The 116,393-nt window shown below is 41.3% G+C and overlaps 2 protein-coding genes across 5 annotated transcripts; one reads left to right on the plus strand and one right to left on the minus strand.

Annotated features, from left to right (window-relative positions):
- The first annotated feature begins 13,059 nt into the window (after positions 1-13,059).
- Positions 13,060-63,666, plus strand: Kdm3a (lysine demethylase 3A). 3 transcript variants are annotated; one of them, XM_038318743.1, is made up of 26 exons: positions 13,060-13,122; positions 13,690-13,905; positions 20,809-20,964; positions 22,204-22,314; positions 25,646-25,748; positions 26,475-26,599; positions 26,837-26,909; positions 27,002-27,090; positions 32,791-32,954; positions 41,731-42,242; positions 44,736-44,940; positions 48,660-48,874; positions 50,914-51,066; positions 51,199-51,294; positions 51,632-51,759; positions 53,162-53,357; positions 55,070-55,242; positions 55,550-55,786; positions 56,719-56,890; positions 57,672-57,765; positions 58,570-58,700; positions 60,509-60,628; positions 60,719-60,858; positions 61,897-62,073; positions 62,159-62,293; positions 62,990-63,666. In XM_038318743.1, exons 2-26 carry the CDS (start codon positions 13,720-13,722, stop codon positions 63,068-63,070), a joined length of 3,972 nt encoding a protein of 1,323 aa, XP_038174671.1. In that variant the 5' UTR covers positions 13,060-13,122; positions 13,690-13,719; the 3' UTR covers positions 63,071-63,666. The 3 variants fall into 3 exon arrangements, with proteins under 3 accessions (XP_038174671.1, XP_038174672.1, XP_038174673.1); XM_038318744.1 differs by lacking the exon at positions 13,060-13,122 and adding an exon at positions 13,270-13,462; XM_038318745.1 differs by lacking the exons at positions 13,060-13,122; positions 13,690-13,905 and adding an exon at positions 18,563-18,815.
- A 7,766-nt stretch (positions 63,667-71,432) lies between these two features.
- LOC119808362 (charged multivesicular body protein 3) lies at positions 71,433-105,649 on the minus strand. 2 transcript variants are annotated; one of them, XM_038320824.2, is made up of 7 exons: positions 105,473-105,581; positions 97,930-98,015; positions 97,010-97,070; positions 91,086-91,265; positions 76,300-76,421; positions 73,242-73,356; positions 71,433-71,961 (listed from the first exon to the last, which is right to left on the minus strand). In XM_038320824.2, exons 3-7 carry the CDS (start codon positions 97,035-97,037, stop codon positions 71,810-71,812), a joined length of 597 nt encoding a protein of 198 aa, XP_038176752.1. In that variant the 5' UTR covers positions 97,038-97,070; positions 97,930-98,015; positions 105,473-105,581; the 3' UTR covers positions 71,433-71,809. The 2 variants fall into 2 exon arrangements, with proteins under 2 accessions (XP_038176752.1, XP_038176750.1); XM_038320822.2 differs by lacking the exon at positions 97,930-98,015 and having other exon boundaries at positions 105,473-105,649.
- Positions 105,650-116,393: the final 10,744 nt, after the last annotated feature.

The following is a 116,393-nucleotide window of genomic DNA, read 5'->3' on the forward strand; positions in this document are numbered from 1 at the left end:
ATGTCACTGTGACTGGGTTAACAAAGAAGTTGACTGGCCAATAGCTGGACAGGTAGAGATTAGGTGAAAATGGCAGGCAAAAAGAGAGTTCAAAGAAGAGGAGTCTCAGGAGTTGCAAGGAGGTGCAGAGGAAGAAGAAGATTAAACTTCATGTGGCAAAGTGTAGATAAGAAAGAAATCAACTGCCAAACTTTGCCAAAACAAGGTAGGTAAGTCCTTCAAAATTCACTGCTTCTCAGTAATGTCTGTTAGATATACTAGGCCTATAGGTCAAAGTTGGAGTCCCCAAAGTTGCAGAAGAACTTTGTGTGACTGTCTAGGCAGCTGGATGTTTCTATCATCCCTTAACTTTGGAAGTCACTGCTCTGTACTTCTTGTTTACTCGGGTGATATTGTGAATTTCTCAGGTCTTTGATGGGGTTAAAGACTATATAGTTACAGTTATAGTTCTCCCTAATCATGGTAGAAAGTAAATCAGGTACAAAACTCTGGACTCTTCAGAAGAGGACAGCTGATGGAGCATTTTTTTCTATTTTGCCAAATACAAATCAACTGAATATTATAACTATAATATTCTTATAGCTATAAAAATTTTTACTTGATAATTGTTTTTGTAGTATATAATTTTATAATGTTAAAGTTAAAGCCTCCCTTTTTATTTTGATGAAAAGGGGGAAATGTAGAATATTCCTTTACATTGTGCAAATATATGTCACTGTGATTGGGTTAATAAAGAAGCTGATTGGCCAATAGCTGGATAGGTAGAGGTTAGGCAGGACTGGCAGACAAAAAGAGAGCACAGAAATGAAGAAAGGAGGATTCTGAGAATCTTGAGGAGATATTGAGAGAAGAGAATGAGCTTGCTGTACTGAGAAAAGGTACCAAGCCATGTGGCAGAGCACAGATAAGAAATATGGCTTAATTTGGAATTTAAGAGTTAGCTAGTAACAAGTCTGAGCTAGTGGCCAAGCATTTATAACTAATAAGTCTGTGTGATTATTTGGGAATTGGCTGGTGGGACAGAAAACTCTACCTACAAGGTCTAGTAAAATAAATGCAATTTTATTGTAATCTCAAAAATAAATTTTTAAAAATTCTTCACAGAGAAAGCAAAAGAAATCTTTGAAGAAAAAAATCAATAAGTGAAAGTTAAAAAGAAGCCGGGCCTGGTGGCACACGCCTTTGACTGGGTTATACCCCAAACTTTTCTTATTTATTTATTTTTTGAACATCTGATCTGCCCAGCACTAGGGATGGAGAGGCAGGTGGATCTGCATGCCAGCCTGGTCTACATAGAGAGTTCCTGGCTAGCCAGAGCTACATAGTGAGACCCTGTCCCATAAACAAATAAACAAAATGGGTTTGGACAGATAGCACAGAGGTTAAAAGCAATGATGGCTCTTTCAGAGGTCCCAGGTTCAATTCCCAGGATCCATATGATGGCTAAAAACCACCCACACCCCAGTTCCAGTGGATCTGATTCCACTGGCCTCCTCTGACAAGGACACAAGTGGTACAGAAACATACATTCAGACAAAACACTCATAACATAAAATAAAAGCAAATCTTTTTAAAACTTTAAAAAAGAAGAAGTTGGGGGTATAGCTCAGTAGGGCAGAGTGCTTGCTTAGCATGTGAGAGGCACTGGGTGTGGTTCCTGTGGCTGCAGTCACTTGGTGGTGCGTGCCTGAAATTCCAGAATGCAGGATGTGAAGGCGGGAGGTCCAGATGTTCAAGTTCGAGGTTAGCTACAGAAAGTCAGTGACCAGCCAGGGCTCCATGAGCCACTGTCTCAAAAAGAAAAAAAGAAAAAAATTTAAATCAAGCACCAATTAGAACATTTGATAGAAAAAAGAAACCATGCATGTGCATGTTTGCCCACAAACATGTGTGTGCACACAAATACACATGCACATACACACAAAGATGCATTTCCCCTCAAGGTAAACAATGAATAAAGAAAATCAAGATAGCTATATACAAACAGTCATGAAAATAAAAAAATGGAAATTTTTCTTTATAATTGCCATGGTGCTCCTAGCAAAAGCAAATAATAATTTTTCTAATGCTTTAGAGGCGATTGGTTATTCACTAGAGAAAAATAGGAAACTCAGAACTCATTCATAAAAGTAAGGTCCACATGGAGCAGATGTCTGCGTTTTATAATCAGGTCAAATAGTTTCATATTCCTTTCCCCTTCCTGAACATTTCAATCCTAAAGCCATTAGGAGGGACAGAGGGACAGGCGCTCAGGAGAGTGCTGCTCTTGTAGGACATTGATACTGAAGGGGTAAACAAGCAGCCCCAATGGGATAAGGACAAATACAAGCCACCACAGCATGGGGCACCAAGAGCCCAAATGGGGTCCCTTAGAAGCAGAGCCCGAGTAGGGCAAGGAGACTCTTCACTGTGGCAAAGCATGGCATGGGGTGGGGCATAAGAAGGGAGTCCGATCTGGAATCTAATGTCAGAGACTGCCTGTAGCTCCAGCTCTGGGGAAATCTGATGCACTCTTCTGAAACCTGTGGGCGCCACACACACACATGTGTTGCACATACTCATGTGGATACACACACCTGCACAAAAATAAAAATATATCTTAAAAAAGAAATCACCTCTAACAGTTAGTAGTAGATCTCATATTTATGTCTCCAAGCTGTAGCATGTACATTCGAGTAACACCCCCACCCCTGTTCACCTGACTTCACTTTTATTCCAAGAGATATCAGAAATTTTCCAAAGCCTTTAAGGCTGCTAGTAACTAGAAATCTGTTATCTGCTTCAACTACCAACCAATTAGAATACAGTATTTAACTCTTGTTGGGCTCCAGCCTGTAAATCATTGCAATAAATTTTCTCTCTCTCTCTCTCTCTCTCTCTCTCTCTCTCTCTCTCTCTCTCTCACACACACACACACACACACACACACACACACACACACACACACACACATACACACAGAGATCATTTCATAAGTTCTCTGACTCAAGAGAACCCTGACAACACAAAGCCACCATGACTTTATTCGTTGTTCCCCTGTGTGTATTGTGTCCTTCGGCAACCAGATGGCTCTTCTCTCTTCCATCTGATTTTCAGCAGCTTTACTCTGGTGTTCTTACAGGTAATATTCTTTAGATTTAGGAAACTGAGCCCTTTAGATCTGTAAGTTAGTGTAGGATTTTAGAAAGATAGTCAGCTATTATCTCCTCGAATGTTTTCTGCTCTGTTCTACTTCTTTTCTGCTTTGGGACTATACTCACACGTATATGAAGCTCTGGGTATTGTTCTCCATACCTCAAATGCTCTCACTGTCTCTTTTCTCTGTTTCCTCCCCCTCCGCAGTACTAGGGTTGAATCTATGTCCTCATAAGTAGTAGGCAAATGCTTTACCACCGAGTTACATCTCCAGCCTCTTTTTCTTCTCTTCTACTCTCCTTCTCCTCCCTTTTCTCCTTTTCAGCTTAAGCAATTTTTAATGCTTTGCAAATCAAGTTCAGTAATTTCTATGTCTTACCTGCCATTAAATGAATTCATCCATGTTCATTGTTTTTCTACTAATCTGATAAAACACCATGGCAAAGGCAACTTAAATAAGAAAGAGTGTATTTGGGGCTTACAGTTTCAGAAGGCTAGAGTCTGTGGTAGTGGAGTGGAGATAGAAGTTGACAGGAGGCTGAACAGCAGCCGAGATCTCTCATTTTAATACACAAAGAGGAGACAGAGGGAGCTAACTGTAAGTGGCACAGGTCTTTGAAACGTCAAAGCCCACCACTAGTGACTTACTTCTTCTAGCAAGACCACACCTCCTAACTCTCCCTAAACAGCCACCAACTGGGGACCAAGTATTAAGTATTCAAATTCCAGAGACTGGGGACATTTCATCAAATCACTACATCGTCTCGTATTTTCTCATTGCTGGCTTTCTCCTTGATTCTTTGTTATAGCTTTCATGTCTTCAAGGAAAAATTCTCAGATAGAAAGGGTTGAGGTCTTTTTTAAACCAAAGGAAACATTTGGATAAGAAACTAAACAAATCTGTATTTTGAAGAATCCCTGTGGCCAGCTGAGTTCTAAATTGGAGGAGTTGGTAGCATAGAGATAATAAGTAGCTTAATCCGGGTGGGTGGCAGCCAAGGTGGAAGTTTGTGACAGGTTTGAAAAACAGCGGGGGACAATCAGAAGGGGGTGGGGGCACCATTAGGACACACTGTGTAGCAACAATCACGCCAATCAGCATTTCAGCAGGGAGGTGGCAGGGACTCCACAGCCTCCACCTCCTGCTGACAGTTGGCAGCTCCTGTGAAAGGGAGAGTCAGTTCTCTTTAATGGGTGGGTAGGTCAGCTGCTCTCCGCGGGCGACCTCGTAGCTCTGCTGGTAGGGACAACACAAATTAAACTGGGTGTGGTGATGCCTGCCTTAATCCGGCAACTCTGAGTTCAAGGCCAATCTAATCTACCTAGTGAGTTTCTGTGCTACACAGTGAGACCCTGTCTCAAAAAAACAATTACAACAGCCACACCCTGGTCCCATCATCACAATGAAACTATGTTGTTTGTTCCCTCTATTACAACTGTGAGCCAAACAAAAGTCTTTAAGAAGTTACTCAGCCTCAGACATTTTGTCACAGTAACACAAAATGGACTAAGATACAAACCGTAAGGGCAGCCTGGGAAAGCACTTTTCCAGCAAAAGGATCGGCCAGCTCTCTGAGGGAGGAGTTTACATGGCATGTCCCACACAGGCTAAAGTGGATGTGGGAGAGTAGCTATGTAGAGAGACAAAGGCCATGTGGGTCTCTACAGGCATTGTAAGCACTTTGGACTCCAGTCTGAACTAAATGAGAAGCCAGAGAAGGGTTTTCAGGAAAAAAATGTTAAATTATTAGATCAAGATGATTCTTGGGGCAAGAGTAGGAGTTAGGAGTTGGGGGTCTACGTGGGAGATAATGGTAGCAGGGAAGGTGATGAGACATAGTCAAAAAATAGAACCTCCCATCCCTTCCTCCTTCCCTTCCTCCCTCCCTTCCTCCCTTCCATTCCTAACTTCCTTCCTTCTTCCCTTCCTCTATTTCCTCCCTCCCTCCCTCCCTCCTTCTTTTCCTTCCTTCCTGGACAGTTTTACATAGCCCAGACTGGCCTGCAACTCTCTAAATAGCAGAGGATACCCTAAACCTCTGGCCCTCCTATCCACCTTCTTCGGTTCTGAGATCACAGGCATGCTACTTGGTTTATATGCTTGAGGGCAAGCCATCTCCTGGTCATGGTAGGCAAGCACTCTACCCACTGAGCTACATTTCTAGCCTAGTTTTTTTAAAGTTCTAAATAGCATCTTTCCATGTTTCTTAGGTTGGTCTTGAAATGATGAACTCACATGACCCTTTTGGGATCAAACTGTATGTCCTCACACACGACTTTATGAATATATTTTGAGGTTTTGCTAATGGATTGGATGTGAGGTATAAGACATAAAGGGATGAAATTCAAACCCACATTCTACTGTTTAACATTGGACTGTGTATACACATGCTCTTTGTGAGTGACATTGCCTAATTTCCATGCTTCCATATGTTCTTCACCACAAAGTCTGTTTCCACGAGTGTCTAAGTTCAGTTGCATCCATTATGGTTATGATGTTTGTTACATCACTGCAAAATAATTTATGCAAGTTCTTTATCCTGTTAGCATGACCTGCAAGAAGAGTATGCCTTCTGTCTTGTTGGCCATATATTTTATTTGGGGGCTATTTTTTATACCTGTGAGTTGTGAAATAATCTTTTTGTTCACTATGAATATATGTTGCTCTCCTTGTTTAATAAAGATTTATATGGCCAGTAGCTAGGCAGGAAGAGGTTAGGTGGAGCTTACAGACAGGGAGAGAGTGTGGGGATGAAGAAGGGTGGAGTTGCCAGGTGATGCAGGGAGAAGTTAGAGCAACGTTCTGTGTTGAAAAAAGTCCCAAGCCATATGGTAGAAAATAGATAAGAAATATGGATTAACTTCAGTTGTAAGAGCTAGTTAGTAACAAGCTTCAGCTATCAGTCAAGCAGTTATAATTAATAATAAGTCTCTGTGTAGTTATTTGGGAACTGGTTGGCAGTACAGAAAATTATGTCTATACCTGTATAGTTTTCTGTGTTTGGTTTTAAGGTCTTTTGTTTACCACTCTTGTTAAATTAATATCACTATTTAAAAACATTTTATTACATTTATCTATTGTGTATGCCAAAGTTGGTGTTAATGTAGAGGTCAGAGAACAACTTACAGGTTTCTGTCTTCTACTGTGTGAGTTCTAGGGATCAAACTCAGGTCATCAGGCTTGACAGCAAGCATCTTTACCTGTCTCACTCATCTGAGCTTCAGCAGAACTCATACTGGCTGGTGATCAGGCTGGAAAGGCCTCCAGAAAAGACCAAGACAAAGACAGTTTCCCACTCTATGTGAGTAGCTAGCAGTTCCCTGAGGGCTGCTTTTACTCACATCCAAGATTCTAGGACACACAGCCTGGACTTGGACTTGGAGGCATGTCTGCCACTTGCACCTTAACCCAGAGGCACTTGACCTGGTGGAATTGCATCAAAACAGAGGAAAAGTGTAACTCTCCTCACCAGCAATGGTGCCCTTATCAATTATCAAGGCTACAGCTGCTCTTGCTGGTGTCACCCCATAAGCCCACCAATATCTGACTGAAAAGAAAAAACATTTAAGAACAACTGTTGAAAGATGCCTGCACTCTTTAGCACCCCAAGACCTTGGATGCCCTAACAGTCTGGTGTTGGTGACTCCAGCTCACTGTAGCCCTGTGAAAAGCACTATTTGGAACTTTTAAAAAATTCTGTTTGTAATTCTGTTAGACCAAATTGGATGTTTGATTAGCTTTCCAACCAACCAGATTTCTGCATTAAATCTTAACTGTGTTTAAGTGTTACTGTGGCTTCAAAGATGATGATTCAGAAGTAGTGGGCTTTGAATGAGTTGACTTTTTCCTAAACTGTTTGGAGGGGCTGGCGAGATTGTTCAGTGGTTAAAAGTATTTGCTGCTCTTCCAGAGAAACTAAGTTCAGTTCCCAGTAAGCAGGAAGATAGGGCCTACCAGACCAAAAGGAGCCAACCTGGAGTCTGCTGGGCACTGTCAGAGGTCCTGACCATGCCTAGCCAATAAGGAGTGACCAACGGATATTTCCTGAGCGCCTAGCAACAGGCGCTGTCAGAGGTCCTGATGTGCCTAACCAATGAAGGACGAGCATGAAATGTCAACTGTCAACGGATCAGAATGCCTGGGTCAGAACGCCTGTGTGCTGGGAAGTTATAAAAGTCCCTCTTCCCTCCACCCCCCCCCCCCGTGAGTCTGCTATAAACCTTCTACCCTTTCACCCCTTCCCCCGAGGAAGATGTTAGGACCCAGCAAAACCAGTACCCATGCCAGGTGGCTCAAAACTGCTTATTACCCCAGTTCCATGGGATCTGACACCTGGTGTGGAAGGTCCTTTTGTCCGTGTGTTGCTTTTATTGGTTGATGAATAAAGAACTGCTTTGAGCCTATGGCAGAGCAGGGTGAGGTGGAGCAGAGCTAGGTGGGGAGGACTGGACTGAATGCCAGGAGAAAGAAGGGCAGAGTCAAGGGGAAGCCATGTAACCCTGCCAGTGCCGGATGGTTACTGGGTAAGCCCCTGCTATGTGGCAATACACAAATTAATGGAGATGGGTTAAATTAATATGTAAGAGTTAGCCAATAAAAAGCTAGAGCTAATGAACCAAACAGTGCTTTAATTAATATGGTTTCTGTGTAATTATTTTGGTTCTAAGCAGCCAGAAACAAACGCCCCCCCGCGACAGACACCCTCTCTGCCTTCTTGGGAACCTGCACACATGTGTGCATGCAAGCACATGCAATAAAAATAAAATAGTATCTCAGAAAAAGTCAGTTTGGGTGCTTGTCTTCCTCAGTCAACCTGGAATACGTGTATGTGTGCATGTGTGCTGCATGAGTATACATGTTTGTATGTGTGTGAGTATATACACACGTGTGTGCCCATGTCTCCATGGGAGACCAGACTTTGATATTAGGATGTCTTACTCTATTGCTTTTCATCTTATTGAGACAGGATCTATCACTGAGCATGGAGCTTGCTGATTTGGCAAGACTAGCTGATCATCAAGCCTCAGGGGTCTTCTTGTCTTTGCTTCCCCAGCAGTTGAAGAGCAGCATTCTGGGCTTTTTAATGTGGGTGCTGGGGGCTTAGAACACAGGTCTATAGGTAATTATGAACCACACATCCTAAATATGTGCTAGAAAATGAACTCTGGGTCTTTCATAAGCAACAAGTGCTCTTTATCTCTAGCCACCACTCCGGCACTTTCAAGTATATTTTATTTTACTTTTAAATATTAATTTATTTTGTAATGTGTATAGATATTTTGCCTGCCTATGTGCCTGCCTGTGTATAATGTGCATGCCTGGAAATCAAGGACATCAGACGAGGGCACTAGAGCCCCTAGGACTGAAGTTACAGACCATTGTGAACTGCTAAATGAGCTCTGGGAATTGAACCTGGGTCCTCTGGAAAAAGTAGTCAGTGATCGTAACCACTGTGACATTTCCCCAGCCTTGACTATATCTTAGAACATCTCACTAGAAACTCCAGATTAACACTCAAAAAGGGAGTTTATTCAATTTTACTGGAAGAAGGAAGTAATTCGTTCTTTGTTAATTTCTGGTCAGTAAGCCACATCAAGGAGATAATGGTGTAGAGAGATGGTAAAAAAAATACTTTTATGGAATATGGTAAAAAAAAAATACCCTGCTGGAAACAGAAATATAATGTGTTTGTGGTGGGTAAATCCTAGATCAGTTTTCAAAATCAGCTTCAAAGTCAATTCCAAAAGAAATTGCAGAAGTGTATAAGACCAGGATTCTTTGAAGTCACAGTGAACAATTCTAATAAAAAATAAGGCTGGTATACAGTACTTATATCTAATGATCTTTGAATCATTGAAGTTCACTTAGTAAGTGCCCAGTTGTTTTTTTGTAGCTTCATTTGATGGCTTCTCTGTACCCTGAGTTCTAGATCTGCCTAGAGGATAACATCTTACTGGGAAGGAGATGGGGTGGCAGAGATAGATGCTGAGGGGCATTTTTCTCAGCTCTCCCTGCTGAGCCTTAGCTCAACTGCTTGTCCCTGCTAGAGGTCACAGTGCCTGATGTATGCTACTCTCCTGCAACCACAGCTGCTCCTTCCAGGTTCCAGTAGCAACCCCTGTAGGCAGAGTTTTCATTGGGACTGCTGGCAAATTCCCAAATAACCACATAGAGACTTATTATTAATTAAAATGTTTTGCCAATAGCTTAGACTTGTTACTAACTAGCTCTTACAACTTAAATTAACCCATTTCTAATCCTGTACTTACTACCACAGGGCTCATGGCTTGTTACCTCATTTTGTAAACATCCTGCTTCCTCTCCATCTGGCTGGTGACTCCCTGATTCCACCCTTCTTCTTCCCAGTATTTTCTCTATCCTGAAAATCCTATCTAGATATTGGCCATTTAGGGTTTTTTGTTTTTAATTAAAGCAATCACTGTGACATATGTTCATGCAGTATAAAGGAATATCCCACAAATCCTTCTGTCCTTGTATTAGTCAGGGTTCCCTAGAGTCACAGAACTTTTGGGATGAATCTCTCTCTGTCTCTGTCTCTGTCTCTCTCTCTCTCTCTCTCTGTGTGTGTATGTGTGTGTAAGTGTAATTTACTGTAATGATTTAAAGGCGGTAGTTCAACTAATCCAACAATGGTTAGTTTTGAATGGAAATTTCAATAATTGAGGGTGTGGGGGTACACACCTCTAATCTCAGGCAGAAGTATGTGGGTCTCTATGATTTTGAGGCCATCCTGGTCTACAAAGAGAGTTCCAGGACAGCCAAGGCTGTTATACAGAGAAACCTTATTTCAAAAAAGCCAAAAAAAAAGGAAGGAAGGAAGGAAGGAAGGAAGGAAGGAAGGAAGGAAGGAAGGAAAGTCCAAGAATCTAGTAGTTATTCAGTTCCATGAGGCTGGGTGTAACAACTGGTCTCATGTTTATGCTAGAATCACAAAGAAATAGTGAAGGAATGAATGTGCTGGCAAGGTAAGGGCAAGCAGGCTGATTTCATTGTCCTTAGACAGGCTTCTACCAAGTGTGTGGCCCAGATTAAAGGTGTGTCTTCTTGCCTCAAGATCTGGGTTAAAGGCATGTGTCATCCCACCTCAAGATCTAGATCAATGCCAGGTTTTAGTGGCACATATCTTTAGTCCCAGCACTTGAGAGGCAAAGGCAGGCAGATTTCTGAGTTCAAGGCCAGCCTGGTCTACAGAGTTCCAAGACAGCCAGGACTACATAGAGAGAAACTCCGTCTTGAAAACCAAAAGGGGGAGAAGAAAAAAGATCTTTATCAAAAGCCTGTGTCTTCCAATCTCAAGATTTGGATCACAAGTGTACCCCCCATTTCTGGATTGTAGTTCATTCCAGATATAGTGAAGTTGACAACAAAAAATAGCCACCATAGTCCTCTTGCCCCTTTAGGCTATGGTTGGTAATGGTTCCTGTGTTTGCAAGCCTTGGATATATGTTTCATTCATTGTTCTGTGGCTCTTCATACCAGCCCTCACTCTGTAAACAGACCTTTTCTCCACTCTCCTCAGGCATCGTACTTCAGCATGCTAGGATTTGAACTAATAGAGGAGGAGCAGGAAGACAACTTCATTGGTAAAGTGCTTGCCTTGAAGGCAGTAAGACCTAAGTTTGATGCCAAGAGTCCATGTAAACATGCCAAGAGCATCAAGGAAAGGCATTTGCTGCCAGTCCTGAATACACAAGTTTTATTCCTGGATCCACAGGTCAGAAGAATAGAATTACAAAAAGTTGTCCTCTGACCACCACAGGAGCACACACATATTAATAAATAAATAAATGTAATTTTAAAAAAATAAAATGCCAGGTGTGGTGACACTACTTGTAATGTTCTGACTCCATTTCTGTGCATTTGCCACAGTGTGAATGTAGGGGGTCAGAGGCCAATTTTTATGTGCAGGTTCTGGGGCTAGAACTCATGTCCTCAGGATTGGTGACTGTACCTTTATCCACTGAGCCATCTTGCCAGGCATATTTTAACATATGGTTTATTAAATGTTTTGCTTTTCAAGACAGGGTTTCTCTGTGTAGTCCTGGCTGTCCTGGAACTCACTCTGTAGACCACGCATGCCTTGATCCACTCACCTCTGTTTCCCAATTGCTAGAATTAAAGGCATGCACCATTGGGCCTCTTTTGAGGCTTTTAATTTTAATAAGTTATATATCATATAGTAGCATTTTGGCAAATGACATACTATATATACAATGGTAACCCCATATGCTTTTCTGTGACATGTAAGCTTCTGTAAGCACACTATATTATTACTATGCTGAAATAACCTAGCAACCTTAGGTTATGTTCCTAGAGCATATCTCTTATTAAATGATATATAACTGTACAGAGATGCTAATGTAGTTTTCTTTTGATTACCTTCTGATAAAAATTTACGATAACTGTTTCAAGCTTCTTATGCTGCAGTTTTCTTGGGTCAATACTTATTTTTTTATAATACTAAGCACCTTTCTGTGCTTATGAATAAAATTAACCCATTTATATTTATTGTAAAGATAAATGGACTTCTTCTAGACATTTTATTTTTTACCATACTTTCTTCTTCTTTCTTTTGTTTTTCTTGTTCCTATTTCTGTCTTTTGTTGAAGTGGGCAGGTTTCTTCGTTCCATTTTCCATCTCTTAATGGTCTGCATATTATAAATTCAACTCAACTTAATTCTTCAGCACTATTCAAGTTTTAACTTCCTAATGTCATATATTCAGACCAAATATATTTAAAAAGGAACATGATACTAATTTGTGTTGTATATTCATTCCTCAATGTATTTTTGAACTTTATCTGATGGCCCATTTTCACATTTGTAAAACAGGCAATTTTCATCCATTTTATGTTAAGGTTTAAATGTGATATTGGGTCAAGCACCAGGCTTCATAAAGAAGTCTTCAACTATTTCTTCCCTTTCTTCATTCAACCAAGAATTTTCTGGTACAAACCACACAATCTTTTCTCTCCTTTGTCCTTCAAAGTCTCCTTCTCTTCCATTATCACTTTTATCATCAACTCCATCCCCTTTTTCAGTTTCTTTGTTAAGTTTCAGAACATCTTATATCCACTTGGCATTAAAAAAATCCATCCCACATAGTATTTAATAGATCGTTTGCCTCCAGATTTAATCAGCATCACTTTCCAGGAACTCAATGCCTTTCTTCACTTAGCCTTCAAAATGGCGGCCCTAGGCATGCACGACCGGCACCACGTGCGCCTGCGCCTCCAGCGGCCATTTCACCCAGCAGCCCAAGCTCCAGAGCCCGCCCCTGCCGGCGCCTGCGCAGGAGCCTCCGGAGCCTAGTGGCTCCTCCCCCTAGCTGCGTACGCCTGAAACCGCACGTCCCTGTACCGTCCCCCCCCCGCCCCCCACCCGCGGGCTGGGGACCGCCCCCGCCCCTTTCCCGTGAGATTCTTCCGCCTCTAGGAAGGTCCATCTTCGCTCGACAGCCTACGTGCTTCGAGTGCAGTCCAATGGGCGCTCCCTGTCCAGGGTCTCCCCGTTCAGTCTTATCTGTGAGCCTGTGCGATTTTCTGCCTGGCTTCAAAGTCGATAACCGATTCGGCGGGACTTTTTTGCGTAGCGCGAGGCAACAAATGGAAGAATGGAGCAGCGGCGGAGGGATCCGCCGACTGAGTCCTGCGCCCTCTAATGGGGGTCGGCTTCGAGTCGGGGTGGGGGGGGGGAGAAAGGGAGGAGGCAGCCAAGGAATTGTTTTTTTTTCCTCGCTCCGCCCTCTTCAGGATAGCCAATAGAAACAGACTGTTTCTTCAGATGCCCCGCCCGGCCCCCGAAGCCCAGCCAATGAACGGTGGCAGCGGCTCCGAGGGGGCGGGCCCGGCAGGCTGTGCGTGTCTTGTGAGAGAGAGCTCTTGAACCAAGTCAGAGCTGGAGTCGGCTGGGCGGCAGGGCTCTCTTGCCGCCGTCGCGGGTGACTCAGGGAGGCGGGAGGCGGGGTAAGCGCGCCGCGGGCCTCGGCTGGGGGAGACCGAGAGAGAAAGGTGAAGGGTCCGCGCGGGCGGTCGCCGCGTCTCCTCAGTTCACGGCGCAGGCCGGGCGGGGGTGCGCCCGAGTCGGCGGCCCGGAAGCGGGGGGCGGGGGCGCGGCAAGTGTCGAGTCGCGAGCTTAGTCCACGGCGGCTCCGCGGCCGCCCGGGGCGGGGACCGGCCGCTGGGACGGGCCCTCTGCACTCGGGGAGCCTTTTCTTTGCCGGGGCGAGGGAACGAACACTTAGGAAAAAGCACCGGCGCTGCGTCTCCGTCGTCCCTCCTCTCGCTCGGCGTCCTGCTTTGAAAGGTTTGGAAAAAGCGAAAGTTGGTGGGGCGAGAGGGTCACGCGGCACTCGGGCCGGTGTTTGCGGCCGGGGAGAGCTGGAAGGGGGTGGGGAGGCGCGGGTGCCAGCTTGGAGTACGGGGTCCACCTGCGGGGGTGTCACTCCACCGGTCCCCATCGGCGCTTTTTCTCTTCGGGCCGCCTCCGACCTCGGCCGCCCCCATCAAATTTTGTTTTTGTGCCTTTTGCAGGGAGGAGCCCTTCCTGCTGGCGTGGAAACCATGGTGCTTACGCTCGGAGAAAGTTGGCCAGTATTGGTGGGGAAGCGATTCCTTAGTCTGTCCGCAGCCGAAGGCAGCGAAGGCGGCCACGACAGCTGGGACTTGGAGCGAGTCGCGGAGTGGCCCTGGCAGTCGGGGACCATTCGAGCTGTTTCCCACACTGACGTTACCAAGAAAGATCTGAAGGTAAAAAACAAAAACAAAACAAAACACAAAACCCCAAACAAACAAAAAACCCATCTCCTGGGGCTGGGCAGTCGGACGGTTTTCAGTTACCTTGGTAACGCGGCAGTCAAGCTTCCCTCCCTCCCTTTTTTGAAATGGGCCACTAGAAAGTTGGCATGTGATCTAAAGGTGCAGAAATCTAGACATTGAAAGTCTTTGAAATGGTGTGTAGCGTCAAGGTGTGTTTGGCCTAGAGCTCCAGCTGCCTGAGATTAATAATGGGCTTAGGATTGTTCAGACATGCTTCATTAATGCAGGCGCTGGGTCCCACTAGGACTCTCTGATTATGCCCCCAACGGGAGGAGTGTTGTTTATTAGTAATAGGTTAGAGAAGTGGATGACATTATTGAGGGCTAGCTTGGAAGTGCTTTCAAAATAGACAATTGGAGCTGGGAGTGTTGCTTTTTATTTCTTCACTCAACTTTTTGAACTTTACAACTTGGAAATGAAGTATGAATATAGAGGGCGGAGCTTAGTTCCGTTCAGCTTGTTGAGGTGGGTGTTTGCTGGTGTGTGGTTAATGAGGCCGGAGTGAGTTCCTGTTGTCAGAGAGGCTGGGTTGGTTTGGGTATGACCATATATGGATGCCTTGGGTGGAGCTGTCCCGTACAGGGTGTTCGGGAGGAATGCCTTCAGAAATACTACTTGTGGGTGTTTGGGAGGAAGAAGAGAAAGGGAACTGGTGTGACCAGTGAACATATTTTTGATGGTAATGAAAACGGAAAGCCTTCAGTTCGTTCTTTTGCAAGGATGAATTCTGCTCTCTGATACAAGTATTGGAAAGATAGTCTGGAAACAAGCAGTAAGGAAGCCATTGTGTCATCAAAGACTCCCTTGTGCAAAAAACATCCGAGAAAAAAATTCCTAACAAAGACTCGTAAGTGGTGATAACTTGGAGCTTGTCGGGACAGAAGACAGTTCTACCCTGAGTAATGTACATGCGTTGGGATCTTTGCTTCTGGAAAGCTACTCAAAGGATGCAAGTTTAGCTGTTGTCAGTTGAACGTTGATTTCTGAAACACTTCATTTGAACACAGACTCGACAGTGCATGCCTATACTGTTGTGGGTCTTAAGAGGATTATTGGAAAAGGATATTTGGTTATTTATTTATAGAGTTTTTACCATGTGCCTTGTATTCATGTTGCAAGGGAAGAGTGACCACTGGACATTCAACCACACTCCAAACATCATTGTGATCACTAACAGCTACTTTGGGCTACTATGGACTGTTGTTCCCATTTTACAGATAAAGTTCTTATGTCTAAAGAAGACTAAGTTTATTAGCCTGTGGGCCTCATAGTTAGGAATGCATATAGCCTGTATTCTAACTCAGGACCTTTTCCTGCAGAGGCTTCCGGCATAACCATCATACTGCCCGTCAGAGACTGGAGCCACAGTGCTGCTGCTGCTGCTGCTTTTCTCCTAATCCCACTCATTCCACCAAATCTGGTTTTAGAGATAGCACATTGTGTGGGAATGACCAATCTATTTGCCCTAGGGTAATAACCACTGCATAAAGTGGGCTGTGTACCAAACTTCAATCATGGTTGTTGTGGTTTGTTCACCTGACAAGTTAAAAAAAAAAGCTACAAAAAATTTAATACATTTTTTTGATCTGATCTAAATGGGAGCAGTATTTAAGCTTTATACTACTTAGTTCATCTCCATATCCCCTCTCCCCCAAGCCTTTGAGGAGGTGATAGCTTCACTTTTAGAGAACTCTTTGGTCCAGGCTGACATAATTAGCCACTGTATGATGGTGGGAACATTTGAATCCATGTTTCCCAGTGTGTATTTTGGAATTTCATCTCAAGAAAATTTTTGTTATGAAGGATTTTGCCTTACTGCAAATTTTTGTAACTCAGTTCTTGTTTAGGTGCAAATCTGCTTTATTTTCCAAACATTTATTACTCTGTTCCCTAGTTGAGTAGTAACAGTAATTAAGTTTAGGGGGGCACTTAGAACTCTAGACTCAAGTTATGCTTTGTGAGACTAAAGCAAGAAATAAGACCATGTTTACATCTGGGCTTAGGGGCATTGAGAGTGGTGGAGTGACTAGGCTAAATTCAAGGGAATTTCAAGTTGTATGCAACTATCCATTTATTGTTAGTCCAGTATTAGCCTTCCTAGACTTGCAGTTGGATGAATGATAACAAGATGAATGCTGATTAACATTGTTTCACCTAGAAAAAGACTAACAAAATGATTTTAAAGGTTAGAAAGGGGAGATATAGCAGTGGATTCTGAAGAAGTTAAAGTGAAGTCATTTATTGTCAGATGATTATTATGTGGCAAGTGCCATTTTGAACCCTTATAAATATTCTGTTTAGTAAGATACTTTTTTAATACAGGAAATTGAGATTTAAAGAAGTTAAATAATTTTGTCACTCTTCTGCAGACCTCAGGCAGTGGCTTTAATACGCACATAGAATGGGGTTAGTGTTCTTTATTTATATGTGTCTTTGTGTCTTAACACCTGGAGCTTTGCTTGGCAGTGGTGTGTTCAGATACTTGGATGAATAAACGAAGGATTACAAGACCATTTCCTTTACTATGGGGAAATACAGAAATCATTTACTGGTGAGGCCGTGGCCAGTTCCTAGTTTCAGGACTTGTTTTACCTTGCCCAGCTGTTTCTACTAGAGGGTGAAGGGTACATAGGCGTGTTTGGAATGCCCTCTACCCCACCTTGCCTGTATAGGTCTTTAGCTTCCTTTCAGTCTGCTGTTTCTTGAGTTTTCTGCCCCCTCCTTTGGTTGTCTTTAGCAAATACATAGTTTTTATTTCCTGTGTAGGTCATTTCTTACTACTGTCAGCAATTAGATGCTTTGATTGGTGCTTAGTCTCTGTCCTTCTGTACCACTTGAACTGGAAAATTGTGGATCCACTGCCATTGAAGCTATGTAAAATTAGAAACTCATAACACAGTGCAGTAAACACTGTTTACCTCTTAAAATTGAATGTTAGGTTGTAGGATCTTCAAGTAGCATTGCACACATATACACACACTGAATTGTTTTTTAATTTATGGGTTAGTGAAAGTACTAGTGCTCTGCATTGTAGAGCCAGGCATAGAATCAGTGTATGACCAAACACTTCTGCTCTAGCCATGCCATCCTGCTGTGAACTTGGACACATTTTCCCTGGTGTTTCCAATGGTTTTATGATTAGAAACTCAGGTGAGATGAGTTTAAAGCCAAAATTGTACGTTTGGAGAATAGCTTGATATGATGTAGCATAAAGACTTTACTGTTGGGGGAAAAGTTACTTGAAATAATTTGAACTATCCAACATATATATGATCAAGATTTGATAGACTAATAGGTACCACTTATAAATACTCTATTAAAAGAAAAGCAAACTTGGAAAGTATAGGTAGTGAACCATAGTTAATTAAGCATAGTATATCTCTTTGTATGCCCATGGAAGGAACACAGTGGGAACCAGGCAGATTGATAGACAGATAGAGTTGTCTTTGTTACTCTGTCATGCAGTTGTTACTAGAGTTGTCTTTGAATATGAGTATCTTCTGACAGAAATATTGGCAGGTGATTATCTTGAGAGGGGTGCTCTTAATTTTGATAATCTGAGACAGGTACAATATATCTGAGGAAGACCTGACCTCGTGATTGCCCTGCTTTGCCTCACTCTGCCATACCTAACTCAGGACCTCAGGTGTGCTAGGCAAGTGTCTGCCATTGAGCGACAGCCCTGGCTTCTAAAAGACACACGTGATTTTAGTAGGAAGCTGAAAAATGGTAGGGAGATTACAGTATGTATTGTGTATGCGTCATCTGTTTTTAAGCCAAAGCCAATATGAATTTTAGCCAAACACAATCTAATACTTGAAAGTCATGTAGATGTGTCCAACCTTTGGCATGTGCCCCAGGATAGCTATAAATGCAGCCCAACAAAAAATTGTATACTTAAAATATTAGAGTTTTTTGTTCTTCTTAAAAACATGATTGTATAGCTTTTGGAATTACACTTTGTAGATGGTAGTGTCATTTTGCAGTGTTGAAAGTTGGACAGTTTTCAATAGTTAAGCTTTTTTTCTCTCAAATTTGAGAGTTCTCGTCCAATTTTTTAATTAGTTATCTTAAGCTTCAAATAGTGAATGGATAATAATTGTGATTGTTACTTAAATTTTGGGAATCTACTTAGTATCTTAAAGGAAATCCTTCACCTATTGTGAATATAACCAGATATTACGTAATTATGTTGTCGACTCTGCCAGTCCTAATATGTGATCTAGCAGTGAGAGTTATCATGAAGTCTTAATATGGGCAGAGTGGCACATAACTTTAATCCCATCACTTGGGAGACAGAGGCAGGTAAATCTCTTGAGTTAAAGGCTATTCTGGTCTGTACAGTCAAATAATAGACAAGCTAGGGCTACATAAGACCCTGTCTCAAGAAAATAAAAAAAAGGAATGCTTCATAATTATTTTTAAATCTAAATCCAGTGAAAGGCAGATGTTACTATTTTTATTTTGAAACTAGTAAAATTAGAGTCAAAGGATTAAAGGGTTTAGACTTTTTAACCAGTGTATTTCTTTCTTTTGAGTTGTGTGCAGGTCTGTATGCATGTGTGGTAGAGACCAGAGGTTGATGCTGAGTGTCTCATTACTTTCCACCTTGCTCTTCGAGAAAGGGTCTCACTGAGCCTGGAACTTGCTGACTATGCAAGACTGATCAGACCCCCAGCTCTCCATCTCCTGTTCACAGCACTGGAATGACAGGCAGATGCTGCCATGCTGAGCTTTTTGTGCATACGAGGAATATGAAATGGGGTCCTCATGCTGTACATCAGACTTTACTACTCTGTTATTACATCATACAAAGTGATGGGTTCTTAGCTGGGGTTCAGGTTAGTTGCTTCCTTAGCTTTCTTAGGTTGATTTTGTTCATGTAAAATCATTTTAATAAAGGTTTGGAGCTGGGGTTCAAGCCCATATCTCTAATTCTGTACTTTTGTTTATGGTTAGTCCTTTTATTCCAAATTTCTAGTACATAGTAAAACTGTCCCTGAAAACTGGGCTAGGCTTAAGACTGATGCATACAGATTATCTGCCTAGAAAACAGGAACATGGCGATCTTCGAACATGAAGCTGGTATTAAAAGTTGTGTGCCACTGTTTGGGTGCTGGGAACCAAACCCAAGTCCCCTGTAAGAACAAAAAGTCCTCTTAGCTGCTAAGCCATCTCTTGCTGGCCTCAGTGGTTTTAAAGAAGTATTTTGTAGACCAGGAAGGTTTAGGATTGGCATTACCAACATTGAGCTGGAAGCCCATCACCTTTTAAGTAGATAACAGAAACAAGAGCCAGTTTACAAAGAAATTGTTGATTTATTCATTTTTGATAATTTGGTTAATGATTAGAAATTGTGCGCCAAGGATATGATGCTACACAGAAGCAGACACAGACTTTGACTGGTTAGACTTCATGTGTCAGTCTTCTACGAATAGCACCTATGCATGCATTAGAAAGGAAAAATAGATGTTTTCATTCCATCTGTGGGAGATGTTGACTCTGATAAGGGAAAACGTCTTCAAGGAAAGGATTCTCTAGTTTCTAGCAGATGAAGGAAGCAGATGAGCTAGTAATCCTCACTGCTGAGGAGGAGTAGGAGTCATGAGCAGACTCCATAGATAAAAGAATGATTAATCTTTGAAACTCAAAATGAGAGGCTGGTTTGTAGGAGGAATTTTAAATAAAAATAATTGATTTTTTTGCATTGGATATTAAGTGATTTTTTTTTAACTCTGCTAAAGAAGAAGATTAAATATATAGAATAAATGACTTAAATATGTTTTTTTGTTGTTGTTGGGGTTTTTTTTTTTGGTATTTTGTTGTTGTTGTTTTTTCGAGACAGGGTTTCTCTGTGTAGTTTTGAAGCCTGTCTTGGAGTTTCCTCTGTAGACTTTGAACACAGAAATACAGCCTCTGCTTTGTGAGTGCTGGGATTAACGGTGTGTGCCACCACCGCCCGGGTCAATATGGGATTTTTTTTAGCAGATTTATATAATTTAAGATTTTGTCATCAATTCCTGACTCAGGGAATTACAGAGACTTGCTTTGGGATTGTGGTGGGGTTGTTTGTTTGTTTGTTTTTTGGTACATGTGTTTTTTTTGTTTTGTTGTTGCTTTTTGTTTTTTTTTTTTTTTTTTTTTTTTGCTTGTAGGTTTTGTTTTGTCATAATTTTCATTTAGGTAACTGTATTGGCTGTGGCTGTAGCTCAGTAATGGAGCACTTGCCATTCTTCCTCACTGGGTTTTTCCTCAGCACTGGAAATCAGATAACAGCAGACCTTTAGAGCTGTGTCTATGTTTCTTTATGGAGTAAAGAAATTAGTTTTAGACTTCTAACTCTGAGGTGGACTTTCCAGGTTAGTTGGAAGGGCTGTTGAAGAGAAGCCATATATATTAGGCTTTGTGCTAAGTTCTTCTGATACTGGGGAACTCTAAAGGTGGGTTGCGGTAGTGGAAGAGTCATTTTAGATATGCTCTTAGTATTAACAGGGAGTCACAGTGCTGTAGAATAAGTACAGGGGCTTCAAATTCCTTCTAGCTCTCCAAAGGTCACACTCTAATTAGCATATTTAAAACCCTTCTAGTTTGGAGTTCTTTGAGTTGTGGGATTTCCAAAGGTCTTCTTGAGGGTATTGACCCTAAGTGCTCTCTATACTTGTGTATCCTGGGAGCCAGAGCTTGGTCCATGTGTGAGTACCTATGATTGTCTTTCATATTGTGTAGTCTGAAATGGGGATAGCATATACTCAGTAGAAACATCGTACTTACAAGTAGGATAATGGGAACATAAAACTTCAGCATTTATAATTGAGTTTGCTTTATTGTGTTTAGGTGTGTGTGGAATTTGATGGAGAGTCTTGGAGGAAGAGAAGATGGATAGATGTCTACAACCTTCTGAGGAGAGCGTTTTTAGTAGAACATAACTTAGTTCTGGCAGAACAAAAATCACCTGAAATTCCTGAACGAGTTATTCAATGGCCTGCAATAGTGAGTAAAACTTGTGTTTTGTTGAGCTGACAAGTAGAGAACATTTAGTCCATTTTGGGTGAAGGCAAGGGAAATAAAATGCCCCTTTGACCTTCAGGGAGACAAGTGTCATGTGTGACAAGGTAAAGAGTTAAAAGAGCACTCAGGGCTTTCTGCCTACCCTGACAGGAGCTTTGTGGCTCTAGGCAGGTCCCATGACTTTTTAGGGCCTTACTTTCTTCACTTAGAAGTAGAGGTGGAGGTGATATCAAGGTCACAAGTTAGAAAGTAAAAGACATGCATTCACACAGATCCCTTGTTTTGGCCAGATGGCCAGCACCTGAAGAAATCTGGAGTTTGCTGCTGGCTTTAGAGAAGCATGGCAGGTGCGTTCTAATAGGCAGTGTTGACTGGATGCTGTGGGCATTGATACAGAGGCCTGAGCTGGGAGGGGTGGGTAGAAGGACTCAGAATATGATGGGACTCTAAGTATTCTGTAAAATCAGGCTTTTGCTCTACCCGCATCATAAGTATGGAGCAAAAGTGGTCTACCTGGGTGTGATGGCTCACGCCTTTAATCCCTGCACTTGGGAGGCAGAGGCAGGCGGATCTCTGAATTTGAGGTCTGCCTGGTCTACAGAATGAGTTCCAGGACAACCAGGGATATTGGACAGAGAACTCTCTCAAAACAACAAAAACAGCAAAAAAGTGACAGGTGGCTATGGAGAGGACAGGCCAGATTCTTTGTGATGGAGCTTGAAGCAGGAGTCAGGTACTGAGAAGCCGGGAAGCAGATGGAGAACTGCCAGATTGTGCAGGCTGCTAGCCAAAGTTTATATTTTGTCTCTAATTGAAAAGCCACTGTAGATGGTTGAGCAATATGGGGTTGTGGTTGTATTCAGCCCTATGAATTTTTTTTCAGCTGTGAAGAATTTTCTAAAAATATACCCCGTCTCTCAGGAAAATAAAGCCAAATACATGTACACATTTTTTTTTCCACAAAAGTTTTTGGGAACTCATGGATCTGTAGACCTGATTGTGTGTTAATAACTCCCAAATGTATATCTGGCTTACATTAAATTACTGGGTTTAAATAAATGTTGTAATCTGGTGGCAACACAACGTTAGGAAATCCTTGCAGTAAATAAAAACTTAATAGCTTTGTCACGTTCTTCATGTGTGGAAAATTGCCAGTTCCTATTTCCAGAATGGCATTGATAGCAGTTACAATGTCATAACAGTTTTTTGTTTTGCTTTTAGATGTATAAATCTCTAATAGACAAAGCTGGCTTGGGATCCATAACTTCCATTCGGTTCCTTGGAGATCAACAAAGTGTATTTGTTTCCAAAGACCTTTTGAAGCCTATACAGGTAAATCTTAGGAATGGTATTTAACATACAAATAGAAGTTCTTTTCATGTGAGAAGTAAAACACTTATTCATTGCCCCTCGTTCCGATGCCTAATAGGGAAAAACTGACCAAAGTTGTGTGGCATCTCTTAGTGTTAGCCTGTGGGTTTGTGCTGTCCTTTGAGAATTAAAACGACAACAGTATCACATTGATGTATAGTGTGGTATGGAAAGAGGTAGGTGTGATATTTTAAAGTTACTTTTTATATAAGGTGTACACATATGCAGTCCTCATTCGTGGCTTGTGAGTTTGCCTATTCGCTGAAATAGATTTATAATCCCCAATTGCTGCTTGTGCTGCATGGCTCTTCAGAGTCCTGCACAGAGCAACGTTTTCAGTTTTCCAAGACCAGCTCCAGCTGAAGTAACACAGGGAGGTTGTCTTGTTGTCTTCTGCCATTTTCAGCTTTGATAGTGGGAAGAAATTTCATTGTGCATCTTAGTGATGATTTTTTTCCTGTTCCATTTTCTTTTCTCCTGTCCCCTTCTTTGTTCTCTTTCTCTTTTTTCTTCCTTCCTTTCTTTTTTTTAAAAAATTTTATTATTTTAAGTGCCCATAAAAATGTTACAGTGCATGGGCTGGAGAGATGGCTCAGTGGTTAAGAGTATTGACTACTCTTCCAGAGGATCTGGGTTCAATTCCCAGCACCCACATGGCAGCTCACAACTGACTGAAGATCCAGTTGCAGGGGATCTGACACTTTCACTCCATGCACATAAAATAAAGTTAAATAAACCATAAAAAATATTAAAAAGTCAGAGGTTTTTTTTTTTTAAAAAAAAATGTTACTACAGTGCTGTCTGGTGCAAGAAAGCGGTAAAGAAGGAATTGTTGCATTAGATACAAAGTTTTTCTCAGCTATGAGGTTCAGGGTTAATGGAACAGTAATATATATTGAGACATTATCTTTGAACAGATGTACACATAATATAAGATTGTTGCATATTGTTCAGCTGATGAAAATGTGAACTAGAGGTTCACAAATGCCTGTATTTCTCCTTGGAGCAGTTGTTTCATGGTCCCTAGTTCAGTGTTCTTAGAGACCTTAGTCAGTTCTCATCTGTGTGTGCAGTCAGGTTGCAGAATTTGCACATCTTCTCTACAACAATTAAGTTCTTGTATCTTGCTCATAGGTGATTGTTAAGTTTGTTAGAAGGGAGGGATCACTGCCTTAAGAATAGTGTTGGCTTCATAATAACATTCATCTTTTAGATAACATTTTATTAAGCTTTACCAATGCCCCTTTTCACTTCTGTTTTGTGGTTTGGAGTCTCTTTATTTCTGTATCACGCAGAGTTAATTAAACCTCTCCATTTGCTAACAGACATTTTGGAATCCGTGTGGTCAACAGGATTGCTGAGCCTGTATTGGGAAGCCTGGAACACTGGCTTTCTCTTTACTCATATCTCTCTTCCTTATCCTGGAAAACAAGACTGATAATGCATGTACTATATAGTGTTTTAAGTGTTGACATGGGAGCATGCTTACTCCTGAGTTAGTTTCAGATGCAACTTATATGTGTGTTAGGGAAGTTCAAGGGATTTTCCTACTTTAAATGGAAGAAGGACTTGTCTATAAAAAGTACAAAAGTAACGGAATTATTAGTGAAATAGATGTTTTATTTTCTGAGAGTAGCTTTTACTTCTGGGCACTGGGTTTTCAGAGTTTGCATTTTTCATGTATCCTAGCTTTTCAGTGAAAGTAGAATTCTTAGTTCTGTTCCTTAAGACTTAAAATTCTAGATTGAAGGTTTTTTTCCTCAGGAAAAATGCACGGTGGGTTGTCAGTGTGAATTTACTTATATAATGTTACTAGCAACATATAGTTAATTGAAGGGGATATAATATATGTATGTTATTTTTTGGTAAAGAATAGTCAAAGTTTTATTTCTTCAGGTCATCATCTTCGTAGATAGGCATTTCTCTGTAATATCCCATGTTGGAGGCTGTTATTACCCTGTGGTATGCTTGCTCTAAAGTAATATAGATTGCACCTGAAAACCCCTTTGACATATGCAGAAATTGGAATTGAAACTGTCTTGACATTGAATATGATAATCTGTGAGTAAGCAAAGGGTATCTGAACTCACTGACAGATTTCTTGTGCCCTAAAAGTCCTAGACGACTAGAGTTAGTCTGTTTCATTAGTGAACCCTGTGTAGCTATCTTTGTTAATACATTGATTCATTTTGTAGTAGGAATTGGCAAATCATCTTAAAATGCATCTGAGTGTTTGGTCGTTGACTTTGAGTATTTATGGAGCTTCTAGGTTTATCTGATGTTATCCGACTAAAGAAATGCAGTTTTCTAGCATGGCCTCTTACTCTGAGCCTAGTTGTTTCCAGCAGGAGACATGAGAGAGCCTCATCCAGGGCCGTACAGGATAAGCCTCAAGGTCTGCTACTGGAGGGCTCTTTGACTAATACCTTTTTTCTTTGCTCTGTTAGAAGTTGGGTTTGTCAAGTGATTCCTATTGACAGTTTTTGTATAAATTTATTATAACTGGTTATGCACACAAAACCAGGGAGCTGTGGAATAATGCCAAGAATGGAGCTACTGCCAAGAACAGAGTGTCTCAGAACAAGCCTGTTCTGAAGTCTTAGGCTATTCATTCAGATTTTTCTGTTTGTCCCTTCACCTTTTATAACAAGAAATGCATTTGGAATACTATTAGATTAAATGAGTTTATGTGAAATAAGTTGTTTGATAAAAACAGTAATTTCAATGAATTGACATTATGCATCTGTCTTGTGTGTTTTCCCACTTTTCCTGATCCTTAATAGGGTTTGGGATATAGAATATTTTTATCTGAATTGGTCAGTTTGATTTGTGTTTTATTCCTATAACCAAAATTATGTCATGTTGACTCCTAGTTTGCCTATTGAAAATAAATTATTTTTATGTGTCTGTATGAGTGTATGCCATATGTATGGGTGCCCTTGAAGACCAGAAGAGGGCATTGGGTCCCTGGAGCTGGAGCTAACAGACATCTGATGTGGATGCTGGGAACCAAAATGGGTGCTCTGGAAGAGCAGACTAAGACTTCAGAACTCTTCCTGAGCCATCTCTCCAGTCCAGCCCATAGTTCATTTCATGCTCCTGACTTGGGTGGTTTAATTTCAGTCTGCTGAATACTTGTGATTGGTGGTTTTTGACCTGTTCAATTCACTGGAGTTGTAGTAGTTTACAATCAAATGATTAGTAGATATCATCTTAATTAATCTTACTGAACCAATTGAAAGATCCAACTCTTAACATTCATAAATAACTCTTGCGGTCTTTAATTTTACAGGATGTAAACAGTATTCGGCTTTCTCTTGCTGATAATCAGACAGTCAGTAAAGAATTTCAAGCTTTGATTGTAAAACATTTGGATGAAAGCCATCTTTTACAAGGTGTGTAGATAATCTGTTGTTGATGGGTCATGAATTAGCCAATGATGGACCGATAAGAAGCTAGTATTTAGATTTTTCACTTACTCTTCATTGGAAGAAACATTTTTTTTGATGGTAGAAATTGGAAATTTCTTTTTAATTTGAAAATTTAAAAAAAGGCAAGTTTGAGCCGGGCGGTGGTGGCGCACGCCTATAATCCCAGCACTCGGGAGGCAGAGGCAGGCGGATCTCTGTGAGTTCGAGACCAGCCTGGTCTACAAGAGCTAGCTCCAGGACAGGCTCTAAAGCTGCAGAGAAACCCTGTCTCGAAAAAACCAAAAAAAAAAAAAAAAAAAAAAAAAAAAAAAGGGCAAGTTTGTTGCTTTCTATATGTAGGAGGTGACCAGTGGATTTATTATACCAAATAAATTTTGAGAGGTGACACTTACAAAACCAGCTATATTTTGACATAGATTTGCTGTTTTTGGAATTTTTGTTATATGAAGTTGATAAGATATTATTTGATAATCTTCACCTTTCTGTTTACTGTTATGGGTTTCTCAGTCAGCTTCATAGCCATAAGATTTTGCTTTAGTTTTGTTTGTTTTTTGAGCCTTAATAGTTACAGGGAACAGCTCACTTGTGGTGACTAGTTTGGTACTTCTCAGTCTCATAGAGTACAGCAGTATAAATACATTGCTATTCTTAAGAGAAAGAATGCAATTGTTTTTCTTTTTTATTTTTAAGGTGATAAGAACCTTGTTGGTTCAGAAGTAAAAATTTATAGCTTGGATCCATCTACTCAGTGGTTTTCAGCAACTGTTGTAAATGGAAACCCAACATCAAAAACTCTTCAAGTCAACTGTGAGGAGGTAAAAGCAGTGATAATTGATGTCATCCTCTAGGGCAGAATGCTGTACAGAGCGACTTTGATTTTGGTTCTAAGCCCCTTTTTCTATCAAATGTTGGAGTTAGAAATGAAAAGCATTACAGTCATTGTGAAAAGAAGTTTTTTGTATGGTGTCCCTATTGCTTTGTTAGTTGCATTCATTTCCAAGTATTGTTCTCAACGTTTTAAAATTTTCCAGTGTATTTGTTTTATTTTTAAGATTCCAGCACTGAAAATTGTCGACCCTGCACTGATTCATGTTGAAGTTGTGCATGATAACTTTGTGACATGTGGTAAGACACATTGATTAAAACTGTTCTTCCTCATTTCTTTATCCTCACAGTAAGAGAAAGGCGCGCTGCTTACCCACTGTTCTGTGTTGTAGGTAATTCTTCAAGAGTTGGGGCTGTAAAACGCAAGTCTTCTGAGAAGAATGGAAGTTTGGTTCCTAAACAAGCAAAATCTTGCTCTGAGGTAACTGATTTCTTTTTGTCATTGTGAAACTGTTTAACTCTGACATTGCATGGCTAGTCTTTAATAGTGATGCAGCAGTTTGTTCTGCTCCTCTGTTCTGTCTTGTCTGCTGCTGCTTTAAGTTCCAGATCTTGGCCATAATTTCTGTACTTAAGCAGATGGAGATAATATAAATTTCTGGTTCACTATTTTTGGGGGCCAAAAGTTTTATTTTTTTAATAGTTATTTGATGAACACTCTCATTGTGTGACAGTTTATCATTGGAGATGTCATGAAGGTAATTGAGTTGTATGGTTAAGTTGGAAGGAAACACGCCTGGCATGAGAGAAAGGGAAGAACCTTGGGATTATCAGAAGCTTGTCTGTTGAAATAGGACCCTCAGCCTCATGATAATGATACCTCGTATTGATCATTTGTGATTAAGTATATAGATATGTTACCTTTTTAGAATAAATAGTTGATTAATCTTGGCTTAGAAAAACAGGATTTTATAGATCCCATGTGAGTTTAGTTGTTTTATTTAATTCTCTTCTGAAATACTGTTTAGGGCTATTTGTCCTTTTGTCTTTAGGACCTGTTACAGGGCTAATAAATTTTACCATTTAGGGATCCAAATGAACATGTTAATAATTTCCCACATTATGATTCTCCAGGTTCAAGTTTAGAGTTCTAAAATTGACTAGAATGATACTGAGCTTACAGCATTTAAGAGGGACACTTGAATATTGAGGGAAAAGGCAAAGGAAAGCAGAATGGATCGTGAGTCAGTGAATGAATCTAGCTAGGGTTTTGGATCAAGTACAGGAGGGTAGATAATAGGATCATGTAGAACTAAAGCAAGCACTGTGTGACAGAAACCCAGATTAGTTTGGGGTCTAACGGCCTTCCCTGCACCTTTTTTTATATTAAGACAATAAGAGCTTTGGTACTTTGCCCAAGGGTTCCTGAATCAAGGTGATAAAAGCTTTTTGTCTTCCTTGCAAATGTCTAGTCTCGAACATTTTTGGCATAGGCTCACATCATTCAGGAAAGAATCAAGATGTCATTGTAGAAATTTGTATTATTTCTTTTCATTTAATTTCAAATATACTAATCCAGGAAAGTAGAAAGATGGTGTGTTTACTATGTGCTAGATGTCTAGTCTTGGAGACTGAAAGTATTTGGACTTCCCTTCTCAAAGAGCCAAGTCTTTAGAGAAAAAGAGAGACTCTCGGAGGTGCTTCCAAGCTCGAAGGGCATGTCCTGAGCAAGAGCTGTTCAGGCACCTCACAAGCAGCTCTCAGAGAAAGAACTTGTCGTGTTTGCTTAAGGGGAAGTATTTCATTATGGCTGGAGGACAAGAGGCATGAGAAGAAAAAAGAAGCACCTTCAGAGGCGAAAGGGATGCCTCAGTTTGGTCTTGAATGTATGTTGTGATCTGGGAGGAAGTGACAGTGGAAACATGGGCACTGGTAATGTTAGTAGCTATTGTAAGTGCGCGTCAAATGAGGTGGTAACCTAAGAGAATAACTTTAATTTGACTTGGTGGAAGACTAGGTGTTGGGCTGAGGATGTAGGGGAATACCTGGTACAGTGTGATGAACAAACAAGTTGAAAACTCAAGTGTTGTGGTCAGCTGATCACATATAGTACTGTGTAGTTTCTCAATATAGGAAGGGTCTGCACTGGTTAGAGATCCTTACTCTAGAAGGAAGTGGGTAGTAAGGGTTTTAGAAAAAAAGTGTTAAAGGACTATAAAAAGAAAATGATTGCAGTGCATCTTAGAGTGAAGCTCAGAGAGGTCTTTCCAAGACATTCAGGGTTGTGAGAAGCTAAGTAAGAGTGGGAACAATTTTAACCTGCCAGCTTTTGACTTGGGAGCATTGTTAACCATCTGTGATGAAGCGAGGGAAGGCCAGTTGGCTGAGTGTTACCTGTCATGGAGAGTGCATGGGCTTGGATAGTCAGAAGTGTGAGAGTGCGAGAGGCGTGTGGAGAAGGGTAAAGGAGTGAGGATGGGGTACCTTGTTTGGATATTGGAAAGTTGTCCTGAGATGCTGACAGAATTGGGGTCTGTAGACAACCTCTTGGGGTGTGTCAGTTCCTCTGATGTGGGAAGGGCAGTGAAGCTAGGTCAGCTTTTGTTTGAGGTGCTTCTAACATGCTGATACATAGTGATCCTCTGCCTGCCTTCCACTGGGAGGGAAGGAAGACTTCATTTAACTTGGAGCATGTTTGTAATATCTCTTCATGCTTGGTAAGTTTGTATGCTCTTGAACTGATTGTTAGAGACTATTTAAAAATTAAGTCGGAACTTTGGCCTGCAGATAGTTCATTAACCTACACACAGAAAATGTAAAACCATATTCCATATTTTAAAGACATCACTTTTTATCAGACACAGTGGTGTAGTTTTTCTGTTCCAGTTATAAGAAATCTAAAGCAGGAGAATCACTTAAGTCTGGGTTATAATATGATATGCTCATTGGATTGCCTCCTTAAGTTTTTCATCATTATGGGTGACTTCTGGGAGCAGAAGACGAATGAAAAAATATCAACTTGAATTCTATGCTATTCTAAAGGAATTTGTAAGTAGTAGGTTTTTACCTGAGTACTGGAGGCTTGTGGAATCCGGCGCTATTACTTCAAAATTTGTGGTTAGTCTACAAAAGTACAGCAAAGCAAAGAAATAGTAGCTTTTCCTCTGGGCTCCTTCCTCTTGCCCTTCCTTTTTTGTATCACAGAGGCCCGGTGTTAATGTCTCTTTTGAAACTAAAAGATTGCTCTCTTGTATCCTCCTTGATTCCTTGTGAATATTTTCCCAAATCAGTGTCCTTTAATATCTGAGTGATTTTATAATTAAAAGTTTGGAAACACTGGCCTGACCTAGTTTTCATGAGAATTGGAAAGGTAAAGAAAGAGGAAGCAGGCAGTTACTGTAAATATAAGTGGCAGGTGAGTACAGCCATACACTTGGCATCATTTCCCAAATACATTACACTGGCACAGGTTTACTTTTAGGGTGGCCTTTGGAAGACAGGAGTTTGGGATTAGGTAGGTGAGACATTTGGCTGTGGTGTGGTAAAGATAAACATGTTTGCCAGTGACATCTGGCTCCTTGAAGGTCTTCTCTGCCTAGCAGACTATTCCTCAGAGTTATGATGCTGTTTGGTTAATTGGGAGAGTCTGCTGAGGAGTGCGAGCCAGCAGTGACCTTTTTAGAATACTGTCGTACACTCAATTATATTATCTCCGTCTGCTGGCAGGGAGGAACTATTGCCATGACTGGTATAGAAGACCTTCAGGGAAAACTCTTCAGGTAAGAAGAAACTTTGACCTTTGTCAAGTCAGAGGCCAGTGCAGAAGTGTGTGCGTGAAGATGGGTTTGGGGATTAGGAATCCTGTCCCTGTTGAGTTGAGTCTTAGACAGGGTGTGGGCAGGTGTTCTTCAGATTCTTAAAATGCAGTCTCAGTTAATGCTGATTCTGTCACACAGTGACATAATCAAGAACATTTGGACAAGATTTTCTTGCTTTACGAGCTTATCTCTAAAACTGATTTTCCTGTGTGTTAAGCACTGTAGTAAATGGGAACAGTGGATAAGAAGTGTCAGAAACTTGGAAAATTTCAAATTTCAAACCAAGGTCTGACACTAGAATCCAGTGCTTTTACCACTGTTGTTACTTCTCCCCAATGCCTTTCCTTCGTGTGGGGAGTCACCATTGTAAAAGCAGCAGACTGTAATCTCCCCTTCCAGTGAAAATTTACTGAGTACTCTGTGAGAGATCTGATCCACTGTGGTGAGCACTACTACTGCCTATCTTTTCAGGTAACTTCCAACACTTACCTCCAGCTACTTAAGAGTATGAAGTGCTGCTGTGTTTGTCATTCATCTCTTCATGCACATATCATCCCACCAGTGTTACTGGTCAGCTGCCTTATGTCGGGCTTGATGAGTTCAGACAGGATAAAGGAGTGGGCCTATGCTCCTAAGTGTACATTGTGCAACAACTAAGGAAAAGATACTTCCTAGTGTAACAGGTGCTTTGGAAAAGGAAAATGGGGCTGTGATAAAGCTAAGGTGTGGCTGCTAGAACACTCTTGGCAGTGAGTGACCTGAGACTCTGAGGAGTAGCACTTTATTTAACTAAGGGTAAGAAGATGGAAGCAGCCAGCCACTGAAAACTAGACAGCAGGAATAGCAAGTACAAAGCCCAGACTAGAAAGAGCTTAGGATGAATGTTGGAAGAAAATCCAGTTTAGTTAGTAATGTGGACAACTGATAGTTAAGTGAGAGGGAGTGATGGTTGGCAGCAGGCTGAACCATACGGGATTCTTGTAGGTAGTGGGCGATAGTCCTACTTGATGAATGTTTTATAAATGTTAGTCTACAATGAGATAGATCTGGGTAGAAGAAACATGAATTAGGATTAGCTAAAATGGAGGGAAGTCAGAATAGTCTGGGAGAAACAGTAGTGGTGTCATAAAAATGGAAAGATTCAGTAGATACTTTGAAAATGGAGACATGATTTATTGATTGGTTGTGGGAAGTGGGGAATATGGAAAGTTTCTTGACTTAAACAGATTGTTGTTTTTGGAGTGTATTCCAAGTGTATTAAGGAGAAGTATTCACATCACCTCTTGATGTATCCAAAGAAAGGGAGGTGGCAGATGGTAGAGATGCTTGGTAAAAGTGAACCTTGAATAAGCATTTATAATAATGTGGTGATTTGGCTTTTGGAGACAGTGATTTCATAGGTGGTTATCAAAACAATTCCAGAACATTGATAATTTTTCTTATTTCTTTTTTTATATAAAATTCTGTATTAGTCTTTTCAAGGCTGCCAGAGTAAATGAAGAAATGATTCATGAATAGGTAGCATTTAACATATTGGCAATTGTTCGGTTTTAAGAATTTGAGGAAATTCGTGTGTCATAGTTTAGAGGTTATTGGATGAAGAACTGAAGACTTTAAGTTTGGATTTGGTAAATACAGATCATGGTATATGACATACTGAGAAGGGCCTGATGGACAGATGGAGTCCAGTAGAAACTGGTAGACTGACTGTACACTCTTACCATACAAAAGTTGTCTAGAGTTTATATGTTGTTTTTTTTTCTCATGGTAGGAAATTCTATTTCTGCAGCTAATATAAATAGCAGATATGAATCTCTAATATTTTTATTCTTTCAAAGGTAAAATTACATGGAAAGGGTAGGGGGAAAGATATCCAAGCTTTTTCCCATAGGCCAGTCATGACTTAATATTTTTTACAGCTTGGGGTGACCTTTGTGACTTGATGAGCCACATAAGAACAAGAATCGTGTCCTCAATCTTTATTGCATTGCCAAGGCTTATCGTGGTACCCAGTAGGTTCCATTGCCTACAAGAGTCCTATGTGGTCTGGTCTCCTGCCAATCTACGCAGTAAGTGCGTGGTGGGCACTCAAGTCATGTCCAGATGATTGCATGTGAAGCAGCTACCATTGAAGCTGTCACTTAAAAGTTCACCTCTATGCATTGCCACATTTCCTTATAGTGGCAGAGATCAGATAAGCATTCTTGGTGTTTGATTTATCACTTGTTTGTTATGCTGGTCTTTATTTGGCCATGATTTTGTGCTTGCTTAGTATTAAACAAAGGAAACTATCTTTAATTTCATTAACATTATTTTCCACTATGGATTATGTATTTAATGTCTGTTCGTTTGGTATCTTTTAGGCCTCTCCCAGTGTGTGCCCTGTACAGTCTGTTCCCACAACAGTTTTTAAGGAGATACTGCTTGGCTGTACTGCAGCAACTCCTTCTAGCAAGGAGCCAAGACAGCAAAATACTCCCCAGGCAGCCAACTCTCCACCTAACATTGGAGCGAAACTTCCTCAAGGGTGAGTGAATAGTGCTTTAAGGGTTTTCGGAACGGCAATGAAGTTGCTCTTACAAAAGACCTGGGGCTTATTCCCAGCACTATGTTCAGAGCCATCCATTACTCCAGTTCCAGTGGATCCAGTGCCCTCTTTCTGGCTTCCAGAGGTACCAGGCAGGTACACAGGTGGAACACACATTCAGACAAAACACATGTAAAATGAATAAATCTATTAAAAACAATACATTGTATAAATGTATGGAAATGTCAAAGAATTAAATAAAAATATTTTTTAAAAGGAAGTAGAAGAAATAGTGAATAAATTTCATGTACAAGCAAGTAATCAGCTTGTCCTGCTGCTTTGGGTTCTGACCATTCATGATGGCTTGCTATTCATAGCAGGACAAGAGTTTCATCCTGCTGGTGCTATGTATTGTTAGATTTGTATTTTGTATAGGGATTTCTGATATTTCTAATATATATAACATACTTCATGAAGGTGCGTGGTTGATCGGCAGTTATGATTCACCAGACAAGCTTTAATATATATATTTCAGTTTTAATAAAGGAAAGGAAAGGGAACTTACAAATCCAAGGTTCCAGCGAGGAGGGCAGGAAAACAAAGAGAGAGCGGGCCGCAGGCCCGCAAGATTTTATAAGTCAATATTAGCCTAAGGGGGACACGCCCAAGAGGGACACGCCTAAGAGGGACACGCCTTTAGACCAAGGGGGACACGCCTTTAAACCAAGGGGGACACGCCTTACAAAACAAGGTTTTGGGCTAGGCTTCCCCTTCATCTCCCCCTTTTGTCTAAATAAGACAGAACCAAACCAAATACAACTATATTCAATAGGAACAAATAATAAATATAAAATTACAAACAATATTAAGAAGAAACATATAACAAAAGTTTTACTAAGTATTCTATTTCAAGGAGTCTAAATAATGTAGAGGGTAACTACAATTATCTAATCTTCAACCCCATCAAAGATCTGAGAAGGGAAGTAATATTACTTAAGCAACCAGGAAGTACAAACAAGAAACTTCCAAAATGTGCAACAAATGACAGAGACAACTAACTACCTGGGCAGTCACCCAAAGTTTCGTTTTGCAATGTTGAGGCAACCAACTTTGGCTAAGGCCTAACACAACTGACATAACATTTTTCAAAGGCAAGGAACTTTTTGTAGAACTGTCCAACCCTGTCTTGGCAAGATAAGACAATCCTGTTTTTATCCATTTACGGATACTCTGAAACTCTGTCAGTGGTCGAGGTATGGGCTTTTTCTTTGCCTAAAGGCCACTTCTGCCAAGAAGAAGACAAGCTCCCAGTGGAGTGTCTTTGGTGCTCAACATTCTCTCGGGAGTAGAGTGGTGTTGCCAGGAGTGATTGTGTCTCATAAGTACCAAACTCTAGGTTATATTAAAGGCCATGTTCTACAGCTCTTCAAAGAGGTCGAAGATTATACTATCTATACTAAATATAATTTCTATGTATCTAAAAAACCTGAAAAACAACTGTGCAATAAATGAGGACAATATCCCCAAACGTAAACAATGTCATTATACAAATAATATCAGAGGTAGAAATGTACATTGCAATATGATAAATATCTCAATATAACAATTGTTTTAAACAGAGGTAGAAGCATACTCTCATACAATAGAGGTAGAAGCATACTCGCATACAATGTTCAATATACAAGAATCAACACCAATGCAATTTTCTAATAACAATAATTCACAAATACCAATCATCCCATCAAACCAGGTAATCCCCCCCCCCCTTTTTTTTTTAAACACCCCTGAGTCCATATAATACCTCCCCCATCCCCTCAACCCTATACCATCTACCAAATGATGTCCCTAAACCAGAGGGCAAACTCTGTTGGGAGAGGGGGCGTCGTCCTCTAAGATTGCTTCTAGCTGACATGGGGGCGACGTTCTTCTCAGGGGGTTCCATGAAAGCAAATGATGGTAAAATTCCCAGAATAACATTTTGTCGAGGAAATTGTAACTAGCCTCTGAGTGTTTTGAGGAGGTCCGGCCAGAGTGTTGTCAAAATTGTACACCATTTGAAACTGTCTTGTGTAGTTGGTACCAAAAAAAAAAACCAAAAAAAGGTCTAATTTTAGCGCTATTAAAAAACATGACGTCATAGTAACCAGGTGAAATTGATGTTGTGGGGCCCCATCTTCATCCTGGAAACTTCAAAGATTACTGAAGGAAAATTTGTTGTTTGTTACAGGAAAGGTAAACATTATCTACAAAGACATATACAGACATATATATTCGATGGAAGGTATAATAAAGACAGACAGATATGAGGAAAGGCAAAGAAAGTTTATCAAGTATCATCATCATCATCATTATTATTATTATTATTATTATTATTATTATTATTATTCTGTCCCATTTCATGGCTCCTGACCTGAGACAGAAACTCTGAGATATCTCTTATAAACAGGCTTGGAATTGAAGAAGGACTGAGCCATAGTCCAACTCCAAAACCAGCTCTATATACATATAAATAAAGGCACAGTATATATGTAAAAAAATGTTTTATACTTACTAAACATATTCGGGTTCTGTGTTGATCCATATTAGGTTGTAACTAGTGTCCATGCATCAGTATTTAAATATCCAGGGTCCCTTAAGTTCTTTGAAGATGAGTGGTTTCCTGTGGAGATAAGAAAAGAACCCTGCCCCCAACCTATATGCTTTTCTTACCATCAGTATGATCATCATCCTTGTGAATGAATTATTTTTCTTTTCCAAGGGGCTTCTTCTCTTCAAACCGAACCTTTATTAATTTTGACGGTATCCACAATTTTTCCTCTCCTGTGGAGACAAGAGCAAAACCCCTTCCCCAACGCAGCACATCTCCTGGCTTCCACTGCGAGGTCAGCACATCCTTGAAATAAACTGGTTGATTTAATTCAGCAGACTTTTCCATTATCCAATGTCTTTCTGCAGCCGTTGTCCCCTTCTCATTAGCGTTGAGAAAATTCAAGGTTAATAAAGCACTATGTAACCTATTTCTAGGGGTATTTTCCACCCCTTTCTGTTTGTTTAACATGTCCTTTATAGTTCTATTTGATCTTTCTATGACTGCTTGACCTGTAGGATTGTATGGTATACCTGTAACATGCTTAATATTGTAATAAGCAAAAAACTGTTTCATTTTCCTAGAAACATAAGCTGGACCATTATCCGTCTTTATTTGTGTAGGTATACCCATGATGGCCATAACTTCTAATAAATGAGTGATTACTGAATCAGCTTTTTCTGAGCTTAAAGCAGTTGCCCATTGAAAACCTGAATAAGTGTCAATGGTGTGGTGTACATATTTTAATTTGCCAAATTCTGCAAAGTGAAACACATCCATCTGCCAGATTTCATTCCTTTGAGTGCCCTTTGGATTAGCCCCTGCAGGCAGTGGTGTTTGGTTATAAAAAGAGCAAGTAGGGCATTTCTTTACAATTTCCTTAGCTTGTTGCCATGTAATAGAAAACTCTTTCTTCAAGCCTTTGCTATTGACATGATGTTTTTTATGAAATTCAGAGGCCTGCAGCACACTACCAATCAACAATTGATCAATTTCTGCATTACCTTTTGCTAGAGGACCTGGCAGACCCGTATGGGATCTGATGTGTGTTATATACATAGGGCAAAGCCTGTTCCTGATCATGTCTTGTACCTGGATAAACAATGAGGTTAGTTCTGTATCATCAGGTATAAATTCAGCAGTTTCAATATGTAAGATTACTCTTTCTGCATATTGTGAATCAGTAACTATATTAAGCGGTTCTTTAAAATCCCTTACCACCATAAGAATGGCATATAATTCTGCCTTCTGGACAGAATCATAAGGGCTTTGTTCCACCTTACTCAAATCTTCTGATTTGTAACCTGCTTTCCCTGATTTATTAGCATCAGTATAAAATGTACGTGCTCCAGTTATCGGAGCATCACGGATGATTCGAGGGAGAATCCAAGAAGTTCTCTTTATAAAGTTAAGCCTCTTGCTTTTCGGATAGTTGTTATTGATTTCTCCCAAAAAATTAGCGCAAGCTCTTTGCCATGGTTCGTTATCTTCCCACAACTTTTTTAGTTCATCAGCAGTGAAAGGCACTATAATTTCTGCTGGGTCTATGCCTGCTAGTTGACGAAGTCTCAATTTGCCTTTTATAATTAATTCAGAGACTTTTTCCACATAAGTTTTTATTTTCTTACTTGGTTTATGTGGTAAAAAGATCCATTCTAAGATAATATCATCTCTCTGCATTAAAATTCCTGTAGGAGAAATTTTGGAAGGCAATATGACGAGAATACAACTGAGCTCTGGATTCACCCTGTCCACATGTGTCTCTTGTAATTTCTCTTCAATCATTCTCAGCTCCTTTTCTGCTTCAGCTGTTAATTCTCTGGGACTGTTTAAGTCTTTTTCACCATCCAAGGTTTTATTTAAATGAATTATCATATCAGGTGTTATGCCAACAGCTGGTCGTAAGCTGGAAATGTCTCCTAACAACCTTTGAAAGTCATTGAGAGTCCGTAACCGATCTCTCCTAATTTGTGCTTTTTGTGTCTTAATTTTTTGTAAACCTATTTTATAACCTAGATAATTAACAGAATCTCCTCTCTGAATTTTTTCAGGAGCAATCTGCAATCCCCATTTAGGTAAAAGTATTTTTACTTCTTCAAACAGTCTTTCTAAAGTAGCCATGTTTGAATCAGATAACAGAATATCATCCATGTAATGATAAATTATCGACTTGGGAAATTGCTTGCGTATTATTTGCAATGGTTGATTTACAAAATATTGGCACAGGGTGGGAGAGTTCAACATGCCCTGTGGGAGGACGGTCCACTGGTATCTCCTTGTAGGTTGAGAGTTATTATAAGTAGGCACTGTGAAGGCAAACTTTTCTCTGTCCTTTTCTTGTAAAGGTATAGTGAAGAAACAATCCTTTAAATCAATTACTATGAGAGGCCATCCTTTTGGTAATAAAGATGGCAGAGGAATTCCAGATTGCAGAGAGCCCATAGGTTGAATAACCTTATTGATAGCCCTGAGATCTGTCACCATTCTCCACTTACCAGATTTTTTCTTAACAACAAATACAGGAGAATTCCAAGGGCTGGTAGATTCTTCTATATGTCGAGCATCTAATTGCTCTTGTACCAGCTGTTCTAAAGCCTGCAACTTTTCCTCAGCTAAAGGCCATTGCTTTGTCCATATTGGTTTCTCAGTCAACCATTTTAGAGGCAGTGCTGTTCGTATCTCTGAAGGGCCATCAATTGCTTTGCATTCTTGTACAGCCCGAACAGCCGGTTTCCGCCTTCTGTAATATCTTTTAATATTTCCCTCGGTGATATAGGCTCTAGAAGCAGCAGGAATGTTAATTTGGGTATTCCATTGCTGCAACAGGTCACGGCCCCATAAATTCACTGCAATATTGGCTACATATGGCCTTAATTTTCCTATTTGTCCTTCTGGCCCTATGCATTCAACCCATCTCGTGCTCTGCCTTACTTGAGATAGGGTTCCAATTCCCAGGAACTGAACATTTACATCCTGAAGAGGCCAATACGGATGCCAAGATTCTGGAGTAATGATACTTACATCCGCACCTGTGTCCAGTAGGCCAGTAATAAAAACGCCATTTACACATACTCTTAACTTTGGTCTTTGTTCATTTATAAAAGTCTGCCAAAATACACGTAACTCATCTTTCAGGCCATTTTTGCTTTTAACAGCAGGCATGGGGCTTTCTAATTTTCTTGATGAGGCATGTTCTCGGCAGTAACCGGAAATGACTGGACCACATTCGCCATGGGGGCCTGCGAGAGGCCCCCCATTGAGTTTCCCAGTGGCAACAGGTTGCCTTGTCTATCTCTTGTTGACCTGCACTCATTTGTCCAGTGTCTGCCTTTTCCACATCTCCTACATATACCTGAAGGCTGAGTCCTCCTACGTCTGTTATTTCTAGAAGAGGCATTATTATTATTATTATTATTGTTGTTGTTGTTGTTGTTGTTGTTGTTGTTGTTATTATTATTATTATTTCTGAAAATCCGTTGTCTGCAATTCCTTTTAATATGTCCCATCTTGCCACAATTAAAACATTTGGTAACTTGATGCCTCCTTTTTGCATTAGAAATTGCTTCTTCGACCCATGCTTCAGTGCCATAGTCAAATGATTCAACATTCATTGTATGTAAGACCCATTCGTCCAAGGGCGCTGATCTCATCTTTAAAGGCCCCAGGATCCTTTTACACTCCACATTGGCATTCTCATAAGCCAAAGATTCAATTATTATACGTCTTGCTTCTGGGTCAGATATCCCTATCTGTACAGCTTTAGTTAGCCTTTGTAAAAAATCACTAAAGGGTTCTCTCTGACCCTGTTTAACTCTGATATATGATTCCAGTCTCTGTCCTGGGTCTTGAACCCTGTCCCAAGCCTTTAAAGCTGCTGTAGTACATATGGATAAGGTGTGTTCATCATAATTCGCTTGTTCCAGAGGATCGGAGAAAAGTCCTTCACCTAGAATTTGATCTAGGGAGATCTCAATTCCCTTTGCTCTTTCCTGCTGTTCTAAAAGTTTAGCCTCTTGTCTGAACATGCATTTCCAATTTAATTGTGACCCACTCTCTAGAACAGCTGATACTAATTGTACCCAATCATGAGGCGTTGCCTTATTGCTTATAGACCAAGTTTTGAGCATCTCTCTAACAAAGGACGAATGTAGCCCAAAGTTCATAATAGCTTGTTTAATTTCTTTGAGATCATTCATACGGACAGGTTCCCATGTATATTCCTTGATGACTTTAGGGTTTTTGGAACCAGTCACCTTTTCTGACGTTACTATTGGAAAGGCAGGTAGAACTTTATGGAAATTATCCCGGAGAGTTTTACTCATTGACGGAGTTAAATTTCGCCTTTGTACCGTTTGCTCCTGTTCTATAATTTCCTCAATCTTTTCTAATCTGCTTACTATTGCCTTCTGTAAGGCCTGGATCTCCTGTCCAGAATTATGCTCCAAGGCCTTCATGGAGGATTCCAAAACATGAAGTTTGTCCAGTAGAGTTAGTGTCTCATCCTTGGATAGAATTTTCATGGCCTGAATTGTGCCTTCTTGTATTGACAATCTGTCAGCCAATCTGTCATATCCTTTAGACAAAGTCCGATTTTCACATTCAGCAGTTTTAATTCTCTCTGATAATGTTTCAGACAGGGACTGAAGTTTACGATCCAAATCAGCTGTTCTCTCCTCCGCAGCAATGAGTCTCTCCTTAATATCAGACTGTAGTTTTTCTAAATTTTGCTCATTTGACCGAGTCATATCAGACAAAGCCTTATTCCCTTCCTTGAGACCTTCAAACTCTTTCTTGGTGTCCGTCTGAATTGTTTTTGCAAATACCTCGACCGACTTAAAGTTGTTACTCAAAACAGTTGTGCCCTTTCTTAAGCATTCAACCTCTGACCTAAGAATCCTGGTTTCATTCTGTAAGGACTTTATCATTTTTCTATTTTCAAACCATGTAAGGGAGAAACCAAATACGAGAAAAATTGCAAGCCCTATAAACATCCAAGTTATGGGAATATCATATGTATCCTGTAATATTTCTACCATAGTACAATTAAATAGACTGCAGAAGCTTTCAACGGTGATATGGTCAGACATTTTTTTTTTTTTTTTTTTTTTTTTTTTAATCAAAAGAAATTTTACCTGAAATGACCGTTCCCTGCCAGTAGGTCGCTAGGGCAATAACCGCTCGGCCAAACCGAGTCACACACACGTCCTTTGCTCCGTACAAGCGGGGCTGGGACAGGCTAGTCTGGGAAACTGCTCTGAAGCAATCAAGAGCCCAAGGCCGAATCCTTGCCACGCAGTGTGGGAACTGGAGCTGAAGGCTCCCAAATGCCCGAGTTGGACGCCAAATGAAGGTGCGTGGTTGATCGGCAGTTATGATTCACCAGACAAGCTTTAATATATATATTTCAGTTTTAATAAAGGAAAGGAAAGGGAACTTACAAATCCAAGGTTCCAGCGAGGAGGGCAGGAAAACAAAGAGAGAGCGGGCCGCAGGCCCGCAAGATTTTATAAGTCAATATTAGCCTAAGGGGGACACGCCCAAGAGGGACACGCCTAAGAGGGACACGCCTTTAGACCAAGGGGGACACGCCTTTAAACCAAGGGGGACACGCCTTACAAAACAAGGTTTTGGGCTAGGCTTCCCCTTCAACTTCAAAGCTTTTATCTTGATACATCTGCCAGCTATGAGATTGAGTTTTCAAGTTTTGGTATGCAAGAATACTAGTTTTCTCTTTCAAATTTAAATTTAATTTTTTTTATTATATAAGAGACATCAGCACAAGTTTTTCTGAAACAGAAAAAGAAGAGATATGGTAATTGGCCTTGTGTAGACTTTTAATTTGACACATTAAAAACTACTGGGTTTCTTAACTACTGTGTTTTCTGATTACATATGACAGTGTTTGTTTGGAGGGAAGGCTAAGAAGCAGAAGTGACTTGAGCAGTTACAGTGTTAGAGAGCATGCATGGAGCATTTAGGTTTACATTTTTCTGAGTGTGTAAGATACTTTTCCAGAGCCGTGGATGGATTGTTCTCCACTCTACCTCACAGAAACATACCCAAAATTTTCTACCATAATAGTTTTCTTTTTTCTTTCTTGCTGGTTGCCATAGCAAACTGAATTATTTTAGAATGATAAGACATAAGAAAGACCAGGATGCTACTACTTTTCCCTATTATGTTTTTCAGATGTCATAAGCAGAGTTTACCAGAAGAACTTTCTTCTTGTCTAAACACAAAACCTGAAGTACTGAGAACAAAACCAGATGTCTGCAAAGCGGGATTGCTTTCTTCAAAATCTTCTCAGGTTGGGGCTGGAGACTTGAAAATCCTGAGTGAGCCCAAAGGTAGCTGTATCCAGCCTAAAACAAGCACTGATGAGGAGAGCAGACTCGAGTCTGCCCCACAGCCAGCCACTGGCCTTCCAGAGGAGTGCTTTCCTGCAAAGATTTCTTCTAAGGCAGAACTGGACGTTGCCACTACTCCTGAACTGCAGAAGCACCTAGAACATGCAACTTCTACATCCGATGGTCTTTCAGATAAGCCTGAAGTGAAAGCAGGTGTCGGTAGTCTTAATAGTTGTGCAGAAAAGAAGGTCGAACATTCAGATTTAGGGTGCCAATCTCAAAATTTAAAGGAAACGTCAGTAAAAGTAGATAATGAAAGCTGTTGTACAAGAAGCAGTAATAAAACCCAGACTTGTAAGTGTTTCGAAATCTTTATTGGTGAATGATATGTTTCTTCCCTTGTGATTAAAAAAAAAATAAGAGAATGACTGTAGAAACAAGTTCAGATAAGCCATGTTATAGAAATGAGTTTATTTTACCCTGTGGATTAGTTTCTATTAACATTTAATGTTGCAAGGACTCTATTACATGCATTTACCCTATGACCTAAAATGGGTCAGATGATTCCTAATTTTTGATGGTAAGAAAAATCCTATTTGAAGCAAAATCTAGAGTGATCTGGTGATTACTTTGTCTTTAGGCTATTGCTGTTTTTGTAGCATCCATCTGGGGTTGGAGAAGTGGGGCTTTTTGCTCACACTGGTAGTTCATATGTATGTATGTGCTTTCTCCCCCTTCACTCTCCCTCATCTCAGGCATGGGTGGAAACACCAAGCATGGTTGTTAAGGGTAGGTCTTGGCATACTCAGTTTTCAGACTGAGTTCTCTCAGTGCAGAGAGGATAGAACACTATGGTTCATACTTACAAGTTGAACAGTTCTTAAGCCAGTTCATAAATGTTTTAGAATCAGAAACTGTTTGAGCACTAGCAAGACACCACAAGTGGAAAATTCCATTCTTGACCTCATGTGATGGAATTGTAGTTACAGCATGGGCACACACAAATGCATTGTATATGCAATAGTCCTTACGTAAATTGACAGCACTTCTGGCCTTAAGTGTTTTGGGTAAGCATTCCTTGGCTTGTGCGCCAGTCCGTTCTAATGAGGACAGTAATCAGAAGTGCTGTTACAGTGATTAGAAGATTGGAAGGACCTCAGTGTGTCAAGGTTCAAAGCTATTACAAGAAGTCAACCTGAATTAACAGTATATGAAAAATGAGTGTGGGTTTTATAAAGTTGTTGAAAACCCTAGTATAAAAACCCTGTTTAGAAAAAAACAAAACGAAACCATAGTGTCAGTGGGATGGTTCAGTTGAGTAAAGATGCCTGGTGCCCTGAGTTTAGAAGCCACATGGTGGAAGGAGAGAGTAATTCCCTCAGGTTGTCCCATGTACTCTGTGTATAAAGTGTGCTCTGAGTTCACAGCCAGCCAGACCCACACTAGTGTGATAGCCGGCCTCTGCCAGCAGAAGACAGGGTAGTTAGCTTGACTTGTGTTTTTTTCGTATAGCTCTGGAAAAATAGAAAGAGAAATAAAGGCCTAGGAATTCTCTCAACCCAGCTTTGTCATTCTTGAGGCTCAAGTTGATAAAGTAGTTAGTTTGCTTAAAATTACATAAATATCATACTGTTTTCGGCATTATGTAACCCCCAGGAGAAAGTGAATATTCATAACCGTGTATCTGTTCTATTTATTCTTTTTGAGTCATCAGCCCTCACAGCTAGTTGGTGAAGCAAGTCATTTTAGTTTCTGTGAAGAGGGAGTGAAAATCCTAGTTGAGTAAACACGTGGCAGGTACCTGAGTGAGCTCTGGAGTCCAGCTTTTATCTCACTCTGCAGTGCCTCTGTCCCTTATCTGGACCTGCACATGCTGCTGTCAGGTGTGGGCCAGCAGCCCATCAGTCTCTGGGTTGTGCCCATTACAGTTGCTTGAGGATATAGATAGACTCTAAAGAAGGATTCTGCTTCCTTGCTCCATATAGGGGCTACAGAGCAAAAAACACCTGGAATCAAGTAGCTGGTTTTCTATTTAGTTTGGTGCCTCAGAAGTGGGCTTTGGCACTTTTGCCTCTGGCCTGAGAGATTCCATTTTAAGCTACATTTAGACAGTCTAATTTACTAATCTATAGGTACTTCTTTCAAGCCAGATTAAAAAAAAAAATCCAAAGTTTGGACTATACCTACCTATAATATGTGGAAGCCTGGAGCAGCTCTCAAAGGGTGGTGCCTTTCACTATCTGAGCAACTAAAATCACTGTGCTATTATTTTTAAAACCCTCCATACTTTACTTACCCATGTGGAAGACATTTAGAAAATAGCTCTAATTTTGTAGAACAATGAGAAAATGATTTTGTTTTTATTTAGAATAGTTTTTTGTTTAGAGTACTTCAAGAAAATGCCTTAACCTAGTTTCTTTTTGAGCATGAAAATCAAGGTACTATCTGCAGAGGCAGGCCTGGGTAGGCTTCCCCCACCCTGCCATGACTGCACCAAGAGTGATTAGAGGAGGTCTTCCTAGCAGCTTGCTCTCATCTAACATTGGGAAGACAAAGATACACTGACTTTCATTTTTAAGTCTGGCTGTTGAATTTGGTGGTTTAGGTTGCCAAATGGGGATTATTATTATTAATTATTTAAATTTTTTATTATTTTTTAAACAAAACTTTGCTAGTTGTTGCTTTAATTGTCTTCTTTTGGGCTATTTTGTAGAAATTTTAACTAAACCAAAAGTGGAGAAGAATGCCCTTTCTTTAGGAATGTTGACTTTTTAATTAGAATTCAGTCAAATGTTGACACTCTGTTCAGAAACTTGAGGTTTCATTTTCTTTCTCTTATGTTCCTAGCCCCAGCCCGGAAGTCGGTTTTGACAGACCCAGAAAAACTCAAAAAGTTGCAGCAGAGCGGAGAGGCCTTTGTTCAGGATGACTCCTGTGTTAACATCGTGGCCCAGCTGCCCAAGTGTCGGGAGTGTCGGTTAGACAGCCTGCGCAAGGATAAGGACCAGCAAAAGGACTCGCCCGTGTTCTGTCGCTTTTTTCACTTCCGGAGGTGAGTATTTGAGGAAAGATGTGGGCTGTGTTTAAGTGCTTTTTCTTCTGTCAGCAGGAACCCTGGAATATAAAAATTGTATTTTTACTGTGTGTTTGGAAGTCTAGAGCTTAACTGTATATTATTCTTTTACAACCTTTTCTCATACGTAGATTCGATGCTGGCCTCAAATTCCCTGTATAGCCAAGGAGGACCTTGAATTCTCTTAATCCTCCCTCCATTTCCAGAGTGCTGGGATTTATAGGCATGCAGAAACCATGCTTGGTTTATGTGGTGCTGGGGATGGAACCCAGCGCATGCTAAACACTTTACCAACTGAGCTAAATTCCCAACGCTCAATTTTTATTTATATATATCTCAAAAACAAAGCAACAACAAAAACCCACATTAAAAGTACTTTTCAGATAATTGTCATAGAAAAATGCTGAAGTTTCTGGGAAATCACTACAGATAACTTTTTCTTTATAGTGCATTTCTAGTGTTTGGTCAGAAAACTTGGCACACCTAACCTATTGTGTTATATAAACTGTTTTGAATCTTTACCAAACATAGGAAGGAATATTTTGATCATATTTATCATTGTCTGCAAATACTTGGAGATTCTGTGTTGTATGCATTAGAACTTATAGCTGTTTGGTCTCAAGTAATCACCCCCTTGTCCACATCTCCCCTTACTTTGAAGGCATGTCTAGCAGTAGCATTGCTGGGTCAGCTGAGTTTTAAGGCTGTTCTGCCGGACTCCTCTGTAGGAAGGGCACATTGGTGTCCAGGCACATTAGCAGATCAAGCATGTCTGTCTGCGCTCCTTTACCAGCATGGAGAGCATGTGAATAATTTATTTCATTTTTTTCTTTCATTTAAATTTGCTCACATTATGTAGTTTTCTCTTTGGGTGCTTCCTCCCTTCTGTTCCACTCCTTTTTACTTTATTTATTGTTTATTTGTTTGTTTATGTTTTGGTTTTTTGAGACATTGTTTTCTGGAGCTTTGGAGTCTCTGTTCTGGAACTAGCTCTTGTAGACCAGGCTGGCCTCAGACTCACAGAGATCCGCCTGCCTCTGTCTCTGAGTGCTGGGATTAAAGGCCCGACTTCCACTATTTAAATCAGATTAACAATTATTAATCATTTGTCAGGTAGTACTTTAGTAAAAATAAAGTAAACCCTTGAGTGACCAGAAGAAATTAGTCATTAATAAGCTAATGCTTTAAAGGTAGACAAAAGAAATAAAATTGCTATTTCTTTTCCTAAGCCAGTATTCTTAGTCCTCACTTCTGATTGATGTCTCTTACTTGACTGGTGCTATTAGCTTACTTTTCCCATTAGCATATAGTCACTGTAGAAGAGCATGAGGTGAGTTTATAGTAACCTTTTCATATGTATGTAATATACTCTGTATCTCTCCAGATTACTCCCGCACGTCCTCTTTGATCCTTCCAACGACACAAGTAAATTCCCCTATTTGCTTTGGACCCCCCCTTTTTTTCCTTTTTTCTTTTCCTTTTTTTTCTGCATATAAGAGAAAAACCTGGTGTCTGTGTGTTTTAATGTTTATAATTTTATAGAAAAGCTTACTGTACTATTTAGAAAATTAGATTCATTTTATTCAGGTCCCTTTGTCCAGAGTGAAACAACTTTGTTTTCTGTTTTGTTGATACATGAATGAATGATGTTCTGGATATAAATAAAGGTTAGATAGTACAGTTTCTCAGTTGTGATATTTTCATGTTCAGCTAGTTAAAAACAAGTGGTGCTTATGTCTCTTCCTGTTGTCTTTGTCTTTTCATCTAATTTAAAATATAATTTAAAATGTAAGTTGAAAAATGATTGCTGAGCTGGGTTAAATACATGGGTGATTTAAACCACTTTAGAGGTTACTATGGTCTGAAAATGATAGTCAAGCATCATTGCACATAGTATGTGCAAGTAGCTTTCACTTTGGTTTATTTAGTAAAGCGGGAGCATTGCAGACAGCAGCTACCCATTTGCTCCTGAGTAGTTGCACAAATATGGTAACGTGTAGCATTTAGAGCTGCTATCATGTGCACATGATGCATTTCTGAGTAACACCTGACCCGGAGTAGCTTCTTAATAAAGTTGATTATATTCTGCTTCCTCTCAGGAAAATTGTTGGTTATGCAAATAAGTGTGTTAAGATAGACACACCTTTGTACTTGGATGTATTGTAGAGAAACTAGAGAAAGTTTTTTTTCATTTGTTCTCTTGTTTTTTAGTACTTGTGATTGAACGTAGAGCTTCATGTGCTAATAAGCAAGTACCCAACCAGTGAGCTACATCCCTAACGTACTCTTTATATTTACTCCTTTATAAAAAATTTCAAGCTGTGCTCACTAAATTGTGCAGACTGGCCTTGTACTCTGCTTTAGCTATGTCAGGTCCTCAGCTTGTGATTTTCCTTCCTCGGCTTAAATGCTGGCGTTAAGAAGTGTACACTCATATCCAGTGTGATACTCAATCTTCTGTGTTATGGCTATTTCCGGTTTGGACTCTGGAAATTTACATCTCCTTTGGATAAATGAAGTCATTTTGAATTTGCTTATACAGTTTGTAGGGACTTGTCTTATTTGCTCTGTACTCTTGAAGAGGTTTGTGTATGTGTGAAAATAATGGCTTCATTATGGTATTTTCATAGACCGCCATTGGTGTTCCTTGACCAGTGGTTCTTCTGAAAGTTGTGTATCTCATAGACTTAGAGAATTCTGACAGTCAGTGCCTGGCAAAGATCCTGGAGTCCTCCAGCAAAATGTTGAAGGCAGTCAATATTTGGCCCTTCAAGCTCTTGATTTTTATATACACAAATGAAACCTTAGTTAATTCCTTGTTAGCATTCTCTTGTTGTACCTGTCTTTTTCTTGTTTCTGTAGGAGTTTTACTGAACTTAGCTTCTTTCCTAATGTCTCATTTTCTTACAAGGCAAACTTAGTTACCTACCGTTTTACCATCTCTTCCTGAAGGTAGCTTTTTGTGTTAGCTCTACCAAACTCAGATTGGCACTTTGTCCTCTGACAGTCTTGATGTTTATCATATTCTACTTCACTGTATGGTTTATGTCAACTTCTTATGATTCCAACTACAAGTAAAATGTTAACTTTTAAAAATATTCAGAGATAATCCACAGCTTCTCAAACCATCCAGATATTAAAGTATTAAAAGTGAATTCTGAGAATGTTCTGCCTGCCAGTGTACTCCTTAGGTTCTGCGTTCCGTCTTCAGGTTTCCTCTGAAAGGTTTCAGGAGCTCACATTGTAATGTGCCTCTCGTTGCACGTGGACCAAGGTACCGCTCGAGTCCACACAGCCATAGCTTCTGTGACTGCACAGCCCCTCCCCTTGCCGAGCATTCATCTTGAAGCAGTGCTGCTCTTACGTTGTGTTGGTTGTTGGTCCCTTCTTTTATTTGTAACTGTCTTTACTGTTAAATCCAAGTCTTGTAGGTAGAGAGTGTCTCTGGAGGCTCTCTGATAATTTGGCTTGAGTTCAAAATAGACACCTCTCTCACATGTCCTATCTAGCTTGTCTTTTAGGAGAAAAACAGTAATTATTTTTTAAAAAATCTTAAGTCAATAAGATTTAAAACCAATAAATTGGCTGCCATTAGCCATGGAGAGTACAGAAAACCAGAAGAGGCTTTGTTGGCTGAAATAGTATTTATGTAGTAAGTACTAGTAGCAAATCAATCTTGTGTGTTTTCCTACTTCCAGGTTACAGTTCAACAAACATGGTGTGTTGCGGGTAGAAGGCTTCTTAACACCAAACAAGTACGACAGTGAAGCCATTGGCTTGTGGCTGCCTTTGACCAAGAATGTTATGGGGACTGATTTGGACACAGCAAAGTACATACTGGCCAATATTGGAGACCACTTCTGTCAGATGGTCATTTCTGAGAAGGAGGCTATGTCAACTATTGAGCCACACAGTAAGAGCATCTCTTAGGGGACAGGATGTTTGACCCCAGCTTGATTATTGTTTCTTCATGACACCTAAGTTCCAGTTGCTCCAATCTCATTTCCACCAGCAGTCTAGGTGAATGGTATTGTGAGTTTAGTTGCAGTTTTCCTTTTGCAGCAGGTTTCTTCTGAGCTGTTCAGTCTCTGGATTTGTTGTGCGACAATTGTCAAAGGAATATTCCTTTTTTGTTGTTTTGAAAGGTCAGCTTGAGGTATTAAAATGGCATTTGCACAGCCACACCAGAAAAGTAAACTCACCGCAAGGGAATGAGACTTCAAATTGGTTACAGACAAAAGATTCTTAATCCATAGTACATTTTAAAAACAGTAAGAGTGGATAGGCATTTCCTTAGCCTCCTGAGTTCCACTGTGCAGGGCTAGGTCTCATGGATACCTAGGTGTGAGAGTGGAGCCAGGTCAGATGGAGACAGTTCTTCCCATAGCAAGTTCTGAAGGCACAGCAGCAGCTGCTAGCTCCCCTGTGACTGTACCCTCTACTCTTCAAGAGCACTCCTTTACTAGTGTTTACTCTAGTGTGCTGCAGGGGTCAGTGTTGGCATCATATGAGAGCTGAACCTCCTTTGTGTCTCCTCAGGGTAGGGTACCTGGAAGAATAACACTTTCCTTCCTCTCTGCATGGTCTGGGGAAGTGAGGTATCAACCCAAAAGCACCATGGGACTCATGGCTTACAAATCTCATAATTTTAATACATACATAAATTTGATAAACACAGTAGTGTCTGTCATTTTGGATTTTGAATAACTATGTTTGAATGACAGTGTCTATCCATTCAGAATTTTGCTTATACTTGCCATAAACAAACTGAAGCACGAAATACTGTTGATACATGTGGGTCCTCTTATTTCTTTTTTAGGGCTTTAAAAAAGATTTTATAGATTTTATTTTATGTGTATGAGTGGTTTTGCTTCCACATATGAGAATGAACTGCATCTATTCCTGGTGCTCACGGGGCTGAAAGAGTGTACCATATGCGCTGAACTGTAGTTAGAGATGGTTGTGAGCCACCATGTAGGTGCTGGGAACTGAACTAAGGTCCTCTACAAGAGCAGAAAGTACTCTGACCTGATGAGCCATCTCTCTGGGCCTATCTATTTCTTAGATATAAGCAATAGAACCCAGAAATGTGCCTGGGGATGAAGAGCTCCTGGGGCTGCTGGAGTTATCTGAGGGGAGGGTCAGCTTTAGAATTACTCTTCTGTCTGCATATTCACATGTCAGAGGCCTTATTAAACTCTCTCTGTGCTTTGGATAGGATAAGTTTCTCATGTGCACGATGGGTTCCTTATACAGGTGCAGGTAAAAGTACTGCAAGTACAGAACCTTCTTACATGTTCTTGTGACAGCCTGTATCTGATTGCAGTTCATAGACACATGAATGAAACAGAAATGTTGCTTCCCTCCTGATTCTTCAGACCCCGCTGGGTTTTTTATGTATATTTTTTATTTATATAATTTATCTGTATTTTATGTGCATTGGTGTTTTTGTCTGCACGTATGTCTGTGTGAGGGTGTCATATCTTGGAGTTACAGATAGTTGTGAGCTGCCACTTTAGGTTTTAAGTAAGTAATGATTTTTTTTTTCCTGTTCATATTGAAAAAAAGCACAGGGAATTGTCTTTTAAGAGTACAATTAAAGAATTTTCTCTTTGAATCCCTTTCTTTCTTGCTTTCGTGATCATTCTGTTCCTCTTTCTTATGTAACAAGCTGGTTGCATTAGAGAAGGAAATGAAATACCATGAATGATATGGAAAGATAGCACCCTACCAAGAAGGCTTCCCCTCAAGCCTTATAGTAAGAACAGATGTCCACCATTAGACTGAACAGACATGCTGAGGGATTTAAGAGAGCTTTATGGGCTGTAGCGTCTGTGGTGAAGTTAACAGTTCAAATGGGAACTCTGGGCACACAGTGGACTTATACCCCCACCTGTTTAATTTCAGAAGCCTTCTTACCTCAAGACTAAACGACTTAATTGATTTTTGCAGGACAGGTTGCTTGGAAGCGAGCTGTCAAAGGTGTTAGAGAAATGTGTGATGTGTGTGACACAACTATTTTCAACCTGCACTGGGTGTGCCCTCGGTGTGGGTTTGGAGTATGCGTGGATTGCTACCGGATGAAGAGGATGAATTGCCAACAGGGTGAGTGACAGACTTGAGTCTCCTCCAGCCCCTGATACACTGGACTTAAGTCCTTTGTTGGTTTGCAGTTGATGGGTTTCTGAAGCACTGGGGCTCTAAGGTTTATGATAAGTAGCACAAGTCTGTTTACAGGTGCTGCCTACAAGACTTTCTCCTGGATAAGGTGTGTGAAGAGCCAGATACATGAGCCTGAAAACCTGATGCCCACACAGATCATCCCCGGCAAAGGTATTTCCTGTGAGGCAGGGATACCCCCGCACACACACGTCTTGGGTGTCTTATAAGGGCTTTAGTTTGGTTTTACTAGGTGTAGTATGATTGCCTGCTAACTTTTAGTATTGTCCTGAAAATTCTCAGGAAACATGTTAAATAATGTCCTTGTACTTTTTAAGGTCTCAGGGACAGTTTTGTAGAAGGAAACAAAGTGTGCATTTGAGAAAGGCAGGATGGATGGACCTTCATGCTGCTGAGAAAGGCATTCTTATGGAAAGTCATTTTCTGCTCTGTTGAGGGTGAACGTGCACAGTGCCCGTTTTAAGCTACTCGCCTCTGTCCTCTGTTTTAGCTCTCTACGATGTTGGAGACATTGTGCATTCTATTAGAGCAAAATGGGGTATAAAGGCCAATTGTCCCTGCTCCAACAGGCAGTTCAAGCTCTTCTCAAAGCCAGCCTTGAAGGAAGACCTGAAACAGGTATTGCTGCTAATGCTTAGTGCACTGTCCTTGTGTTTTTGTCTGTTTCTCAGTTAACCTAAGGGTTCTGCCACTGTGTTTGAAAGGAACATAAAGACAGCAGTTAGTTTGGGGAGAGGTTTCATTCCTCCCTGTGACAGTTGACCATCCCGTTCTCATTCTCCACATCACCTGTGTACTTTATCGGTGACTTCTTAGTCTGTTTTACATTTTTATTCCTTGTAAAGCAAAAATATAAGGTTTAACTTTTTTAATTTCTATATTTTACCTATACAGTATCAGAAGAGTTAAAGGAATTCTTGAAAATGAGCCCTGCTATTCCCAGTCCTTGATGTCATGTGCCTCTTTCTGGTGGTATTACCATCACACCTATTCCCAAGCTGCTTTCCAGCCCTTTCCCAGTAGCTGCCACTGCACCCTGTGCTCGGGAATCACCATACTGCCTTCAATAAACAGTTTTACAGCGTGCTTAGAAATGGCTGAGAAAGCTGGGGTGCTTGGTGACAGAACTAAACTTGCATTCTTTTTGTTTTAAGACAAGTTCTCTGTAGTCCTGTCTGGCCTAGAAATGGGTATATAGACTGGGCTGGCCACAAACTGACAGAGATCACCTGCTTCTGCCTCCCTAGTGCTGAATTTAAAGACTTGGTGAACTTGAATTCTTTGCTGTCATTTGTCACTTTGGCGCGTATGCTTCAGCTTGCTTACCAGGTCTCAGCAGTAAGAAGAACACAGTGGTAGAAAGCCCTGACCAGATAGCACTGAAGCACATAACAGAGGAAGGGCCAGGACCACCACGGGAATCGGAATAGTCCCCGTTTTCCTTTCTGATTATTTGTGTAAACTCATTGCACCCAAGTAACAGAGTGAGTGTGCATTCTTCCTAGTTGTTGGTGTTGTGGTTTTCTGAAGAGCAGGTCATCACATTTAAAGCTTGAGTCAACAGAGAACCCCCTCTCTGTGCAGACTTCTGAGCCCTCTGCTTTCATCACCCACCTCATTTGTTGACTGGACATGCTTTCAGTGCCTGCTCTGGGTTCTTGCTGAGTTCCCTGGAGGAACAGGCACAGATCAATCATTGGAAAGCCACTTGGTATATGGGGCCCTGGGAATATGTGCAAGACTTCTGGTGAGTGAGTGAGTAAGGCAATACCATAGCACGTTTGTTACCATAGCTTGTGTTTTCATTAGTAATACTTAAAAGCTAAAAATGCAAATCTCTGTCTTCTCCTTACTGTTCTGTGTTATTACCAGAAGATTGCTACAGTCATGATAGCTGGGGCTATTAGGTGACTTTGTGTTAGCTGTGTGTCTCTTACTGGCAGGCTGCTAGGGACAAAGGGGTAAGAAAAGGAAGATATCAGTCTTTAGCGTAAACCTAGTATTTCTTTTACACTTACAGACATCCTTACCTGGAGAAAAACCATCTCTTGGAGCCATGCTCCAGCAAAGTTCCCCTGTGTTGGAGCCAGCGACTGTGGGTGGGGAAACAGCCTCCAAGACAGTCAGCAGCGTGAAGCCTACCTGCACCGCAAACACATCGCCTTTAAACTGGCTGGCTGACCTTACCAGTGGGAACGTCAACAAGGAAAACAAGGGTGAGCATTTCCTACCTTTTGGAGTACTTGAGTACCTTCACAGAGAGACTGAGCAGCTAAAATTGCTGTGAGAGCCAGACTAGGAGTGTTGCAGCATGGAAAGTGTTCCTTGCTGTCATCCAGGTACATGGCATCATCCCGGGAACAGAGCTTTACTCCAGGGAACTTAAGTTGAAATCATTTTGGCAAGAATGGAGTGGTGCTGAGACTTCGTCATTACTACTGACATAGATAGCTCTCACTTGTACAGTGTATTCTAGTTAGTTTCCCATTGTTCTTCTGTCTCCCCCTACCCGACAGTCCTGCCTCTTTCCTACAAATTTCTTTCAGTGACTTTTTGTTTTGCGTCTTACAGAGTTTAACTAGGGCTATTTTTCTAAATCATGGCCAGCTCTCTAGTGTGTGCTCAGCTGGGCACCGTGTCTCCCTACTTTTAGTTGGCAGTGAGTGGCAGGGTCCTGTTAACCGCCCCATCTCATCCATAGCCAATTGTTGGGTGGCCTGACCTGTGTGGCCAGTGCCAGTAGTAGATGTAGACTGTGAGTCACGGTCATGGCTGTGGTTTTAGATGGCATTTCCTAGGCGTTCTCCCTGTTGTCTCGTTCTTACATTCTTTATGCTTTTTATTCCTCCCGTGTTTCCTGCGCCTTGATTGACTGACTGGTCACGTGTCTGTCTTGTCCTAGTCTCAGTGTGCTGTCTCAGATGGCTCCACATAAATACAAAGACACGGACTTTGGAATCAGATGAAATTAGACAAGAATTTATGTAATTTTGCTTTCTGGTCAGGGAAAAATTACAAGTGAGTTTTTTCATGCAGACATATTAAAATTTTTCTGAATCAGATTTGATACCATAAACAAAGGATTTGTATGAATGACCGTACTCAGATATGTACCTATAATTGAATATCTAAAAGTAGAGAAGTCATGTGATAAGATGTAAAAAAACAAGTTTAACACCTGTAATTTTTATGAAACTGAAATTAATACTAGACGAGAACATTATTAAGGGTTTCCCCAGCAAAAATGCTCACACCAAGTGTTATAAATGATTTTGATGAGTGGGGTGGGGAAATGTCTTACTATGCTATCCAGTTTGGTCTTCCATTCCTGAGCTTAGGTGATCCTTCTGCATCAGCCTCCTCAGTAGGTAGGATACTACAACTGTCTTGACTTGTTTTGAAGTTGTTTTAAGAGATTCTTTGTACTTGGGAATAAGATGAAGGTTCTTATTGTTTTAAGCACTGTATTAGGAGTCCTGACCAGTGTGATAACACCATACACAATAATATTTTTTTAATACCATTTGTGATGTTGGAGAGATGGCTTGGGAGTTCAGAGTGCTTGCTGCTCTTCCAGATAACCTGGGTTGAATTCCTAGCATCCACATATACTCAAAACTGTGTAATTTCCGTCCCAGCATATCCAGCACCCTTTTCTAGCCTTCACAGAGATCAGAGCAGTCAAAAGACCCAACTCCATAAAATAAAAGTTAAAACACATACAATTTTCTGGTTTCCCCTGGGTTTTTGATACTGTTTTTAATTCTTAACTAACACAGTTTTATCCTTGTAGTTTTTTTGTGGGGTGTTTTTTTTTTTTTTTTGGTTTTAAGAGAGGAAGTTACACCCTGAAGTCATTCTGCTGATATTAGAGACTAACAGGAAGTTTGCCTTGAATGCACACCTGAATGTTTTGTTTTTATTTTAGAAAAACAGCCAACTATGCCAATTTTAAAGAATGAAATCAAATGCCTTCCACCCCTGCCCCCTCTGAACAAGTCCAGCACTGTCCTCCACACTTTTAACAGCACAATTTTGACACCAGTAAGCAACAATAATTCTGGTTTCCTTCGAAATCTCTTGAATTCCTCCACAGGAAAGGTATGTGCTTGTTTTATTGTTTGTATTGGTATGAAGTTGAGTAGAAGAGATGAGAGGCATTTGTCACTGCCGGGCTTCACAGCTCCCGGGGTGGGTGGGCACTTGACTCCAGCTACTCTTGTTTGTTCCTTTGTTTTGTTTTCATTTTCTTAAACCCAATTGTGTGAGTTGAGGGCTTGCCTCTTTGTCTGGGTTCTGATTTGGTCTCTCGTGGATATGTGATATGTGCTCATTGTACCATTATTGTGATGGGTTTTCAACAGTAGAGAATGGCATATTTAAGATTTGTGTTCTATATCAAATTCAGACAGAAAATGGACTCAAAAACACACCTAAAATCCTTGATGACATCTTTGCCTCTTTGGTGCAAAACAAGACTTCTTCTGACTTCTCCAAGAGGCCTCAAGGACTGACGATCAAGCCCAGCATTCTTGGCTTTGACACTCCTCACTACTGGCTCTGTGATAACCGCCTACTGTGCTTGCAAGATCCCAACAATAAGAGCAATTGGAATGTGTTTAGGGAGTGCTGGAAACAAGGGCAGGTAATACTGGCCCTCTCCCTCTCCTGTTCTTTAGCAGACTTCTGCTAATCCCATCCATATCCTCACTTCCCTCCCGGGTGGTTTTTATTTTCTCTCCTGTCCTTGTATTTATCTGTGGTAGATGTAATTAAGGCTGGGTGTGGTTGTTTCTTACTTTGTATAAACTGACCCACTCAGAATTTGGTAGCTTTCAGCCAGCCATTTCTTGGGTTTGATGAGAGAGATAGGCCTGGGTGATCTTATGTCGTCAGCCACAGCAGTGCATGCGCAAGTGACTAAGATGCTGTTGGGACTGGAGGGATTTGACAAAACGCAGTTTGAAAAGAAAATTCCATCCTGCTTTCATGGATTAAAACCTGTGCTGGAGCTGGGAGAGGAGTCAGTGGTTAAGAGCTGCTGGGCTTGCAGAGGGCCCGAGTTGCTTCCCAGAGCCCATGTTTTACTTGCAACTGCCTGTGTCATCATCTTCTAGCCTCCAAGTGCACCTAAACACAGATGGCAAGACATGCACAGAGGCACACAGGTATCCATATAAATAAAAAAGGCAGTTCTGCATGGGCCACAGCCATATAATGTTATCTTGGAATTTGTGTGTCATTTTCTGATGGGGCCTGCTGTCAAGGACAGCACTGTTGGCTCTTGTGTTGTGGTTGATCCAACACTGGCTCACTGCCTTGAGGGTAACACTTTTTGGCCTAAATATCATATTCATACATACCCAACCTGCTTGTGCCTTGGAGGGCGTCAGAAAAGTGATCCTTTCCCCTAACAGCATAATAGTCCAGGATTATTACACATCCTGAGAGCAAAACAGGAGGGTAGCGAGGCTCCAGCCACTATGGAAGCTAGAGAACTTAGCTGTCATCACAGCAGCTGAGAGTGAGGACGAGCTGCTCAGAGGGCAGACTGACATCTCCTCCTCTTTCCTTTAGCCAGTGATGGTGTCAGGAGTGCACCATAAATTAAACACTGAACTCTGGAAACCTGAGTCCTTCAGGAAAGAGTTTGGTGAGCAAGAAGTGGACCTAGTCAATTGTAGGACCAATGAAATCATCACGGGAGCCACAGTAGGAGACTTCTGGGATGGATTTGAAGATGTTCCAAGTATGTATTAAAGGTCTTTGAAGGAGGTTGAGGATGTGTAAAGAGGGGATTCAGGATAGCAGGAGCAAAGGAGTCAGGACTTCACAATTAGCTGTATCTCTATTCTCTTTGATTTTACAAAGTTCCTGCATTTGAACTGCCGTGTTGGCCGGACATTGGTGGTGCTACTAGTATAAGAGCAGTTCTGACTACACCTGCTCTGTATAGTCCAGAAGATGGGGCAGAGAGGACACTAATGGCTTTCTTGTCCCTGGACCAAAAGGAGGTGATCTCAACCTCTTTCTGAGTAAAATAAGCTGTTTCTGTTTCATGCTGACTTTAGGAGATTGGTTTTGAGTCCCATCCCACCCTCCTCCAGTCCCTCCAGGGTTCCAGGAACAAGTTTTGTGGGTTCAAAAACAGGAACCCAGTAGACCTTAATTAGCAGCCTTTATTTTGCTATATCCACAGTACTGCCTTTTGGGCGGGGTGGGGGGGCGTCGAGACAGGGTCTCTCTCTGTATAGCTTTTGACTGTCATGGAACTTGCTCTGTAGACCAGGCTGGTCTTGAACTCATGGAGGTCTGCCTACCTCTGTCTCCCGAGTGCTGGGATTAAAGGTGTGTGCCACTACCACCTGGCCAGCTTTATTTCTTGATGCCATAAAAATAGTTAGCAATTGGTGGGAAGGAGAGAGCAGAGCTGTACAGATAAAATACTTTATTTGCAATTTAAGGTATAAACTAACTTGTCGTTTTTTGATTCTGAATTATGAATAATAATTCTTCTGTTTAATCTCAAGATCGTTTGAAAAATGAAAAAGAAAAAGAACCGATGGTATTGAAACTTAAGGACTGGCCACCAGGAGAAGACTTCAGAGATATGATGCCTTCCAGGTATGGCTTCAGGTGTGGCTGAGCTAATAACTCTGTCCTTCACTTGGTAATACACACTCTCTGGTAGTAGGAAGGTAGTTTTTAAGAGGTGGAAGACAGCTTCCTGGTTTTGTTGGTTCTGATGTTTTTACATTGTGTCCATACCCTTTTTATGTATGTTTATTTTAAAATGAAATGGAAAGGGTAATGACTTTAGTTCTGGCTGATGGGTGGTCTGCATATTTAATATGGAAGTGCCCTGCCCTGGAGGCCTACAAGCTGGTTTTCAGGCTTCCTGGGATTACACACCAGAGCTCGCTCACTAACCACTAAGACATGTGAATTGGTAGATCCAAAGGAGCCTCGTGATTAAGGAGTAAAGTGTCACCTGAGTGCTAGCTCCCCTCAGCAAGTACATATCATCTATAGTGCCTACAACATTCCAGATCATTTTGACACGTCAGTGTGCCACAGGAAAGATGACATCTGTCCGTGACCACTGTAGTTCTAAACACCAGGGCTAGCCATCTCTCCCAGATGTGCCTTTTTTTGTAAAGAGGGGACAAAAGAAGTCCTAGAGTACTAGAGTAGAAAAGGAACCTTGCTTTGAAAAATTCTTGGGCCGGGCGGTGGTGGCTCACGCCTTTAATCCCAGCACTCGGGAGGCAGAGGCAGGCGGATCTCTGTGAGTTCGAGGCCAGCCTGGTCTACAAGAGCTAGTTCCAGGACAGGCTCTAAAAAAGCTGCAGAGAAACCCTGTCTCGAAAAACCAAAAAAAAAAAAAAAAAAGAAAAGAAAAGAAAAATTCTTGGTTTCTTGTTCTAGATTTGATGATCTGATGGCCAACATTCCACTGCCCGAGTACACCAGGCGAGATGGCAAACTGAACCTGGCCTCTAGACTGCCAAACTACTTTGTACGGCCAGACCTGGGCCCCAAAATGTACAATGCTTATGGTAAGAAGGAAATAGTAATTGAGCATAATGGTAATAAAACAAGGTGTTTGTAAAAATGCTTAGAGACCAGCTGGACGTTCTCTCTCAGTCACATGTATATGAATTTGCTTTCCACAGCTGCTGTTCTAAGGCAGATTGCAAGTTTATGTTTTTCTGTATTCAACATCTAACTTTAATTGCAGAAGTTTCACGTTGTGTGGTCATTTCAATCTTGGTGGAGATCTAGGTCAGTTTTGCTAGCCTTTTTAACTCTTAGTATTTTTAACATTTGCTACTTAAGTGCAGTGTTTCCCACTAAACTCTGTTCTGTGTGTGTCTGCTTTGCAGATGCCATGACACTGTAGACGTATGTGAGAAGGTTTCAAGATCAGGTTGGTTGAAGTATTTTAGTAGCAGAACAGATAGATGTGTTTCTCCCAGACACCAATAGGTGGCAGTGTCTGTAAACGCTTTCCTTATGGAAAAACTGAGACTCCTTATGATTTCGAGGGAGAGGTTGTTATGTAATCCTGATTCCAACTGAGCTGAGGCTGCCTTTGAGGAGTCGGGTTGTTTCAGTAATAGTAGCCCATGACTGGAAAAGCTATGTCAAGAAGGAGTTAGTTTATTTTGTTGCAACCCTTACTTTTACCCAGTATTGCACAGCTCAAAATAGCTGGCAGTCCCCAGCCACCATTCTCTTCGGACGCTTTTCCTTCCAGCTCTACCCTAAGTCTCTTGTCCCTAGTCTCTATCTTTGAGGTCTATGCTTATCATTCTCTCATATTTATAATTCTATAAAATAGATTTCTGGAGCTAGAGAATTGGCTCCGTGGTTAGGAGTGTTTGCTGCTGCCCTTCCAGAGGGATCAGTTCCCATGTCATTAGTTCACACTGCCTATAACTTCAGCTCCAGAGGATCTTTTGACTTCTGACCTCTGTGGGTACATACACACATGTGACATACACACAACACAAACCCATAGACACAGAAAAAATGTTTTAAAGATAGTGGATCTATTTTGGCATAGTACTGTGTATACCCTGCTTTTAAGCTTTATGTTAAGTAGAATCTGACTTTTAAAATACTCTTTTCATGTGGTCATATATAACTCTTTCATCATATTTTTAGCTTGAAAGAGCATTTTAAACCTATGTTTTGTGCTTTTTACTATAGAACTATCTTTAAAGTCATTGAAAACTCCAGTATCTAGTGCAAGGCCTGTCTGTTCATGCTGCAGTGTAAACCCAGATCAGCTGTTTATGATCGTCTCATTGTGTCTTCCCTTTCTATTGGTCCTCAGCATTTTAAAGCCCTTCTCAGATAGCCAGGACTTTCCTGTTCTCAGGGCTGATATTTCTGCACAGTGCACAAAACAAAGTGTAGCTGGGTTCTAGGGTACCAGGTTGGTGTGAACCATTGTCCCTCATTTGGAGCCTCCCTCAAATGACAGCCAACAAGAAGCCAGAAATGAAACCTTTCTGATGCTGCAGGCCTGTGCCTAGAGAAGAATCCTGGTGTCAGAAGTGCCCAGTGGCCACTGAGCAGGGGAGCTCTCTCGTGTGGCCACACTGTGAGTGCTGCAGGGAACTCCATGTGCTGGGCAGTGTTCCCTCTGATTGAGTGGCACTTCCTGAACTTGCACTGTATGTGGACTCCGAGTGAGCTTAGTGATGGCTTTTGTCTCTGAGCCAGAACTTGCCCTTACCTGCTCTGGAAACATCCCTTGGGCAGATCTTACCTGCAGGAGTCACTCCACTACTCAGACTCCTCTCTCGTGTTCTTGGTTCCAAGTATCCTGATGCGCTCGGGCATTTTATCTTCACAGGATTGATCACCCCAGAAGATCGGAAATATGGGACCACAAATCTTCACTTAGATGTATCTGATGCAGCTAATGTTATGGTTTATGTGGGAATTCCCAAAGGACAGTGTGAGCAGGAAGAAGGTAAGATCTGAAACATGGAAGCTGGGCCTCTACTGTCTCTTACTGTCTGAGCTAGGACCTGCGGTTCACACCTGCTTTCTCTTGTTCTAGAAGTCCTTAGAACCATCCAAGATGGAGATTCTGATGAACTCACAATCAAACGATTTATTGAAGGAAAAGAGAAACCGGGAGCCCTCTGGCACATATATGCTGCTAAGGACACGGAGAAGATAAGAGAATTCCTTAAAAAGGTGTGCTTCTTCTTATCCTGTGGCATGCGAAGAGTGTATAAGAATAGGAGTAGTATAAATTACCACATGATGCAAATCCATATCAATTGGATAGGCCGTCAGTGGTTGCTAAGAGACCAGGATTCTAAAAAGGGAGGCCTTGTCTTCTGTATTTGTTTCCTATTGTAATGCACTTGAGTTTTGTTCTGTCTTCAGTTGAGGTCATCAGATTATCACCTTGCATTTTTTTTTCTTTTAATACTGCTCTGAAAATAGGGGCATTTCATTAGTTCATCTTTCAGCCATGGGCCCCAAATTCTGTTCTCTGGTTTACTAAAGTCTCTGTTGGTTTTGTTCTCAGTTGGTGAGCAACGCTGGTTTAGAGAGCAGCAGGAGTTGGGAGGACTCAATGTCACTGTGGTTGTGGGATGTGATGTGCAGGCTTCTGGACAGATAGAGCTTTCTCTCCTCAACTCAGGCAGTGTTGAGGCCACTTGTTGCAAACCAGGGCTGATCTTCTCTAGTCATACTTTAGTCAGGAATACCATTCCTAGCCCATCTGTGGTCCTGGCACCAAGTAGGTTCTTTAATGGCCAGTTGCTAGAAATCGAGTATTTCTGTTAAAGATGGACTCTTTGACCTACTGGTCACGTGTTCCCTTGATAATGTATGCTTTTTCCAGACACTGGGTGTGGAATAAAGAAGTTTAGTCTGTATCTTTGAAACTGTTTCATAATTCAGACTGCTTTAAGTGCATATGGACCTTCAATAAGTATAAGACAAGTTGGTTCATAAGGAATCTTTTACATTTAAAAATTGGATCTAAAATATTGTTGAAGAGCGTATCTAGACCGTAGGAAAGAATAACAGGCAGGCTAGGTTTCCTTTGTGATTCTCTTGATTCATGTTGTCACGTGTTCGAGTGCAGTTTCTGCCAATGGGAACACATCACTTGACAGCAGCCTGAAGTGTGTTGACTACTTGTGTTTTGGGAAGGGGAAACACCCTCTTTGGTTCTTGGCATCTGCTAAGTTGCATGCTACTTTTAACGTATTGTAGGTATCCGAAGAGCAGGGTCAAGAAAATCCTTCAGACCATGACCCTATTCATGATCAGAGCTGGTATTTAGACCGATCACTAAGAAAGCGCCTTTATCAAGAGTATGGTGTTCAAGGTTGGGCTATTGTACAATTTCTTGGAGATGTGGTATTTATCCCGGCAGGAGCTCCACATCAGGTCAGAACCAGTTATTAATTCCTATTTATTGCATTTCTACTATGAACTTGTGGGTTTGTTACAGCTGTGGCTTGGTGTTTTTCAGGTTCATAACTTATACAGCTGTATCAAAGTAGCTGAAGACTTTGTGTCTCCAGAGCATGTTAAACACTGCTTCTGGCTCACTCAGGAATTCCGTTATTTGTCGCAGACTCATACCAACCATGAAGATAAACTGCAGGTAAAAATAGCTCCGACTCCTGGCATTTGTTGCCTATGGCTTCATGACCCAATAGTCTGTTCTTGGCCATATCACAGAACAGTGAAGTAGCTTGCTCTCTAGTGAGTGACAGAGCCACAAGTCCAGAAGGAAGCCTCACCCTATCATATTGCTTAGGCACTGAGAGTTTTTAGTGCTGAAGATGAAGGCTTTTGCTCCCTGGCTTAGCCACTAGCGCTGTCTGGAACACAATGCCTGGCCTTTAGTGCTGTGGTGTTTTTTGTCACATGCAGTAGAGCAGGACTGAATGGACACTAGGGTCAGAAGGGGGTGTTTTCAGAAACCTGGTTTGAGAGTGGCTTACACATATTATGTTGGCTCATACCTGCAGTCCTAGCTACTCTAATCTAGAGGCTGGGGGAAGACTGGAGGGTTTGAAGCCACCCTGAACTACACAGCAAGATCACACTTCAAACCAAATTAACAGTGAATTAATGCATATTGCTTCATATTTGAAAACTACAGTAATTATTAGTCTTATTGAGCAAAACCACTTAAGAGCTTTGTAAGTTCCCTAGAGAAGGCTTGCATTCTGTGTGGCTACTGGTCTCCAGGAGGCAGGTCCTTGGCATTACATGTTGTGTATGGCAATGTTATTCTTAGTTAGGGAGTTTCAGTTTAATGAAGCAGTCATTTTTTTTTCTTTCATTTCTTTAGGTGAAGAATGTTATCTACCATGCAGTGAAGGATGCGGTTGCTATGCTGAAAGCCAGCGAAGCCAGTTTGGGCAAACCATAACTCCTGACATTGGAGATGATTATTGGCAGCTGATCAAACTCTTCAGGCAGGCTTCCTGTGGACTTTGAAATTTCATGTTACCTCATCTTCTTTTTTAAAGTACACCCGACTTGCAAGGGTACTGTCTCTAATGTATATTTCTAGTGTTTACAGACACTAAGTGTGTATATGTAGTAACTATTTACAGACCATGCATCCTTATACTGTGACTTCACCTAGTGCAGATCTTCTACCTAGCTGAAGACCTGTTGGCTCTGAAACAATACTTGCAGTCATTTCCCAGCTGTTTGTTTGGACAGCTCATTCAAATGGAATTTTTAACTATTAGGGATTACTGCTATGTTTAATGGGATTTTATTTTATTTTATGCCCGTTTGGAAACCCTTCCCCACCCACTAGGGTCCAGAAGAACAGTGGAGGAAATGACAGCTAATGGTGCAGTTCTAAATGTATTGCGTGGGACTGGCATTATATAGCAGAAATAACTACTGTATAATTCTCGGGGTTAACCATCTTTAGTTAATGGAATTTTAATTTAAATGAAGCTTTGCTAATTTTAAGTGGTAAGCATTTTGCATTAAAATATTCATATAATACTTTGGCTTTGTTCACTGGCCTTTTTCTGTGTTTGCACACCTTCTAGAAAATGTAGACTTAAAATACTGGTGCAGGAGCCTTTCTTAAAAGCAAAGATACTAGGGAGTCGTCATTTCTTAGGGACTAATAACACAGTGCTGATCTGTCCTGCTTCTGTGAAGAGCCACCACATCTGGAAGTGGGAACTAACCACAACCCAAATAGTGACTGGGAGCTAGCTGGTCCTGTGTGTACAAAGGAGGAGGAGCCATGTTGGGCAGGTCAGGACAGTTGCAACCAAAATCCCCATCTCCATGAAGGGGGAGCATTGGTGAAGAAGATTCTTTCCTGTGGTTAATCTGTTTATCAGTGACAGTAGACAAGCCTAGAGTGCAGGTGTTAAACCTGTGAGCTGAGTAGGAGGTCAGTAAGGAACTTCTAAGTCTGTAGGAAAGATTTTCTGAGAATTTCTTCCAAGCTCTTTCAGATTTGGGATTTAGAATGTGCATTGTTCCTTAGAAACCAGCCATGCCAAAACAATGGAGTGAGGAAGCCCACATTCAAGCCTTCTGTAACAGGATCCTATACAGAATTACAGTTACTCAGAGCTGAAATTCTTATAGCTACAAAAGGCAAACGCCAACAAAAACTGTCACATCCTTCTATACCCTTGAAAAGTTAGAGATTCCGGAATGAGCTAATGTGAAATCTTTAGTATATTCAAAGAAGAGTATAGGAAAGTAATGTCAGAATGACCAGGTTTGGAAAAAATCTGCATTTAACCTAAAATGCAGCGGGATGCATTTAGAAAGTCAGTGTGAGAGGTGGCGAGACGGCTCAGCGGGTACAGAACGCACTTAGAGTAGGAAGGAAACCAACTCCAGTTGTCCTCTGGCTGCTTCACATAAACCTTGGCACACATGCCCCATGCCAATTAAAACAATAATAATAAAAAACAAAGCGGTCTGTGAACTAGATCATTGGGGAAGAGAATGTGACAGGACACTGAACATCAGAAAACATAAAAAATGCTAATTAATATGAAGGACACAGAAAAATGTTTAGTGACAGAATTGGTTGTTCAGAGGTACCAGTTTCCCAGTATTTGACATGTCATCAAATTGAGAAACCCAAGTAAATATGTGAAGATACATTCTTCAAATGTAGCAATAAGTTAATACTAGGAGACTGGGGAAAGAGCTTTGTCTATGAGTTCAGGTCCCAACATAAACAAAAACCTGGACATGGCAGTCTGTCTGCAGCCTAACCTTAGCTGCTAAGCCTCAAGTTCAATGAGATACTCAGGACAGAAAGTAGTTCAGACACACTGGATGTATGACGACATCAAAAGGAGAGGGGGCGAGAAGGCACTTGTTTCTGCAGGACCCAAAGATCCAGGGACTCTGATGCCATCTTTCCAATCTCCACAGGCATCTGGCATGCACACTGCAGACAGAACACACATGCACATGAAATAATAATTTACTTTTTAATCAGACACTTTTAAATTTAAAAATGAAGTGATAGAGAACAATTAAGGAAAACATTCAACACTGACTTGCATCCACACATGCAGGAGCGTGTACATAAAATAAATGTAACCTAAAAATGGTTCCCTAATGATGCCCACTGTACTTTTTTATCGTTTTCATAAGTGATAGCCATTCAGTAGAAACCATGCTTCAAATGTTAGTAAATGGAGTAACATATAACTAAAGCCATTGAAATCAGAATGGAAGACTTAAGTGTTTGGAACTGAAATATGAAAGTTCAACTCATGATAAACAATGATTCAGTTAAAACAGTACCAAGAATTTCTAACTTGAATTACCCGGACTGCTCCATAGAAACAGAACTAACAATATATAGGTTAAGGGGGGGGGGGGGGACTTATTAGCCTGGCTTACAGGCTGTAGTCCTGCAGTTCAACAGTGGCTGTCTCGTGACTAGAAGGAATCTAGTTGTTCATCCATGAGGCTGGATACCTCTGCAGTCACCATATGGGGCTGAGTCCTAGAGAATTCCTGGAGAGCTGCTGGGCCTCAGTGTGCGTTGGAATGCTAAAGAAACTGGATGTAACACTGGCCTCAGCAATGGGACATGTGAGAGTGAGCCCTCATGGAAGAAGCAAAGCCATGTTCTATATCTTTTTTTATTTGGGCTGCCCATCAGAAGGTGTGATAGAGATTTAGGGTGGGCCTTCCGGCTTCAGATAATCTAAGGAAATCCCTCAGGCCAGCACAGCAACCTGGGTTTTAGCTGACTTATGCTGCAGTCAAACAGACAACCAAGATTTGCCAACACATTCATATGAGAAGACTTCACCAAACTTGGCAAAATAGTTATCAATGATACAATAATGAATATTTAAAAGTAAGAAATGTGTTGTTTGCAAAGATTAAAAATTAAATCTCAGCCAGGCAGTGGTGGCACACACCTTGAATCACAGCACTCAGGAGACAGAGGCAGGAGAATCTCTGTGAGTTCAGAGCCAGCCTGGTCTATAAGAGCTAGTTTCCAGGCCAGGCTCCGAAGCTACAGAGAAACCCTGTCTCACAAATAAATAAATAAATAATCTCTAAAGACTGGCTTTTTAAAAAGTGACAATCTTCTGCTTCTATGAATAAAAGTTAAGAGATGCTGGAGACAGCCTGGTAGGTGTGCTTGTCTTGCACAAGGCCCTTCAGTACAGCTACTCTCAATGGCGGTCTCTCTTGACCCAGTCACACCAGTGACTCAAGAACAGGGACTTGCTGGAGGAGCAGGTGTGAATGAAGATGGAGCTACTACTGACCCAGTAATGTCAAGACTCACAAGCCACAAAAATGTGGCAGGTTAAGTTGATGCTCTGAACTGAGGGAAACTGCTTGTAGAAAATACATACAAGCCTAAACCCATTTCCTTACTTTTGTAAAGAGACGATGGGAAATATTTAAACAATTAACCCAGAAAAACACAGTGATCAGGAGAAAAATTACCAAAACAGAACTGACTCAAAGCTGACTAAATGTGTCCTCTACTTCTCAAAGATAGCCTCGACTGGCCTTTAGCTCACATCCACCCACCTCTGCCTGCCAAGTGCTGAGATTAAATGTGAGCCGTCATATTGGTTACTGTGTTCTCTAGCTGAGCACTTTATAAAGAACAGGGTTATTTAGATCAGTTTTGGAGCCATGGCCTCTGATTAAGGACTCCTGGGAGGTGGTAGCCATGACAGTACAGTGCATGAAGAGGGAGAGAATGTGAGCCAATGCCAGGGAGAAAGACAAAGCAGACGAGCTTCTCGAAAGCCCTGTGGATTTGATGCCAATCTCACAAAGAATAAAAAGAAAATTAAAAATGAAGTTCAAATGCAACAAAAATGGGATGGCAGACATGCATGACCAGCCTGATCCTAGAATATCCACATAAACTAGTTTACTTTCTTTTTATTTATTTATTTTTTTGAGACAGGCTTTCTCTGTGTGACTCCGACCATCCTGAAACTTGCTCTGTATAGATCAGGTTGGCCTCAAACTCAGATCCGCCTGTCTCCTCCCAAGCCCTGGGACTCAAAGCATGAGCCACCACTATCCGGGTTTACATATTCATTTTGAGATATTAACAAAGTACAGTTGAGGCTGAACACAGACTACTGTCAAACAGTAGACGCACTCCAGGAGCTGATGATATGGGTTAGGTAAAGACATTTGCCACCAAACCTCACAAGCTGAATTCAATTCCTGGAACCCATTTGGTGAGTGGAGAGAACCAAGCTCTGCAAGTTGTCCTTTGACCTTCACACGTCTACACACATACACAAAATAATTGTTAAACTCCAAACATATAACAATTTTTGTTGCTTTGAACAAAAGTGTACAAAGAAGTGTACAAGGAAGTGGGAACGTACAGTCTAGTGTAGTAAACACTAGGTCTTTTTCATCATCCCATACAGCAGCCCTGTACCCAGCATTGTCTTTCTGCTTTTGAGACGTCTCTACAGCTCTGTCATAGAACTTCTAAGTAGACCACAGTGGCCTTGACTCAGATCCACCTGCCTCTGGAGTGCTGGAATTAGAGGTGTGTGCCACTGGCCCAGCCTAGTCCCTTTCTGCCTCTGCTCCCATCCTCTCCTGTTCACCTATCTCTCTATTGTACGGCTTTAGGTTACTATCTAGTCGTTTTAGCCTGGCACAGGGGACATGCAGAACCTATATCTTTAGCTTTTGCTCTTCAGGAAATGTTTAGTTTTTCTTTGTTCTGAAGAGACTGTTTTGCTGGATAGATTGCTTCTTTTTTTTGAACATTCTAAAAATGTTACCCTATTGTCTCCTGGCCACAGTGGTCTGTGATCAGTAAGCATACACAGATCTTACTAAAAACCACTTTACCTACTCTTTGGTGGCTTTAAAGATCTTTTTCTTCTGCAGCCTCTACTGTCACGTATCCCAGTAAGAGTCCCTTAAAGAGTTTAGCATCTTTCTGGAATGAGCACTCCAACATCAGTGAGAGTGGGTGAGATGTCATCAGTGGGCAGATGCCAGGACAGCTCCTGAAAGGTCTCGGGGCTGTGTCCCGTTTGAATTCTTATTTTATCCTCTAAAACCACAAGATGGGATGTCAGGTTGTTAAGGGCAGTGATCCATTGGTTCAGCTATTTCTCCAGGTCATTCTGTTCCAGGCAGCAAGTGAAGTCACGCTTGGCAAGAGGCAGTACAACTGTGCTTCAAGTCAATCACTGTAAATACCCATGTATCAGTGTCTAGTTGTTGATTGGTCTTTTCTTCCTTGCTCTTTCAGTGCTGTGACTTTGTGCTTCTTGAAGAAGTTTTTATAGACTTGGGAGAGCTTCAGGCATTCCTTCTTCAAATACTGTCTTTGTCCTGAGACTGCTGTCTGTAATGTTAACCTCAATGGGTACACTCTAGACTCTTTTCTTCATTGACTTTTAAGCAAAATACTTGAGGACAGAAAACAGGATTTTTTTTTCATCTGCCCCTGTAACATAGGACACAGCTTGGCTGAGATGGAGGGGCTATGGCAGGGGTGCAAGGAAGGCCACAACTGTCTGCCTAGGGTGATGTTTCAGAGTAAACTGTTAGAGTGAGCGGGCTGGGAGTGTAGTGATAATCTGGGTACCCTTGATGGCGCCAAGTGGTCCTGATGGGACGGCAGAAAAGTCAGTATTTCTGTTACTGCATCTAGTTCAGTACCTGGGATAGAGGGACAGTTTGTAGATCTGAACTGCTTCCTGTGGTGCCATCAAAGCATATGAGAGGAAAAAGGAATACATGGCAGACAAGCAAAAACGCTCTGCTTAGCAAGAAAACAGGAATGTGATAAGCTGCTCACTGAGTGCTTAGAAGAGAGGCTGTCACTGTGAATACAAACTCAAGTGCCCTGGGGTACGGGCGGCTACCACCAGTGTCACCTTGTAAAGAAGCTCACTGGCTCAGTATAAAGCACTGTGGTATCATTACATGTCAGTTCTTACCAATGGAATCCACAGGTTCAATGCATCCTAGGAAAAACTAGCAAATTATTTTTGAATCTCAATAAATTAATTATAAAGTTTACATTAAGAGGCAAGACACCCACAATCACCACCACAACTTTTAAAGAAAAGAATACCAGGTGTGGTGGAGCACGCCTTTAATCTCAGCACTCCAGAGGCAGAGGCAGGTGGACCTGTCAATTTGGGCCAGCCTGGTCTACACGGCAAATTCCAGGCCAGCCAGTGATACATAGTGAGCCACTGTCTCAAACAAGTCAAAGGGTGACTGAGAATTATGGCCTGACTGAGAATTATTATAAGGCTGCTTTGGTCATCAATATTATATAAAACTATATTTTATATAAAATTTACATAATTATAAATATGTAATTAGACTGGCACAAAGACAGCCTTTTCAATGAATGATTTTGACTAACTGAATATCCACATGCAAAAAAAAAAAAAATCACCAACCCTGCACACAGACTTTAACATCCTTCATAAAGATGAACTGAAACTGGGTTATAGACCACAATATAAAACACAACACAAGGGCCATAAGCTGGTTCAGTGAAAACACATGCTTACCTCTAAGTCCGACCACCCGAGTCTGATCCCTGGAACACATGGCGGGAAGAAGACCAATTCCTACAAGTTGTCTTCTGACCTTCAAATGTACACTATGGCTCAGACATCCCGCCACAATAAACATATGTAACTAAAACAAGACAAACTACTAGGTAGCACAAACATTAAATGATCATGTGTGTGTTGGCACTTGAGAATTGAACCCAGGACCTTGTACATGCCAGGCCAGTACTCTAACCACTGAGCTACATCCCCTGTAGTGATACTCTTTTTTTTTTTTTAAAAAACACCAAAGGCATGATATACAAAATAAGTAAGAAGCAGGGTTTTATTAAAAGTAAAAAAAAAAAAACAAAAAACTTCAGATTTGAGCAAATGTCAACAATGAGAGAACAGACCAGAGGATAAGATAAAATCTGATAGATGATTGGTCCAAAATATATTAAGCGGACCTTAAAATTGAATAATCAGAAAACAATCCAGTTTATAAAATGCACAAACACCAACAGTGAAGAAATACAGGTGGCAAGCTGAGCATGGTGGTAGAACAGAGAGGTCATGAGTTCAAGGCCACTATTTCAACATTTTCAAACAAAATACAGAGAAGTATAAAAACAGGTGCCTAGCGTACTTCATCAGGGATTACAGATCAAGACAAGGTACCAACAAAACAGAAATCCTTCAGGACAAATACTGCCAAGGACACAGAATGGTGAACTCTTCCTCCTAGGCAAGGTTGGTTTGGCCTCTTACGGCACCAAGTATGTGCTGAGCACATGGTTGAGCTCCCTGGTACCACAGGAACTGAAAACACACACAGAGAAAATTGCTACAGACATTGCTTCAGGTTTAATTATAATCCCGACGCCCTTCAGGACAGATTATGGGTCATCCAGAAAGCGGAATGCTGCTCAATGACAAGAGCTAAACCATCAAGTCATGACCCACAGAACAAACTCAAATGCCTATGACCACATGAGGGAAGAGTCTGAAAGGCTGGAGAAGGAAAACCCATGGAGGCAGTAAATAGGCAGAGGGATCAGAAAGGAGGGGATGCACAGAGCGCATAGGATTGCTTATGGGTAGCAAGGCCATTCTGTGCCACAATAATGGTGGAGACACGCCACTGTACATTAGAGTTTGTGACTTCAGCAAACAGCTGTTCCCATCTGTGAGGTCTGAAGGAGACTGTGTATGCCAAAGAGCTTTTCAAACTGTCTCAGACACACAGTGCAACTGCCAAGTTACTTCTCAGTGCATCTAAAGCATGTCCTGTTTCGACATATAACCAAAGCTTCTTGCTGGTTAGTTCTTGGTGTTTATGGTTAGGCTATGTCCCTGTACGCAGGACACTTGGCTCCAAGCAAGAATGGGGTGTAAGAGTCCCGATCCCAGTGCTGTCTGTTCTGCACGACCCTTGCTATGGGGAGAATGCCTAGCAGCTGCAAAGATTCCCCATGCATACGCCAGTGTGTGATATGGTCCCCAGCCAACACAGCACATTACCAACATCCATCTGTTAAAGGGGTGACGACTGCACAAGCGTGGCCCCCAAATCCTGTCTGTGAAGATTAGGACCAGGCTGCAGAGCAGAAGGCACTTCTGCTGAGCTCCCACGTTCTGATGCCTGGCGATGGCACTCCCTCTTTCTAGGGCCAACACTGGGACATCATCTGGGAGATCAACACCTTGAGTTGACTGCATGTGATGACATTACAGTGAGACCAAGAGCCAAAGCAGAAGTTTATTGACATCCACTTAAGTAGTATTTTACACACACACACCAGTGGAGAGTTGTCAACATTCAATCGACTCCTCTCAGAATTGCTTCATGAGAAAATGGGTTTCTTTGCCCTCCCCCAAGGAAGATACTTCTACTATTTATGCTCTTGAAAATGATGCATTTGATTACACCACTTTCATAAAAACAATCCTTAAAGCCTCTGCCAACAGTGAAGATATACTAGCACAGAACCCTTTCCAAAATGCAATGCTTCACAGCAGAGGTGTAGTGCAAGAGATACAGGAAACAGTGATTCCTCGGAGGCTGTGCCCACACCTAGAAGAGGGCACCAGAAAGTTGAGGCCCCAACTGGGTGGCCCTAGCTTCGAAGTGTGGCCAGCCGGGACTGCATGGCCTCCAGGTCCTCTTCATCCTCCTCATCATCTCCCTCTTCTGAGGCAGCCATCGCTCCTGAAGGTTCAGGCTCAGGAAGGGCGTCAGTTACTTTACTGGGCGCCTTGCCCAAGGCTCCTGAAGAGAGAGTGAAGAGCTTAGAACACACCACATAAGAACAGTTCCTCGGTCTTCCCAGCCTCCTCTCGTCCGAGGACCGAGGCAGTGGAGCTGCTGTCAGAGTGGGAATTTGCTTCCTCTGACAATGCACATCACAGCTGAGAGCAAGAACTGTGCAGATGGACAGATGGACAGATTGACTTGTTATGTTGCCCTTGAGGGATCCAGCCTCAGGCTCCCAAGTAGCTACTACAGGAGTAATCCACATCCACCCCAAATCATAAGAATTTTAATTTCTGGAAAATTAGGCATGGTATTGTAAACTTGAGTCCACATACTTGTTACTTTTGCTCAGGATTTTGAGGCCATCTTAGGCAAAATAGTGAGACCTCATCTCAAAAAAAAAAAGTAAAAAAGTCATAATTCTGAAGCTCCTAATTTAAATTCCCAAATACTACTGAAAATCTCATTTTTTAATTGTTGAAGCCAGACTGGGTGGCACAGGTCTCTAATCTCAGCTAACTGGGAAACTGAAACAGGATGACAGAAAACAAGGTTTACCTACACTACCAAGTAAGTTCAAGGGCCGCATGGGCGACTTAATGAGTCCCTATCGCAAAATGAAGGCCGGGAGTACAGCTCAGCAGTAGAGTGTTTATTTCATGTACAGGAGGCCACAGGATCAGTCCCCAGTGCCACAGAAACCAAAGGGAAACAACCACATTGTTAGCCAGGTATGGGGTGCACGTCTGTAATCCAGTCCTAGCCAGGTGTGAGATGAACACCCATAATCCAGTCCTGGCCAGGTGTGGGGTGAACACCTGTAATCCAGTTTTCCAGGTTAGGCAAGAAGAGTGTCTGAGACCACAGTGGATTGTAAAGCGAGACACTTCAAACACCAAAACAAATCAAATAAATAAACAAAAATCTAAATTATTTCCAAATTTTCACAAAATACTTTCTCAAAATACCTTCCTTCTCCCAACAATTTAAAGCCAAATAAAAATGAAATCCCACCAATTTATTAGCATAAAATTCAGAAAACTCAGAATTAAAAAGTTATGAAGTTCCTAGGAATAACTATTTTTACCTCTGTGTTCAACACAGACAGCTTTTATACTAAAGTCAGGTCTATACTAACTCAAATTCCTAACAGCGGTTTTCAGCTATTGTGAAAATCAGAAACTAAGAATCCTCTGTTCCTTTTACTGCACATCCCTCAAGAAGTACCTTGCACATTCCAATAGAGGAAAGATGCAGTAGCCAGTGCTGACTGCCTGTGGGAGGAAGGCCCATACCTGCTGTGATTTCAAAGAGGATTCTGTCAATCTCCATTTCTGCTGCTTCTTCCATTTCTTCCTGATCATCCATGCTTTCGAATGTATCCTCTAACATCTCCTCTATGATTCCAGCCTGAATAGACAACAAAATGCCATCTCACTCAATGTCACATGTGACCCAACACCCCTAGACAGCACCCAGAGGGAGCTGCAGTCTCGCGGAGTCTAGTCCACCTCTCCCAGGAGACAGTGAGTCAGTGGAAAGGAAATGCCGGAGGGAAACAGTGCTCTCAGTTCACAGGACTGGAGGCCACAGAACCCTGACTACGGAAGCAGCCTCAGGAGCACACCCTTGAGCTGCCTGGAAAGCACTGCCCTAACACAGCAAATAGGACCTGAAACAGGATGAAACTGGCTGGAGCCAAAGGAGACAACAGGATAACAAAGGCATGAGCAGAGAGGGAATCCAGAAAATGCAAAAAAAAAAAAAAAAAAAAAAAAAAAAAAAAAAATCCCAGCAAGGCAGATGACGGCTGCTGGTAAGGTTGATCTGGTGGGTGGGTGGGTGCTGAGTATCAACCCAGCACCAAACCCTGATCATCTCCCTTACAGGAAGTCAAGAGCTCCTGACCCACAAAGGTCATATTACTGGAAGTCTGTGCCTGGCAGCCTGACTCAGCTTATTTTTTCAGAAAGAAGGAAGGAGGTGGAGAGATGCCTCAGTTGATAAAGTGCAACAAAAGCTTGGGGACCTTTTCAAATGCCCAGCACCCACTTCAAGAGCTAGGCATTGACAGCCCACATCTGTGCCCAGCACTGTGGGAGGGAGGGTGTTTTAGCAGAGGCAGGGTGGTCTCTGAAGCTAACTGGCTGGCCTGGTGAGCTTCAAGTTCAGAGAGATTCTGTCTCAAAAACAAGTGGAAAGTATAGAGGAAGGTACCCAGTGCACTCTGCTTCCACATACACACAGCACACATCCATGCGCATGTGTATATATCATCATTCAACAGTGTTCACACAAGGGACCACTGTGAGGCACAAAGAAAAGGCTCTCCAAAGCCCTGAAATTGTCCTGCTTAACAGTGTCCCCAACTCTGGAGGAGGCCACTCGGTGTCTGTTAGAGCATAGGGTCAGAAAAGCACCCTCCCATGTCAGAAAGGGGTCCCAGACAAAAGGCCAGAAGGGAACCCTAGTATTCTACAAACCAAGAGGCACAGCTCCTTTACACAGCCTGGAGCAGGCGGCAGTGACAGCTCTGGCCTCTGCTCCTGTCCCAGCAAATCACTTACCTTCTAGTCCTTGTGCTTCCCGACCTGAGGTGACTCTCCATGACACAGATCTAGCTAGTGCCTAGCCCAATTTGAGCCCCTTTCCCTAACCTATGAACAAGCTCATATCATGGTCATCAAGGTGGAGCCCTATAGCCTAGGTAACTGAAGTTATTTCGATGCTGGAGTCTACTGTTCAACAAACAGCACTTGGCAGGCTGGAGCATGACGACTGTCTCAAACAAAAGCAAACCCCACAGACTAAGTAAAACCAAACACTCAAACAAAAAGAGGGTCAATAAATAATTGTTGATTAGTTAAAAGAACTTGTAACAGCCCTCCTCCTTCTGGAGAGAGGGTATCATCTATCTATTGGTTCATTCAGTTCATTCAGTCATTCATCAACAGAGCAAGGTACTGGGAACAAATGCAAAATCTAAGAACATGTCCCCGCTCTTTCAGAGCTGGGTCACAATGGGCAGCCTGAATATACACCCGACCATGCATCACTATTAGCATTCAGTCCCTAGAATCTACAATACACAACCTTCCTTCAAAACAAACTTTAATGTTCATAAACCACTGTGAAAGGACCTTAGAGGATTTTTTGTTTTAATAATTCACTCACTCAAATTTTGGTGGCCACCTAAGTTAAAATGTGCAGGCCAGGAGCCCATCATCCACCTCTAATCTCCAGTCTGAGTACATACCAGATATAAAGGACACACTTGGCCCTGTTAACTGCTACTGACCAAGCATTATCTTTCTAAAGAGCTGGGCTCTGGACTTTTACGATATTTTCCTATCTGTTCTTCTCCAGCCTCTCTGCACACCCCTTCTGGCTGCCCCCAGCGTTCAGTGTATGGTTCACGTTCATATGGTTCAGATAAGACACTCTGATAGGTACGAGGAGATCCACACACAGGAATTTGAGGTGCATACTCTTGGTTAACAGACCACAAGTCTAAACTAAGAAACAGCACTCATACATGATGTCAGCTCAGATGATGAGGGCAGACACACCTGTGGTCCAGCTCCAGATTTACTTATAATCCAAGAGATCTTGGGTTGCCTGGTAGCTTTAAAACTCAATGTCCTGTGTAAAATACCCCAAGAGAGCACCTGGAGAACAAGACAGGCCAAAATGCTACATGCTATCAGTTGTGGTTCAGTAGCAATCTCTCCTCGGATCCCTGGCCCTGTCTGGAGAACCCTCTTGTAGTTCCTGCTACGCCCTTATCCTAGGGTGGCCTATATATTTTCCATTTGGTTCTCAGTCTCTCCTTTTTGTAGTTAAAATAGGTATAAATAACTGCAGTCTGCAGGCTCGATCTGGTGTTTCCTAAACAAAGGATTTGGGTCACAGTTACTTTGTGTAAATGCTATCTAGGGCTGCTTTTACAATGACAGGCAAAGTTGAGAGGTTACAAGAACGGCCATCAAAGTGTAACATGATTTTGCTATCTAACACTGTAGAGAATGAAATCGCCTCCCTTGCCAGCTTCACTAACGCCTTCAGAGCAGACAGTGAAAAGGCGTTTGTCTCTCCCCTGCTGGAGCCCACAGACCCCATCACTGGATGGGTCCCTTCTGGAGATCTAGGCAAGCTGTGCTTCTTCCCAACACTTACAATTCCACCCAGCCTCTGCTATGCTTGCACAAAAATGGTTTCAAGCAGATAACAACATCTGTTCCTTTTCTCAAAACACTGTGGAGCAGTCGTACTCTCTCCAGCCCATCCATGCAGTCCCAGCCCCAGCTCAGAGGACCTCTCAGGGTTTGGAGACAGCAGAACCAGCACAATCACCTTCATCATCTCCTTGGACAGCTCCCGCATGGTGGCCTGGATTTCTGGGATCTTCACAAGACTCTGCATAGCCTTCATCACTTCTGTGCTCCTCTGCAGGGAACCAGCTACTCTTAGGACCGCTGAAAAAGAAAGGCTGCATCAGCCAGGACTGTTCAAAAGACAGAATGTGGAATGAGAGAGCCCAGCTCAGAACTGCTCTAGTGGGTAGACTACCAAACTTACTGCCATGTCTTTATGACATATTACTGTGCTAGATGGCTGAGAGGTCATTCTTTGAAACTAAGTCCCACCTAGGCGTGTTGGATAGTTTCATGTCATCTTGACACAAGCTAGAGTCATCTGAGATGAAGGAACCTCAATCAAGAAAACGCCTCGCTAAACCAGGCTGTACACAGCCTGTAGGGCATTTTCTTTTTTTTTTTATTTTTTATTTTTTTGGCATTTTCTTAATTAGTGATTGATGGGAGAGTGCCCAGCCCATTGTGTTGGTGCCATGTGCCATCTCAGGACTAGTGGTCCTTGGTTCTATAAGAAAGCAAGCGGAAAGCCGGGCGATGGTGGCGCACGCCTTTAATCCCAGCACTCGGGAGGCAGAGGCAGGCGGATCTCTGAGTTCGAGACCAGCCTGGTCTACAAGAGCTAGTTCCAGGACAGGCTCCAAAGCTACAGAGAAACCCTGTCTCGAAAAACCAAAAAAAAAAAAGAAAGAAAGAAAGCAAGCGGAGTAAGCCATGATGAGCAAGTCAGTAAGCAGCATCCCTCCATGGTCTCTGCATCACATCCTGCCCCCATGTTCCTGCTTGAGTTCCTGTCCTGACTTCCTTTGATAATGAACTATGATGTGGAAGCAAAAGCCAAATAAAGCCTTTCCTCCCCAACTTGTTTTTTGTTGGTGTGTGTGTGTGTGTGTGTTTCATCGCAACAACAGAAACCCAAACTAAGACAAGGGTATTATGGTGTGAATTCTCTGAGTAGTCAAACCAATGGGCCTCTGTGGAGAGTGGCCTGAAGGTCTGCATGCAGCTGACCATCAGGGAGGGAGTCTTAGTATGACACCTGGAGACAGTTGCAGATGAGAGGCAGGGTTCTAGAGTAAGGTTAGAACCACAGTGGAACCAGAAGGCTTCCAGCTCCCCAGGTAGACTCTCCCACCCACCAGATGATGGACAGTGCCTGCTCTGTGAAGAGCCTGTTGCTGGTCCTCACGGAGAAAGTTTATGTGGGTCAACACACAGCTACAGGTCCTTGCTAGGGAAAAGCCTTCTGGGTTCTCATACTATATACATCTTCTTTCCAAGAAACACAAAGAAGCAAATGGCCATTCCCCTCTCTGTGTTCATCGTTAACATGTCAAGTAAAGGGTGAGCAACCTGATGTGTTAGGGAATTACAAGATTTAAACCTCCTAGAATCACCACTCACTATAAAGCAAGCAATTCACTGAAAGTTCCACACACTCTTCTTGCACTGCAGTACCTGGCTAAGCCAGGAGGCAACGAAAATTTAACTTTGGCAGAATCCAGACTATAGGAACCTTTTACGACTAACAGCAAACGCGAGTGAGCAGGAAAATGCCTGTCTAACACACACTGAAGATGTGTGAGGTGAGGAAGGCGCTATGGGCGGAGAGCTCTTTATTTCTCTGGCACTAGAATAGGAAAGTCAAACGTTAATTTATGACAAGTAGAATTTGCGGAAGGGTGAAGAATCTATGAGGGCTGAAACAAAGCAATAAAGTACCTACACCATTAAATGTATATAAAAAGACAGGTATTAGAAAAAGCTAAAATTGCTGGGGAGATGGCCCAGCAGGTAAGAACACTTGCTGTACAAGCCTGAGGATCTGGGTTCAAATCCCCAGATCCCAGGTAAAAAGTGAGGCAAGCCTGTTACTCCAGTGTTGTAGGGGTGGAGACAGGAGGGTTTCTGGGGCTTGCTGGCCACCACCCTAGCTTCAAGATCAGTGAGACCCTGTCTCAAATAAGGTGAAACAGCAGGATACCCAACATCCTCCTCCAAACTCTGCATACTCACATGCACATACACTCGCACACATACCCAAATACACAAAAATAAAGAAAATGCTAAAGTTACTGTTGATCATTGTTCAAGTGCACACAAAGAAAGAAGATAAAAGGCGAATCCCATGTGGCTCTGAGTTATGAAAACATGTTATCTGTACGGCCTGTGTCTGTCTTCTGCAGCAGAGTACACTAGCACTTGTGCTCAGTGATCACTCAGTTGAAATGCAAATAGCAGACTGCTGGCTCAGGCAATACAGTGCTTGGTGAGGTGACGGCCCTCTAGGAGTGCACAGGGCCACAAGGAATGGTACCTTGGAAGCGGTAGTGCTGGTCTCACAAAGTGCGTTAGTTCTTAGTTCTCTAAAAGGCGCAGTCCTGGCTCCTGAGCCTCCCCATGAAATTTTTCTCACACATGCTGCTATTAATGAAGTTGCTCATCATGAAGCCTTCGCAGGCACCAAAATAATGAGACTTCTAGACACCAAAACTGCCAATTACAAAATCATCTTTATCAAGTACCCACCTCAGGGATTCTGTGATAGAAACAGAGTGGACTAAGACACATATAAAAATAGTGTAAAATAGCTGAGGCCAGATGGGTCAGCAGATAGGCACTTACCACCACACCCAGTGGCCTGAGTTTGATCCCTGAAAGTCACGACTGAGGGAAAGCACTAATTCCCATGACCTGTCCTCTGACCTCCACGTGCACACTTATGTATACAGACACAAACTAATACAATAATAGTTTTCAAAATTAGTACAATTAGAAATAGTCAACTGAGATATAGATCATTATTGGTTCTTCCCTGACATTTACAAGGCTCTGGGTTCCAACCCCAGACAACAAGAAAAACCAAGAGACATGGTAGGTAGTGGCTTGGAACTTGCTGTGTAGGCCAGGTTGGCCTCAGGCTCACACATCCTCCGCCTCTGTGCCCCAGCACTGGGTCTGGAATACTGCTGCCAGCTATTACGTGAGTGCAGTGTGCTCACTGAGAACAAGCTAGTGAGTCTGCTCTAAATAAAAATGAAACAAATAATAAATAAAATAAATAAGTGTAAAATAAATAATAAAAATGAAATAAATGAGGATTTTTTTGAGAAAGTTATGATTAGTTATAAAGAGAAGAAACCTGGTGCAGTAGGAGGGAATAAGAGGTGAGCTTGGAAATAAAACATAAAAAGACAACTTCAAAAACCAAAGCAGACCAGAAAAGTTGCTTTCTTCATTTGTTTTTAATTACGTGTATGGATGTATAGATATGAGTCTGTGCATATGAGTGAGGCTGTCTGGTATATGAGGAGGCCAGAAGAGGGCATTAGACCTCCTGAAACTGGAGTTGCCACTGAGGAGAACTCAATTTAATTTTTATTTAGAGCAGACTCACTAACTTGTTCTCTAGTTTGGTTATGTGTTAAGTGAGTCTCATGTCTGTCTTCCTATTGATTGCTTCAGCTTCATCAGTGAAGGGTCAGCTTTCTGAAACCAGCACTAGGGTGCAGAGGCAGAAGATGTGTGAGCCTGAGGTCAGTCTGGCCTACATAGTGAGTTCCAAGCCACTACCCACCACGTCTCTCAGGGGAATTGGTATTTTTTTATTTGTGGTGCTGGGTGTGGAACCCAAAGCCTTGTACATGCCAGACAAGCACCAACAATGATCTCTATCTCCAGTCCAAAGAACACGTGTAGAGGTCAGCAGAGATCAACTCTCAGGAGTTGGGTCTCTCCTTCATAGTGGGTTCTGGGGAGGAACTCAGGTCACCAAGCTTGTGCAGCAAACACAGAGCATGCTTGACGGCCCTGGTGTTGGCTCTTGAATAGCTGATACCACTGGCACACAAGCAGGTAAGAAGTACCTATCGATACCTCCTGTGTGCTTCACATCCTGTAATCCAGAAAAACAATACATTCCTAGACATGTTATAGAATGTTATCTGACCTTTAAATTAAAGATGTGTTACATTTGTTTGTATTGCATTTGTTTAATCATGTGAAGATGTGTTGCATTTGTTTCACTTTGCCTACCTAAGGCACCCAACTGATCTAATAAAAAGCTGAAGAGCCAATAGTTAGGCAAAAGAAGGACAGGCGGTGCTGGCGGGCAGGAGAGAACAAGGGAGGAAGAGAGGAACAAGCCCAGGGTCAGAAGTCAGGCAGTCACCAGTCATCCAGACTTGAGAAGCAGAAAAGATACAGAAAAAAAAGAAAGGTTAAAAAGCCCTGAGGCAAAGGGTAGATGAAGAGAAACAGGTTAAGTCCTAAGCTAGCAGAAATGAACCTAACCTAAGGCTGAGCATTCATAACTAATAATAAGTCTCTGTGTCATGATCTGGGATCTGGTTGGTGGCTCAAAAGAAAGCCTGCTACAGATGCACACTGACTTACTAAGGAAATTCAATCAGTAATAAAAAGTCTCCCACTAATGAAACACACAGGACTGGGCAGCTTAATTCCTAAATTCTATAGAAGAGTTAGGTGAATTAATTATTCTCAAACTTCCATAAAATTAAAGTGGATATCTCCAAACAAATTTCTGAGGTTAACATTATCCTGGTACCAAAGTCAGACTAGGGACCTACATGAAAAATAAAAGCTAATGTCACTAAGTGAACAGAAATGCAAGATTTCTCAACAAAATATTGTAAATAAAAGTCAAGCATATGTGAGCCAGAGGAAGAAGGGGGGGAAGGAAGGGGAAGTGATTACTAATAATTCATCATGATCAAATGGAATTTATCCTTGAGATGGAAAGATAACATACACAAAATAGTATGACACCATTTTAATAAAATGAAGGGTAAAAGTGAACTTATTTTAACAGATTAAAACAAACATACAAACAAAACAAAACAAAACAAAAACCCCACATCCTTCCATAGTAAAAACATCCTGGAAGAGATTAGGTAGAGAAGGGACATATCTGTAATAAAGGTCACGTGTAACAAACCTGTAAAGAAAGGAGAAGGCAAGACCAGTTAGGGACAAGCAGGTCCACTCTCCCCCCTTTGTTTCCTCCCTGCCCCACCTCCCTTTAGGTAGGGAGACAAACTTGAAACTAGAGCTTCAGATGCCAGGCCAGGGTTCTGCTCCTGAGCAGAGGGAGGGGTTCTGTTTATAGAGAGAGTTTTACTATGTAGCTCAGACTAGCCTAGGACTCACTTTGAACTCATGCCTTAGGCTCCCAGGTATCAGAATTACAAGCATGAGCCACCATGCCCACCTACTTCTTTCTAGCACAGCACTGGCAATCCTAGCCATCACAACTACTCAGGAAGAATAAAAGGCATCCCAATAGGAAAGAAGAGTGAAATTTCTGTATGCTGATGATCGTATACAGAGAAATTCTTAACTCAAACTATTAGAATTAACAAATCCAGTAAACTTACAGGTAAAAAAAAATTCGACAGAGCCTACTCAGGGCCATGAAGAGTGGGAGACAAAGACCCACATGCCCACCCAGGGCTCACTTACTATAAATATAAAGCAAGTTGTCCACTAAAAGTCAGACCTGCTCTGTACTACAGTACCTGGTTAAGGCGGGAGGCACTAAAAATTTAACTTTGGCAGAATCCATATCCTAGGAAGCTTTCACATCTGCATAAGGTGGAGAGCTTGCCCTGGTCATGAGGACGAGGGAGAGCTTGCGGGCTGACCAACTCAGCAACCACCAGGCCCAGAACCAGGGCTATGAGTTGGCCCATCCCAACACCCACGCCATCAATCATCTGCTGGAGCATGTGAAGGGGCTTGTCCTGCAGATCCAAAGTTGCAGGACCTCCATGACACAGAACAACAGGATATCCAAAAACCAGTAGCAGTTCTTTTTCTTTACTTCCTCGCTTCTTACCAGCGTTTTTATCTCACCCAAAGCTCAAAGCAACAGGGCCAAGTAACTAAGGATAAACCTCCAGATCCATGAGTCTGGAGTAAAACAAATTTTGTTTCTATGAACAAATAATGAATCACCCAGAAAGGAAATAAAACAATCTTATCTATAATAGAAATATGAAAATTTAAATACGTAAGAACTTTTATCATAAGAATATAAATTAGTATAACTATTACGAAAAATAATATGAAGGCTATTCCTGCTGACACATACTATAATTCCAACAATTGGGAGAGAAACAGGAGGACCACCCTAAGCTTGAAGCCAGCCTAAACTTACATAGAGTCCTAGGCTACTTAGGCTACATAATAGCCAGGCTATAATACAAAACTGTCTTTGTTAGGATTACTACTGCTGGGATGAAGACCACGACCAAAGGCAATTTGGAGAGGAGAGACTATTTGATTTGAATCATAATAGTCCACTAAGGGAAGCCAACAAAGGAACTCAGGCAGAAGGGGGGGGGGGGCTGGTCTCTTGGGTGACTGTAGCTTGTGTGAAGTTGATATGAAACTAGGTAGCACAAAGAGTCAGTCAACTACAACAAAACAAAAATACAATAAAATGGTATAAAGATTCTTTTTTTCTTTTTTTGGTTTTTCGAGACAGGGTTTCTCTGCAGCTTTTTTTTTTTTTTTTTAGAGCCTGTCCTGGAACTAGCTCTTGTAGACCAGGCTGGCCTCGAACTCACAGAGATCCGCCTGCCTCTGCCTCCCGAGCGCTGGGATTAAAGGCGTGCGCCACCACCGCCCGGCTAAAGGTTCTTAAAAACCACTAAGTATAAGATCTAGTAAGTCCACTTCTAGGTATATAAATAGTGAAATGAGAATGTCAAGAGGATCTCATTTCTCACGTTCACTGCAGTCTCACAATAACCAAGATACTGAAACAAACTCACCGCTCATCAACATATGAGTGATAAAGAAAAATCTATAAACTTGTTAGGTTTAAACCTCAAGTGTTGTTTGCCCCATCTCCAATCTGCTTTGGCTCAGTTAGCATCGGTCTAACGATGCCTAGTAGCGGCACTTTTGGGAGTATCTGGAAACTTTGGGAACTGAGGTTTGCCTGGCAGAAGTGGGGTTCTACGAGCGGTCCTCTGTAAGTTAGATCCAGCCCCTGCTTCTCATCTTGCTCTCTGTAACCTCTTCACTCCAATGTGCTCTGCCCTGCTCTGCTCTGCCCTCCCTACCTTAATTGACCAAAATGTCTGAAAGAGTCAAAATAATCCTGTCATCCTAGGTCAGGTATGTAGGGCTACAGTGGCACCAAACTAATATAACACAGCAGAAAACTACTCTCAGCCTTAAAGGGGGAGAAAGTCCTTGTCACTCACAACAATAAGGATGAATCTGAAAAACATAATAGTCAGTGGAGTAAGGCAGACATGAAAAATAGAAAATACACATACCACCTACAAGGACATGCTAATAAGCTAAGATTACAGAAGCAGAGAACAATGGTTCTATCTAATGGTTTCCAGAGGGTGCCAGCCAGGAGGAACTTTGAAGAGATAAACAAATACTGCTCCAAAAGGTAGGAATTACTTTTGAAATGTATTTTTTGCACAGTAGGGTAAATATAATCAATAATAACATATATTTCAAAGTAACAGAGTGGGGCTAGAGGCACAACCCAGTGGCAGAGGGCCTGCTTAGCATATGCACAGCCTGGGGCTCAATCCTCAGCACTGTAACAATGAAAAAAATCCAGGCAAGAGAGATATGCTAACTGACCTAGCAGGTGAAAACCACATTTTATCCTGGAAATGTTTACAATTTCGGTCTGTTAATAAGAAAAGTAAGAGCCCCAGAGCCGTCAAAGAGAATGAGCTCTGGCACATGGTGACACAATTGTGACTACTCACAGCAGGCAGACAACAGCCGCATCTATTTCAGACCCTCACAGGAACAGAGACGCTGACTTCCCAGAATGACCCATGCCACAAGGAGACAGTGATCTTCCATGCACACGGTCATCTTACAGGGCCAAGGACACCATGAACTTATACTATGTGCACACGGACCAAGAATGTCACACAGATGGACAGAGTTGCCCTATCCTCCTCTGCAACAATTGAAGGTTCTGTATTTAGAGAAAGTGGAGTTGATTTTCAAGCAAGGTGTGAACATACCATTTTATAAATGTCTGCTGCATTTTTAAATAATTAGCCGAACTCCAGGTACTTGGAGATATGCAGCCAATCTCTAACTTTTGTTGGGAGGCGTGTTTAGGGCTCATCCATTGTAGCATATGTCAGAGTTTTCTCCCCTTTTTGTATGTTCATGGTGTATGTCCACAAGTATGCGCGGGTTTGCATAGCTTGTACATGAAGAGGTCAGAAGAAACTGAGTTTTGTCTTCTATTGCTACTCACTTTATTTTTTGACACAGGGTTTCTCTCTGAACATGAAGCTTCCTATTTTGGCTGAGCTGGCTGACCAGCCAAAACAGTTCCTAGGATCTGCCTATCTATTAACGCCCTCCACCCCATGCTGAGGTTGCATGCATGAGTGGCCATGCTCAGCCATTAATGGTTGCTGGGAATTCAAACTCATGCCCTCTTGTTTGCACAGCAAACATTTTTACCCACTGGGCCATCTCCACAGCCCCAAGCTGAATAATATTTTAACATGTGTAGGAAACATTTCTCTCTCCATCCACTAATGGGCACTTGTGTTGCTTCCACCCTTCGGCTACTACAAATCACTAGGGACATGATGGTACACATCTGAGTCTCTGCTTCCAATTCTCGAGTACACACCTAAAAGCAGAATTGCCAGATCATATGATAATTCTGCTCCTGCCCCACTTTTGAACCTCTTCCTTAACTCTTGCCCCCAATCAAAACATGCTCATCATCTGTCTTTTTCTGCAAGCAGCTGCTGTCAGAAAGCTGTTGCTTGCCAAGTAACTAATCATGACAATATATTAATAGCTGACAAGGTTTAACATCACCCACCTGGGGACAGGTACATTTTAATAGGAGAACAGTTTAAGAAAAAAAATCACTTCTGAACAGTCACAGGCTGGGGCTGGGATGCAGGACACTGGCACCAAAACTGACAAACAGTGCCTGGGAGTGCTGTTTATACTATTTCCTTGTTTCCACTCCCAGAACCAAGACTTCCCTTTGCCTCCTTCTTGAGTTCCATCCTGTTACCCCCCAGCTGTATTAAACCTCCTGGCATACAAACCTCAACCACAGCCACTGATATCATGGAGCTAGCTCACTCAGTTCCAAGTGGAACCTTCCTGTCATAGGCAAGTTCTTCTGAGTTCTCAGTGTCCTTCATTACTGGCTCCACAGTCTTGCCAGGGTCACAACACCTCCCTACAGCTTTGCCCTTACACTCTGGAGATCCACTGACTCAGACTCCCAGTACACTACATGTCCTCTCAGGCGGTAAGCCACATCTTCAGTTTCAGGTGTCCATGCACTGACAACAGCCCAGAGGAGTTCTCCATACCCACAAAATGAAGTCACAATCCCTCAACATAACTGAAAACTCTGACTTCAACCTTCCTTCCCAGCCCCACTTTCCAACTTTCTCCTTAGTGCACGCCTGTCAAATTGTCTCCTGAACACAGCCTGAGATGTTTCAGCTGTCTTTGCGCACTTAATCCTTCCACTCAAATACCTCCCTCGATCTCCCCAAAATATCTCACCTTCCAACTCCCACTGCCCTTTATCTGTACTGTCACTACAACAGGCATCACTTCGAGCTGTCTTTAAAAACTGGTCTCCTAAAGTGTAAATACTCTGCATCTCACTGCCCCTTCTTTCCCGACACCTCACCCTCTGCTCAGCATCCCAACCTCCCAGGTCCCCTTTAGTGTTACAAACACTGTTCTCTGACTCCTCCAGTCCTCTCAGTTTGGAATACCCCCACACACATGCACTCAGCCTCAGGCCCTGCTGCAGATCTTTCAGGGCCTGAAAGACACCTCCTAGTCTCTTAGTTCCCCTTTACAGCTTTCCAGTATCTAGCAGTTTGCAATTATAAACATATATTGATTTGATCAAGCTTATTGTTTAAATTTATTTGAACTTAAATTTATTTGCTTTCTATTTTATTCCTAAAATAATTGTGCTTGTACCATTCATATTTTAATCCATATATAATCCATATATATGTATGTGTGTGTATATATATATATATATATATATATATATATATGGATATATGGAATCAGGTAAGTGGCTCCATGTGCAAAGACACCTACTGATAAATATGATGACCTGAATTCCATTTCTAAGATCCACATGATAGGAAAGAACTGACTCCCAAAAGCTGTTCTCTGACCTTCACACACGTGTTGGGGCAGGTATGCTCTCAATACATGCAGAGTGTATATATCTATATCTAGAGAGAGAGAGTGTGTGTGTGTAAAAACACACCCCCCCCTTTGTAACATGAAGGCCTGGCTCGTTGGGGTTTCTGTCCCGCCTGATAGCCCACAGCCGGCAAGTCCCAGAGAAAATCACACAGAGATCTCCATAAGTTATAAAACTGATTGGCCCATTAGCTCAGGCTTCTTGTAACTCTTGTAGCTTATATTAGCCCATTGTTCTTATCTACGTTAGCCATATGGCTCAGTACCTTTCTCAGCCAGGCAGATTACATCTTGCTTCTTCTGTGATCTGGGCAGGACTGGGAGGAATGGGCTTCCTTCTTCCTAGCATTCTCCTGTTCTCATCTCCCCACCTCTACTTCCTGTCTGGTTGACCTGCCTATACTTCCTGCCTGGCCAATCAGTGTTTATTTAAAACATGATTGAAAAAATACAGACAATTCTCCTGCACCACCTTTTTTTTTTCTGTTCTTTGACAGAAAGAGGACTGAGAGCCAGGCGGCTGGGTGGTGGTGGCACACACCTTTAATCCCAGTACTTGGGAGGCAGAGGCAGTGGATCTCTGTAAGTTGGAGGCCATCCTGGTCTACAAGAGCGAGTTCCAGGACAGGTTCCAAAGCTACAGAGAAACCTTGTCTTGAAAAAATAAATAAATACAAGAAGACTGGACAGATGACTCAGCAATTAAGAGCACTTGCTGCTCTTAAAGAAGACCTGGATTTGGTTCCCAGTACTTACAGGGCAGCTCACAATTGTCTTCAACTCTAGTTCTAAGGGATCAGATACTCTCCTCTGATCCCCATGGCACCAGGCATGCCATGGTGCACACAAATACATAAAGGCAGGCAAAACATTTATGCATAAAAGAAGGAAAGGAAGAAACAGAAAGGAAGGAAGAAAGAATGAATTTTGCTTTTCAGTCCACCTGCATGAAAAGGGACAGATGGAGCCCACACTTAACTAGCCTGAGCCATCTCTCCCACCTCTGCCTCCCACTCCTCACCTATTTCTTTTCTATTTATTTATGTGTTTGCTTGTTTGTTTATTTATTTGAGAAGGGTCTCTCTATGTAGTCTTAGCTGTCCTGGGACTCTGAGACCAGGCTGGCCTCAGAGTCACGGAGATCTTCCTGCCTCTGCCTCACTCCCACGGAGTGGAGCATTCACACAGCAGTCTGGACTCCCACGGAGTGGAGCATTCACACAGCAGTCTGGACTCCACTGTAACAGAGGTTCTTTGTCTCATCCTGTCCTGCCGCCGCTTGTAAATCATCAGAGGCTTAATATTAATACAAACTGCTTGACCTATAGTTAAGGCTTATTACTTAATAATAATGTAAGTAGCTCTTACATTTAAAACAACCTATTTCTATTAATCTATTAATCTATGTATTGCCACATGGCCATGGCTTTTACCAGTTTTTTGGCATCTTGTTTCTTGGGCAGCTGGCTTGTGTCAATCCCAACTTCACCCTTTCTTCTCCCTCTACTCAGTTTGACTTTTCCTCCTAGCCTTATTCTGCCTAGCTATAGCTTTTATTATCAACCAACATATATTCATAGCGTACAGAAGGGTTTTCCCACTGTATTTTCCCCCTTTTGGTCTAATAAAAAAAGCTGTGGGATGATCTTTCTGTTGTTGCTCTCATTGGTTGATAAATAAAGCTGCTTTTGCCTATGGCAAAGCAGGATAGATCCAAGCAGAGATACAGGAGAAGAAAGCACTGAGGAAGCAAGACATGTAAAAAATGAGATGGTAAGCCACAAACCATATGGCAAAGCATAGTTTTAAAAAAATGGGTTAATTTAAATTTAAGAGCTAGATAGTAACAAGCCTGAGCCACTGGCCAAGCATTTATAAGTAATAATGAGCCTCTGAGTGGTTGTTCGGGAACTGGTGGGCAGGAGAGAACCTCTGATAACACTCCACTTTTTTTATATTATTTTGAAATAGCGTCTAACTATGTAGCCTTGGCTGTCCTGGAACTGGCTATATAGACCAGGAGGCCTCCAACTGAGATTCGCCTGCCTCTGCCTCTGAAGTGCAGGATTAAAGGTATACACTGTCACGTCTGACCCGTACTTGCTCTTTTCACATTACACTGCCATGATTAAATTCAACACCAAGTCACAAATGCAAATAAGTTAAAAATCTCATGAAAGCAAATGACTATAACATGATCTACAGATGCATATGTCAGGTTTATAAAAAATATAAAAGATGACTTAAAATTTGTTAATTCTCAAAAAGGAATATATTATTTGACTCCTTTGGAAAATCTTCTAGAAGAAAATGGCTGACTGCTGGGAATGATGGCAAATACATGTGATCCCAGCACTTGGGAGGCAGACATAGGCAGACTCCTGTGAGTTTGAGGCAAGCCTAGTCTACATAGTGAGTTCCAGGACAACCAGAGCTACATTGTGAAACCCTGCCGTAAAATAAAAAACAAACAAAAAAAATAAAGAAAAGGAAAAAAAGAAAATAGTTGGCCTTAAACTTACTGATTTGTTTCTACCTCCCAAGTACTGAGATTATAGGCACTATGCCAAAATATTCAATTACCAATTCCAAATATTTATTGGCGGGGGCAAGCATGCCATAGTGTGTGTGTGTGTGTGTGTGTGTGTGTGTGTGTGTGTGTGTGTGTGTGTACACGAACTCTGGAGGATAATTTTCAGGAGTCAGTTGTCTCCTTCCACCGTGGGTCCTGGCCCTGGAGATCAAACTTGGGTTGTCAGGCTTGGCAGCAAGCACCTTTACGCTGAGGGCCATCTTACACCCCCAAAAACCTATACTTTACCCTTTGACAGAATGTGATCATCTCATTCCAAAGTACATTTGGGGGTTAGGAATACAGATCAGTTGGTATGGTATTTGCTGAGGATGCATGAAACTCTGGGTTCAATTTCCCAGCATCATAAAACCAGGTCCAGAGACCCATGTTTTCTGACCCTAGTACTTGAGAGGAAGTAGAGACAGGAAAAACAGAGGTACCAAGTCATCTTCTACATAGGATGTTCAAAGCCAGCTTAGGCTACACACATGGTACTCAGACATACATGCAGGCAAAACACGCATATACATAAAAGAAAACTAAATAAATAAATCTTTTAACAAAGCCGGGTGGTGGTGGTGCACGCCTTTAATCCCAGCACTCGGAAGGCAGAGGCAGGCGGATCTCTGGTTTGAGGCCAGCCTGGTCTACAAGAGCTAGTTCCAGGACAGACAGGGAAACTCTGTCTCGAAAAACAAACAAAAAAAAATCTTTTAACAATACATAATAAAAGTATCTAAAAATTGAACTAATGAATAAAGGATTCTGCTACATGTTCAATATTAAGAATATATATGAAAAACAACTATATATACAGAGAAACAGTCACTAGCACTTGACTATGTCGTGGGAGTGCTCTTCATAGATAATCCATGACCACACACTCTTTTCTAAGCTGGAGATATACCCATGGGCTAGACAGACTAGAATTCTAGCTCTAATAAGAGGACACAATATCTACATTAAGAACAAATGAATGCTGGCCATGTAGTGCTCACCTTTAATCCAGCACTCAAGAAGCAGAGGCAAAGGGATCTATGTGTTCCAGGCCAACTAGGGCTGCACACTGAGACTCAAAAAATTTAAACAAACAGAAAAGAACTGGAGATATAGCTCGGGTATACCAAACAAGTTAATTTCATTAGAAATTAGTACTTAGAAAAAGCCAGGCTTGGAGGCACAAGCCTTTAATCCCAGGACTTAGGCAGAGGCAGGTGGCTCTCTGTGAGTTTGAGCCAACCTGGTCTACAAAGTAAGTTCCAGGAGAGCCAGGACTATTACACAGAGAAACCCTGTCTCAAAAGAAAAAAAAGGAGAAAAGAATTATAAAGAAATTAAAAGACACTGTCATTATATGCTGTTGAGAGAAGCTTTAGAAAAGGCTTTACTGTATGCCTAACATCTGAACTGAGACCTGTAGGACAACGACCAGTGTGTACTTGCAGAGAGATCTCCAAATGTAAAGGTTCTAAGATAAGAATAAGCTGGTCCCGGTCCAGGAAAAGAAAGAGCAGTACAGAAGGATGCAGAGAAGAAGGAGACAAGGAGATGAGGTCAGAGCACATAGAACCTCCGAGATCAAACTGAGAATGTGGACTTTAACCAAATGCAATGAGAAGGCATAGCATTTTAAAAAGACTACTCAAGAGCCATGTTCATTTTATAAAGAGCATCCAAGTGTCAGGTGGAGTACAGACTGCAGCTAAACATATACATTCAATATATTCTAACTTCTAAACAAAGACATCAATGTAGTCTCACTATTTCAAAAACACTGGCAAAAAATAAGTAACAAATCAATAGTGACAATTATATTTTACATTTATACAGTACCTAGTTAGGACAGTGTAAAAAGTAAAAACCAGACTTGACCTATTCTTCCTATGCAAGGAAACCAGTGCTGACAGTAACAATGACACAGCATTATTGGGGGATGTAAGGTACCTGGGCCTTACCAAGCTGGTTCTTCATTCCCATGAGCACAGAGTTCATGTGTGCTTTGGATGCATAGAGCTTGCTCACAGCCTTCCTTGACCTGATCATCTCCTTGGCCAGAACCACACAGACATCCTTCTGGCCCTTCTTGGCTGCATCTTTCACAGACCTTTTTACTTTCTCTTCTTCTCTTTGGATATCTAAATTTAGAATAGAACATTAAAAACCATGAGTAGGGGCTGGAGAGATGTTTCTGCAGTTTAAGTACTTGCTTCTCAATCTTGAAACCAGAGTTCAGACCCCAGGACCCATAGTGGGGCTCTCAGAATGCCTCTAACTTCAACTCCAAGGAATCTGACACCCTCTTTTGGAGTCTTCGGCCACCTACATACATGTGTGTAAACATACATACATACAGACACACACACATACACAAGGGGGGAAGGACAAATCAGGCTTGGCAGCACTCAAACTGTTTTTATTATAATGTAAATATATCTGTAAGAAGAAAATTATCAGATGATATAAATGAAATAAAAATAATGTATGACTATTATTTCCTGGAACAAGACTAACATAGTTTGACAAGAAACAGTAGTATAATCCTATTGAACCTAAAAAACTTTTAAAAAACCTTTTGTGAGCCCACTCTTACATTGCTTGGTACCTATCTATACTAAGGAGCTTAATGCAGTATGCATGCATCCAAGAGCTAATTCTGACAATTAGTCTGCAGCTTTCTTACAAGTGTGAGAATACAATCTACAGTAATTGTTACAAAAATCTACAACATGAGGAAAATTTGAACACACGAGAGCACCGTATCAGCATCAACTAGAGTTTAGACAAGTCTGTATATGCTTTATAACGAGTAAAAACTTTTGAACTTTAAAAACTTGACAACATACGCATTAACATTATTTACCATCTTAACCATTCTCAATTGTACAATTAAATAATGATCTAAATCAAGCAGGTCATTCTTCAAAGACTGAGTCCTGAGAAAAAAGAGCAGGAGATCAGAAGATAAAGACGAAGATAGAGAAGATAATAAAGTTTGTGGTCAGGACGTTTTGCACAAGCTGTGTCTTAAGCCAAACAAGCTTGAAGTACAGCATCTTACATACTATTTTTAGGAAAGAAGTGAAACAGAGTCAGCAGAACTACCATACAGTGGGACTAGTCAGCAAGAAGCTAATCAGACAATGTTATACAAAGGGAACATGGGGTATCTTAAGAACATTACAGAGTACACACTGGCCTTGGAAATGATAACTATAGCTCCTTACTGTGGGAAGAACTAGGTCCTCAAGATCTCAAACCAAGGTCCCGCAAGGCCCCAGTCCCAAGCCATTATTAGCTCTGCTGCTTCCTGGTTTTAGAGAAGTAGCTACTTTCCTCTCTATACACCAGGGTCTCAGAGAAAAATCTCCCCAAGGCCCTGGCCCCAGGCTATTATTGGCTGGGCCAAGCACGTTCCTGGTTTTGAAAAGGAGCTGTGTTCCTTTTTCACATTATCAGGGCCTCTGGGAAAGCCCCAGCTCATCAGCTCAGCTCTCAACAAGATAGTATAAGCACATTCATAAGGCTGTACAACCATCACTATCTTCCATCCTTAGGATACAAAGTCTAAGTCTAAAAGCATCTATTACCAGAAATCCTACATTCTCCCCTCTCCCCAGTCCCTGGCGAGTAGCATTCTATGGTCTTATAAAGTGATTATTTTTAGCTACCTTGTGCATGTGGAATAGAGTAACATTAGTACTTTTTTTATTTTATTTAGCATATGTTCTCTTTATCCACAATATAGCATGTAACTATTTTCTGTTATATAACATGCTTATTTTTAAAAAATCTTATAAAAACTTCAACTAGTATGACTAATTCTGTCAGGGATATTTATTTACAAACATCTCTTCAAGACCTGGCCTTCAGTTGTTTGTATATATACCTAAAGGAGAATTGTTGGAGCATGGTGCAGAATTGTCTCTATTCTGTCAATCATGTTTTGAATAAACACTGATTGGCCAGGCAAGAAGTATAGGCAGGTCAACCAGACAGGAAGTAGAGGCAGGGCGACGAGAACAGGAGTGTTCTGAGAAGCAGGAAGCTCCCTCGGCAGTCCTGCCCAGATCACCGAAGAAGCAAGATGTGAGCTGCCCCACTGAGAAAGGTACCAAGCCATGTGGCTAACATAGATAAGAATAATGGGTTAATATAACTTATAAGAGCTAGCAAGAAGCCTGAGCTAATGGGCCAATCAGTTTATAACCTAATGTAGATTCTGTGTGATTTCCTTTGTGGCTTGCCGGCTGTGGGGAACTGGGCAGGGCAGAAACCCCAACAAGCAGGCCCCTCATGTTATAGGATCATATGGTATTTCTTTTTTGGGAGGGTTGGGGCAGACAGGGTCTCTCTAAGTAGCCCTGGCTATCTAGTCTGAACTCTTTAAATAGGCTCCCGTAGATCCTAAGTGCTTGGATTAAAGGTGTATGCCACCTTGATGCCAGACCTGATAATCCTATTTTTAATTTCCTCAGGAGCTCCTCTATATTGTCCAAAGTGGTTGCACTTGTTTTATGTTTCTATTCATGGTACACAAGACTTCTAATTTCACCAAATTTTTGCCAACCAACACTTGCTATCTTGTGGTTTGGGGGTTGTTTTGTTTGTTTTTTGTTTTTGTTTTTCGAGACAGGGTTTCTCTGTAGCTTTGGAGCCTGTCCTGGAACTAGCTCTTGTAGACCAGGCTGGCCTCGAACTCAGAGATCCGCCTGCCTCTGCCTCCCGAGTGCTGGGATTAAAGGCGTGCACCACCACCGCCCGGCGATTGTTTTGTTTTGATAACAATTACCCGTTAGGTATGCAGCAGTATCCACTGTGGTTGCCTTACAGTTCCTTAATGACGAATATCTTGAATGGTTTCTCACTGGTATAGTCTCCTTGGAGAAATGTCTCTTCAAGGACTTTTCTTATTTCTGAATAGTTTTAGGAGTTCTCTGTATGCTCTTAGGGACAAATGACTTACAAATATTTTCTCCCATTGTACAGGGTACTTATTTTTATTTTTGTTGTTGCTGTTTGAGACAAGGTCTTTCTACATAGCCCTGGCTGTTCTAGAACTCACTATGTAGACACAGGTAACAGGAGTTCTATTGGTTTTGTTGTCTTTTTCTTTCCTTTCTTTCTTATTTATTTATTTATTGGGTAGCACAGTTTGCAATCTTCAATTTCTTTGGTCTCATTTTTATAGAGTCCAATTTGCTGCTGTGTCCATTTAGTGACGTTTTCCTTTATCTTACGAGTTACAATTTCTTTTCCACATCTTCTAGTTAGGTCATTTTGTTGATGGCTTTGTTTTAAATTCTTCAGTATATTTCCTATCCTTTTATAGCTAATTGCTTTTTTGATCTATTTTTATTGTCTGCCTTATTTATTTTACGCATATGAGCTGTTTTTCTACTCCCCTAAAGTGGCCTTTTCACTGCGTTCCTGTCACTGAGAATGCCTCAGTGCTGGCTGTCATAATTCTGCAGTCCTTTAAAGAGCACTACGTTTTATTTGGATTGGAGCTAAGTCACTGTTCATAAGCTTCCCTCAGTTGGTGCATTTATTCTTACCTTAATACTAAATGTGGTCCTTCTCCAGTCTATATTAAGTATTTAAACAACATCTCTTTCCTGTCTTTGCTCCCAACCCTGTTAGCTTAGGATTGATCCGCTTAAAACTTCCTGGTAGTTGTTTGGTTCCCGTTAATCATTCTTTGTCCAGCCTCTGCAAATACCACTCTAAGTATGCACAGGTCAGTGTTCAGCCATGACGCAGATCACATGGAGATCTCTGGAGTTCTTTCCTTGGTTATATTCCTTTTCTCTGTTACTCTGCACCACGTATTTTAGCCTTGCTCACCCCTGATCTCCAAGTCTTCAACTCAGAGAGACTACCATGTTCTTTCTGGAATCCCTCCCATGTGCCACATTCAGGAAAGTATCTCTAGATAGAAAGACAGGACTGTTTCTTTTCCCAATATACACAGTCACCTGTCCAGTGTGGAAAGTGGTTGTTTCAGTCGCCTTGTTCAAACTTTCATTGACAACTGAAGTAGAAGTGTAAGACTAAAATCAATTATTTCAGCTGAATAGAATTCTCATCTCTAATTCTTTTTTAAAGTTTTGATAGTATAATACTGGGACATTTTCCTGGTTTCAATCTTTTCTATTCATGAAGGTGTTTTTAAAAACCCTGTAAGAAGGAAGAGGACAGTAGAACCCCTATGGTATAAAAGTAGAGGCAGGGGAATATTGGAGGCTTAAGAAAGGATAGAGTAGAACCAAGGAGAAGTAGAGTGCAGGAATTAGCCTAAACTAAGGCTCCAAAACCCCTTATAAACCCACTACTTTGTAAGCTAATCAGGCAGGGCATGGTGGCGCATTCCTTTTATCCGAACACTTGGTAGGCAGAGGTAGGCATATCTGTGAGTTCAAGGCCAGCCAGGACTATACAGAGAAACTCCCCGTCTTAAAACACAACAACAAATTTTAAGGCTTTTAAATGCAGATAGAAGGCATGGATTAATTCTCCCAGAAGACATGAATTAGGAATTAAAAATGTCAGTGCTAGGCTTGCTTTTGGTAACAGGAGGACCCCAGAGGCTACCTTTTGGCTGCCTGCCGGAACTAGATGGTAAGACCTTACTAATGAAACATGACATATACTTTGGTTACGAGACATAGTGGAATCAAGCTGGAATTGACCTGAAAATTTTTTCCCTACTGGTTAGCTTCAAGTGTTAGAAAGTGCTAAGCAGGCCGCTGTGGGGTGGTAAGGAAGCCACCAACATCCTCATCCAGCAGCAGATCCTGCACACTGCAGTACTGACACAGTCACTAGTTTAATGGTGGCATGAAGGATACTGAGGCAACCAATAGCTTTGGGGTTGATCTGACATCTGATTCACAGGAGGAAATTCGTATCTGATACTTTAAACTCTGTCAAAGGTCCTTGATTTAGGATGTCTAGGCCCTACAGTGTAGCCTCCTACTGACAACTTGCTAAATGATCATGTTGACAGATTAATGCTGTCCTTTACCTGGGCCTTATAACTTGGGACTCAAAACTAGTCAGTGTGCTGAGAATAAATGACTATTGAGTGCTCAGCCCTAAATGGGACAGCTATACCAGCATCCAATCCAAGGCTCAGGAACCATCTCAGAAGGGGTGGAAAGAATGGACACATGTGGAAGAGTACTGTGAAGTGTTGTCTTCTGACAGGACGCGGCCATCGCACACATAAACTCACTGCAGCTGTGGAGGCCTACACAGACCTGCACAAGGTCAAGCCAGCAAAGCCAGTCAGCACTCCACCAGACAGTACTAACTGGACTCCATGGACTGCAATGGATGTGGGGGTGTGGACATGACTATGAAGTGGGGGAAGATAACATGGGCTGCCTGAGGGAAATAGGAGGGAGATCTGGGGTGGGTATAATCAATATACACTGCTTATATGTACGAAATTGTCAAAATATATAAAACTTAAAAAAACTTAGTTTAAACATTACCATTTCTTGGCCACTCACCTTAATTTCAAGTAACTTTTATACAGAAATGTATTGTTCCCAATTTAAAGTTATGTTGAAATATTCAGAGAGTAGAGATACTGAAACTGCATTGTTTTCTTATGCACAACTTATTTAATTAAAACTCATTAAAGACTTCTGTTTGCAAGCACCAAGGGCTTTCTTTTGCTCTTACTATATTGTTTATTTCAATCACTACCCTTTCTATACTAAGTATAGAATTAGAAAACAAAAGATTGAGAATATCTACACATAATTAATGAGAGTAAACTGTGTCTTATAATGTATAAATAAGTTTACTTTTATGCACTAAAATGAAAAATAGCATTAGAGTATAGAAAAGGAAACATAAAATAGCAATTTACCTCTTATTTGCCTGTCAACAACTCTCATTTCCTTTCTGATCTTCAATGACCATTCATTGACCTGAGGAAAATTTTAGATAGGGAATTATCAGAGAAGCAAACACTCCTAGCAAGCTTTGTGCATTTTTAGGAATTCTACACTGAGTTTAGACACAATTTTTTGGTTTTTAATTTGGAAGAAAGACCTTTAGGTTTATTTTTTTTTTTTCCTTTTTGAACCAACTCTATTATTTACAGTATATAGATGCTGGGGATCTTGGCTCCTCACTCTGCTCCATTCCGAACCCCACCCAAATGTTCAACTGGAACTGAGCCACACTCCTCCCATCCCAGACCCCAGCCCTCAGAAAGCCTGCCAAGGCTCAGCTCCTCCCCAGGAGCTGCGGAAGACCACACCTATAGGGTATTTAAGACCTGGAGATCTGCCATGAGATCTCCCATGTGCTCTCCTGCCTTCCCAAGAGTTGCTTCGCTCTGCCCTGCTTATTAAATCTGGATTTATTAATTCAATCTGATTTGGCTTATTGCATGGCAAGGACTGAGATCACACTTTACAGAAGATTTAGGCACACAAGGCTTCTTATGGTACATGGCAAGTACAGTCTCAGGATATCTGAAGATTTTCATCTTTTACATGAAATTATTTTTAAAAACCTTTGCTTATGTACAGGGAACTCATCTTCTTATATGTTAATTTTCTTCCTATCAGGTTAAAACCTTAGAGGCACCAAATGTAGCCAACTGGAGATAGGAGTGTAGATAATGCTAATAACTAACACATTTTCATGCAAGTGAACTGTTATCCAATTCTTCTATTTTACTCAAAAATACTGAAGGGAAATCTGAGGTGTCAGCTTATGGATCATTAAAAGTATTTTAATTATTTAAAAGTAAATTTAAAATAATTTATATTAACTTACAGTGTGCTTTTTGGCAGAAGAGCTGAGTGACACCGCTCTGTCCTTCCAGCATCAGCTACTTACTAAAAGGGTTTTCAGCACTAAGTCTAATCAAAAAATTCTAAATTAATTCTAAAGCAATAGAACATTGAACCCTGTTACATTTACCCACAGATACATGAATTAAAATGAGTCTAAAATTTCCTGTCATTAGAAGATGTATTTTCATTAAATTTCAACTTTAACATTTAATAATTACCAAAATCTGCAAAATATTCACAACAATGATGCAACCAAAAGAAATGTTTCAACACTGAAGAGCCAGGCATGACCATGAGCGCTTGTAACCCCAATATTGGGGGACAGAGGTAAGTGGATCCCTGGAGTTCACCAGCCAAGCCAACCTAGCCAAATGGTAGGCTTCAAGTTTAATGAGCTTTTAGGTTAGTTTAGGCAGAAAGTGACAAAAAAAAAGGACACTCGATATCCTCTTTTGCCATATGCACAGGCATGGTATCTACACACACACACACACACACACACACACACAATTAAAAATATAAATAACTCTGTCTCAAAAAACAAAAAAATAAATAAATAAAACTACAATGATGTAACACAATTTTTAAATTATTAATCAGGTTAAGTTTATGTACACTTTAAGTAAAATTCATATAATATGTAACTAATCATACTCAAGTATATGAAACTTAGTGCAACTTGCCATCAACCCTTAAAACGTTTTATTGCCTTGGAACACAATATGACCTTAAATAATCCCTTAAATCTCCCCATCCACTAATTCCTTGGCAACCAATAATTTGCTTTGTCTTTACAGAATTGATTATTCTGAATATTTCATATAAAAGTACTCATACAATGTGTGACCTATGGCTCCAGACCTTTCATTTCATAGCTTGTTTTCAAGGTTCACCCATGATGTGGCATGTATGAGTATGTCGATCTTTTTATGCCTGACTTTCATTCCATTATACGTACACACCACAACCTTGTTTCTCTCGTCATCTATTGATGGTTATCTGAGTTTGCTGTTACCTATGGCTATTGTAAGTATTTATGTATAAATAAATAATACCAATGTAACTGGACTGAGCCAGCCCAAATGACACTCAGCATTTTACATGTATCCAGATGATTCCAATATTCTTTTAGGGGTTAAGAAACACAATCCAAGACCAGGAGCTCAACAAAATGTTACAAATATGTCTCATAACTGTAAAGATACAGGAGAGAAAATTCAAAACAGATAATAATATAATAATAAGTGGAATGCAGCAGCAGAAATTTTAAAATCAATCAGTAAGTTAAACTGTGCTGTGAAAACCATAAGGAACCTACAGAAAGTTTCAGACAGTGCTTTATTCAAATCTTTTATTGAGTCTATTATCTGCCAGACACAAGCTAGGTGAAGGAAACTGAAACCAGCAAGAAGGCATCACCTACAACCAGTGCTGAGACAAATGGCACACAGAAACCAATAGTCCAAACTCCTATTCCACCAATCCCCGAAGCTAATTCCTGGTGGACTGAAAGCAAATATGAGGGCTGAAGAGATGGCTCAGCGGTTAAGAGCACTTGCTCTTCCACAGGACCTGAGATCAATTTCCAGCACCCACGTGGTGGTTCACAACCACCTATAACGGGATCCAATGCCCTGTTCTGGCCTGCAGGCATTCATGTGGACAGAGCCCTATATACATAAAATATAATAAATCTTTAAAAAAGAAAACACAAATATGAAATGAGAAATTGTTACACCAGACATAAACAGAAGGCTGGAAATGCAGCCCAGTGGTAGAAGGCTTGCCTGTTACACACCATGAGTCCTCTCTTCAAGTCCCAGGTCTACAGAAGGAGGAAAATACATTCATGATATCAAGTTAGAGGACTCCTTTAAACACAAACAGGACTGGAGAGTTGGTCCAGCAGTTAGGACTCTAGGATTCCCAGGACCCATGTAACCCCAGTTCTAGGAGACCCAATGCATCCGGCAACTGGCTCACATGTATACACCCACAACCAGACAAACATATACCCTTAACTTCAAAATAAAAGAAATCTTTAAAATTAAGTTTTAAAAGACACAAGCAATAATCAGGAAGGAAAAGGGATGACATTTTTACTTAAACTGAAACTACAAATTTTTATTTTGCTAAGACTGTAAATTAAAGAAAAATACCACAAATGGGAAGAAGATATTTATAACCATACCAAAAATTAATAAAAACCATTTACTTTTGAAAAATATTTAAAGCCTGGCGGTGATGGCGCACGCCTTTAATCCCAGCACTCGGGAGGCAGAGGCAGGCGGATCTCTGTGAGTTCGAGACCAGCCTGGTCTACAAGAGCTAGTTCCAGGACAGGCTCCAAAGCCACAGAGAAACCCTGTCTCGAAAAACCAAAAAAAAAAAAAATTTAAATATATTATATATATATATGTTTTGCATACATGTCTGTGTACCACATATATGTCTGGTTACCAAGGATTTCGGATAAGGGCATCAGATCCCCTGGACCCACAGTTAAGAATGGTTGTGAGTTTACCATGTGAGGAATGGGAACTGAACAAAGATATATTTTTAATAATTTCCTTTTCTTTTCCTCTTTTATTAATAATTTTTCCATATACGATAAATTCTAATTACAATTTCCCCTCCCTCTACTCTTTCCAGCCCTTTTCCACTTCCTCTCTAATCAGGATCCACCCCTGTACTGCCTCTCATTAGAAAAGAATGGGCTTCTATGAGATAATAACAAAATAAAATAAAATAAAATAAAATGAAACAAAAACCATCACATCGAAGTCAGACACGATAAACCAACAGAAGGAAAAGAAGAGCCCTAAGAGAAGGCATAAGAATCAGAGATCCACTTGCTCACACACTCAGGAGTCCCATAAAAACACTTAACTTAAAGCTAAAATATATGTGCAGAGAACCTGGTGCAGGCCCATTTAGGCTCAATGCATGCTGTATCAGTCTCTGTGAGTTCATATGAGCTTTGCTCAATTGATTTAGAGGACCTTTTTCTCCTGGTGTTCTCCATTCCCTCTGGCTGTCACATTCCTTCTGCCTCCTCTTTCACAAGGTTCCCTGGGCTTTGAAGGGGGGGATTTGATGAAAATATCCCTGTAGCAAGCTTTCTCACAGGACTTTCTTGGATCAGCAACCCACAAATAACTACACAGAGATTTAATAACCATAAAAGCTTGGCCATTAGCTTAAGCTGGTCCCACTAGCTCCTATAACTCAAATTAACCTGTTTCTATTAACCTACGTTCTACGACGTGTCTCAGTTACCTCCGCTCTGTAGTTTAAGTCCAACTTCTTCAGAGTCACTGGCATCACCACGTGCCTAGATTTCTCCTCCCAGTTTCTCTCTCTCTGCCCAGAAATCTCACCTAAACCTCCTACCTAGCTATTGGCCATTCATTTTTTATTACACCAATCATAGCAATACATCTGCACACAGTGTACAAATATCCCACAACACAATCCACTTAGAACTGTGTGCTAAACAAGTCCCCCTAAAAATGTATAAAGACTTTGTATCCAGGATATATGAAGGTCTCCTACTCATAAAAGTCTTCTTTATAAAAATCAATTCTGAGCATTATGTGTGAGAATCTGCAGGATAATTTAAGTCTCTGAATGTGACCTTATCTTCTTCCACAGAAAACTTACATTTATTTCTGCCAAACATCTAACTTGGGTAATTGGTTCTCAGTTAATCTGCTGAAGTCAGTGACTGCCTGCAATTAGCTTCAGTATTTGTGAGTGCTGCCTGTCTCCAGTCACGTACTCCTGAGATCTTTTTTTCAGAGTTATATGCCAGAAACCTTTACCTTTGGTGCATCACACAATCCAGTTATGGTGCTCTTATAGCCACAGGTTTTAGTCAACAGGCCTGCTCAGGTTCTGAGTTTCTTGGCCAATGCACTGAGCATTAGTGAGCTCCTGTAACTGAGCATCCCAGTTCTTTGGGATCCTGACTGTGATACCCCACTGCACTGGCATCTACAGTGGATTCAAACAGTTGTACTTTTTGTTTACCTCTGCTTTTTTTTGGCAAAGGGTTCATTTGATACAATATATAGTCATCATCACAATTTTTAATTTAATATACATTCTACTCATGTTTCATTAAAAGGCCTGGAACTGAAGGCATTCCAATAGAAAGAAATAGCACATGCACCCAAACTTTGGGTCATAAACAGCACTGCCATTATAAGAGAAATGGTGGATTTGGGGTGCTAAGATGGGAATATATATATCAAGATATATATTATACTAGAAAGCAAGCAAGCACTTCAAGACCATTAAGATTATTGCAAAAGGACAGGCTCTAAAGCTGCAGAGAAACCCTGTCTCGAAAAAAACCAAAAAGAAAAAAGAAAAAAAAGATTATTGCAAAAAGTGACAGAAACTGTTTTCACCACTGACTTGTATTTCAACATCACACAAAATAATGATGAAAAGTAACTGTGACATACAACACATCTTAAAATCTACTAGACTAAAATGGCACTGGACAGAAAAAATATTTCACATCTCTGGAAATCATTATGCTAATCCCTTATTCTAAACATTAGTGATTAAAGAAAAAGCAACTAGGCACGTACTTCTCTTGCCTTTTTAGCAGAAAGTACATGTCCAGGTAAGCAAACAGGCCTAACTAAAGGAAGATCTTTATTGAAGACTGTCAGCCAACAACAACTAAGACAGGAAGGATAAAATTAGAAAACAAATCATCAATCAGAAAACCATTCAAAGCCAGCTGATTCGTAAGTGGTACAAATAGCATTAAGGCACTGAAGAGAAAGGGTTAAGGAGACTGCATAGCAATCCATGTAACTCCAAGGTAGCATCTGTCATGTTACATTCCTAAGGCTAACCAAACTGAGTTTCTTAGAGCAAAGCAAAACAAAACCTGGTCATAAATCAGGCAACATCCAGAACCAGAGCAAGTTCTGAGAAATCCAACCAGCAATATGATAAGATGGCATTTAGAGAAAATGGAGGAAAGCCAGAAAGCAAGACAAGTACTATAGCTTCGTTAACTAGTCAACAGGTTACCACTTTGCTAATTAATTGGCTGCAACATTTCTTACAACTAATCAAACTGTGATTAAATTATATTGGTTTGGTAGACTACAGGTCAATCCAAGTATACAGCCTCCCACAAGATGAACGGCAGCAAAAGGAAAACAGTAACACAGATCTGACATGGCCTGACGCAGGTGTCCATAGCTAGCAGCAGCAGCCAAGCATAGCAGTACACATCTGGAATACCACCAGCATTTAGAAGGATCACCAGCCTGGGCTACACGGTGTCTTAGTTTTGTTTCTATTGCCATGATAAACGCTGTGAACAAAAGCAACTTGGGGAGGGCAGGGTACATCATCTTACAGTTGTAGTGCGCCATGAGGAGACGTCAAGGAACCTGGAGGCAGGAACTTAAACAGAGGCCGTGGAGGACCACCTGCCCGAGAGCTAGGCTCTCCCACACCCATCATTCATCAAGAAAATATCACACAGACTTGCCTACAGATATTCTCCAACTACAATTCCCTCCCCCGAGATATGTCTAGGCTGTATGAAGCTGACAAAAACCACCCAGCACATACAGCAAGACCCTGTTTACAAACAAAATGAGACTATTCAGCATAAGCCTTCTGGTGTAATATACTACAAATAGGGAGTCTTATCTATCATATACTTATAAAAACATGTCTTTTCTATCATATACTCATAAAAACTTATGTTTACAACAAGGAATTAAGATCTTTTAATCTTCCCCACCTTGTTAGTCTTTTATACAAATGTTTGAAACCCCCATACACACGCACCAGGTAAAATTTTTGTTTACAAGGTCTTCCCCCACCCCCAGACAGGGTTTCTCTGCAGCTTTAGAGCCTGACCTCAAACTATCTCTGGTAGACCAGGCTGGCCTGAAACTCACTCACAGAGACCTGCTTGCCTCTGCCACCCTAGTGCTGGGATTAAAGGAGTCACCACTGCCCAGCTATAGTGTATTTTTTTAATGCAGGGATTAAATTTAAAAAAATAAATGCACGGCAATGACTCATAAACTCTATAACACCCAGACTTTTCCCTAAAATCTTTGCTTTCTGAGTAACTGCCCGGTCTGGCCTCAAAATCTTGCTTTCAGGAATATTTCCTTCCCCGGCCTCCCACCTAACTAAACTATAAGCCTGCTCCACTCACCTTTTAAAACCCTCTTGTTAAGAGCACCCAACTGTTACCTTTTTCTCAGTGGTATAAACTGAATTTGTGGAGCTTAAATTACATAAGTACTCGTTTTCCCTTTAGACCATTATGCAGATGCCTATTCTGTGGTACTTGTATACTCTTAGTGTGCGGACAGTCTAAAGAAAACAGTCTCAGGACTATCTAAATTTGTGCCCGATATGTGCATCACTCATATGACACTTTTGTTATTTTAAATAAGTGTAATTGCTAAAAACACGACGTCAATTTCTATCTCAATAGAGTAACCACGTAAGAAATAGAAAACACACCAGAAAATGGCAGAGTTTATGAATGAGAATGGCTGGACAGCTAACGTCACCTACGAAAGGATTTGAGGGACAAGTGTGAGTGCTGTGGAAACTCTGCTTCTCGAACATTAGGGCACATACTAACCATGCCGTAGGCAGAATTCGAAATCTGATCCCGCAGGTCTGTAATGGATCCCCACAAGTCTAATATGCTCGGGTGCTGCCACTGCTGCTGCGGCTGGCGGTGTGTGGTAGAATAACGGGGCTGGGATGTAAAGAGCACACCTCCACTACTATTAACCGGCTCAAGCTTTTCACCTCTTGGTGGTCAGTTACTGCACCAGCTCTTTTTGACAGGTGAGGAGGAGGCTCGGACAAGTCTCTCGGGGTCACAGACCCAAGATGTCTGAAAGCAGGACTCAAATAGAGGCTGATTCTTGGTTTCCAGAACAACTCAATTTATGGGCAGATCTACGAGTTCCGAGCAGATCCGAAAATACGGGAGCTTTCTGATGGGTTGGGTCCTGGTAGAACTACTGCGCCTCTTAAGTAAACACAAGTCGGGCTTCCGTCCACAGAGGTGAGCGAAGACGGCACCTCTGGTGCCGTCCTGGACCTTCTGGGGGTTGCTGACCCGTCCAACGCCCCTAACCTTCCGGTCCAGGACTGAGCCCCCACGGTGGTCCGCGGTCAGGCGCGGGGGCGGGGCCTGCGCGTGTGAAAGGTTCGGGGCGGCCCGTACCACCGCGCACGGGGGGGGGGAGTGGTTTCTCAGGGCCCGGCTGTGTGACGCCTTAGTGCCGGGTGGGGGCGAGGCCAAGGAGCCCCGAAACTGGCCCTTCGCACCCTGCTCGGGCGCCGGGCAGCAAGGGCGCGCTCTTCCTCACAGCACGCTCCTAAACTCTTCCCTCGGCCCCTAGACCGAGTGGAAGGCCCCGGAAATATGGGCCAGCCTCAGAGCGCGGCCGGCCGGCCCCCAACTCCGCTGCCCAGCGCGCGGCCTCCCGGTCGCTCGCCCTTACCAGCTCTTTGGGAGGCCTCTCCTGGGTTTTTCCAAACAGCCCCATGACGAACTGGACTCTTCTTACCCCTTCCGACTTCCCGTTCCCTGCACCCAGGCAGGTCACGGGCAGCCGCCTGGGCGGGGCCGCGAGGAAGGGAGGCCAGACGCCCTGAGAAGGGCGCGGCGGCAGCAGGGGTAGTACGCACGCGCGCTACGCAGGCGCAGAGTTGAGTTGGGTGGGGTTTTCAGTCCGGATGACGCCATTGCGCCAGTTAAGGGTGGTTAGATGAAGTAGAGAAGTAACTATTTATTGACTACGTTTAAAACCTGTCACTTATTCCAGAAATCTATATCTCAATGCTGTCACGCATATTTATTCCCAGACATTTGTTGGTGGCTTCCTCTGTGTCCGGGAGTCTCCTCACAAACCTATCCTACAAACCTATCCTCCTCTTAGCACCTCGCTCAAAAACTTGTTCATCGTCCTCTTTCCCCTTTTAGGAAGTCTCAAAAGTTCTAACTTTTCATCGAGTCAAAACTTCAGCCCTCTCACTGCATCCCGGCTGTGGAAGCGTTTATTCAGGCTGCCTCCAGTTCCGGATCTGTAGCGGTGATCTATGCTGAAGCCCTAGAAGAAGAGATAGCTATAACAGATTATAACATTTATTTCACTTGTAAGATTAACGTTCAACAGACCTGCAGGTCTCCCAGCTGAAGCTAACTTCAGAAGAAGAGATATCAAAAGACTCATTCTGCATCTATCAAAGAATGGATTCACAGACAAGGAACTGTGCAGGGGAACTTGGGCCCACTAGAAGAGCAGGAAATGCTCTCAAATGCTGAGCCACTTCTCCAGCCTCATTTTACCTTTTTATTTTCTAAATAGGAAAATCTTTAAAACCCTATTTATGCACTGAAACCTTAATGATAAAGAAGTAAGTAAAACTAAACTATTCTCTAGCAGAACAAAACAACCCAGGGCCCTAGTCCATTTCCTCTGGAAAGGAAGCAGTTAGTATATTTTACAGTTAAGTCTTCATATATTTTAGCTTTTGTATCATAGCTCTCCGTATGTATATGACCACATGCGGGGTGGGAACGAAATCAGACACCTATTTTGGCCAAACTATTGATTGATATGTTCATCTTTCTTCACAACTTCATTTTTAAAATTTATTGTTTTATAATTTCATAAATGAATGTAATGTTTTATTCAAATCGATCCCCCAACTCCTTCCTTGGCCTTTATTGATTTTTGTTTCATATATATATATATATATATATGTATATATGCACATTTTTATTGATATTTATTGAGCTCTACATTTTTCTCTGCTCCCCTCCCTGCCTCTCCCTTCCCTCCTTCAATCCTCCCCCAAGGTCCCCATGCTCCCAATTTACTCAGGAGATCTTGTCTTCCTAACTTCTTTTAAAATACAAAGGAACTAAACTGGCCGGTTCACTTAAGGAGTTGCCCAGATGGGCACAAGATACCAACACAAAGCCTGCTGTGCCTACTTGTGTTCCCTCTTCAGGTGGATGTTGAGTTTTCTAAGCCTGGACCAATTATTCTGCACTGGTTGGATACACTGTTATTTTGTTTCCAGAGCAAGCAGACAGAGCTTTGCTTTTTGTTCGCTAGCAATTGTCCTTTATCCTCCTGGCACTCCTCCAACAACCAATTCCAGTTGCTTTAATAAACTTGCCTCTTTTAATTTAGAAAGTCTACCAGTGCCTGATCATAAAGACGCTGATGATAAGAGGCACTTGTTCCCTCTCGCCTAACAAAGTAGGTATCGGAAGCATCTCCCATAGCATGTGCAGTAGCCTCAAAGAGAAGCCCAAGACAACAGACTACAGCTCTGGTTGAAAGGAAGCTTATTTGCTCAACTGGAAAGACATACATAGGCGATGACACAATGTCTTCAGCCTTTCTTTGTCCCAATAAATTTACAGGATAAATCTGAGACGATGTGGGAAGATCTGACCTTTGGGCATAATATTTATTCTGTGTCCCTTTACATTTTAAATTAGTATATATTCATGTTACAAAATGATGGGTTTCTTTATGATGCTTCCATTTGACTGAACCACATGAGTTGTTTATAGTCCATATTCAGCCCATTATCCTTTCTTGTCCCTTCTCTCTCCAGTAGTTCCCCTCCTACCTCCAAATAGTCTCACATGATATTCACACACACGAACTAGATTTTACACAAGAGGAAATGTGATACTTGTGTTTCTGAGTCTGGGTTTCTTGTTTGTTTGCTTAGTACAAGGTTCTCTAACTCTATACATTTTCCCAGAAAATTATTTAATTTTATTTTTCTTTATGATCTAGGTAAACCTATATTGAGCATCTATGCCACATTTTCTTTGTCCACTGGTCTGTTAGCATCTAGACTCTGTAAACCAGCTGTTTGAATTGCCACAATAAATATAGGCATGCAAGTATGGCTTTGGTAGTCTTAGACTGCTCTGCATATGTATCTAGAGTAGTGACACTGGATCTGTGGTACTTTTGTTTGTTTTCTGGGGTTCCTTAATAGTGATGTCAGGAGTGGGGATACTCTGTTTTATCCCTACCAGTGTTGTGCAAATGTTCATTCCCCCACTGCATCCATGTTAGTGTTTGTTTTCTGAATGAGGACCTTTCCAGCTGGAGTGAGAGGGAATCTCAGCATAGTTTTAAATTGCAATGCATTAATATCCAAGGATATTGACATTTTCTCCTATGTGAGAACTCTGTTAAGTTCATTTGCCTCCATATTTTTTTGATTGGATGGGGTGTATTTTTCCTTGGTTTGGCATGTATGTTTAATTTTTTAATTCCTGTTTTTGTGTGTTGAGATATTGTCTCTTTATATAAACCCAACTGGACTGAAACTTGCTATATGGACCAGGTTGTCCTAAACTCATGGAGATTTGCCTGCCTCTGTCTCCCGTTGCTTGGATTAAAGGCTGGTGTCACCATGTCTGAACTACTTTTTTGAGTTGATGGAGGAGGGTCATCTGTCTATGTGTTGCTTTCATTGGTTAATAAAGAAACTGCCTTGGCCCTTTAATAGGACAGAAAATTAGGTAGGCGGAGTAGACAGAGCAGAATTGTGGGAGAAAGAAAGCAGAGTCAGGCAGACGCCATAGCTCTCCTCTCCGAGATGGATGCAGTAAAAGATCTTCCCGGTAAGCCACCTCTTATGGTGCTACACAGATTACTAAATATGGGTTAAAGCAAGATGTGAGAATTAGCCAATAAGAGGCTGAAACTAATGGGCCAAGCAGTGTTTAAATAAATACAATTTGTGTGTTGTTATTTCGGGGCATAGCAAAGAGTTTCCCCCGTTGTAAAGGCTATCTCTTCAGTCTTTATTATACAAAACCTTGGAGAAGGAACGGTGGGCTGCATCCCACCACCCAGCTAGCTTTACCCAAAATAATTACACGGAAACTGTATTCTTTTAAAACACTGCCTGGCCCATAGTTTCAGCCTCTTATTGGCTAATTCTCACATCTTCCTTTAACCCGTATTAGTGATCTACATAGCACCACGAGGGGTGGCTTACCAGGAGAGGTCTTAACCTGCATCCATCTCAGAGAGGAGAAGCATGGCTACTGCATATGGCGACTGCCTGAAGCATCTCCCCAACTCTGCTTCCTTTTTCCCATAATTCTGTTCTGTCTATTCCACCTACCTAATTTTCTGTCTCTTAAAGGGCCAAGGCAGTATCTTTATTAATAATGAAAGTAACACATAGACACTCCTCCATCAAAACCTTTTTCATTTCATGCAATTTTATTTGTCAGTTATTACAACTATTTCCTATGTGGTTGTAGTCCTTTTCAGAAAGACTTTGATTGTTCCTATAGTTTGAAGTTTTTCCCCTATATTTTCCTCTAGAAAGTTCAAAGTTTCAAGTCTTATAAGGTTCTTGATCCATTTTGAGTTTAATTTTGTTAAAGGCAACATATGGGGATCCAGTTTTTTTCTTCTGCATGTGGCTACCCAGTTCCTCAGCAGTATTTGTTGGTCTTTTACCAAAGTGTGCTCTGAGCATCAGGTAACTGTCGCTGTGTGTGTAGACTTCCTTCTGGTTTCTCTATTGTAGCCCATTGCTCTCTATATATGCTTGGTTTTGTCCCCATGCAAGGCTATTTTTAGTCCTATGCATCTTCAAAACTCTCCAGCTTTGCTCTTTTTATTCAGAATAGCCATAACTATTTCCATGTACAAAAAATGTTAGGTAATGCCCTCCTCCCGTATTGAAACAACCCATCCTCCTGGGAAGCTCCTTTAACAGAAAGGTAAACAAGTCAAAATAGCTTCAGGAAGTCCCTGAAACTGACAAGATTCACTTAGCCCCTCCCTGCATGAGAGAGCAGTAAAAGTTGCAAAGAAAACTCTCAGACAAGCGGAATTGTAAAGAAAACTCACAGACAAGACTAGCTGCATGGAAGAAGTAGAAACCAGCCAAGTTGCCTATAAGAGGTTTAGACCAACTCAGACATCTGAAAAGAACACTCTCCAGCCTGTTGAGCTGCTACAGGCTGTGCTCCAGGTTCCCAACTTTGTGAACTGTCACTAATGTGGGTAGGGGTGGGCGTGGTAATGCAGCTAGCTGTCTGAATCATTTCTGAAGCGGCCCCTGGACCCCAGATTAGGCATAAACCTCACCAAAACACACACACACACACAGAGATCCTTTATTAAGTGGAGAAGAAAAGTTAAAGTGGCAGCTTTCAGGAAGAAAACAAACAGCAGCAAATGGCCTTGCAGGCATAATTTTAAGAGGAGAAAAAGGAGAGATCTATGTTAGAATGGGCTAGGATGCGGTGGTAAAGGAGGTAGGGGACAAGGGAGAAGGGGAAGGGAAAAGGGAAAGAGTGGAAGGGGTATTTGTCCCAGAGAGACAAAGGTCTGCCTCTGGATAGAGAGGAGACAGACGTGGCACATAGGAAAATGGTGGTTTATAAAGGTAAAGGAGGAAACCCCATGTCAGGGTGAGCTGTTCAATTTTAAATTGGATGTGTTAATTGGGTGAACCAAAGGGGACTTTTGAGTACAGAACATTGGTAACTAGCCTCTGGAAGTGGAAGTGGCCAAATAAGAGGATAGGCCTTGGTAGCTAGCCTCAGGAATGTAATCTAAGTTTTTAGCAAGGCAGAGGGAATTGGAGAGAAGTGCAAGGCTTGCCAGAGCCACACGCTCAAGTGGGCTAGGGTCCCTTCAATTTTTGCTCCTAAAGTAATCCCTGACCCATATTATTGGGTCAATAAAACTCTGATTCACCAAGTTAGACTTTGGTGGTATCAATACATTGGTCTGTGGCAGTCTTCCCATCTGGGGTGGGTAGGTGTGTGTGTTTTATCTTCCCAGCAAAAGTTTTGTCACACAACACAAATTTTAGGATTGATCTTCCTAGTTCTGTGAACAATGTCACCGTAATTGTGGTAGAAATTGGACCTATCATTTGAAGTAACCTCCATTTTCACAATGTCAGTTCTGCAGACTCATGAGCATGAAGGTTTTTCCATCTTTGGTCTCTCTAATTGTCGTCAGGGTTTTAAAACTTTTGTTGCAGAGGTTTCATTTCATTGAATAATGTCTTAGCTATTGTTGGAATGTTGTGATGAGACATCGTGACCAAGGCAGCTTCTAGAAGAAAGCATTTAACTTGGGGCTTGCTTACAGTTTCGGAGGATTAGTCCGTGACCATCACAGTAGGGAGCATCGAAGCACAGACAGGCATGGTGCTGGGGTGGTAGCTGAGAGTTCACATCTGATCTGCAAGCTGTAGGCAGAGAACAAGCTAGACTGGATCTTCTGTGCACTTTTGAAACCTCAAAGTCTACCTCAGTAACACACCTCCTCTAACAATTTCACGCCTCTTAATTCTTCCCAAACAGTTCCGCTAACTGGGGTCCATACTGTCAAACATGAGCCTATGGGGGCCATTCTCATTCAAATAACAGGTTTATTTCTGGCTGTTTTTCTTTTTTAAAAAAAGAAAAAAAAGCCTATTTTTTTTCATTATACATACCCAATCCAAGTTCCCACTTCCTCCCCTTTTCCCATTCCCTCTACTTACTCCCCACCCCACCACCCATCCACTCCTCAGAGAGAGTAAGGCACATTTCTTTGGGGAATGTCCAAGGCCCTTCCTTGCATGCGTGGTCTCTTAGTGTCTGCAGCACATCTGCCCAAGACATTCTGGCTTTCATGGTTTCCATTGAGAAGTAGGGTGTAATTCTGATAGGTTTACCTTTATATGTTACTTGACCTTTTTCCTTTGCAACTCTTAATATTCTTTCTTTATTCTGTATGTTTTGCCTTTTTTTGTTTTTTTGAGACAGGCTTTCTCTGTAGCTTTAGAGCCTGTCCTGGAACTAGCTCTTGTAGACCAGGCTGGTCTCGAACTCACAGAGATCCGCCTGCCTCTGCCTCCTGAGTGCTGGGATTAAAGGTGTGCACCACCACCGCCCGGCTATGTTTTGCCTTTTGATTATTATATGATGAGGGGACATTTCTTTTTTGATCCAGTCATTTTGGTGTTCTGTAAGCTTCTTGTACCTTCATAGGGATATCCTTCTTTAGGTTGGGAAAGTTTTCTTCTAGGATTTTGTTGAATACATTTTCTGTGTGATTGAGCTGGAGTTCTTCTCCTTCATTTATCCCTATTATTCTTAGGTTTGGTCTTTTCATGGTGTCCCAGATTTCCTTGATGTTTTGTTTTAAGAATGAGTTAAATTTAATGTTTTTTTGGACCAATGAATCTATTTCCTCTATAGTATCCAACACTTGAGATTCTGTCTTCTATCTCTTATATTCTGTTGGTTATACTTGCCTCTGTAGTTCCTGTTCGTTTACCCAGATTTTCCATATCCAGAATTCCCTGTTTGTGTTTTTTTTAATTGCCTCGATTTCAGTCTTCAAGTTTTGAACTGTTTGCTTCACCTGTTTGATTGTTTTTTCTTAGTTTTCTTGGTTTTCTTTGACGGATTTATTAATTTCTTCCATTTTTTGTCTTTTCCTTCATTTCTTTAAGGAAGTTTTTCATATGCTCTTTAAAGATCTCCATCATCTTCATAAAGTTATGTTTAAAATTGTTTTCTTCTGCTTCTTCTGAGTTAGGATAATCAAGTCTTCCTGCTATGTGACCACTGGGTTCTGATGTTTCCATGTTGTTTTTTAGGTTGTTGGATGAATTCTTACATTGGTGCCTACCCATCTCTTCCTTCAGTTGATGCTGGCAGTATCTTTGCATCCTGGCCCAATATTTGCAATGGCTGTCTGAGTCTTTGGGAATTGTTCTTTGTAGTAAGAGGCCACTTGTTTGTTCCCAGTGGCTACATGGCATCTCACTGACTCCACCTTCTTTCTCCCAGCATTCAGTTTAGTTTTCTCTGCCTACCTCTGTTCTGCCCTGCTATAGGTCCAAAGCATTTTTTTTATTAACCGTTTGTTTTCACAGCATACAGAAGGGAATCCCACATCAGTTCTTAGTCTGCTGTGTGCTGTCAATGTCTGTGTCTTAGAGAGCCACTGACATCTCTCTTAGCCTGCTCTTTTGGTCTTCTCTCCTGGTTTTCTCTCTTGGTCCACTCTGTGCAGTCACAGCTTGTGCTTTAGAGTTTGTCTTTTGGTCTTCTCTCTTGGTCCTCTCAGCAGGAAACTCTCCTGCTGGCTGGCTAGAGAAACTGAGGCAGATGGGGTAGGGGCTGGGATTTGCTCCACTATGGAGGTCCTAGAGGGTGTGATGTCCCACCGGGTGGCTCCTCACTCACCCCTTGGTCCTCTCTGTATTGTAGCAAGTTGTGTTTCAGAGTTCTAGGAGGTTGCAGGAGGATAGGCAAGTTTGCATTTTTTATTTTTCTTAAGCCACTGTCAAGTGGAACAATTTTCCCCTAAGATATTTCTCAGCATGCTCATTATTAGTATACAATAAAGGTACTAGTTTTTCGGATGTTAGTTTTATATCCTTCTGATATTCTGAAAGTGATAGCCAGATATACAGGGTTTTTTTTTTATATTCTTCAGAGCCTTTTAAGTATAAGATGCCATTACCATCAACAAATAGGGATAATTTGATCTTTTTCTTATTTGTGTCCCTTTTGTTGCTTTCTCCTGCTTATTGCTCTGCCTAAGTCTTCAAGTACCATATGGAGTATGAACAGAAAAAACACTTTTCTTGTTGCTGGCTTTAGATGAAAGGCTTTCACCTTTCTCCCGTTTAGTATAATATTGGCTACAGGTTTGCCATGTTTAGCCTTCATTATGTTCCTAATTTCTTATGAAGAGATGCTAGCCTTTGCCAAAGGCATTGTCTACATCAATTGAAATGACCATATGACCTCTAGCCCCCAGTTTATGTACTCTGAGACACTAACTGATTTGCACATATTGAAATTTTCTTGTATCCCTGGACTAAAATCAGTTTGATCATGGCACACCTTTTATCTGTTGTTGAATTTGGTTTCCAAGTATCAGCTAGGGAGATTTTGCATCTACATTCATTAGGGAAGTTGGTTTATAGGGTTTTTTTTTCTGTTTTTATCTGAATTTGTTACCAGGGTAGCACTTGTTTTACAGAATGAATTCCGTGATAATCATTCTCTTTCTATTTTATGAAATAGGAAGGAGCATGAATGTTAATTCTTTGTTAAAGGCCAAGTAGAATTTGGCACTGAATCCATCTGGTTTGGGCTTATCTTGTTTGGGGAATTGTTAATTATTGCTTCCGTCTTCTCTTTCATTATGAATCTATTTAAGTTGTTTACATTCTCTTGATTTAATTTTGCATGGGTATTTAGGAATTTACTAATTTCTTTTAGCTTTTCCAGTTGACTTGGGGAGAAATATACATTTTCAATCATATTCTCTAATAATGACCTGCTAGATTTCTCTTTCTTTTTCAGGTTTATTTTGATTCTGTGTGTTTGGGAAGGACAATTCATGTGAGTGCAGATGCTGTTGGAGGCCAGAAAAGGTGTGAGATTTGGAGCTAGAGTTACAGCTGCCCAGTGTGGGTGCTGGGAACCAAGTTCAGGTCCTCTGCAAAAGGACCACTGAGTCATCTCTGTAATGCAGACACTCTGCATTCCCTTGCTATGTTATTATATCCTGTTTTGTTATGTTCTGTTTTATTTATAATTTTATCAGTTTGGATCTATTTATTACTTTTGGTTGTTTTGGATACAAATTTGTTGGTCTTGTTCATCTCTTCAGAAAACAAGCTCTTTGCTTCTCTGATTTCTTTTTGTTTTTTTTTTTCTTTTTCTTTTTTTATTTATTTTTTCTCTGATTTCTTATATTGTTCTTTTATTCTCCATTTCATTGTTTTCTGCCCAAATGTTTATTTATCACCTGCTTTTGGATTTGTCTTGTTTAGGTTTTTCTAAGACTTTGAAGTGCATTATAAGTTGTTTCTTGGTAGTCTGTCTGATTTTTATATGTAAACACTCAAATATATCAACTTCCCTCTTAGAATCCTGACTTCTGTATCTCAAAGTTTCTGATAAGCTATGTTTTCATTTTCATTTTCTTCTATGAATTCTAAAACTCTCTCCTTTGTGTTTTGTATGACCTGCTGATCATTCAAGATGTGTTGTTCATGATCTAAGTTTGGTGTAGTCTCTTTTGTTAGTGATTTCTAATTTAAAGAACTCAGTTTAACTGTGTCTCTGTGTGTATGTGCATATGAATACAAGTGCCCTTGAAAACCAGAGAAGGGCATCAGATCACTTGGACCTGGGGTCAGAAGCCTTTGTGAACTGGCCAACATGGATCCTGGGAACCAAACTTAGGCCCGCCCCAAGAGCAGTTACATGTTCTTGACTGCTAAAGCATTTCTCCAGCCCTAATTTCTAGTTTTATCCTTGTACCTGATAAGACACAACATATCACTTCATAAATTTAAAAATTTGTTAAGACTATTTTGTGGCCTGAAATATGCTTCATTTTTCAAGAAAGTTTCATGGGATGTTGAGAAGAATGTGTACTATAAAGCTTTTGGATGAAATATTCTGTGGATGTTTGTTAAACTTATTTGATCTATAAGACAGTTTAACATTTCTCTATTGATGTTTTTTTAAAGGTTCATTTATGTGTGTATCTGTGTGTATGTGCCCATAGAGGCCAGAAGAGGGCACTGTGTCTATTGGAGTTAGAACATTTGTGAGCCACCAGATACGGATGCTGGGATCTGAATTCTGGTCCTCTGGTGGAGCAGTAGGTATTCTTAACTGCTTTGTAATCTCTCTAGCCCCTCAGGGTTAATTGTTTTTATGTGAATTATCTAGCTGTTGATGAGAGTGTGGTGTTGAAATCACCCACTACTATTGTATTTGGACCTCTCTGTCCCTTTATGTCCAATAGTGTTTATTGAAATTGGATATAACAATTTTTGGTGCTGGTATTTTTATAATTATTATAACTTATTGAAGAGCTTTTCTCTCTGTTAGCATGCAGTGGCCTTCTTTGTCTTTTCAGACTAAATTTGGCTTGAAGTCTACTTTGTCAGACATGGGCATTGTCTTCCATTTACCTGCTGTATCAACTTACTTTTTTTTTTCCGAGACAGGGTTTCTCTGTAGCTTTGGCACCTGTAAACTTACTTTTTTTTTTTCCGAGACAGGGTTTCTCTGTAGCTTTGGCACCTGTACTGGAACTCCATAGTGCTGGGATCAAAGGCGTGTGCCACTACCACTAGGCTTCAACTTACATTATTTCAGCTGTATGTTGGTTGACCCATGGATATGTTTCCTGAAGACAACAAACATTTGAATCTTTTCTTTTAATCCAAGCAGTAGCCTGTAACTTTTAATTAGAAAGTTGAAAGCATTTACATGTAGACTTATTAACCTAATTATAAATTATGTTAATTTACCTAATAAAATAAAAACCTGTAAACTGTTTACTTTTAGGTTATTTAGAAGTATCTGCT

This window comes from Arvicola amphibius, chromosome 2, assembly GCF_903992535.2.
Source record: "Arvicola amphibius chromosome 2, mArvAmp1.2, whole genome shotgun sequence".
Lineage (NCBI taxonomy): Eukaryota > Metazoa > Chordata > Mammalia > Rodentia > Cricetidae > Arvicola > Arvicola amphibius.

Coding starts and splice junctions, on each gene's coding strand:
- Kdm3a (XM_038318743.1), top strand. CDS start 13,720: ATGGTGCTTACGCTCGGAGAAAGTTGGCCAGTATTGGTGGGGAAGCGA. Junction 13,906..20,808: donor TTACCAAGAAAGATCTGAAG/GTAAAAAACAAA, acceptor TATTGTGTTTAG/GTGTGTGTGGAATTTGATGG. Junction 58,701..60,508: donor CAAAATGTACAATGCTTATG/GTAAGAAGGAAA, acceptor TTATCTTCACAG/GATTGATCACCCCAGAAGAT.
- LOC119808362 (XM_038320822.2), bottom strand. CDS start 105,517: ATGGGGCTGTTTGGAAAAACCCAGGAGAGGCCTCCCAAAGAGCTG. Junction 76,422..91,085: donor GGGAATGAAGAACCAGCTTG/GTAAGGCCCAGG, acceptor TTTCTTTTTCAG/CGGTCCTAAGAGTAGCTGGT. Junction 73,357..76,299: donor TGTCCAAGGAGATGATGAAG/GTGATTGTGCTG, acceptor TTGTCTATTCAG/GCTGGAATCATAGAGGAGAT.